The following is a 144179-nucleotide window of genomic DNA, read 5'->3' as shown; positions in this document are numbered from 1 at the left end:
ACCGTGGAGCTCGAGAGGGGCGACCCGCCCTCTGTGATGTTGACGCCCTGGTCGAGCTGGTCGACAGGGAGAGCTGGAGACGGGCCGGGCGGTCCTGAAGCGGCCATCTCTCCCAATGGCCCACATGGCGTCCTTCGGGATGTCGCTGTGGGACTCCTGATGTGCAGGGAGGACAAGAAGGAGCGCAGGTTGAGGTTCCTCTCCTTGCCATGCGCCACAGGGACGGGTTCAGGCACCTCCTGGAGTTCCTGGCGGCCTTAGACCCGACCTTGCAGGGGTACAGGTGCCAGGAGGGGCACAACCTGGCCAACACCATCTTGCCGCACATCAGCAGGTCCCTCTTCAACTGTTTCGGTGCTAATTTCTCCAAGGACGTGACCTCAGAAGCGAGGAAGAACAAGGCCTTGAAGCAGCCGACCGGCAGGAAGAGGAGCAGTATCGAGGAGGGCAGGAAGGAGACGGCGAGGAACAGGGACGTGTACAAGTCCAGGAAACTGACCGGGGCCCACAAGTCATAGGCCAAAAGGCTAAAGTGATTGTTCAGGACGAGGGCCAGATAGCCGGCAAGGCGTGCTGCGGCAATAGTGACATCGAATTCAACCAAAATAAGTTGTGATTGTATATAGAAAATGAATATTTTGCTTTTGTTGAGTAAAATTAAGATGTTTCTGCATGCTTTCCTCAAGTATTAAGTTTCTAATGTGAAAATTAAGTGATTTATTAGATGTTAAAACTTACGGACACAATGGCACTAAATAAAAAAAAAATAAGTAGCTATGTCGGGCAAAAACTTATAAGATATGCTAAATATTGCTATTGATTCTGAAAATATAAGTGATTATCTCTGCATTTGGTGATGTTTGTGCATCTAGCGTAAAATCTGAGGATTTTATAGCCTTTTTAAGTTTTGTTATACTTATATAAAAAACAATTAATCGGGATTTTATTAGGGAACGACTTTGAATTTTTTGATACCGCTGCTCATGGAGACTCATATATGCCTAAGGGAGGTGCCTGTTTTAGTTTCAGGTCGCTAGCTGCTTTGGTTTTGAAAATATTTAAATTTTAAATTTTTGAAAATCGGCCCCCTGCGAATCGGCCCCGCGCCCCGTTTCCCGTCAAGAGATTGTGAAGTCTATGGTGGAGCCTTCACAGAGTTTGAAACCCAATTCCGTCACTCCCCGTGGACTACCGATGAGAAAATGAACCTTGAGGATGTGTGCCGCCTTTTCTCATACTTTATCTTTCTCCTCAATTGCACGGAGACACTCTTCAAAGAGTTACAAAAGGAAGAACCCCTACCAAAAGGTAGAACCCTTTTCAAACACATCAGTCCCCTGTCGGGACGAGAGCCACCAACAGAACCCACATCCTCAGCGGTGAGGGGCGTCAACATTCAGAGGGGGCGTCCCCAAAGTCGCTCCCCGGCCGGAGCTAGGAACCGCTCTGCCACACCCTGCGGCCGCCGCCCTTACAATAGAGGCAGGGGTCGCGGGCGTGGCTATAACACTCAATATTGTTACAACTGCAGAATCACAGGCCACCATACACGTAATTGCTGGTACGGCAGCAACACCCAACAGTCAAATCAATATTGTTCCTACCATAAGACATCAGGCCATAACACCAAAAATTGATTGCCGCGCGAGGCCCCGGGGAGGTACCTCGTCGGGGGAAGCCTCGCGCGCCACGTCTCCCGCAATAACATAGGCTCAGGTACACAATCACACCAGGTGTGTGGTATTCATACAACACCCCCAACCCGCACACCTTTAAACAAACCAAGTACATTCACAGCTCATTTTGACATTGAAACCCAACCTACGGATGTTGAAACCACTACCATGAAACACCATCGCCTCGCTCTTTATCCCCAATCCTCCCTTGCCATGACTGTCCCTGCTCAGTGTAATGGTCACCAAATTAGTGCAGTCTCACATCCCACAACCTGACAACTAAACAATCTAACCATCTATTGCTCAACCAAACCTTTCATACCTACAACCTCAAACCCTTCAACTTGCCGGCACCAACAACTCCCCTACAACTCAAACCCTTACACCCACTAGGAGACACCTTACCCAAACTCATTGCACCAAACATCACCCTACAACCCATTTCATCTCTCACCATATGGCCAGACCTTCGCCCCGACACTGTATACCCCATCCTCGCGTCACTGACTACAGTACTCACGCTCACTGTGATCCTAGCTACCCTACTCATTTGTGTCTTCCACCGCCGCTACGCCTTCCTGCGTCGAGCCATCCTCCAGCGCACCTTACAGCCAGCAACGGCATAGACCATGTTCCCATTGTCCTATAATATCTTTTTCTCCTTGAGCATAAATATCTTCATATGCCATTTATCCCTAACCCGAGGACAGGATAATTTCTTTACAATAACTAAATAACATGCAAGTCCTCTGTGATATGTATCTATTTGCCATTTCTATATACACCTATATATCCATATACCACCATTTTTTTTTTTGTTTCCATATTTTAACTTAACTAAACCATGTATGTATAACCATACCATTTAATACATGATCATGATAGTATTTTCTATTATATATTATTTCTCATATTATATTTCGTTAATAGCTCATTCTCCCGGGAGTTTAGATATTAGGAATTTTTTTTGTGCACTTGTCTTTTTGTTTATACACCATTACTCTAGGTAATGTACCCATGTGACAATTGTTTAACTTACATTTAACTGCTATTGATCCCTTATGGGCTTATAATCCTGTAACCCATTCATTATTTTTTTTTTCCATTCCCTTATACTGTGTACTTCCTTTCTCGTCTTCATACTTTCTATACCTCATTTGGCCCGGCCATCCTTGTACATAGAGTTTTACTTTCATCGTGGCGTGGGCGCCACGCTAGCCTGACCGAGCATTGTAAACATGTAAATATTACTCCTAAATATCTATCCGTTTCCACTTCTTCTCCCTCTATCTGTATAAATCCTCTTAGACTAGGCAACCTCATGAACGAACGATGACGCACATAGCTTGTGCGGCTGCCGAGGGCTGCAGTCATCATTTCGTCTCGATAGAGTTCGCATCACACGCTCCGTGTAAACCACAAAACCAGTAAAAGGACAATTTAAGCCTCTTCCAATTTTCGATCCTGGGACATGGGGAGTTAGACGGGGGAGTCACTTAGCTGCGTCCGATGCATTTGTAAGGAGACCAGAGCAGGATGGTATGGCTGATGTATGGTGAGGGGGGAGACTGGGTCGCAGGAGATGTGGTTTAACTCACTTCTCTCTGCTCTCCGGCACAAGCTGGAATGTAGGGGAGATATTAGGACGTATATAAGGAAAATTATAGGAAGGGAAAATTTAAGTAAGATTAAAGGGAAGTTTATAGGAAGATTCGTAGGTAATCCGTAAGGAAATGGTAAGATACCTTGGGTGTGAAGCAGTCGTGAGTGCGCTTGAGGAAAGATTGGTTCGGTACAAGGGCATAAATGACTGGGATCAGCAGATGTGCAGATGGCGACACATATCACTAGGATCAGCAAGACGTGGCTGCCGCAGGCGAAAGAGGGGTTGGGCTGGTGAACGGGGAGGGGAGGAGCGCTGAAGGCGAACGGTATGGATTACAAGAGAGTAGGGATAGGAATTTAAATGTAATCCGTGTATGGGATTAAGAACAAATGAAGTGGCGATTATATTAGGGTAATTTAGTGGAGAATGGGAGACGAGGGTGAGAATGTTATTTGAAGTGGGGGGTTTCGACGGTACATGTACTAAATATGGAACAACGTTTCGTCTTACTTTAGTGATAGTGCAGGTGACAAACCAAAATTGTGCGGCGTGTTCCTCTAGCCGGGGGCGGGTGTTGCCGATGTTTTGATTGACGGCACGCTGACGCAGACTGCTGACGCACTTGAATTGAGCTGCCTGGCCGCGGCTACTACCTTGTCAGTTGTCACTACGAATATGGCTTCCTCTTCCTCCTCTTGTGACTGTGAAGATACAGGGTTGGGGGAGTTCGGCAGGGGTTAATCCCGTTAATTGAGGTGGGATTTTTGGGTAGACTGGTTACGGACGTTTGCTGAGTGGTGGCACAGATTGTTGTTTTGGTGATACAATGTAGGTGGTGACATGACGTAGGTGCAAGTACTAGCTATGGGGCTTGTAGTCGTCTCATAGGGAGTGTAGTAATCCCGTAATTGTAGAGAGGTTGTGCTTGAGTTCACACTGGTTCACTGAGTCGTTGCCACTAAGGAGTCACCACGTAATTTGAGGCGCTTTGTGTAGGCCAGGATTATTTTATGAGAAATCCTTTGTAATCGCTTTATAATCGCTGCCACCAATATAAGTTTAGCAGGTTTGGAGTTAAAGTCTTTGCTTAAATTGTCCTTTTACTGGTTTTGTGGTTTACACGGAGCGTGTGATGCGAACTCTATCGAGGCGAAATGATGACTGCCCTCGGCAGCCGCACAAGCTATGTGCGTCATCGTTCGTTCATGAGGTTGCCTAGTCTAAGAGGATTTATACAGATAGAGGGAGAAGAAGTGGAAACGGATAGATATTTAGGAGTAATATTTACATGTTTACAATGGGTGTGTCCTGTCACCAGACTTGTTTTCTCTATATGGTCAACGAGTGATAGAAGATTTGGAAGATGTGGATGGAATTTTAATTGGAGGTAGAAATGTTAATAATATAAGGTAGGCTAGAATGTGTGCAACCATGGGTTAGCAACTTTAGTTCATTTGCTTGTTGTGACTGTTTTCTCATCTTGTTGACATTGGCTGCAATAGATGCTTAAGTCTGTCCTCATATAGCAAATTTCTCACCCCTTGTATTTTTTTTTTTATGCCTCCATGGTCTAGTGGTTAGCGTGCCTTGCTACGAACCCATGGCCCGGGTTTAAATCCCGACCTGGGCAGTCAGCGTGCCACTCACCCAGCTGCTCATCCTCCCTTTCGGGCTGGTCGATAAATGGGTACCTGGGGAAACCTGGGGAAGGTAAACTGTGGTAACCCGGATGTCACGCTGACCCTGTCCTGGGGTGATGGGTTCTTCCCACCATGGCTCAAGGGCCAGTGCCACAGAGATGAGCACTGCGGCCACATTCAGCTGTAGCGTATGCCCCCATCTTTACTCTTTTGGTTGGTCCCAGCCAATTGGTAGTGCAGGCAACTGTTATATAGTGCTGCCATCTTGCCTGGCTAATCCCCCCCCCCCCCTCTCCCCGAGCTTCACTTGGTCCTCCTTAGAGAGTTTCGCTGGAGTCCAGTTGATGGGCAATCATGAGGACAGCATGTCTTGGGCCCTTCCAAACACTCAAATGAACTAAAGAAAAACTATTAAAAGGGACAAAAAACACCAACTTTAGGAAGTGGCAGTAGAGGAAATATTTGAAATATATACCCTTATTTCTCAAAGAATCACCTCACATACATACATGGATCATCCACAGCCTTTTCTGATACTTTCATTTGAAACTGCATTCATCTTTCTTTGTGCAATTTCAGTGAGGACATGTCCAAAACATGACATGATCTGGTTAGACTGTTAAGAGACTAGAGAGAGTTGTGGTGTGGTGCTGGCCAGTGGCTGGCTGGCTGCAGCTGGTCAGTCTTAGGACTGCCTCAAACAGCCAGCCAGCTAGGTTACTTATCATGATGGAATATGATACAAGAATACTCCAACAAGTGTTTTAAACTAATGTAGAGAATATAGAGGTTTACATTCATTTAATTATTTTCATTAATAATAATTAAAAAAATCGATTTAAATGAAAAAATCTGATTTAGCTAAATAAAAAAAAATTGTTATTTTGATTAAAAAATCAACAACCCTGCCTTTGGAGCATGATTAGTGAAGACAGAGGAAGTGAGAAGGAAATAGGCAGGAAAATATATATAGCAAAGACGGCATTCAGAAATATGAGGAAACTTGAATAATTTGAGTATGAATATGGAGATGTGACTGAGATTACTTAAATGTTTTGTATGGTCAACTTTACTATATGGTTGCAAAACATGGACAATTAAAATAAATACAAAGAAAAGGATAGAAGCAGCAGAAATGTGGTTTTTAAGGAGAATGTTGAGAATTCCCTGGACAGATAGAGTAACAAACCAGGAAGTTCTGTGAAGAGCAGCAGTAGATAGGCAATTGATGAAAAGTATAAGAAGGTGACAACTGAAGTTTCTGGGTCATGTGCTGAGAAGGAGAGGACTAGAAAGTGACTGCTTGCTTGGAAGAGTGGAAGGAAGAAGAGCAAGAGGACGTCAAGGAATTAAATTTATGAATGGTCTGCTACAAGGCATGGATGGAAGACACAGTGTGGCAGAAGTTGTGAGAATGGCTGATGATAGGGAGAGATGGAGGTCCATGATCACCATCACAAAACTAGCACCTCGGTAAAAAAAAACAGTAAACCCAGTGTAAGTCAAGCTAATTTGGGGAAGACCAATCCGAGATAACCAAAAATCCTAGTTATCATAAGTTAAAAATTCCATGCAGATGGTTACTTTGGTCACCCCATACACTTACAATACGTTCGAGATATATGAAATTTGGCCTATATCAATCTGACTTAGGGAGGGTTTACTGTAATGAAGTTGGGATTTATTTCTGTTTATTTCATTTTGGCAGTGGGACAAAGGTCAGCTAAGTTTAAGTTAGATTTAGTAGGTAGGTCAGGTCAAGTTAGGTTAATGAGTTGTTGATTGAAGTCATTGTCAGTTACCATTATCTAGTGTTAATAGGTCTGTTTCATTTTTGTTGTTTGGTTGTCAAAGTACTGTAGGTGGTTAGTTTGGTTGAACTGAGCTGGGTCATCACTTATCATACTATAATTTTTTTTCCTGTTTCAGGTATTTGGCAACAGGCAAAATGCAACTCTGCAGCAGTGAAGAGCTGGGACCATCACAGCAGACAGTTAGCAGAGTTATCTCCGAAACACTGGCAGCCTTCAACACGCCACACATCATGAGAAGATATCTTACATTCCCAACAGAGAATGAAGTGCTGCAACAGAACAAAGCAGAATTTATGGAAATTGCAAACTTACTGGGTTTGGTGGGTGTGATAGACTGCACTCACACAAGAATAACTGCACCAAAAGAGTTTCCAGACGAGTATATTAACCGGAAGGGATATCACAGCATCAATGTACAGATTGTCTTCAATGCAAGATGTGAAGTCGTCAGCTGTTTGGCTAAGTGGCCAGGATCCGTACGTGATTCAGGGATCCTCAGTGAAAGTGGGCTTAAGCAGTGTTTTGACGCTGGTATAATCCCACGTGGATGCTCACTGCTAGGAGACCATGGGTATCCCTGTAAACCTTACCTGCTGACACCTTATCTTAATCCCCAGCCAGGACCACAAGCAAATTGCAATATGTAAGTTTACACACACTTGCTTGCTATGCAGAATCAACATAATTGTGGGAATGTTGCAAGGTAAAGCAGGGATAGTGTAACTGTGCACTCCATGGCTTGGGTATGATTTCATTATCTCATTAATATTTTTTGGGGTTGGGGAACAGGTAACTGCAAGTGTTGATTGAAACTGTTCAGTGTAGGATATATGCTTTGACCAGACAAAAGTGTTTACACATACTTGCTTGCTATGCAGAATCAGCATAATTGTGGGAATGTTGCAAGGTGAAGCAGGGATAGTGTAACTGTGCACTCCATGGCTTGGGTATGATTTCATTATTTCATTAATATTTTTGGGGGTTGGGGAACAGGTAACTGCAAGTGTTGATTGAAACAGTTCAGTGTAGGATATATGCTTTGACCAGACAAAAGTGTCACTTAGAAATGTTTGAGTATCCTAATAACCTTACAATGTGGCTTCCATTTCTTTAATTACAGAGCACACTCAAAGACCAGGAATGTTGTGGAGAGGGGAATTAACCAGCTGAAACAAAGATTTCCAGTTCTCCACAGTGAAATAAGGGTCAGTCCACCACTGAAGGTGTGCCAGATTGTCTATGTATGTGCAGTGCTGCTCAACATTTGCAAGAGGCGCAATATTCCTCTTGATGATGAGCAACTGGATAATCAAAATGCTGTCCCAGATCATGATGTTGGGGCAATAGCACCAGCAGCTTGGGGACAAGACAATGGACGAACCTTCAGGGACCACTTTGCTGCAACTCACTTCAGGTACTTTGTTCGTTTAATATTCACTGATGTCACTAACTCTTTCACACACCAACTTTTTCAGTTAATCAATTACCATGACCAAAGTTTTTCACCCTTGAAATGTATTGTCATTATACGCCATTTGTCTTCATTGTATCTTTATACCTACACCATCATGTCAAGCAAAAATTCCCATTATTAATAATACTTAGGAAGTTTTCATAATTTTTATGTTTATTCAATAAATAAGTTTCTTACTATTATATATGTTTTATCTTACAACATAACATTATATTATAAAATATTAATTACACTAATAATGGACTAATTATTACTTTGGTTTTATTGTTCTTTACCCACATTATTTATTATAACTTCCCAAAATAAATTATTGTTTTCATCTTTACAATCGAATGTCATGTCCCTGTTTTCTTTAGCCAGACTGCAGTAATGTTCAAAAGACATTGAAGACAGAGCTTCCAGGTCGTCCCCAGAACACTGATGCTTGGGCTCTTCTAGCGTTGCTCTCCCGGCAGCAACAAGGCCAGCACCATGGGACTTCTTGGGTGATGGCCCCAACACAATGCAGGTTTCATCAGAGCTGTGACAGAGAGATAAAAATGTTGAGTGTCTTATTATGGCTATCTGTGATGTGTTAGTTAATAGATTCTGCACCTTTCTAGTCACAAATTTTGCTAGTCCCTTTTACCACTATTTGGTACTTGTCTGAATGTAAGGAAAAACTCTGACCCTACACTGAGTGCTGGAAATCTCGTATGCCTGCAATGCTCATCGATTGAAAGATGCCCACTTTTCCTTATTCTTACTCTAGCTTTCCTGTTTGCACCCCTCACTCCACCACCTCCTCCTTTTTTCCACCTTTGCCACTCTGCCACATCAATCCCAATGCATCTCTCTGTCTCATGTCATTCATTAACTTATGAATGCATTTCAGAATATCTGTATAGATTTGATTCTCTTAACCTGGTACATAGCAGTGACGGGCCAAATTTGTGGTTTTACCGTATAGCAGCGACGGGCCAAATTTGTGGTTTTACCGTGTAGCAGCGACGGGCCAAATTTGTGGTTTTACTGTGTAGCAGCGACGGGCCAAATTTGTGGTTTTACTGTGTAGCAGCGACGGGCCAAATTTGTGGTTTTACCGTGTAGCAGCGACGGGCCAAATTTGCGCCATGATTTAAACCCCCTAAAATAGATGATACATAATCTGATCACAAATGCTTTGATATATACTATGAAATGGTTTGTGTGAGGGGTGATTTTTTCTCATTTTTCTCGCTTGGAGGGACCATTAAGAAACATGATCCCCGCTGCTACCGGGTTAAGATGATAAAAGTGGTATGCATACTACAACACACAACAATGAAGATCTACAGTTGCACCCTTAAGAGGAGTTGCTTGAACAGCCATAACCACCAACGTTAGCAGAATGACATACAGCAGCAGAGAAAGGAATGATGAGGAAGAGAGAGAGAGAGAGGTCAGGGAGATTATAGTAACTATGATATGTGTCACTCCCCTTTTTTTTCAATGTGCACTAGTCTCCCTCAATCCTTTGATGGTTGTCCAGCAAATGTTCTATTATCCATCCCGAGCAGGCTTTGCTTTGACTGCTTTTGACTGTGCTTTGAGTGGGTGTCAGGGGTGTTGGTGGCCCGCCTCCTGGAATTAAATCATTTATGTATTAGGGTGTGTGATGTTACTTTACTAACAGTGGTCACACCTAAGCTGACACAATCTGACAAATTTCCTGCCGACAAAATGCAGGGTATTGTGTAACTTACTGTGATTCCAGTTATGTATTATTATTCCAGGGTATGATTGGTATTATCAACATGGGAATATCTCATCCTTTACTCAACCAATTGCTCTTCTGTTGTCATACATTTATTAAACTAACATCTCAGACCTCCCAGAAAATTATAGGAAAGAGTGTAAAGATCAAAACAAATTTATATATAGCCATGAAATGTGTGTGGGAGACTGCATGGCCACAGGCGGCCAATGCAACAATGTGTGGAAGCATTCTTATTGGGTTTTTATTGTGGTGAGTTGTAAGTTGTGTCTGCCACAGGATGCTGTGGATTATTAAGCCACCTGAGGACGTGTGGGTTTCACATATCACGGCTATTTTAGTATTTGTTTGATCTTTTCACTGTTTCCCAGGGATTCCCAGGAGGTTTGAAGGTAATAGAATTCATGTACGACTTTTGACAAGATTAAGTTGGGTAAGTAGGAGGAAATCTGCACGTTAATAATACCAAACTATTTATGCATCTTTGGGCCATCCTCGCGGCTGTCCTGACGTACTAAAAGCTACTAAAATGAAAAAACATAGGTGCTACAAGGACTCTAACTGCTAATATGAACTTCCAGCGTGGGATTTTATAGCATAGCAGGCTCACCTGGTTGGCCCATCCATTTAACAGCATGACAAGAATTTACAGTGGAAAAGGTCAGATGGGCAAAAAAACTGCTGGCAGCCTGCAAGTTGATATACCAGGAAATCTGCAACGTGTGGCTATTCGGACTGGAAGGGTGTGCCATGAGCAGTGTTCGGTACTTGTGTTCAGTCTTGAAAATTATACAGCACATCAGATAAGCGAGTGTGGAAACTATACGTATCAAAGTTTGTTCCTACTTATACTTTGTCCGGGTAATAAGAACATAAGAACATAAGAACGCAGGAGTCTGCAAGAGGCCGGTAGGCCTGTACGAGGCAGCTCCTTTGACCCTAAGCTCCCGTGTATCTAACCCCACCTAATATCGCTGTCCATGAATTTATCTAGTCTATTTTTGAATGTGACAATTGTATTGGCACTCACCACATGACTGCTAAGCCTATTCCACTCATCCACCACCCTATTAGTAAACCAATTTTTGCCTATGTCCCTGTTGAATCTGAATTTATCCAGTTTAAACCCGTTACTTCGTGTCCTACCCGGTTCTCTTACCAACAAAACCTTATGAATGTCTCCCTTATTAAAGCCCTTCATCCATTTATAAACCTCGATCATGTCTCCACGCACCCTTCGCCTTTCTAGAGAATGCAAGTTTAACTGTTTGAGTCTTTCCTCGTATGGCAAGTTTCTCAACCCCTGAATCATCTTAGTCATCCTCCTCTGCACCGATTCTAACATTTTGATATCCATTCTATAGTAGGGTGACCAGAACTGAACCGCATAGTCAAGATGAGGTCTAACTAATGCTAAATATAGTTTGAGGAAGACTTGGGGCTTCTGTTGCTTACGCTCCTGAAATAAATCCCAGTACCCTATTAGCTCGATTTCTAGCTTGAATGCATTGTGCCCTTGGACGGAGATCAGAGCTCACTAAGACCCTAAATCCCTCGCACCCAGACCTACTTATGAGAGTGTCATTTAAGCAATAGTTATGTGAGGGTTGTTCCTACCTACACTCAGAATACTGCACTTCCCTACATTGAACTCCATCTGCCATTTATCCGCCCAGTCATATAATCTGTTGAGTTCACCTTGGAGAATACTAGCGTCCTGATCCGACTCAATTACTCTACCGATCTTGGTATCATCTGCAAATTTACTAACATCACTACTAATTCCTGTGTCTAAGTCATTGATATGAATAATAAACAAAAGTGGACCTAATACCGAACCTTGTGGGACCCCACTCGTAACACATCCCCAGTCAGATCTTTTACCATTGATTTGCACTCTTTGCTTCCTATTGCTAAGCCACGCCTTGACCCAGTTCAAAACTTTACCCTCTACTCCGTGAGCCTGTAATTTAAGCAACAGTCGTTGGTGAGGAACTTTGTCAAACGCTTTACTAAAATCAAGATAGATTACATCATAATTTTCATCTCTGTCAACCGCCTCAAATACTTTATTGTAGAAGGACAAGAGATTGGTGAGGCATGACCTACCTTTGTGAACCCATGCTGCAGTCGTGAATTAAGCTATGTTTCTCTAAATGCTCCCGAATGTTCCTGGCTATTATGGACTCCAGCATCTTCCTATAACCGATGTTAAGCTAATTGGGCGATAGTTTGAAGCAACTGACCTGTCCCCTTTTTAAAATCGGCGTCACATTAGCTACTTTCCATAGGCTCGGCACATAGCCAGTATTTACCGACATCTTAAAGATGTCGGTTAGTGGGTCACTGATTATATCACCTAGCTCCTTTAATACCCTCGAAATATCCCGTCAGGACCTGGCGACTTGTTCTTCTTAAGCTTATCTATCTCATCCTGAACTACTTGCCTGGTAATGATTATATCCCTCAATTTATCGCCATCCCCGCCCTCGTACACCTGAACTCTTTCCGGTATAGTCGTTCGATCCTCCTGTGTGAATACTGAAAGGAAGTAGTCGTTCAACAATGTGCGCATATTTTCGTAAATTTCTACAAGCTCACCAGTGTTTTATTTCAGCGGTCCAATTTTCTCCCGTGTTTGTGTTCTATACATCGGATAGAAGCCCTTAGGATTACTTTTCGAGTCATTTGCTACTTTTATCTCATAGTTCTTTTTGCTATCCTGGTGTTTTCTTAACTAATCTAGATAGTTCGACGCATCGCCCCTGAGATGTGTTTCCCCATTCTTTATTTTCTGATAAATTCCCTTCTTTAACCCAATCTCGTGTTTTAGTCCACGAGTCATCCACTTAGGATCATTGTTTTCTTTTCTAAGTGTTCGCTGTGGTATATGCTGTTCTTGCCCCTCTACTATTACTCTAACTAAATTATTGTAAGACATTTCTACCTGGTTCTCCTGACTCTCCAATCCGCAGTTCTGGCCCTCATGAATCCCTAAATTATCCCAGTTTACCCCTTCAAGATGTCTTCGAAGCCCTTCGTAGTTTGCTCTTCTAAAATCTGGCACTAACACTGGGTTTGGATCGCGGGTTACCGCCCAGTCTAACCTAAAACGAACCGTTCTGTGATCACTATTTCCTAACTCTCCGCCCACTTCCAACTCATGTAGCAAGTTCCCATTATTGGTTAGGACTAAGTCTAATATGTTATCTCCTCTGGTAGGCTCAGTAACTACCTGCTTAAGGAAATTATCTTGTATAACTTCAAGAAAGTCCTCGGCTTCCAGGTCACCCACTAGATCTTCCCAGTCTATATTCCTATAATTAAAGTCCCCCATTACGCAGACATTTCTACTCATACTCACCCTGCCAATCTCCTGTAGTAATATACTCGTGTCCTGCCTGTTAAGGTTGGGTGGCCTGTATATAACTCCTAGAGTTAGTTTTTCTTTCCCTTTGTAAACGTCCACCCAAACTGATTCTGAATCCATGTTAGTTTTGACTGAGTTGTTAACTAAACATTTAAGTGAGTCTTTAACATATAGCGCAACTCCACCTCCCTTTCTGCCCCTTCTGTCTTTGTGAAACATCTGATAACCCGTTATTTCAAATTCTGACCTAAAATTTCTATTAGCAAAGTCTATCCATGTCTCAGTGATCGCTATTATGTCAAAATTTTCTGAACAAGCTTCACCCCTTAGTAAGTCTATCTTGTTTCTGAGGCTCCTGCTGTTAGTATAGAAGATTCTTAGCCCGTCCTCTGTTACTCCTCTAGAATTACTTCTAAGCTGCCTGGTTATATTATGAGCTAGATGTCCCCTCCCATTACTCCTCCCATTGCTCCCATTACTCCTCCCCCCCTCGCCTATACTAAAAAATCCCTCAGGGTACCAAGTGCTCGCTCAAGGGAGTCTGAGAGAGCCTCAACACCCTTGAACGTCAAGTGTATCCCGTCACGGGCGTAGAGGGCGTCGTTGCCAAAGAAGAGGTAATAGTGGTACAGTAGTGGCAGGTTGGGGAGCGCGTGGTGAGGTGAGGCACAGTCACTGGTCCTTTGATTATATTATTCCTGGGCTGCCTCCTCGACCTTGAAATATATAGAAATCAATGCATAGATGTAGTGTGTTTCACTCTACATTTTCCCGGCAGGTTCGATGGCACCCCGGCACCAAGTGTTCATTGCCGCGCTGTCTGTTCAGTGCCTGTCACAGGTTATGCATGATGGCCAGTGGTGCCCTTGTTCTGTGGCAACTGCGGCTGGTGAGTTACAACTTTATAAGTTCAAACAAACTCGGCTGACTTAATGAGTGTGACATAACTCTCACCCCAGACAAGCTATAGCTGTTCCATTGACTTACTTCCCTTAACACGACTCCCTCCCCCATCCAAGTTAGCTGTTCCATCAGTTTACTCAGCATGATACAGCCCCTTCCCATCCAAGCCAAGTTAGCTGTTCCATCAGTTTCCTCAGCATGATACAGCCCCTTCCCAGCCAAGCCAAGTTAGCTGTTCCATCAGCTTACCCCACTTTATTGGGACACTCACAAAATTCATGGCTCGAGGAAGTTGATAAATCCTGCCATAAGATAGGTAGGCTACTTAGGATGGTAAGGAAGCCTGCGCATGGAGACTTGCCTAGAGAAATCCTTGTGTGTCGTAGGGTGGGTGAGGTGACACACCCCTCAGCTTATGCCCCTGTTGTTTGATTTGTAGAACACATGAGGCCACTTGGCGATGTGAGTAAAACTAACCTTATGTAAAATATATGGGTCTATATTCCTAAAACACATATCCCAATCTGGTAGATGATCATAATAGGCTGAGTATATAGCCCCCAAAATTAGCAACCCTTGCCCTCAACACCTGGTCACAGTCCTTCAAACATCCTTGATTTTCACACCCGGCCACAGTCCTTCAAAACATCCTCAACCTTCACACCTGGCCACAGTCCTTCAAAACATCCTCAACCTTCACACCTGGCCACAGTCCTTCAAAACATCCTCGACCTTCACACCTGGCCAGTCCTTCAAAACATCCTCGACCTTCACACCTGGCCACAGTCCTTCAAAACATCCTCAACCTTCACACCTGGCCACAGTCCTTCAAAATATCCTTGATTTTCACACCTGGCCACAGTCCTTCAAAACATCCTCGACCTTCACACCTGGCCACAGTCCTTCAAAACATCCTTGATTTTCACACCTGGCCACAGTCCTTCAAAACATCCTCAACCTTCACACCTGGCCACAGTCCTTCAAAACATCCTCGACCTTCACACCTGGCCACAGTCCTTCAAAACATCCTTGATTTTCACACCTGGCCACAGTCCTTCAAAACATCCTCGACCTTCACACCTGGCCACAGTCCTTCAAAACATCCTTGATTTTCACACCTGGCCACAGTCCTTCAAAACATCCTTGATTTTCACACCTGGCCACAGTCCTTCAAAACATCCTCAACCTTCACACCTGGCCACAGTCCTTCAAAACATCCTCGACCTTCACACCTGGCCACAGTCCTTCAAAACATCCTCGACCTTCACACCTGGCCACAGTCCTTCAAAACATCCTCGACCTTCACACCTGGCCACAGTCCTTCAAAACATCCTCGACCTTCACACCTGGCCACAGTCCTTCAAAACATCCTCGACCTTCACACCTGGCCACAGTCCTTCAAAACATCCTTGACCTTCACACCTGGCCACAGTCCTTCAAAACATCCTTGATTTTCACACCTGGCCACAGTCCTTCAAAACATCCTTGACCTTCACACCTGGCCACAGTCCTTCAAAACATCCTCGACCTTAATAATTATTCACACCTGGCCACAGTCCTTCAAAACATCCTTGATTTTCACACCTGGCCACAGTCCTTCAAAACATCCTTGATTTTCACACCTGGCCACAGTCCTTCAAAACATCCTTGATTTTCACACCTGGCCACAGTCCTTCAAAACATCCTTGATTTTCACACCTGGCCACAGTCCTTCAAAACATCCTTGATTTTCACACCTGGCCACAGTCCTTCAAAACATCCTCGACCTTCACACCTGGCCACTGTCCTTCAAAACATCCTTGATTTTCACACCTGGCCACTGTCCTTCAAAACATCCTTGATTTTCACACCTGGCCACAGTCCTTCAAAACATCCTCGACCTTCACACCTGGCCACTGTCCTTCAAAACATCCTTGATTTTTACACCTGGCCACTGTCCTTCAAAACATCCTTGATTTTCACACCTGGACACTGTCCTTCAAAACATCCTTGATTTTCACACCTGGCCACAGTCCTTCAAAACATCCTCGACCTTCACACCTGGCCACTGTCCTTCAAAACATCCTTGATTTTTACACCTGGCCACTGTCCTTCAAAACATCCTTGATTTTTACACCTGGACACTGTCCTTCAAAACATCCTTGATTTTTACACCTGGCCACTGTCCTTCAAAACATCCTTGATTTTTACACCTGGACACTGTCCTTCAAAACATCCTTAACCCTCACACCTGGCCACAGTCCTTCAAAACATCCTTGATTTTCACACCTGGACACTGTCCTTCAAAACATCCTTGATTTTTACACCTGGCCACTGTCCTTCAAAACATCCTTGATTTTTACACCTGGACACTGTCCTTCAAAACATCCTTAACCCTCACACCTGGCCACAGTCCTTCAAAACATCCTTGATTTTCACACCTGGACACTGTCCTTCAAAACATCCTTGATTTTTACACCTGGCCACTGTCCTTCAAAACATCCTTGATTTTTACACCTGGCCACTGTCCTTCAAAACATCCTTGATTTTTACACCTGGCCACTGTCCTTCAAAACATCCTTGATTTTTACACCTGGCCACTGTCCTTCAAAACATCCTTGATTTTTACACCTGGCCACTGTCCTTCAAAACATCCTTGATTTTCACACCTGGACACTGTCCTTCAAAACATCCTTGATTTTTACACCTGGCCACTGTCCTTCAAAACATCCTTGATTTTTACACCTGGCCACTGTCCTTCAAAACATCCTTGATTTTTACACCTGGCCACTGTCCTTCAAAACATCCTTAACCCTCACACCTGGCCACAGTCCTTCAAAACATCCTTGATTTTCACACCTGGCCACAGTCCTTCAAAACATCCTTGATTTTCACACCTGGCCACAGTCCTTCAAAACATCCTTGATTTTCACACCTGGCCACAGTCCTTCAAAACATCCTTGATTTTCACACCTGGCCACAGTCCTTCAAAACATCCTTGATTTTCACACCTGGCCACAGTCCTTCAAAACATCCTTGATTTTCACACCTGGCCACTGTCCTTCAAAACATCCTCAACCCTCACACCTGGCCACAGTCCTTCAAAACATCCTTGATTTTCACACCTGGCCACAGTCCTTCAAAACAAATATAAGTAAGTTGTATTATGAGACATTCATGACATTGTACTGCTCAGAATTCCACTTTCCTGTACATCCACACAACCTCTGCGTGTCACAAGCTGTACGAGAAATTTATCCAGACCTGAAAAGGGAGAAACAAATTTTCCAGTACCAGGGATTGAACCCACGACCAGCTATAGATGGGGAAACACTCTTCCACTAAGTTGGTCAAAGAGGTATCTACCCTGCTGGCTAAGTGGGTTTGGGAGGCTTTCCACATCAGGTGGGTCACTACACGGCTCCCTTTCCATTAGACCAATTTGTGTGTTGCCTGCTAAAACTTCTGTTTGCCATGAACCCTTTGGAGAGAGTGGGCATCCATCATCCTGTTCCCAACACAAGGGAGGCATAACAGAACACAGGAGAGGCTTTCACTGCTTTAGCCACCACTTGTATTGGCCAGAATTCCACTTTCCCGTACATCCACACGACCTCGCATGTCACGGAACACACAAGAAATTAATACAAACCCAGAAAGGGGGAAACACAGAGCCATATTTTCTGGTGGGGCTAGGGGGGCTATAGCCCCCCAGTGTTTTCCTAGAAATGCTTAATTTTCCAAAAAATTCACCCAGCTGTGCATGCTTGCTTTGCTCACCACCCTACCCCCCTACACTCATGAACCTATGATGCCCTCTAGTTCCCCCCCAGAATTTACCATAATTATGACCCTGAAACGAATGGTTCTGGGGCCAGGCATCAAACCTGCAGTAGGCCAGATATAAAACAACCCTTCTACCAAGTCTGCCAAAGAGGTGCAGTACTACACTTGCTTGGTGGGTTTGGAGGGCTTTCCACACCAGGCAGCTGATCACTACACAATAGGTGCAAGAAACCTATAAATTTACAAAACAGTATTCAGATTAGAGACTGTTAAAGGCAATACTAAAATGCAGAAATTTTGGGTTACCTTTTCACTAGTGAGGGACCAGAAAAGGGAACATTTTGGATAATGGTACTCTTCACCCTCATGTGAATCCACTACAGCTTCAAGTCAGCTTAGTTTATGAAGTGGCTGCTTTGTGGTGGGTGATGGCTCATTGGGTGCGATCAGGATTTTGTAGAGGAAGGAGTGACCTTTTTCCTCTATATTTTTGTTATGTATTTCATGTAATGTTGATCATTACTGCTCACGTAAAGTTGCACTGCATTCAAACTTACCAAACCTGTCAACAGCATATGTTTTTGTGATTAGAAAAATTCCAGTTTGTACCAATAATTTTTTGTTTTCATTATTCAAAGAGGTATTTTGGCTATACTTCAAATAAGTTTTACAGAAAAATTGCATTGCTACATCATTCAGTTCAAACTAGAATAATAACCACACATTCACACTTGATGTGCATTTCATATGTATAAACCGTAGTCATCACAGCCTAAGTATGTAACAATATAATCACAAGTTATGCCATCAGTGATGCCCGGGTTCATGGCTCACCCCATAACAGCATTAAGTGTTGAGTTATGCTTTACTTATCTTACATTATTCCCCACAGGTGTGTGGAACTGTGTGAAGAGGCAAAAAATGAAAAATGAAGTCCATGATAGTGAGGGCAAAATTTACTGATGTACCAAGGTGTGGCTCAGCGACAGGCTGCAGAGTTCAGGTAAATGGTAAAAAATGTGTCAAATTTTGCACAAAAAGCAGTGCCCTTCATGGATCAGTTAAGAGCCCATTTTTAAGTTGATCTGTTACATAGAAATAGATTTAAATGTGGCATGAATATACATTATGTACTAGGTCTGCTGAAGATAAAAAAAATTGGGTTATCAATTAGATGAACCATGATCCCGGGGTATTGAATGGGGAACTTAGACTATATAATTGCTCCAATAAATGGCCAATTGATCTGTAATAGACAATAGTAGCATGATGAATGGTGGTAAGTCCCATGACAATTACACATTAGGTAAATCTAGAATTTAGATCATCCCATCGGTGAAGAGAATCAGGCTTGCTTGAGTGTTCCGGCTTTAACCCAGAAATGATTGCATTCTTACTATTAACTGGCCTAATAAATTGTTTCATTAAAATCCTAGAATTGATAAAGAAAGTAGCAAGTTTCAGGCCCGGATTAAACTTGCTTTGGGCCCTATGCCACCCACAGTTTTGCCCCCCCTTGAATAAATAAGGCAAGATCTGGACAATTTCATATTTTATTGAAACATCAGAATGAATTAATGATACAATATATTTAATACAGATTGTCATCATCTTTATTTTCTTTATATTCTGTATTAGCAGCATACATACCATACTTATGTATACATAGGTAACTATAGCAGCTACACCAATGCCCGTTTTCTTGATTTCTCTTGTGAAAACCGTTCAATTATGGTTTCAGATGTCATTGAGGAGGTGACGTCATTTTCAAATGACACAACAGATAAAGCATTCAGTCGTTTTTGAGTCATTGTTGAACGAAATCTGTTTTTGATCAAAGACAGTTTGGAAAATGAACGTTCACCTTCGCAGACCGTGACTGGTAATGTTAAGAACACTCGCAGAGCAGTTGAAACATTGACAAATCTTGACTCTGCAACTGGATTCTTCCTTAAGTATTTTAACAGGTCATGAGGATCACAATCCAACTTTAAATGGGTTACAAATTCATCCTCGCAGTGGGGTTCCAAGTCATTGATGTATTTTTTCACCAAGCTGGATACATCAACTCTCAGCTGTGCAGTATCATTCTCCCTCATTGACTTGATAAAGGCAAAGTCGTCAGATATCTTGTGATAAGCCTGGCGACGTTGAGCTTAACTTGCAAGTAACTTGTCAATGACAACAACAAAACTCTGTACACGGAATTTTTGTGCATCTTGAAGATCTGCATCATGGAAAATGTTCAGCAGAATCATCAGGTTGACGCCGCCGTCTTCTCTTCCGTACCATATACTTGCTGAACATTTTCCATGAGATTTTTTGCATCATTCTCCAGTTCATCAAATTGACCACGAAGCTCAGCAACAAAACTTTCAAGTGATAGAAACAATGATACAGCCATATTGATATCAATATTTGTGCTTTGGAGAAGAGTACTAGCTTTCTGAAAGTGCTGGAGGATCTTTTTTCTAAAGAACGCACATAAATGCATTTTCAAGAAGGCACATTTTCTCTGCAAAAAACTGATGTAGCAAGTCGAGCATCTCCTTTTACTTCCTCATTGTCTGCAATTTCATTTAATTAACATACCATAGATGCTAGTTAAGTGCAGTGGTTTCACTGATTCAGAATGGAAATGCCAACGTGTGGAAGATAATGTTTTTAGGGTTAGAATTCTACCATTTTCATTAGGTGACAATCCCTTTGTTAGTAAATTCTAGCTATTTGTTGATCCAACTGAATATGCATATAATTCCTGCACAAGTCCAAAGAAATTGCAAGCATCCAGGCAACAGTTGACATTGGCAATCCCAACTATATTTAAAGAATGTGCTGCACATGGAATGTAATCTGCTAATGGATTTATTTCCTTAATTATTGCTTGTAGACCAGCATATTTCCCTGACATATTTGCAGCGTTGTCATACCTTTGGCCTATACAGTCATCAAGGGATAGAGTAATTTTCTCGAGAATTTTCAGTACATCTTGTTGAAGACTTTCACCTGAATGGCTGAAAATAGGAAGAAACTTCAAGAATCTCTCTACAGTCAATGACATCTCAAATAATGGACGGCTTACTCTTTTGATTTTGTGGCGCCTTTGTCATTAATCCACGAATTTTGGAAAATCAACCACTTTGGTGCGAATCACCATAACTCCCTTATTTCTGGGGCTACAGAAAAGTTTATGGTATCAATCGACGGCAAAATGAAAGGGCTATATTATTTTAATTAGCAATCGGGCTCGAAAACCGCCTCGAAAGGGTCAAAAATTGAATAAATTCGCAGAAAACGACTCGGAAATAAACCTATTTTCGAGTTACCAACGTTGAAACCCGCTCCTTTTTTTGAGAATTTCAAAAAAAATTATTTAACAAATGATTTAGCCCTGCCAATGGGCTTTCCAATATGGTGCATAACATTTCCCTTCTCCCGGTAGTTTCGTCGCTAGAGCTTCAAATGTAAACCCTGTCGAGAGCGATTTAGACGAACTCCAGATACTTTGCCGTTTTCGTCTAGTGTGGCCTTGCTATTGCCTCTAGAAGGCTGTAATTTGGCATGTAGCCCCTCTTGGCAATGTAGTTTGACCAACTAGAAGGATTTTTTGATAGCTCGATTCCAAGTTCGTTGTCGAGCCATCACACAATAGCCTGTTTTTCGGACCTTTTGCCGCGATTTGGACACGTCCAAGTTTTTTGCTTTTAACTTTATTTATTTAATGCTATCCAATTTTTTTTTCTGATCATTAATCTGTATTAAAAGAACTTTCATTTGCCACCAAGAACGCCTTCCTAGCTTCAGTAATTTTTGCTTGAGCTCGACCAGATGTCGCGACGAACATTCGCCGAATCTGACTCATTTCACGCACCGCGACTAAAAACCTTCCTGACGCCACAAAAATTAATATATCTGCATAAAAAATCATATATGAACATTTCAATATGTTGACTATCTTGTATTAAAACCATTTTTAGATATCTATATAAAAAGTTACTAATTTTATATAATCATTTCATTATATAAATCAACCTATACTACGTGCCTTATTATAGATGTTATTTCTTATTTTTTTTTTAGTATTATTCATAAGTGGGAAGAAATAAGGTTGAATACTAAAAAAAATGAGAAATAACATGTATAATAAGGCGCTTAATATAGGTTGGTTTCTATAGTGAAATGATTATATAAAATTAGTAACTTTTTATATAGATATCTCAAAATGGTTTTAATACAAGATAGTCAACATATTGAAGTGTTCATATATGATTTTTTATGCAGATATATTAATTTTTGTGGCCATACTGGCGAGTTGCCGGTTTCCCGCCGCCCGCCGGCGCTGTTGACTTAATTGTATTGCCAACACTTGTAAACAAATTCTCGCTATTTTATTTTATCTATTTATTTATTTTTCTATTTTTTTTTCGATCAACAGTCCAACGAAGCATACTAATCTCCCTGAGGCTACAGGCATTTCCAGGATTTCCATTATGTGGGGGCCCAATTATGGGTCGGGTCTATCAGGTTTTGTGGGCCCCTCACTGCTTGGGGCCCTACGCCATGGTGTACTTGGCATATAGGATAATCCGGCCCTGGCTAGTTTCATATTTTATTTGGCATTTGCCAAGCCTCACCTTGATGTTTCATTTCAGTGAGGGATATTTTTAATTGAATATTGTCCGGGGTCACAGCTGTACCCAGTCCATTGGCAGGAAGGAGACGGAAATGCAACATCCCTCATTTTCTTCTTTGTAAGGGCTGTGAGGCAAATTACTTCAATATTTCAATAAAATTCAAATAATTTTGTATGAAAATATAAATATAGATCCAAAATTATAGCAGAAAAGAAATCCTTGCTGAAGCCTGATTTTACCATTATCAGCTTGATAAGAGGGTGTCAAGAAGTATCTGGAGTTGAAAAGTTTTCCCTACAATGGCTTGATTTTTTTTATTATGCAAATAAATAAAGCAATTAAGGTGACCAACACTTTCTTATTTGCTATATTTTCATTTGTATTTTACTGAAATATTGTAGCATGTGCCCACCCTCTCAGCCATTTTAAAAAGGGACATGAGAGGTGTTGTATTTCCACCACCACGCCGAGACACCAGATGGCACAGTGCTGGCCCCTACTTTGTAATGTGTATTTTATAATGTACATGTGAATGTATGACTGTACGTGTGGTGACACCCGGTCGGTGTCGCACAACAGGATGTTTAACAACACGTTGTGCTTTTGGCCGTGGGAAGCTGTGATGAACTGACACTAGGATCAGCAAATGATGACTTTATCAACAGTCATCAACTGGAACCCACACCCTTCCGGACAAACAACAAGCAAATAAAACGGGCAAACAACACGGAATTCAAAAAGTCCTCCATTCTGGTTTCCTTATTACAGGTCTTAGAGTGTAGAGATAATGATCCATGCTTACTCAAAAACTTATCATACAGGGAAATATTAAGGTAGCTACTATGTGTTTCAGGCGTCGGACAAGGATGGTATTTTAGAAGACAATGATTAAGACCCTGACCTAATTGGCAAAAATAGGCTTAGTTGCCAAATGTGGATGATTACGGCACTTGTAGGAGCAACTTTAAGGTAAACTTCACTAAATTATACATGCACGGGTAGCAAGGCTAGGTGCCTCTCGTTCGTGACGTCCATGTGACGTGTAACTATGACGTAGTAGTCATCATCTCAACCGGCAGTTCTCTCTCTCTCTCTCTCTCTCTCTCTCTCTCTCTCTCTCTCTCTCTCTCTCTCTCTCTCTCTCTCCCCTGCCCTCACTCAGAGAGGTAGAACCGCCCTGCTCTCCTGAGAAGCGGAAGTGAGATCCACGTTGCGATTGTACACACCCTTGCTGCTTGTTGCCTGTGATTTCCCTGCGTGTGTTTCGAGTGTGTTGTGTGTTTTTGCGTGTGATTTGGCTTTGTTCTCGAGTGTTTCTGCGTGGGTTTCCGAGTGTTTCAAGTGTGCTGTTGTGTTTCCGAGTGTTTTCGCATGTGATTTGGCTGTTTTCCCGAGTGTTTCTGTGTGGGTTTCCGAGTGTTTTCGCGTGTGATTTGGCTGTTTTCCCGAGTGTTTCTGCGTGGGTCTCAGAGTGTTTTGAGTGTGTTGTTGTGTTCCCGAGTGTTTTCGCTTGTGATTAGGCTGTGTTCCCAAGTGTTTCTATGTGGGTTTCGAGTGTGTTGTTGTGTTTCCGGTGTTTTTGCGAGTGATTTAGGGGTGCTGAACCTTGTGCTTATGCGCGAGTTACTAAGTGTTTCTCGTGTGTTTCGATTGTGTTGTGTTCCCAAGTGTTTTTGCGTGTGATTTGGGTGTTTGTGCGCGAGTCTCTGAGTGTTTCTCATGTGTTGTTTACGAGTGTCTTGTGTTGAGCATGCCGACACTTACCCCTTTGAATCCCTCTGAGAATTCAATCTGCTCCTCCTCACTACACTCTTTAAATCCCCTAGAGGATTAACCCTTCCTACCCCCCCCTTTTCCCTCACCTCACATATTGACCTGACCCCCCTCGCTCACCTCACCTCACCTCCTTTATAACCCACCCCTTCACCCACCTCACCTCGCCTCTTTCCTAACCCTCCTCTCAATCACCTCACCTCATTTCGAAATCCCCCTCTTCACTCACCTCACCTCACATATTGACCTGAGCCCCCCTCGCTTACCTCACCTCACATCCTTTTACCCATCCCTTTACCCACCTCACCTCGCCTCTTTCCTAACCCTCCCCTCGATCATCTCACCTCCTTTCGTAATCCCCCTCTTCACTCACCTCACCTCACTCACCTTTCTTAATCCCCCTCTTCACTCACCTCACCTCCCTTCCTACTCCTCCTTTCACCCACCTTACCTCCTTTCCTAAACCCCCTCACACTCACCTCACCTCCTTTCCTAATCCCCTTCACTGTGTTTTTATCTCTTTCATTTCAGGCAATCATTAATCACTTTCAGCTAAGATGGCGCCTAAGAAGTGCAGTACTTGTAACGGTAGCTTCCCAGCTCACTTTTTTACAGGGCGTTCTGTTGTCTGTCGACTGTGTCTCACCAGGCAGCATCTCAAGACAAGACTGCAGGAGCAAGAAGAGAAGATGGAAGCTGGTCAGAATAAAATAATAGAGCTTTCTCACACTGTTGCCTCCTTGCAGGAATTCATCCAGGCTAACGTTGCCATGGTGCCAAACCCTTCTCCAACCGCCCCCTTGCCCTCAGCGGTACCGTTGACACCAGCGGACAACACCACGCAGTGGGAGGGTGGTAGTGGCACCGCCCATGATGGCTTCACCATCGTGAATGGAGGAGCCAAACCAGCCAGACAAGCAATTTATCCTGTTCATTGCTTCAACAGGTTTGCCATTCTGGAGGAGGAGGATGAGCAGGAGATCACCTTCCTGGTGGGTGACTCCATGATTCGCCAGCAGGTCGTTGAGTTCTGTGGCAGAGTTCCTCGTCGAAGACGGAACTATTGCTATCCTGGTGCTGGGATCGACAATATAACTGCTGCTTTTGAGGAGATCTCCCCCCAGGCTACTAATGATTCACTGTTTGTTATTCACACAGGTACGAATGACGTCGCCACGATCCGGTCTGAGGAACTCCTGGACAAGTACCGTAGGCTCATCCAGCAGTATAAGTCTAAATCCCCTAACATTTTGATCTCAGGAGTTCTACCACGGATGTGGGCGGAGAGCGACTTCTTCAGTAAGGCCTTCAGCCTAAACAACCGCTTACAGACTCTTTGCAGAGAGCTTGACGTGGAGTTCTTCAATGCCTGGGACAATTTCTACGGACAAAGTGAGCTCTTCCACAGGGACGTAATACACCTGTCTCCCATTGGGGCAGCCAGATTCGGAAGGCTCCTCAACGACGCAGTACGGGACACCCGATCAAAAAATGACCCTCCACCCCGCCCGTGTAAATAGACGCCATGCATCACAACAAACCCGTAACCGTGATCCTGCAAGTACCACCACCTCTATTACCAAGCCTCTAGATAACTTGAAAAGCCTTAGTTTCAATGCGTGTAGCCTAAGAAACAAATTTGATGAACTGAGATGTCTTGCTCTAACAGAAAATTTTGACATAATTGCTATAACTGAAACATTTATCGACACCGCAAATATTGATTTAAGTTCCGAATATAACATAGATGGCTACAGACTCTTCAACAAAGATCGTGTAAACCGTAGAGGCGGTGGCGTCGCCCTTTTTGTCAAAAGCTATTTGCAACCCACTGACAAAACACCAAGAGACAGTAACATTGAACATTTGTGCGTGCGAGTAAACATTGCAAAAGTCAATTTAAATATATCTGTCACCTACAGGCCTCCCGGGCAATCACTTGATGACGACCTTGAAATGTACAGCGTTTTAAGGCAGTCACTTAATAACAATGACTCACTGATATTAGGAGACTTTAACCTCCCCCATATCGACTGGGCGACACTGTCGGGTACAGAAGGCAAGTCACATAGAATGATCGAATTTCTAGAAGAAAATTATCTAAGCCAAATGGTTTCTGAACCAACTCGACAAAATAACATACTCGACCTTGTTATAATGACCCAAGATAACCTAGTCAGTAATGTCACGGTTGGAGAACACCTCGGTTCTTGCGATCATAAATTAGTGCGTGTCGACATTAGAGCTCAAATATCAGTGACTGAAAATAAAGTAAAGGTGCCCAATTTCAAAAGAGCTAACTTCGTAGAAATCCGACAAAAACTAACAGAAATACAACTATCAGATGACGGCAGTGTAGAGGAAGCCTGGCTAAGCTTTAAAAATCATTTACTCACCCAGCAGAACACATTCGTCCCCTTGTGCGAGAAGCGAAATAACACTAATAAAAGCCCACCTTGGTTTAATAGCGAAATTAAACACTCAGTCAAGGAGAGAAAATTGTCTTACAGGTTAAAGAAAGAACAAAGCACGCCCGAAAACATTAGACTTTATAATGATGCCAAGCGACGAGTAAAAAGATTAGTATGTCAGGCAAAGCGTAGATATGAAGAAAATGTTGCAGTCAACTGTGAAAATAATTGGAAATCTTTCTTCAGTTACATAAACAACAGAAAGACGATCAGAAGTGGAATTGGACCTTTAACAAACAGCGACGGTGCACTAGTGACTGACAGCCAACACATTGCAAACCTCTTAAACAATTACTTTTCCTTAGTGCTTAATACTAACAGTCTTCCTCCCACTACCATCAACACCAGTACTAATGTAAATCTCGAGCATGCGTTGCCTAATTTTGAAATAACAACCGATGAAGTCCTTAAAGCTCTCCATTCACTTAAAACAAATAAAAGTCCCGGACCCAATAAAGTATATCATATACTGCTTAAAGAAACAAAGAGCGAAATACTCTCCTCCCTCACTACCATATTCAATATGTCCTTGCGACAAGGCATCGTCCCTTCGGATTGGAAAAAGGCTAACGTGACACCGATTTTTAGGAAAGGAGACAAAAAAATACCAGGTAACTACCGACCCATTAGTCTAACTTCAATTGTAGGTAAGCTACTCGAGAGCATAATTAGAGACAAAATGGTGAGTTACCTCGAAAGCCACTCATTAATTGGGGATTCACAACATGGCTTCCGTAACAAAAGATCCTGCCTATCAAACCTATTGACCTTTTATAACGACCTCTTCTCAGTTTATGACGTAACCAAATCACTGGACGTAGTCTATCTTGATTTCCAGAAAGCGTTTGATAAAGTCCCGCATCATAAATTACTTTATAAATTAAAGCAAATAGGTATTGACGGTAAAGTAGACCAATGGATCGTGAATTGGTTGAGCAACAGACAACAAAGAGTGGTGATTGACGGATTTAACTCAGAGTGGGCGCCGGTCACAAGTGGCGTCCCTCAGGGCTCGGTTCTTGGCCCAGTGCTCTTCATTATTTACATCAACAACGTGGATGTTAGACTCAAAAATCGCATTAATAAATTTGCAGACGACACAAAGATTGGTTACTCGATTCTCACTGACGAAGACAGGCAAAGCCTCCAAGAGGATTTGCACAAAATTTCAGCTTGGTCGGATAGATGGGAGATGCCCTTTAACGTAGACAAGTGCCAGGTCCTTCAAGTTGGAACAAGAAATAAGAAGTTCGAATACGAAATGCGCGGCATTAAGCTCACAAGTGTTCAATGCGTTAAGGACCTGGGGGTCAAAATCGCGTCAAACCTCAAATTCTCACATCAATGCGTCGATGCAGCAAATAAAGCGAACAGAATGTTGGGCTTCATTAAAAGAAACCTTTTATTCAAGAATAAAGATGTAATACTTCCACTCCACAATAGTTTAGTCAGACCCCACTTGGAATATGCAGTACAGCTTTGGTCTCTTCACCATGCAATGGACATTGCTAAATTAGAAGGTGTTCAGCGTCGGGCAACAAAAATGATCCCTTCCTTGCGCAACAAATCCTACGAAGAAAGGCTTTCCACCCTTAACATGTTCTCTCTTGAGAAACGTCACCTCTGAGGAAAATTGATCAAATGTTTTAAAATACTTAATGGTTTCACGAATGTAGACAGAAAAAATTGTTTATGATCGATGACACTTTGCGAACGAGGAACAATGGCATAAAACTCAAATGTAGACAAGTAAATTCAGACTGCACCAAATTTTTCTTCACCAACGTTGTAGTGCGAGAATGGAATAAGCTCCCACCGTCAGTGGTCCAGTGTAACATGATTGACTCCTTTAAAAACCAGCTCGACCGTCACTTCCTTGAACTTAATATTAACTAGAGTAGAAAAGCAACGTTTTGGAGCCATCTGATTAATGTAAAATCACTTAGGTTTAAGGACAGACCACCTAGTCTGGACCATGGGGTCTGTGTGGTCTGATTTTCTATGTAATTCTCTCTCTCTCTCTCTCTCTCTCTCACACACACACACACACACACACACACACAGTAACAATAGTTCAGCCACTGCTCTGTGTTATATACGTACTTACAGCATGTGTAGTACGGCGACTATGCCTGATGAACGAGCCTCCCATAACCCACTTAGCCAGTGGGGTACCTCTTTGGCCGACTTGGTAAAGAGTGGCTCTCCCGTCATGCTGGTTGCGGGTTCAATCTCAGGCAGCCGGCGAATACCCTCTCCTGGTCTTGATTAATTTCTCGTGTGTTTCGATACACGCAGAGGTTGTGTTGGATAACAGAAAAAGAGAAAATACAGCTCCCGGGGCATGACACATGTTGTACCAAAGACCGTATTTTCCATGCAAAGGATAAGTAATTTCCTGCGAGTAAAACTTTTTCGCAAATATATAATAATTTCAAATGAGCATCATCCCTATGTATAGGACTGAACTAGTGTGTGTGTGTGTGTGTGTGTGTGTGTGTGTGAGAGAGAGAGAGAGAACTACCAGTTGAGTCAGTGATTACTACTACTCCATAGTAAAACGTCACATTGACATCATGATTTCAATGAGAGGTGGTACGTACATGATGACGACACCTAGCCTCACTACCCAGGCCTGTATATTTTAGTGAAGTTTACCTTAAAGTTACTCCTACAAGTGCCGTAATCATCCACATATGGCACCTAAGCCTATTTTTGCCAATTAGGTCAGGGTCTTAATCATTGTCTTTCAAAATACCGTCCTTGTCCGACGCTTTGTTAAAATGTTATATTAAAAAAACTGTGTTTCATAGCACCTGCAACGCAGAGTAACTCTCAATCTCTTCCACATTCCCTCGTTTCCTCCCATCCCCCTCCCATCCCCCCCCCTCTCTCTCTCCACTTTTTTTTCTTCTTTTTAGAGCTTAATTTCCTATTTCTTTCCTTACTGGTAACTTTCTCCATCCTCCCCCTTGCTTAAGGGGGGACAGTAACCACTCCTAGTCAATGGAAAGAATCTGGCCTGAGCAGGCACGAACCGCTGCCCTGTCAGACTGTGAAGCCCGGCAGCCCAGCACTCTAACCAGTGTGTGTGTGTGTGTGTGTGTGTGTGTGTGTGTCTTGGTTCACTCCAGTTCTTGTTGGTTTGTTAACATGTTTTCATTGGAAAGGTTTGGCATAAAGATCCAGTAAGGAAATATTTTTGGAAGGTGAAAAGTAAGAACTATATTTCTTTCCTCAACACCTTTATTTACACAAGTACTTATTAAAAATACAGTTTGAAATTTTCCATCTTGCTTGCGTGTGTGTGTGTGTGTGTGTGTGTGTGTGTGTGTGTGTATATATATATATATATATATATATCTATATATATATATATATATATATATATATATATATATATATATATATATATATATATATATAGGCGGTGGCAGTGATAGCGTACTGGACCCATATTCGCCGCGTGATGGACGACGCGGGTTCGAATCCTCACGCTACCACTCGGATTTTTCGGTCACCGCCGAGTGGCTTAAAACTACCCACGTGCTGTCCTGAAGACCACCCATCAACCCGGACTCTAAAGGAAGCCGTCCAAGCGAATCAAGAACGAGTTCCGGGGGGCAGCATGAGCCAATGCAAGATGGCGCCACTGTAAACACTCGCCTGCGCCAGAACGGGCTGGGCCGACCATCAGGCCCCACCTGGAAGAAGCCTTGGGCCGACCATCAGGCCCCACTAGGATGCCTACCGCGCAATAGGCAATAACGTAAAAAAATATATATATATATATATATATATATATATATATATATATATATATATATATATATATATATATATATATATATATATATATATATATTTATATATATATATATATATATATATATATATATATATATATATATATATATATATATATATATATATATATATATATATATATATATATATATATATATATATATATATATATATATATATATATATATATATATATATATATATATACACACACATATATACATATATATATATATATATATATATATATATATATATATATATATATATATATATATATATATATATATCTATATACACACTGACACGTCATATATATATATATGTTTTTTCGTTCCCAAAAGTAGCCCAATTTGCGATAAGTAGCCCAATCTGGCAACACTGCAGTGTTGCGGCGTGAATTTTTTTTTTAAGGATAATGTTGCTATGAGAAAATCTCGACCAATAGCAGTCGTCCCTGAGTGAGCTGCTGGCCAATAGGAAAGCATGACGTCACAGTCTAACCGTGACGTCACTCAGGAGCAACCTAAAGGCGGTGTCACACTAGCACTTTTTCCGTCAACTTTTTCCGTCGTTTGTCTGAAAATCGTCGATATCTTGGCTGCGGCCTGTCACACACAAACGGTGTTTCGTCTGAAACTTTCCGTCGGCACAGACCATGGGAATGTAAACAAACATGGAGTCCACGCTGCGGCAAAGATACGCTGCTCTGAACCTAATACTGTGTATTGTGAGACTTAGACGAGCTAAACAAGCCAAAAAGCGTGCATGGATGCGCTCATGGTTGGCTCGTCGGGAAAGAGAAAGTGTACCACAGGCTGTTAAAGAGCTGAGTTTAGAGGATCATGAGACTCTGAAGAATTGGATCAGGTTGGACAAGAGCCAGTACCACAGACTTCTGGAGTTAGTGACACCTCTTATTGCCAGAAGTGACACCAGGATGAGGAAGGCTGTCACTGCAGGAGAGCGTTTGAGACAGGTTGAAGCCACGCGGAAAGTCTCGGTCTTGGTCTTGGAAATGTAAACAAAGGCGGAAATTTGCAGGCGGAAACGATCCTGATCGTCTGACAAATTCATGCGATAAGTTCATGCGGAACGATGAAAAATCGACGGAAATGGCATTAATCGACGGAAAAAGTGCTAGTGTGACACCGCCTTAACGTCCATTGCCCCGCCTGCCTCCTCTCTCCCTTCCCCCCTCCTCTCTGCCTCCCTCCCTCCTCTCTGCCTTCCTCCCTCCTCTCTCCCTACCCCCCTCATCTCTGCCTCCCTCCTCTCTGCCTTCCTATTTAGCGTCAATGCATCCGCGTATACGCGAAACTGGGGCCGCGTATAAGCGGGGGGGGGGTCACAATTAGTTGACCGCGAATACGCGAAACCGCGATGGGTGAGACCGCGAACGGCGGGGGGTGACTGTATATATATATATATATATATATATATATATATATATATATATATATATATATATATATATATATCCAGTGGTGGGCACGGTTCTGCTAATCCACTAACTGCTAATTAGCAAAGCTAATGTTTTCATTAGCTGATTAGCGTTTTCGTTAACTTTGGAAACAGTAAGCGGACCAATTAGCTTCCGCTAAATGTAGTTCCTCCTCCGCTAACTTAAAATCCACTAAAAATTCATACAGATTTGTTATTTGTGTGCAGACACAGGACCAGTTGAGCCACATGGCGCAATAATTCCTGGGCTTTCACTTTTGGGTAAATTATGCCTTAAAACAGGGTAATTGAATATTATTAGGGAAACCTTTTTGTATTTTATGGTAATGCATCTTCCATTTCCAATTCTTTGAACTCAGAATTTAATAACAAAAATTCAATATTTTCCACCTGACAAGAAATAAACCTAACTTTAAATAATAAAAATAAAAGTGTCAGTTATGGAAAAAGTTAAAAATTCTTAAATTTGCACAAAATCTTGTGTAAAATATATGGGTTTAGGATAAACTGGAGGCTTCTTTCTCTTCTTGTTGTTGCTTGTTGGGCTCTTTGTTCAGTTCAGTTGCGACGTTGTCACTCTAGTCGCGTCCATTATTGTCGCCTTGTTTATAGTTATCGACGTCATGGAAGATGACCCAAGTGAGGACGTTTTTTTTCCGCCTGAGGATGCTGACCCTGTTAAGGAGCCGGCAGCAGCTGATTTGATTTTGACTTGCTATGCCTTTCTGGAAAGCTCTATGTCTAAGCTACAACATATTGAAATTTCGGGTCACTAGGTCTGGTTTTAAATTTTCTTGAGCCAAAATACTAAACCGAAGCTAAATCCATATAAAAAGTTAGTGGTTAGCGGTAGCTTCCACTAATTTCTTTACCAGTTTAGTGGTTCAGCGTAATCGAAGCTAACTTTTTTAATTAGTGGATTACCAGTTGGCGAAGCTAACTTTTCGGTTAGCGGTGACCACTATATATATATATATATATATATATATATATATATATATATATATATATATATATATATATATATATATAGATATATATATATATATATACACACACACACACACACAGACTGATTTATATATTAAAAGAAAAATAGAGTACAAAAAGCTAAGCATTTTGTTCACTATGTTGTTATGACGCAGCATGTCCGGATGAACCAGTGAGTGGCCGCACGCTGTGCTGGTGGGTGGCACAGTAAGCCACGGTGGTGGGCAGCAGCCTCCCACAAGCATTTTGGGGTGATCCCTTCATGCCATGACTGTGATGCTCCAGGAAAGCGAGCATGTGGCTCAGTGGTTCATCTGAACATGAATTACCTTACATCAATATATAATGGTCTCTTGCATAGGCACTTGTTCTACTCCGTATCAATAATGACTAGTCCACAAGAAACAAAACCGTGTCAAGAGAAACGTCTCTTGTATCTTCAGAAGTCCCGTCTTTCTCGCATTCACACGTATGATTGTTTCTTGTATATCACTCACGTCCTTAAAGGCATGATATGACTTTATGACAAATGTTTTTTGGGAAAATGACACGTAACAATAAAGAAACGCACTAAAAAATACATAATTCTTGGTAAAAAGGTCTTCAGTTATTAGCCAAAGAGTTTGTTGGACACAATGCATCATATTGCTTGTCTGTAGCTACACACTACACAGTTCACTTTAAGAAGACTTTGCAATCTTCACTCACTCCAGCAGACTGTAGAATCACAGGAAGATTGTAACTTTTGTGCGTTCGCATGGGACACATCAATAAAGAAATCTCTAGCGTTCACTTTTTCACATTGGAATATGAAATATCAAAGTTTCCATGTGTACAAGCTGCCACTAGTCCCCAAGGCACCACAGTAATGACCTGCCTTCTGAGCAGCTCCTGCTGGGAGGCTCCTCATTGAGTCTTGAGTGTCACACTGTCATGAGAGGTTACTGTCTTGCATGGGGAATCAATGCAGGGTGTGACTGGCTGGTGGTTAAGCTGTGAACAGAGCTATTGGTCGTAGGAAAGGAGAAAAAAGTATAAAAAACTAGTTGTTGCATGAAATAAAAAGGGAGTACCAGTACGGTACCGAAACCTGCTCTTTGTATGTCCTGTTATCGTCCGTTTCATTTCATCTGTCCACCAACAAAGCAGGAATTTTGATGGATGTGGCACCTGTGCATTTCCAGTTCATGAATACATGAAAATCAACTGTTGTGATAGACATTCAAGCTTATTTTTCAATAATATATTTGAATGTTTATGTGTACAAAAAACTACTCGGTCATTTGCATCGATAATCTAACACACAAGCACACGAAAAGACAAGCTTGTATCAAACAACAGTCACATCATGCTCCAACGATCTATGTTTTTTTCAAATTCATTGATTGATAGCTCATTTCAGGTATATTAAAAGACATCTGGCCCTGCAATTGCATATAAAGGATATCTTAATAATTTACTGCTTGTATATAATGATTAATAATCAAAATAACATGAAACTGTATATAATAACTTGAATGCAATGCTAGGCTATTTAGAATATTAGGCTACCCATGCTGTTTCATGCAACACATCAAAATTCCTTAAATTACTTATGTATAGACACTTGCAGAGTGGGATGTCACTTTATGTTCCTGAATAAGATGAAATATGGGTATCTGAAAGGCTATGAATCGTTTGAGTATGATTAGACTATATTATTTGATATGCAAATTGTTTTTTCGTGTGCTTATCTATATATATCTATATCTATATCTATCTATATCTATCTATCTATCTATCTATATATATATATATATATATATATATATATATATAAGGTAATTCTAAGTGAAAATTACTCTATACACATATGCTCGTTTTTGCTTTATTATGCGAGAAATTGAGTGTTTAGGTGTGGCGGTTTGTGTGTGCTGGCAGGGCTGCAGGGGCCATGTTGTGTAGGGAGCAACAGCTGACTGACTGCCCAGGGCGTGATGCCGCCAATCTGTAGCCTAGTGATAAACATTTGCATTTATTACAACATGGGGCTGCATTATCAACAAATAACACTTACTGAGTGACCAAATAAATTACTGTGCGGGATAATCAAAGAAAAAAATACTCCGAACTTAACAATGGAACAGTTAGAAAAAACGCTTTATGCAGACATGGCAACTCACAGCAAGGAATGCCGACAGTCTGTTGAGGCGCGCGTAAACGTCGCACTGAGAAGTGTTTCCTGACTACACTTTATCGAAATAACCTCTGGAAAATGCCCTTTACCTTCACTAATATTGAATACTCAGACATGATGTTCATCTACGGATTCTGTAACGGTAGCTCCTGGGCTGCCGCACAAGAATACAGACAAAAATATCCTGACAGAAGACATCCTGACAGCAGAGTATTTTGCCGAGTTTTCCAGCACCTAAGAGATTTTGGAACTTTCCCGGGAGTGCTTGCAACAGCTGAGCGTGCAGAAGGGCACAGGAAGGTAGGGGTGTTGTTCAAGCAGCATTAGAAGCCCGAGCATAAGCACACGGAGGCTTTCATCGCGTCTGGGAGTTACACGCATGTCAGCTTGGCGCACGCTGAGGAGAGAAGGCTTTCACCCGTACCATTTACACAAAACACAACACCTAAAACCAGAAGACCATGAAAAGAGACTGAATTTTTGTCACTGGCTCCTTCAACACCAACACCACAGCAACCACATTCTGTACACAGACGAGGCAACATTTACACGCCACGGAGTAACAAACACTCACAATGATCACTGGTGGGCACAGGAAAATCCACACCAAACTGTTGAAAGCAACTTCCAGCATCGCTTCTCCGTAAACGTTTGGTGTGGCATTGTGGATGACCTACTTCTTGGACCTTTCATTTTCGAGGGGCGCCTAACAGGGGACGTCTACCATGACTTTTTGAGAGATGAGCTTCCTCTCCTTCTGACAGAAGTTCCACTACACATTTATGAACATCTCATACTACAACAGGATGGTGCACCACCACACTCCAGTAAACGAGTCAAGGAATACCTCAACCAGCTATTTCCTGAGAGGTGGATTGGTCGAGGAGGCCCTCAGCAATGGCCAGCGAGATCCCCTGACCTAACACCACTGGATTTCTACTTATGGGGTCACATGAAGTCTTTGGTGTACAAGAATAAACCGCATTCAAGAGAACAGCTAATTCAGCGGATCCAGGAAGTGACACAGGAAATAAAGAACAACAGACCAATGCTGAGGAGGGTGACGACATCGGTCCTGGATCGAGCAAGGAAGTGTATTGAGTGTGAAGGCTTTGAACACTTGTTGTAAGGTGAGTTATCACACTGGCGTTTAAACACTACACTGTGTCAACTGTCACAGCCCCACAGTGAGCGCAGTGAGTTGCCATGTCTGCATAAAGCGTTTTTTCTAACTGTTCCATTGTTAAGTTCGGAGTATTTTTTTCTTTGATTATCCCGCACAGTAATTTATTTGGTCACTCAGTAAGTGTTATTTGTTGATAATGCAGCCCCATGTTGTAATAAATGCAAATGTTTATCACTAGGCTACAGATTGGCGGCATCACGCCCGGGCAGTCAGTCAGCTGTTGCTCCCTACACAACATGGCCCCGCAGCCCCCGCCAGCACACAAACCGCCACACCTAAACACTCAATTTCTCGCATAATAAAGCAAAAACGAGCATATGTGTATAGAGTAATTTTCACTTAGAATTACCTGATATATCATCTCTCAAAGTATTTACCATAACTCGTGGGACACCCTGTATATATATATATATATATATATATATATATATATATATATATATATATATATATATATATATATATATATATATATATATATATATACAGGTAACTCGATTTACGCGAGTTTGGTTTACGCGTTTTTGAAATAACGCGGGGTCCAAAATCCAAAAAAAAAAAAAAATATTTACACGTTTTTTCCACTTATACGCGATATTTTATGGAGTGGCCACCAGATGTCTCACGCAACTGGACTCACATAGCGCCGCGGCCACACAGCAGAGCTCAGTTCTTCCCGCGCGCCACTTGAACAACAATACAGTACCCACGCTGCCACGCTACTTAACAATAGGGGTGGGCAGTTACCGGTACTAACGGTACTAGCTATATGGTACAGTACCGGTACCAGACTGCTCGGTACTGGTACCAATACTAGCTAGCCACTCATGGTGTCCCTCATTTCTTCCTCACACGAGTGAGGCTGAGACTGAGTGCATGAGTGGATATCTCGGTGATATGGATATTCTCTCTCTCTCTCTCTCTCTCTCTCTCTCTCTCTCTCTCTCTCTCTCTCTCTCAACAACAACAATCTCTCTCCACTGAATGAAGTGAATAAGCATATTATTCCCACCATCACTCGTAGGTTATGACAGAGAACTAGGCAAGACACAATTCACACGTTTCTGGTGACACGCGGCATGCAGCTGTTTGTTGTATGGGTGTGGTTGTGTGGTTTGTAAACAATGCAAATGGCGGCCTGGCTGGTATTGCGCGAAATATCTCCTCGTACAAGACTCATGATGTACAGTTTCTGATATCATATTTACCCCATTATTCTCACTAATATTAATAATTAATAATGAACACATGGATATTTTTTCCAATATGATTTTTATGTAGCTTGTACTGCTCCTTTTTTAATCATACAATCAAACCACCTGTGACATCAAGATCAAGATCATACAAATGGCGCCCGACGGAAACGGAATAACACAAAGGCATGGGCAATCCTCCATCGATTTCAATTTTGTATAGTAGTTATTAGATCGCCCTGTATTCTATGGTAACATATTATAAGACAGCTACGGACTATGAAGGATTATATACAATGATAAAGGAAAGTTTGCCATTGTTATTGGATAAGACAAAAACAGACCCTTAAAACACCCCAAAAGAAGAAAAAATCATTAAAAATTTGTACATTCGGCGTACAAGGCGCAGGGCTAAACTTTCAGGCATTTTTATGAGAAAAGGTGTGCGCTATACGCTGAAAAATACGGTGAAAATACGGTATTTATTTTCGACAGAAACCTACCTCTTGTTTGATTTACATTGTTTTGATTTACGCGACCTCTACAAGAACGCAGTGCTCGCGTAAATCGAGAGTTATATATATATATATATATATATATATATATATATATATATATATATATATATATATATATATATATATATATCAAATGATGCGGCTCAAAAAAAGGCCCACTACTACTTGCATCCACAAAAGTAGACAGTAAAGAGTAGCCACAAGAGAGGTCAATTTCAGGTGGAGAGGTGTCTTGATACACTTTTCTTGAAAGAGGTCAAGTCATAGGCAGGAGGAAATACAGACGAAGGAAGACTGTTCCAAAGTTTACCTGTGAAAGGGATGAAAGAATGGTGATGCTGGTTAACTCTTGGTAGATTATCGTTGCAAATCAGCATGTTTGCGGTTCATATAAAGACGAGGGTTTTTTGTATACACACACATTCAAATATATCGCTGAAAATATAAAATTGATCTTCACGCAATCACGAACTAACAATGCGCAGGTGCCACATCTAAGTTCGTGAGTGGACAGATGGAATGAAACAGTCTATAGTGACTGATGTGGACTTGCATTCATGGAAGGGTTCCATAATATGAATTTCTTTAACTTAAAATTCCCATGAGGAGTAATGATAATAGGTGCACTTGCATTATCAGACTATGAAAACATACTAAAGTATAAAAAATGGTATAACACATTTTACAATATGATGCTTATGCACATCCTCTCCAGCATCTTGAGGTCTATTTGTACAATCTTATCTGGTGCGAGGCATATTTTTGATGGCCTTAGTCGTGCCTCCCCCTTCAGTACAGAACCCTTCAGTCCACACGGGAACAGTTCTGTGGCTTGTGCCTCACGATACACTCACTCACTCATCTTGTTGTTTTAACATGAAACCCCACCTCTGGCAACAGCTTGTAACCCCCTTGGGCTGGCTACAAGTGGCTTCCCTTAACCGTCCTGAGATAATGTGTGTTCATAAACACAGTGTCTCCGTCCTTTGCTCATTTGTACAAAACTTTATGTGATTCTCGACTCACTCGGCTCAGCCTTGTTGGTAAAAATGTTCTCTTCTATGCATCGTGCTGACCTGACATGTGAAGGCTTGGCTTGAGAAAATGTTGCACACTGCTTGTGATACTTTAGGTAATTTATAGAAGTGCTGTTGGTTATTCCAGGTTTTCATGCAGTAATAGAAAGCAACTACACCTGTTCCATTTTTTCCTTATGGAATAATGAATTTAGTTTGTGCTAAATTAGATTTTAGTAATCTTTCCATGAATGCAAGTTTGTCTGAAACATGAACAGAATGTGTATGTTAGGTATATATTTGTATAAAAGTATATTTAATAATTTCTTCTTTCTCTCAGTACATCTACCTATCTATTCATCCATCTATCTATCTACCTACCTACCTATCATGTAATTCATATTTATCTTTCCCACAAATTTAATGTAATGTTAAACAAACTGCTGGGAGTTGGTGGGGTAAAAAGTTTTTGCTTCCTTGTCCAGCAGCAGCTGTCATCACATCACAAGACTATAGAAACACTTCTGAGAGGGAAGTCTGCACCAGTGTGGGTGTGAGGGGCTCACTGACTCTATCCAGCGGCTCATAGTCAGATTCCTGGAGTTCAGACATTGAGTCGTCAACCCCTTCCTCCTCCAGGGCGGAGAGGAAGGACAGGTCTGACATGCAGCTGTAGTCTCTGCGGTGGAAGGGGCCGCGGCTCCTGGGGCTGCCGAGCCTGTTGGCATCCTCGACGACAGAAGGCATGTTGGATATCTTCAGGGCTGACTCTGGGCAGTCATCTTCAAGGTCTGAGACAATGCTGTATTTAGACGAATGATCAAGAGTCAGGTCTTGGCATGAGTCAACAGATATATTATTTGCCAGGAGTATTTCCTTAAAGCTGCAGGGATCATCACCAGCATCATCATTGTCCTCGTTACCGTCTGGTGTGTCCCGGCCGTCTGGACCGCCCTGGGCGTCCACACTCAGCAGGGGTGTGGCAGCAGAGCCTGGAAGGACAACACACACTCAGTCAGCTCAACAGTCATGGTGTTTGTTATTATGGAACTGGAACTAGTAGTGATAGCCAGTAGTGCAGTAACTGCTTGAATATCACTGGTGGAAGTAGCAGCAGCACCAGTACCAGTAGCAGCAGTACCAGTAGTAGCAGTAGTAGGAGTATAATAAAACCAGATTGGCGAGCCTGTTTTGGCGTTGGCTCCCGCGGGTCCTTTCCTCCCCTCTGCTCTGCCACAGTCCCAACACTCAATAAAAGCCCACCGTGGTTTAATAGTTGAAATTAAACAATCAGTCAATGAGAGAAAATTGTTTTTACAGGTTAAAGAAAGAACAAAAGCACGCCCGAGAACATTAGACTCCCTATAATGATGCCAGGCGACGAGTAAAAAGAGACTAGTAGGTCAGCAAAAGCGTAGAGGTATGAAGAAAATATTGCAGCCAACTGTAAAAATAACCTGAAATCTTTTCTTCAGTTACATAAACAACAGAAAGGCGATCAAAAGTGGTATTGACCTTTTAACAAAACAGCGACGGTGCACTAGTGACTGACAGCCAACACATTGCAAACCTCTTTAAACAATTACTTTTCCCTCGCCGGTGTTTACCATTACTAACAGTCTTCCTCTCGCTACCACCAACACCACAGTACTATTGTAAATCTCGAAAGCATGCATTGCCTTAATTTTGAAATAACAACCGATGAAGTCCTCAAAGCTCTCCATTCACTTAAAACAAATAAAAGTCCTGACCTGACAAAGTATATCCAACTCTGTTGAAAAAGAAACGAAGAGCGAAATACTCTCCTCCCTCACAACCGTATTCAATATGTCCTTGCGACAAAGGCATCGTCCCTTCAGATTGGAAAAAGGCTAACGTGACAATTCTGATTTTCGTAAGAAAGGAGACAAAAAAGTACCAGGTAATTACAGGCCCATTAGTCTAACTTCGGTTGTGGTAAAGCTTACTTGAGGGCATAATTAGAGACAAAATTGTGGAGTTACCCTTGAAAGCCACCTCATTGATTGGGGACTCACAACATGGCTTCCGAAACAAAAGATCCTGCCTATCAAAACCTATTAACCTTTTATAACGACCTTTCACTGTTTATGACGTAAATTAAATCACTGGACGTAGTCTATCTTGATTTCCCAGAAAGCGTTTGATAAAGTCCCGCATCATAAATTACTTTACAAATTAAAGCAAATAGGTATTTGAATGGTCGAAAATGTTAATGGATCGCGAATTGGTTGAGCAACAGACAACAAACAAAGAGTAGTGATTGGGACGGATTTTAACTCCAGAGGCGGGCGCTCAGTCACCAGTAGTGGCGTCCCTTTAGGGCTCGGTCCTGGCCCAGTGCTCTTCATTATTTACATCAACGGACGTGGATGTTGGACCCACAACCGCATTAGTAAATTTGCAGACGACACAAAGATTGGTAACTGGTTCTCACTGACGAAGACAGGCAAAGCCTCCAAGATTTGCAATAAAATTTCAGCTTGGTCGGATAGATGGAGATGCCCTTTAACGTAGAGACAAGTGCCAGGTCCTTCGTTGGAACGAGGAATAAGAAGTTCGAATACGAAATGCGCGAAGCGTTAAACCCAAAAGCGTTCAATGCGTCTAAAGACTTGGGGGTCAAATCACATTAAACCTCAAATTCTCACAGCAATGCATCGATGCAGCAACAAAGCGAACAGAATGTTACTTTATTAAAAGAAACTTTGTATTCAAGAGAATAAAGATGTAATACCGCTCTGGCTACAACAGTTTAGTCAGACCCCACTTGGAATATGCGGTACAGTTTTGGTCCCCCACCATGCAAAGGATAGCTAAGCTAAATTAGAAGGTGTTCAGCGTCGGGCAACGAAAATGCATCCCTTCCTTGCGCAACAAATCCTACGAAGAAAGGCTTGTCTGTCCTTAACATGTTCTCTCTTGAGAAACGTCGCTCCTAGGAAAATTGATCGAATGTTTTAAAAATACTTAATGGTTTCACTTAATGTAGACAGATCTAACATTGTTTATGATCGATGACAGTCTGCGCACGAGGAACAATGGCGTAAAAACTCAGATGTAGACAAGTAAATTCAGAGATTGCAAATTCAAATTTTCTCTTCTACCAACGTTGTAGTGCGAGAATGGAATAAGCTTTCCACCATCAGTGGTCCAGTGTAACACCCATTGACTCCTTCCAAAAAATAATGAAGCTCGACCGTCACTTCCTCTTCAACTTAATATCAACTAGAGTAGAAATGCAACGTTTTGGGAGTCTTCTGATTAATGTAAAATCACTTAAGGACAGACCACCAAGTCTGGACCTATGTAAATTCTGTGTGGGTCTGGATTTTCTATGTACCTATGTAAAACACCTATATTTTCCTTTTCATATGCTAGCTATAGCTAACATAGGAGGAAGAGATAGAAAGTTGCAAACTGTGTGGCAGAGCAGACAGAGAGGAAAGGACCTGCAGGAGCCACAACACCACAACACCTCTCGCCAATTTGGGTTCACTATAGTAGCAGAGTAGTAGTAGGCTAATGAAAACAGTTCAACAACATGGTCTCAGTTAGTCCCATGCAATATTTGGCAACCAAATAGATTTACCAGCAGCAAAAGGGTTTTCCGGAAATTTCCAGTTGATTGCCAACAAATTCTTCTTGCTAATCGCTTGCTTGCATGATAACCAATGTTACGGGTGAAACTGCTCCATGGGTGTGGCGGGAGGTACACTCTACGGGAACAGTCTACCATGTTTACATTACTCTCACCGGCTCCCAATGCAGTGGACAGTGCCTGCCCACCAAGGGCCTTGCACATCACAACCCTTGCTCATACACTTTTGATCTGCTTCCAATAAGTTGCTCCCTCAATGACCAAAAGAAATTGTGTGTCCATCACGTGACAAAGTTGGAAGTAATATGTTTATATTTGGTTCTCTCCTCTTGCAAAAACCTCTCAAATTATCCTACATCACCACATAGTCATGTGTTGACAGGATGAGTGGTGAGCTGCTACTCACTCTTCCTGCCGTGGTGAGCTCCTTCCCTCACACACACTCACTCCTCCTTGCTCCTCTGCTGTACATCTCTGCCTGCATCACATTATTAATTTTCATATATATTTATTCATTTATTTTTTGTTTTACCGAATTTTGACAAGCATTATGCAAGTTCTACAATCAGTTCTAAGTCTGTTTACCTTGTGTAAGAGGTGAGCTGTGACAAATATCATAGTGATGTGTGGCACGAGAGCATGTGTGATTGACAGGCCATTGTCATGAGTCATAGAGAAACCCAGCCAATCAGGAGAGGCCTGACATATATATTGCCAGGCACCGGAGAATCACTTCATTTGAAGAGACTACTGAGGAGCCCCACAAGGGCAGATTTAGTGCCAACATTTTTTATATATATTCATGACACAAATTACAGTATAGGAGAAGAAAGCTGCTTAAACCTGATTGTAGATGCAATTACTCAAAGAAAATAACATCCACAAACACACAAAAAGTCTCACATGGCAGCAGTGGCGTTCCCTCCATGGGGTTGTCTCCGTGGAAGAGGGAGGTGCCCTGGCTCAGCATCAGCAAGTCTGGTGGGGCGGCTGTGGCCCCCTCGCCACCGCAGCCCACCAGCGTGTGGGGGCCGTGCATGTCATAGTCATCCCAGTGGTAGCCTAGGATTTAGGAAACAGACATATATTACCAGGCTTTCTGACACTGAGCCACATGTGGGTTTGCTGAGACAGATCCACATTCCTCAGTCTTCAGTGTATGTCAGTGTATTCACAGCGTGCTATAAAGATTTCTACATGACGGTCCCAGGCCCATGCTGCTGCAAGAGCTTTCTCCACATGCATCACAAGATGGTGAATATGATGTATGGGATACCATGCAAAAAAAATATTATTCTAATACAGACTATTACACTTAAAGTTGCAACACCTCATTTAGCCTAATTCTCCTGCAGACTTTTATGACTCTTGTAAAACACACAAAAGGAGGAAATTATATTACTACTAAAGTATGGGTAGGTACCTTTCTTCTTCTGCTGGCTCGGTGCTGCGTGCAAGGGAAACAGAAGATATGTGAGTGGCCATGTCCCAGAGGCTTATATTTACAATGTGCATTCTCCCTTCTCTCAACCTGGGAAACTTACTTAAAATTACAGAGCAAATTTATTATTATAGATGAGGTTCAAAAGTTATCATATATATATATATATATATATATATATATATATATATATATATATATATATATATATATATATATATATATATATATATATATATATATATATATATATATATATATATATTGATGAAACATTTTGTAAGTTGTAAACCCAAAAAATCAATAAAAATTGTGTAAATCAACAAAAGCACTAGCTTCATATTAACTATGTACTACTTTGGTGCTCTTGCACTAGCTTCATATTAACTATGTACTACTTTGTTGCTCTTGCACTAGCTTCATATTGACTATGTACTACTTTGTTGCTCTTTTGGCCGTGTGATGAAAGAGTGTCTGTGGCCGTCAAGCACAACACAAGACTGTCAGTAGCAGCAGCTGAAGGCACAGATCTGGAAGTTACACGGGGATGAAACACGACAGCACTCGTGTTCTTATAATATTAAAAAAGCACGTTACAATCACCATGTTAACTCGTATAGTTTGTCATGGTAAGTGCTACTCAAAGCTGAGCCTCAGAAGACTCGCAGCAGTGGCCGGTTATCTCAAGCAGCACAGGAACTCAGTCGGGTGAGTGTTGGCACAGCGCTGCATTGCCTCTCAGAAACCCTTTGGCTGTCACAAAGGTAAAGTGTCACTCAGCCAGCAGCCTGACTTATGATGTCCATCTTTCAGGGTCTTAGAGACTCCTGGGCCACGGGGAGCCCTTGTGTAGGGCCCATGCAAGGCAGAGGCCTGGCTCTGAGGGCCATGCAACAGTCTTCTGGTGTGGTCACTATCAGCTGTGATGGCCTCTTGAGGGTAGTCTAAATGTGCTGGGGCCCGGCGAGAGGGGAGAGGGGGCACGGCGGGGGACCTGACGCCTGCCCTCTCTCTGCACCCGCCAGGATATAAATAGAAGTTTGTTATTCCTGAGGGTAAAGTCTTGTCATGAGAGTACGCTGCAAAACCTTCACACTTCCCTCCTCGCTGTGAGGGGAAGAACCTAAACCCCTCACAGAAAGGCTTTTAGTGTTTCCTTGGACAAAATCAAATTTATGCAGATCATAAATTAGAAGCAGGCACCAAATAAATACATGGAGTGAAATTTAATAGAATTTTCATTAGAGTGCATTAAACCAAAAGTCAGTGTTAAGCAGGCAAGCTGTTAGTGCCGTCAGTGGGTGACCCATGCTGCAGCAGCACAGCGTGCCACCGGGAACCTCTGTGCAGTACAGGAGCTGGGCACTCCTGGCCGGCACCACATGATGCAACCCTGAGCCATCACACAAACAAAACTCCTGCCATGACGGATTAAAAAGGAAAGATTTTTTCTGAAATACATATATCTATATATGTATATATTATACTGTGTGTGTGTGTGCTCTCTCTCTCTCTCTCACACACACACACAGAAACAATGGTGAGGGACATGGCAGAGAAGAAAAAATGTGTCATAATGTTTGGTGTAAAAGAAGAAAAAACACAGTGAAGACTCAGAGGGAAAGTTGTGAGAAGAATAAGGTGAAAAGTGTATTGAGAAATTTGAATACTGAAGAAGAGGAAAAGTTTGGGGAAGAGGTAGATGAAATAACAAGATTGGGAAGGTATGAGGAAGGAAAGAACAGGCCATTAAAGATTAAGTTAAGATCCCAAATGACAACAGAAACCATCCTAAATAGGTCGTGGAGATTGAACAACTTTGAAGAATACAAACAGATATATGTGAGGAGAAATATGACAGAGGATGAAAGAATGAAGGTAAAAGAAATGATAAATGAAGTGAAAAAAAGGAATGAGGAAAGATCAGAGGAAGATAAGAAGAATTTTTTTCGGAGAATGAAGAACAAAAAACTGATGAAGTGGTGGATAGGAGAAGAGAGGAGTAGGTGTTGATATCCTTTCCCTTCCTCCCTCCTTATTTTCACATATTCATTTCTTGCTATCTTCAAGTCTTCTTATTCCTGGAATGTTTTCTGCCCTTTTCACGCTTTGTCCCTTTTTTTCTTTGCGCTTGCACATCTTGCGTTAAACCAATCTTGCTTTCCTCTTTCTATTGGTTTATATAATGGGACATTTTTTGACTCCTGTCTCATATGCCTCTATGAAAACATAATATTTTCCTGCACTTCGTTTGTTCTTTTTAACTTTTCCCAGTCCAGTTTTTTGTAATATTTCTTGAGATTTTCTATGTCCACTTTCCTGTAGTTTCTCCTTTTTCCTTTGTATGATTCGTCTTCCTCAGCGATGTCCTCATCGGTTTCCAACTCTATTATTACATGATCACTTTTTCCTGTGGGACACACATATCTTAACTCATTTAACAGGTGCACTCCCTTCGTCAGCCCCAGGTCCAGTCTTGCTGGCTCGTCATCACTCCTGTATCTTGTATTTTCAGTCACCCACTGCATCATTAAGTTTTCCGTAGTCAGTTTTAAAAATCTCTCTCCCCATGCCGTGTGTGTGTGTGTGTGTGTGTGTGTGTGTGTGTGTGTGCAAAAGATGTAAGGTACCAATTTCTTTTTCTCCTTTCTCATGCTGAAGATTGACTTTATGGCTTGAATAAAATAAATCCATTAATCTGCACAAGTTATCAATGCTGAGTTAATATTTTTCTTTACTTATTATTTAATTCTCAGAAATCAATGTCAAGTCAATTTTTAAAATGGCAAATGACGACTGAAACACGGCAGATATACTTTTTGAGGAGACGCTAAGTTAGGGAAGGGGGAGGAAGGAGGGGAGTGAGAGGAAGGAGTGGAGGAAGGGTGGGAAAGGGAGACAATGGAGAGGTAGGAGGAGATGGAGAGGAGGGAAAGGACAGTGATGAAGGAGGAGCAGGAAAGGGAGGAGGAGGGAGAGGAGAGAAAAGGTGGAGGGGAGGGAAAGGGGAAAGGAAGGGAGATGAGGATAAAGATAGGGATTAGGATGAAATAGGAGAGGAGCACAGATGGGAAAATGGCAATAATGATAATGATGATAATGGTAAAGAAAGTAATGATGAAAGAAAAGCCTATTGAGAAGAAAGCTAAAAAAATAAAGAAATAAAATACAGGGGTCTGGAAGGGCTACATTTACCCGGTAGCAGCGACGGACCAAATTTGTGGCTTTACCGTGTAGCAGCAACGAGCCAAATTTGTGCCATGATATAAACCCCCAAAATAGATGCTACATAATCTGATCACAAATGCTTTGATATATATTATGAAATGATTTGTGTGAGGGGTGATTTTTTCTCATTTTTCTCGCTTGGTGGGACCATTAAGAAACCTGATTCCCGCTGCTACCGGGTTAAGAATGTCATACCTGAAGAATCGTCTGAAAATGGAGACTGCCGGGCCGAGGAGGTGTGGGTCTCGCCGAGGTTGGTCACCAGGTCACAGCCCACATCTGAAGAACAACGAGGACACATGAAGTTCTGGTCCTCACAATCTGATGCACACCCAATGCCTCAGATACACATAAAATAGTGCAGTAAGGAGAGGAGACACTCAACAGGGAAAAGGGGATCAAGTTGCAAGTTGTGATATAGTTCTGGTCCTCATGATTTGGTGCACACCCAACGCCTCAAGTACAAATAAACACAGGCCAGTAATGAGAGGAGACACTCAACAGGGGAAAAAAAGGAAAAGGCCCCAATTCTCCCCAAGCCTTTGAATAAATTACTCCTAAATTGGTGACCTGGCCATCCCATTCTTAAGGCAGTGAGGTTCCCCAACATCACACTTGACATTTAATTTCTTAGGTGATTCGTCAAAAGTTGAGTGTAGAAATCTCTGGAGACAAACACTGACGATCTCAGGGCAAGAATCACAGCTGCCATTGAAAGCATGGAAGTGTTGCAGTGTACATGGCAGTACACAGAAAATATAAATTAGTATGATGATATTTCCATATGTTTTGGCAGCTACTGCTCAGCATTCCCTTAGAAGGGTTGCCACAGCAGATGTGTAAACACATGCAGTGAAGAAGGGAAAATACTTAAAGCATCAAGCTGCCTGTGCTCCTTGTACTGCTCTAGGGCTGTGAGGTAACAGTGAACGGTGAGCTGATGCCTTCTGTAACGCACACCTTGGCAGGACTGCTGGGCATCACTAAAGTGGCTGTGTGTCAAACTACTAGCTATCACTTTAGTAAACAGGAAAATTAATCAAGGCCTTTTTTTACCTTCATTCCCTGTGCATGCAAACTTTTGCTCTATGAGCCTATGACTCACTCCCCACAAGTCACCCCTGCTCACTGGGATGTATCTGTAAGAGACAACTCTTGGTGAGGCAGAGCACAGGGAGGCCACCAAGTCTTGTGCCCTGAGGGAAATGACAGACCCTGCCAAGACTTATTTCCAATGGTAAGGGAGCTGCTGTGGAGGCCTGGACATTTCCAAACCACTGGCCACTATGGTTATGAAGTCGTCCAGCACTGGGGTAGTACTGGCACTAGGGAAAAGGCCAATGTTGTACCAATATTTACAAAGGGGGATAAATAAGCTGTGTCTAATTACCACCAACTGGTTTAAAGTCAGTTGTAGGGAAATCATTTGTGTGTTACAGCTAGAAATATTCATGGCCACCCAGACAAATACGATCAGATTACTGACTTCCAGCATGGGTTCACGAAGGGTAAATCTCATCTCACTAACCTTATGTCACTTCTCAAAAAGGTGCATGAAGGGGCAGGAAAGGATGAAAATTATGATGTTGTTTATGTGTCTCACTTTAAGTTGAGCATTCAAGACTTAAATAAAGTCAAAGCACATGGGACAGAGGGCTAAGGTTTGGGGTGGATCAGGAGGTGACTAAGAGACAAGACGCAGAGAGTTCAAGTAAACACAGATAAATCAGACTGGGTGTGTGTTACTGATGGCAGCCCACAAGGTTTAGCTTTAGATCCATTGCTATTTACTATTTACATCAATGATCTTGACTGCAGTGCAACCAGTGACATCAGGAAGTTTGTGGATGACACATAAATAGGACGACTAATCAGTGACACTGGTATTGCAGGGCGATCTAAATGCACTGTACGAGTGTTCCCATGAATGGATGATGCAGTTCAACATGGAGATGCTGATAATTTCAACCCAGTAATAGCAACGGGCCAAATTTGTGGCTTTACTGTGCAGCAGCGACGGGGCAAATTTGTGGCTTTACTGTGCAGCAGCGATGGGCCAAATTTGTGCCATGATATAAACCTCCCAAAATAGATGATACATAATCTGATCACAAATGCTTTGATATATATTATGAAATGGTTTGTGTGAGGGGTAATTTTTTCTAATTTTTCTCGCTTGGAGGGACCATTAACCCGGGAACGCAAACCTTCAGTTTTTGTCACACATACACAAACCTGGGGTGTAGCTAACCCCATTTTCGGATCGAGAAAAAACACGTTTCCTTTCAAACAATTGTATTTTTGAAAAATTCCACAGAAATTAGCCTCCTTCCTCTTCATTTTGGTTGTTAAGTTACTTGACTCACTAAATTCTTCTGGTCTAAAAAAAAATAAAGGAAAAATACTGAAATTTCAAGTTTTCCCAAAAATTCGAGATAAAAATTCAAATTAAATAAAAAAAATTTCTTTAACCCGGGAACACAAACCTGGGGTGCTGTCCACCCCACAAAAAAAAAAAAACATTGGCAATTCTCCTGCATTAGCTCACAGCTCTTCAGCGATCCTTGCCGGGTTAGTCCGAAGGTTGCTCTTGGAGGTGGTGCACGTGTGTGTTTGGTGCTCCTTCTGTTGTTGATGTTATTCTTTTTTTCGGTGCAGCACGCCCCACGTTAGTGTTTTTGTACTATGTGCCATGTGTGTTATGGGGTGCACGACACCCCACTTTATGATATGCTGGGGTGCATACCACCCCAGGTATGTGTTTTTGGTACCTGTTTCTTTAAAGAAATTTTTTTTATTTAATTTGAATTTTTATCTCGAATTTTTGGGAAAACTTGAAATTTCAGTATTTTTCCTTATTTTTTAGACCAGAAGAATTTAGTGAGTCAATGAAGAGGAAGGAGGCTAATTTCTGTGGAATTTTTCAAAATACAATTGTTTGAAATTTTCTCGATCCGAAAAGAAACAGGTACCAAAACACACCTGGGGTGGTATGCACCCCAGCATATCATAAAGTGGGGTGTCATGCACCCCATAACACACATGGCACATAGTACAAAAACACTAACGTGGGGCGTGCTGCACCGAAAAAAAGAATAACATCAACAACAGAAGGAGCACCAAACACACACGTGCACCACCTCCAAGAGCAACCTTCGGACTAACCCGGCAAGGATCGCTGAAGAGCTGTGAGCTAATGCAGGAGAATTGCCAATGTTTTTTTTTTTTTTGTGGGGTGGACAGCACCCCAGGTTTGTGTTCCCGGGTTAAGAAACATGATCCCCGCTGCTCCCGGGTTAAGTGTAGGAAAAAATGATCTTCCAAATAGTTAAAACAAATAATGAAACCAAATAATGAAAACAAATAAATAAAACAAGTCTTGGTCACTCTAGGTATGTGTGAGCCCTGACATTCAACCCCCAAATCACTGTATTACTGCCCTGAACCAAACATTTTTTTTTTTTTAAACAGCAGGGGAGGCAGCTCAAGGTCAAAAAACAAAAACAGCTGCAAAAAGGCCTGCTATATGTACACATATATATGCTTCGACAAAAGAAAAAAAGAACGAGAGGCCAGAAGCGAGGTCAATTTTGGGTGGATAGGGGTCTTGATACTCTCCACTTGAAAGAGCTCAATGCAAAATAGTCTTGGGCTGTATTTCTATGGGCATCAGCAACTGGCAGTGCAGAAGTAATCCTAGTTGTATATTTGCCACTGGTTAGACCCTTCCTGGATAAGACTGCTCAATTTTGGTGCCCCTATTACAGAGAGGATACAGTTCTCTTAAATTAGTACAGAGGAGAGACTAAAGTGATCCAAGGACATAGAAACGAGCTGTATGGGGTGACTGAAAAACTTAACCTGGTAGCAGCGACAGGCCAAATTTGTGGCATTACTGTGTAGCAGCGACGGGCCAAATTTGTGGCTTTACCATGTAGCAGTGATGGGCCAAATTTGTGGCTTTACCATGTAGCAGTGATGGGCCAAATTTGTGGCTTTACCGTGTAGCAGCGATGGGCCAAATTTGTGGCTTTACCGTGTAGCAGTGACGGGCCAAATTTGTGGCTTTACCGTGTAGCAGTGATGGGCCAAATTTGTACCATGATTTAAACCCCCAAAAATAGATGATCCACACACTGATCACAAATGCTTTAATATATATTATGAAATGGTTTGTGTGAGTGATGATTTTTTCTCATTTTTCTCGCTTAGAGGGACTGCTACTGGGTTAACATATTCTCCGGAAAGCCCTAGACTGTGAGGTGATTTATTATAAGTTTTCAGACGGGTTACAGGGATGAATACTGGCAATTTAGTAACCTTCTCTGACTTAATGAAAGCCTAAAATCACTTAACTCGTATGGGGTGAGATTAAAAAGCTTATATTCTCTGGAAAGCCGTAGACTGTGAGGTGATTGATTGGAAGTTCTCAGATGGGTTACAGAGATTAATAAGGGACTTAATAAAAGCCTAAAATCACTTAACTTGTACAGGATGAGTAAAAAAAAAAAATTAACTTACATATTATGGAAAGCCATAGACTGTGACGTGCTTTATTAGAAGTTTTCAGATGGGTTGTAGGGATTAATAAGGGCAATTTAGTAACCTTGCCTGACTTAACAAAAGCCTACTTCACTTCACTTGTACGGGGGGGGACTAAAAAAAAAATCAACATATTCTCCGGAATACTGTAGACGGTGAGGTGCTTTATTATAAGTTTTGAGGTGGGTTACAGGGATTAACCTGGTAGCAGCGACGGGCCAAATTTGTGCCATGATATAAACCCCCCAAAATAGATGATACATAAACTGATCACAAATGGTTTGTGTGAGTGATGATTTTTTCTCATTTTTCTCGCTTTGAGGGACCATTAAGAAACATGATCCCCGCTGCTACTGAGTTAATAATTACTGAAATTCAAATTTACTTCACTCATATGAGGTGACTGAAAACCCTCAAATTATATTCTCCAGAGAGCTGTATAGACTGTGAGGTGATTTATTATAAATTCTCAGATGGGTTATAGGGATGAATAAAGGCAATTTAGTAACCTTGCCTGACTTAACGAAAGCCAAATTCACTTCACTTGTACGGAAAAACAAAAAAAAAAAAAAAAACATTCTCTGGAAAGCTGTAGACTGTGAGGTGATTTATTAGAAGTTTACAGATGGGTTATAGGGATTGATAAGGGCAATTTAGTAACCTTGCCCGACTTATTGAAAGCCTAAAATCACTTAACTCGTATGGGGTAAGATAAAAAAGCTTATATTCCCTGGAAAGCCGTAGACTGTGAGGTGATTTATTAGAAGTTTCCAAATGGGTTATAGGGATGAATATTGGCAATTTAGTAACCTTCCCTGACTTAACGAAAGCCTAAAATCACTCAACTCATATGGGGTGAGATTAAAAAGCTTATATTCCCTGGAAAGCCCTAGACTGTGAGGTACTTTATTAGAAGTTTACAGATGGGTTATAGGGATTGATAGGGCAATTTAGTAACCTTGCCCGACTTATTGAAAGCCCCAAAATCACTTAACTTGTATGGGGTGAGATTAAAAGGCTTATATTCTCTGGAAAGCCGTAGACTGTGAGGTGATTTATTAGAAGTTTCCAAATGGGTTATAGGGATGAATATTGGCAATTTAGTAACCTTGCCTGACTTAATGAAAGCTTAAAATCACTTCACTTGTACAGGGTGACTAAAAACCCCTTAACTTACATATTCCGGAAAGCCGTAGACTGTGAGGTGATTTATTATAAGTTCTCAGTTGGGTTATAGGGATTAATAAGGGCAATTTAGTAACCTTGCCTGACTTTCCTAAGGCCAAAAATCACTTCATTCAGGCAGCTGCTTCCCATCAATCATGTTCCTCCCTCTCCTGCCACCTCTCTTACACCCTCCTTCCCCTCCTCTTCCATCACAGCACTCATTCATTCCCACCCTGCCATAAAAACCATACAGCACCTCAGAACTCATAGCACGGTACAGCACCTCATCAGAAGAGAGGGAGCAGATAACAGAGGATTATTTTTTTACAAGGGAGGCAGCTCAAGGGCAAAAAAACAAAAAGAGCAACAAAAAAGCTTGCTATACGCTGCTTCAACAAATGAAAGCAGAACGAGAGGCCAAAGGAGAGGTCAATTTGAAGTGGAGAGGTGTCTTAACCTGTCCGCTGCGATTGGCACAGATTTTGCCCTCACTGGTTGCCTGGTATCATATATATCCCTTCACTGGTAGCCTGGTAACATATGGTCCCAGGTCTTTCTCTGCCTCTGTGGTGGATAGTGGAGTGTTTCCCATGTGGTATTGGTGTGCTGGATATCCCTTCATTGGTAGCCTGGTAACATATAGTCCCAGGTCTTTCTCTGGCTCTGTGGTGGATAGTGGAGTGTTTCCCATGTGGTATTGGTGTGCTGAATATCCCTTCATTGGTAGCCTGGTAACATATAGTCCCAGGTCTTTCTCTGACTCTGTGGTGGATAGTGGAGTATTTCCCATATGGTATCGGTGTGCTGGATATCCCTTCATTTGGTAACATATAGTCCCAGGTCTTTCTCTGCCTCTGTGGTGGATAGTGGAGTGTTTCCCATGTAGTATTGATATGCTTCCCCTCCCAAGGTGCATGACTTTACATTTTTCTTCACTGAATTGTAGCAGCCACTTTTTGTTCCATTCCTGTAGCTTGGCGATGTCTTCTTGTAGGAAATCTGCAGTCAAGCAGTTAATACTCTGTGGCAGCCTTTAACTGCTCATGCATGTAAGTACCACCCAACAGTCTGGCACATCGATCATCCACCACCGAGCTGCTCACCTCCAAACAGGCTGAGCGGACTTTTACTGTACATCTTAATAACCTCAGTACCAGGGGTGTGGAGTCGGAGTTAAAATTTTCCGACTCCGACTTCGGGAAATTTTAAAGTTGCGACTCTGACTCCGACTCCGGCCCCCATGCCCCTCCCCCTCTATGGCAATTTTTTTATTTATTTATTTATTATTATTATTTTTTTTAGATGCTGCCTGTAGTGCCGGTAGACTCTCTTGAGGTCCTTTCTCTTACATGTATTTACATCAAAATTATATGTACTCTATATAGACAACATCCAGATAATGTATAAGAAAAAAAGTTCACAACTACATTACACGATAAAGGATTACGTTAAGGAGTCAGAGTCGGGGGTATTTTTACCGACTCCGACTCCGGCCAAAAGTACCCGACTCCTCCGACTCCACACCCCTGCTCAGTACTATTAATCCAGTGCTGAAATCTTACCTCATGACTTGACATTAAAGTTCCAGTATTGGATTAATAGTACTGAGGTTGTTAGGTTATGCATGTTTGTATGTATAAACTCTATATCAGGGGTTCTCAACTTGGTGTAAATCGTCCCAAGTGTGCTAATTTGATCTTTTCTGTTGGGCAATATTTATTTATTTTCTATTTTCTTATTTATTTATTTATTCATTTATTGGCAACTGGGAGACAGAGGGTAACCAAGAAAAAAATCTCAGTAAAATCCTATCCATTGCATTAGGCTTCAATTCACTAGAGGCTCAACGTGTTCTTCTCTGTCCTTTTTTATTCCCGCTATTTACCTCGGCCTAATATACCACATACAAGTTTATTAACAAGTTTTCAAAGTGTGGACGCTAAAATGTAATTGTGGAAGCCTGAGCAGCGAGGGGAGATGTATGAAGGGAGGTATGGAAAATGGGGTCATGGGTAAACAATGGTTGGGACCCCCTGCTCCATATATTGCTCTATTTACAGAGCTATTTGACTCACCCTTGATGGGCATGAAGTAGGAGTCGTTGAGGTTGTTGTGGTGGTCCCAGGGCTTGTGGAGAGAGTCGGAGTCACTGTTGGAGGGTGGCGGAGGGGAGAGGTTGGGCGGCATGACCACGGGCTTTTTAAGGCTGTGGAGGAACTCGTGGGAGCATCGTGAAAGTGTCTCCAGCTCAAGACTCTCGTGTCCCGCAGCAGACAGGTCCGCCAGATGCTTAAGGGTGTTGAGAATGGCGGAGTCGTTGCTGCTGGGGGTGTAGGAGGCCGGGTGGGGGGGCAGCGGCGGCCCCTGCTGTGTGGCACCAAGGCAACAAAAAGAAAACAACTCAAAAGTCTGTAAGAAACAAAACATCTATGTTGCTGACACCCTAACACACAGAGGCTCAACAACATCCACAAAATGAAATATGGACAGAAAACATTCAAATTGCAGCCTGTAACTTGATGCCAAGGAAGTGAGTCTGATAAAACTAACATGTACCAGTGTCTGTCTTACCTGGTCTGCCTCCACGTTGCAGATTTTGGAGTTTCTTTTGGGTGCGTCATTCGCCTTGAGGTCGTTCTTCACGTGGTGGTCTGTGAGCTTGACGCGGTTGTTCTGCTGGTGACGCTTGTGGCTCCACCGCCACCGCTGCCAGGCCCCCAGCAGCAGCACGGCCATCACGCACCCCAGGAACACGGCCAGGATGCACAGCAGCTCCTCCAGGGTGATGTTCAGGGAGGAGGACGGCTCTTCAGGCTTCCTAACGGCCTCTGTGCAGAATTCACCGGTAACATTGGAGGAACACATGCACTTGAACCCACCAAAGAAGTTGAGGCAGGTTCCCCCGCTCTGGCAAGGGTTGCGGGTACACTCATCAATGTCCAGCTGGCACATTGCACCGGTAAAGTGTTGGCACTTGCATATAGGCCCATCGGCACCCTCCTCACAGCGACCGCCATTCTGACAAGGGTTTGGGTTGCAGAAAACGCCATATTCACAACGTTTTCCACTCAGTTTTAAAGGACATTGACACTTATAGGTGTGGCCAACAACGATACATTTGCCTCCATTAAGACAGGGTGAGGAGGAGCAGGGAGCCGTGTCCACCTGGCACTGTGCTCCGGTAAAGCGTGGAGGGCAATTGCACTTATAAGAACCTTCATTTTCTATGCATGTCCCAGCATTCTGGCAAGGGTAGGAGCCACACACTCCAGCCAGGGGCAGCACACCTGGACACTGGAGCTCCACGTTGGCCAGGCGCGTGAGCACCGTGCCCCCGGAGGCCGTCCCTGTTATTGACACGGGAAGCTCGGTGCCGTCAATAATGATCTGATCGAGGCAACCCACAAATCCCAGGCTGCTTTGGGAATAGGAAGACATGCCTGACTCTGGTTCACTGCTGAGGGTAGCACCGAGATACATGAAGTTTGAATCCATGTTCAGAATGTCATTAGCACCCGGCGCCGCTCCTGAACTCACCTCGCCGTCCACACTCAGTGTTGATATGGTGCCGTCTCTGGTCAGGTTGATGAGGTGCCACGCATCATTGTCGACCCTCACCGTGGACACCCTGACCAGCCCTTCCCCGCTGCCACAGTCCCAGCGGTACTGCACATGTCCGCCGGCCACCTCCAGCATGCTGTAGTCCACGTCCCCGGCAGTAAAAACCAGCGTTCCCACCGGGTGTCTGGTGCGCATGAAGGCACTCAGCATCAGTGAGCTGCTCTCACTTTGCTGAGCTATGCTGTACTGGGCATAGCTCTTTCCCCTGAAGGAGAGAGGCCTCAGTGGGTAGTGGCACGCAGGGCTGTGGCATTTTGTCAGGTCCACTCGGCACGAAGGTCCTGTTCTGCCGGCAGGGCACTGGCACGTGTAGCCTCGGCTGCTGGTGTTGGTGGGCGCACACTCCTCATACTCAGCACAGGGTCGGTGCCCACAGGCATTGACTAAAGTAGTGCAGTTCTGGCCTCCATACCCTTGGTCACACACACAGCCAACTTTCTGGGTAAATCTTGGAGCAACCAGACTAGACAGCTGTGTGTTGAAGGGCATGGCCACATCATCGTTGATTTCCACCACGTCTATACAGTCCCCATGGCCACCGCACTCTGAGCCAGACACACACAGGGACTCCATGATGTCCATGAAGGGCAAGCCAAGCTTTTCTTTTATGTCAACTTGTTTTTCTTTTAGCTTCAGCAGCAGATGTTCTCTTGTCATGTAGATTTCAAAGAGTCTCACAACTATCAGAACGTCAAGACTCCTCTGTATGTCTCTTTTGGATCGCTGTGGAATGTAATCTATCTTATCTAAAGAGTGTGAGTGTACAAGGGCTGGCTGCAGGCTGACCAGGACCACAGAATGCTCCTGAACTGACAGCTCTATGGCAATAGCTTTTAGGAAATATTTCTGATACCTGGAGAGGAATTCATCGGAGGACAGAGGACCCAGGCGAATGATGACGGCATTTTCAACCATTTCCTCAGTGACCACGGAGACCTTGATGGAAGCCTGCACGGTGCGGTGATACCTGCCGTCCGACACACTGACGTTGACGCTGTAGTTACCGGCATCAAGAGGCGTCAGTGCCACCAGAGTGCCGTCCTCACTGTCAATGTCAAAGTACTTGATAGAGCCGACTTCCTCTGGGTAGGGCGCCACAGAGTACTGCAGGGTGTCGTAGGGGTCCTGGTCCAGTGCAGTGACCCGCCCAATGATGCCTCCAGGAAAGGCACTGCGGAAACTGATGACCACGGTTTTAAGCGGGAAGATTGTTGGCGGGAAGCGGGACTCCTCCACCACGCTAACGGTAACTTGGGTGTTAGCGTGGAGTGGTGGTGAGCCGCTGTCCCACACTCGCACCTGCACCACGTACTGATCCTGGACCTGGTGAAGAAGAGGAAACAGGGACTAAAGAATGGCACTCATGTATTACTCTCACTATCTGTGGAGCTTAATTAAAAATGCATACTTCCTTGAGCACTCAAACCACCTGATGGTTTTACTGGATTAAATGCGTTACAAAATATTGAGCGTTACCTTGTGGTTCAATTTATTGGTGGCCAGCCTCAGTGAGCCATCCTGGTCCAGGGTGAAGGCACGACTCTCAACAGGCTGGTTGATCACCTCCCAGGTGAAGGGAGCGCCGCTGGGGTCAGCGTCGGCATCGGTGGCCATGAGGCGGATCACTGAGTAGCCCACAGCTCGGTTCTCCTAATAAAGAAGAACCACTTGAGACGCACCACTTCAATGTTCACTGGATATGGATATGAATGTGCATGTATATATGTAGTTGCATATAGCTGAAAATGAAAGATGATTGGAAGATAACTAGAAATACAATTCTCTCAATAGATGCGGTGAACAGTGGATCAGCCTGGACAAAGAGGTTGTTCAATCTAAACTTTTAATCAAATTTAAAGCTAAATCTGACCTACTGAGACTCAAGAGATGGGACTCCACTAGTGTAGCTCATTGCCTGTGTATTGCAACTAGGTAAACACACATACACACACACACACACACACACACACACACACACACACACACACACAGATGGCAGAAAGATGGGCTGGTGAGAGACGTTGTTGAAAAGAAGAGTGTAGTTGTCTTTGGGCTGAAGGAGAAGGTCCTGCCAATACGACATGAGAGAGAGAGAGGAATGAAAAGCAGGCAGCTGTTGAGCTGGTGAGGGAGGTGCAGCATGAACGTCACAGTTTGGAGGACAAGGTAGAGGAAGTACTCCTGAGGATTGGCAAATATGTAAAAGGAGGACATCGACCTTTTAAGGTAAGGTTCAGATTGCAGGTGGCTGCAGAGGAAATGCTTGCAGGAACCTGGAAACTCTAAAAGAGAGGATTACAAAGATGTATGGATCAGGAAGGACCAAAACAAAGAAGAAAGGGCAAAAGTCAACGAACTATGGGAAGAAGCCAAGCAAAAGAAACAGAGCAGGACAGAGGCGGAGAAAAAGAGGTTTTGGTGGAGGGTCACAGATTTAACCCGTCCGCTGCGATTGGCATGGATTTCGCCTTCACTGGTAGCTTGGTAACATATGCTCCCAGGTCTTTCTGTGCCTCAGTGGTGGGTAGTGGAGTGTTTCCCACGTGGTACTGGTATGCTGGATTTCTCCTCCCAAGATGCATGACCTCACATTTTCTTCACTAAATTGGAGTAGCCACTTTTTGTTCCACTCCTGCAGCTTGGTGATGTCTTCTGGTAGGAAATCCGCATCCAAGGGGTTAAGATTGAGGACGTGGTACAGACGGGCAGCAGAGAGGGAGGAAGTGAACCAAAGGTGGCATACACAAACATGAATGGGTTAACAATGGCACTGGCAAAAGTAAATGACTACTGGAGGGAGAACGAACTGGACATAATGGGAATAGTTGAAACAAAGTTGGGCGATGCTGTCGTGTCCCTAGACATTGGTGGAGGAAAGTACAATGTGTGGAGAAAAGACTGACGGGAAATGTAGGGAGGGGGAGTGATGATGTTGGTTAACCCGGTACAGGTAACTCGATTTACGCGAGTTTGGTTTACGCGTTTTTTAAATAACGCGGGGTCCAAAATCCAAATAAATGTTTCATTTACACGTTTTTTCCACTTCTATGCGATATTTTATGGAGTGGCTACCATATGTCTCATGCAACTAGACTCACACGGCGCCGCGGCCACACAGCTGAGCTCAGTTCTTCCCGCGTGCCACTTGAACAACAATACAGTACCTACGCTGCCACGCTACTCAACAATAGGGGTGGGCAGGTACCGGTACTAACGGTACCAGCTATATGGTATGGTACCGGTACCAGACTGCTCGGTACCGGTACCAATACTAGCCAGTCGCTCATTTTGTCCCTCATTTCTTCCTCACACGAGTGAGGCTGAGACTGAGTGCCTGAGTGGATATCTTGGTGATATGGATATTCTCTCTCTCTCTCTCTCTCTCTCTCTCTCTCTCTCTCTCTCTCTACTGAATGAAGCGAATATTTATTTTTTGACAGAAACCTACCTCTTGTTTGATTTACATTGTTTTTTGATTTATGCAACCTCTTCAAGGACGCAATACTCACGTAAATTGAGAGTTATCTGTAGCAGCGACGGGCCAAATTTGTGGCTTTACCGTGTAGCAGCGACGGGCCAAATTTGTGGCTTTATCATGTAGCAATGACAGGCCAAATTTGTGGCTTTACCATGTAGCAATGACAGGCCAAATTTGTGGCTTTACCGTGTAGCAGCGACGGGCCAAATTTGTGGCTTTACCGTGTAGCAGTGATGGGCCAAATTTGTGGCTTTACCATGTAGCAGCGACGGGCCAAATTTGTGGCTTTATCATGTGGCAATGACGGGCCAAATTTGTGGCTTTACCATGTAGCAGTGATGGGCCAAATTTGTGGTTTTACTGTGTAGCAGCGACGGGCCAAATTTGTGGCTTTACTGTGTAGCAGCGACTGGCCAAATTTGTGGCTTTACCATGTAGCAGCAACGGGCCAAATTTGTGCCATGATATAAACCCCCCAAAATAGATAATACATAATCTGATCACAAATGCTTTGATATATATTATGAAATGGTTTGTGTGAGGGGTGATTTTTTCTCATTTTTCTTGCTTGGAGGGACCATTAAGAAACATGATCCCCGCTGCTACTGGGTAAGAAGGACCTGGGAGTTGACAGTGTAAACTATGGCAAGGGATGTGCTGAAATGATGAAAGTTGGAGTACACCGGGAAGGAGGCAGAAACAGAGACTTTGGTGTGATGTGTGTTCCACCAAAAACGAGATCTTGGGGTAATGAAACATATGAGAGAATGATGAAAGACACAAGTGAGGGTATGGAGGAAATGATGAGTGGAAGTGACAACCTAACCATGATGGGGACTTCAACTGCAAAGAGGTGTGTTGGGAGGAGTGGACGTCAGAGGGCGGTGAGGGTCATGGGGAAATACGCTGCTGAGGATGGCAATAAACAACACTCTTACACAATGGATCAGAACACAAGGTTTCAGGGGAGTGATGAACCCTCAAGGATTTACAAAGGAGTCTGAAATAGTAGATAGAGTGTCGTACAAAACACCTCTAGGACGAAGTGATCACATGGTACTTGAGTTTATGATGAATGAAAGAAGAGAAGTGAGGAGAGGAGAAGACCACAAAACTGGGAGATACAATTACAGCAAGGTGAACTCTGCATAGTTGAGAAAGCACTTGAAGAAGCGGACTGGAGTAAGTTCTATGGAGCGGAAACAGTGGATATGAAGCGGCTGTCCTTACTTGAGACTTACAATGAGGGAGTAAGGCAATACTTGTCAAAAAGGGGAAGAGGGAAGTTAGAAATAAAATTTGGTTCAATAGAAGATGTGAAAGTGAAAGTGAAGCAAAGTGAGAAAGAGATGTAGCATGGAACAGGTGGAGAAAAGGGAAAGACAGAACCTTTGGCTGAAGTACAAACAAGTATGGAGTATGCATCTCACGTGTGGGGGGCTCCACTCACACAGCTCTCCTGGACAGAGTGGAGTCTAAGGCTCTTCGTCTCATCAGCTCTCCTCCTCTTACTGACAGTCTTCTACCTCTTAAATTCCGCTGCCACGTTGCTTCTCTTTCTTTCTTCTATCGATATTTTCATGCTGACTGCTCTTCTGAACTTGCAAACTGCATGCCTTCCCCCCTCCCGCGGCCCTGCTGCACACAACTTTCTACTCATGCTCATCCCTATACTATCCAAACCCCTTATGCAAGAGTTAACCAGCATCTCCATTCTTTCATCCCCTTCACTGGTAAACTCTGGAACAGCCTTCCTTCGTCTGTATTTCCTCCTGCCTATGACTTGACCTCTTTCAAGAAGAGTGTATCAAGACACCTCTCCACCCGAAATTGACCTCTCTTTTGGCTACTCTTTACTTTTTAGTTTTGTGGGAGCGGCAAGTAGCAGGCTTTTTTTTTGTACTCTTTTTGTTGCCCTTGAGCCATATCCTTTGATGTAAAAAAAAGTGAAATGAATGAAGAGAGGAACAGAGAAACTACTTGAGAAATGTAGGCTACTAGAAAATTTTAAAGCACAGCTGAAATTATTTTATAGATATGTCAATAGCAAGCTGAATAACAACGAAGAAATAAATAAACTTAAGGTGGACGCTGAAAAGTACGAGGATGCTGCAGCAATGGTGGAAGTTATGATTTTTTATTCTTTATCTTATTTATTTATCTTTTTTTTTACGTTTTCACCTATGGCGCTGGTAGGCTTTCTTGGTGGGGCCTGATGGTCGGCCCCAGCCCATTGTGGCGCAGGCAAGTGTTTATAGTGGTGCCATCTCGCATTGGCTCATGCTGCCCCCCTGAGCTCACCTTTGATCCTAGAATCTAGAGTCTGGGTGAATGTTTTTTTTCAGGCAGTGTTTACAAGGGAGAGTGACTTTAATGGACAAGAAGGAAGAGAAGAAAGTGTGGAGTACCTGGAAGGAAGACAAGTTTCAGTACAAGAGGTGGAAGGATTAATGGAAGGTCTGGACGTGAGGAAGGTACTAGGGCCGGATGGTGTGTCAGGCTGGGTCTAAGGGAGTGCAGTAAGGAATTAGCTGATAAGATCCAATGTGTCATAGTCAGCTCTCTAGCAGAAGGTAAGGTCCCAGCAGACTGGAAGTGAGCAGACATTATTCCAATTCACAAAGGAGGATGCCGGGAAGACTCTGGGAACTACAGGGTAGTCTCTTTGACAAGTGTGGTGGTGAAGATCTGTGAAAGGTTGATCAAAGTTAAATGGATGAACTATCTGGAGAGACAACAGATTGACGGACAAACAGTATGGCTTTGGAGGAGGAAAATCTTGTACAATGAACTTGATGTGCTACGTAGCCGCCACTACCCTCTCGCCTCACCTGCACGACCACGGTATAGTTGTCTTGCGTGAACTTGGGTGCATTGTCGTTGACGTCGCCCACCTGGATCACGACCTGAGCCATGGCAGTGTTGCTGGGTGTGCCCAAGTCCCTGGCACCCAGCGTCAACTGGTACTTTGCGACCTGAGGAGGTGACGAAAAAGAAGAGGAGGAGGAGGAGGAGGAGGAGGAATAAGATGAAGAAATGAAAAGAAGAAGAAAAGGAAAGAAGAAAACGAAAATAAAGAAGGGAAACCGAATAAGGGGAGAAGAATTAGAAAGGAAATAAAAGACAAAGAAGAAGAGGAAGAAAGAAGAAGAATGATGAAGCAAGAAGAAAAAAATAATAATAATGACAAGAAGCGAAAGAAGAAGAAAAAGAAAAAAAGTTCAAAATCAATTAAATCAGCTTTGTATGATAATTTAGGAACTGTCTTGACATGCCTGATTTAAATTTCCAACAACACAAAGGATTTGATATCACAATTACTTTCTTACTGGGAATATATGTAACCCAAGGCCAGTAAAAACGAAAGGCAAAAAGGAGCTGCCATTAAGCTGCTAAGGGTATAACATCAACAGTCTTGGAAGGTCACAAAAGAAGATGGAAGAGGTATTTGGCCTAGGAAGGTATGAGGAGGGAGGTTAAAGGCCACTATCAACTATATTTGGGTGGCAAGGCAATGAGAGAAGAAAAGAAAAAAAGGAGCTATATATAATAATCAAGCCTCGGAAAGTAACAAAAGAGAAGAGACAGAAGAGGTATTTAGCCTGAGAAAGTATGAGGAGGGAGGTTAACCCGGTAGCAGCGACGGGCCAAATCTGTGGCTTTACCGTGTAGCAGCGACGGGCCAAATTTGTGCCATGATATAAACCCCCCAAAATAGATGATACATAAACTGATTACAAATGCTCTGATATATATTATGAAATGGTTTGTGTGAGTGATGATTTTTTCTCATTTTTCTCGCTTAGAGGGACCATTAAGAAACATGATCCCCGCTGCTACCGGGTTAAAGGTCACTATCAACTGTAATTGGGTCACAGGGCAATGAGAACAGGAAGGACAAAAGGAGCTGTGAGTTGCTAAGGGCATAACATCAAGTCTTGGAGTAACAAAAAAGAAGAGATGGAAGAGACATTTAGCCAGGAGAGATAGGAGTAGAAAGATGCAAAGCTACTATCAACTGAATTTGGGTCACAGGGCAATGGCAACAGAAAGGAGCTTAAGAGTTTTGAAAGGGTATAAAATCAATAGTCTTGGAAGGTAACAAAAAAAGAAGATGGAAGAGGTATTTAGCCAGGAGAGACATGAGTACAGCGCTGCAAAGCCACTATCAACTACATTCAGGTCACAGGACAATGAGAACAAAGATAAAAGGAGCTCAGAATTGCAAAAGGGCATAACATCAAGTGTTGGAGGGTAACAGAAAAGAAGATGGAAGAGACGTTTATCCAGGAGAGATACGAGTAGAGTGCTGCAAAGCCACTATCATCTGTATTTGGGTCGCAGGGCATGTTGAATTATACGGCCAACAGGACAGAAACTAGCAGACAGCAATATTATTTGGATAAGGAAAGTTATTACATCATGAGAATGCTATACCTAAAAATATGATCCTAGTTACTTACCTTTTCCCTGTCCAGTTTCTTGATGACAGTGATGATGCCGGTGTCGTCATCAATAGTGAAGCAGTGGTCTTCGTTTCCCGCCCTGATGCTGTAGCGGACGAGGCTGTTCACGCCATGGTCCACGTCGCTGGCTGAGACCTGCGGTGAAGGGAAAAAAGTTGTCATTCGTAAAGTCACATTAGTGTAGTTGTGGGTCGCTTTTAGTTTGCTAACCTCTTGACTGTGGATTTCCTACCAGAAGACATCACCAAGCTACAGGGATGGAACAAAAAGTGGCTGCTACAATTCAATGAAGAAAAATGTTAAGTCCTGCATCTTGGGAGGGGATATCCAGCACACCAATACCACATGGGAAACACTCCACCATCCACCACGGAGGCAGAGAAAGACCTGGGAGTATATGTGTAATGCGGCGACTAGGTCTGATAAGGGAGCTTCCCATAACCCACTTGGCGAGTGGGGGCACCTCTTTGGCCGACTCGGTAGGGAGTGGCTCTCCCGTCACGCTGGTCGCGGGTTCAATCCCAGGCAGCCGGCGAATACCTTCTCCTCGTCTTGATTAATTTCTCGTGTGTTTTGATACATGCAGAGGTCGTGTTGGAGAATAGGAAAAAGGAAAAATATGCTCTTGGGGCATGGCATATGTTACCAGGCTACCAGTGAAGGGATATCCAGCACACCAATACCACATGGGAAATACTCCACTATCCACCACAGAGGCAGAGAAAGACCTGGGAGTATGTGTTACCAGGCTACCAGTGAAGGCCAAATTCGTACCAATCGCAGCAGATGGGATAATGAGAGTGCAGAGGAAAATAGAACCTGCAGTAGTTTTAACATTAGCAATAACGTTATGAAAAGTTGTGGATATGAATGTACTTGAGAAAATGAAGAGAAAAAGGAAAAGGAGGAAGAGGAAGAGGAAGGAGGAGGAGGGGGAGAAGAAAGAAGAATATGAAAGGAGAAGCAAAAGAAGTAAAAGAAGAAAAAGAGGAAAGAGAAAAAGAAGAAGAAAAAGAAGATGAAGAAAATGAAGAAGAAAAGAAAAAGGAAAAAGAAGAAAGAAGGAAAAAATAAACTATTCCAAAACTCCTAAGTGGCCATGTGTTGGTGACTAATGCCACCATCAAGTGAAGCGCTGCACCAGGTGTGTCATGTTCCTCAGTATCATCCGGCACACACACAGAAAGGATGCTTTTGATTCCCACCTTCACTGCTCTCCATAAGCTTAGTGACACCAGCAGCAAGTAAAGACGTCTGGGTTCAATTTTCTACTTAACCAGGATATTCATTCTTTTATCCTGTTTGCTGGTACACTCTGCAACAGCCTTTCTTTCATTGTACTATTACCTCCTTCCTGATACTTATTCAGCAGTTAAGGATTTAGTGGTTAGGGTAACTGAGGAAGTTATTGGGTACAGGGTGAGTGGAAGAGGGAACTGAAACACTGCACCAGGTATGTCAAGTTTCCCACTATCAAACGGTGCACACAGAGAGAACGATTTTGATTCCCACCTTTACTTCTCTCCATAAGCTAAGTGACACCAGCAGCAAGTAAAGACATCTGGGTTCACTTATCTCCTCAACCAGCATATGCATTCTTTTATCCTGCTCACTGGTACACTCTGCAACAGCCTTTCTTTCACTGTATTACCTCCTTCCTGAGACCTATTTAGCAGTTAAGGATTTAGTGACTAGGGTAAATGAGAAGGCTGTTGGGTACAGGGTGTGTGGTGGAGGGAAGAAAGGGAGTGCATGGAGGTCAGATGAGACGAAGGAGGCACTTGCTTACCTGCACCACGCTGGCGCCTTGCAGAGCGTCTTCCCTGACTGTGGCGGTGTAGGTGGGCAGCGTGAACACCGGGGAGTTGTCATTCACATCAGTGATTGTTAGGTTGACCAAGGCCGTGGCGGACAGAGGCGGCACACCCCCGTCTGTGGCCACTACTGTCACCACCACCTGTTGTATGCGCTCAAAGTCCACCTCGGCGCCAATGCTTATCACACCTGTGGCAGTGGTGGGTCATGAGGGACTTGCAGGGAATGAGAACATCACACACACACACACACACACACACACACACACACACACACACACACACACCAGCCAAAGAGACTAATTCAGTTTTCAGTGGTGAAATTAAACTATCGTCTGACACCAGCATGAAGTCAGTCTGGGTGGGGCCCGAACCTCCTCACAGCGCTGCCGCATCATCCCAAATACATCACTCCCTCCCTCATGTGTTATCTACATACTATTTGAAATTGTGTATCAAGTATTCAGTATACAGTAAATAAGATTTGATGCTATGGCCAGGGAACTCCCCGAACACCCTGCCCAAACTGACTTCATGGCTGAGTTGAACTATAACAACCTACTGATATATATATATATATATATATATATATATATATATATATATATATATATATATATATATATATATATATATATATATATATATATTGCAGAATGATTTGGACTCTGGGGAAAAAAAAAAAAAAAAAAAAAGGGTGTTGATCACAAGTGTACCAGTCTTTGGGTGGATGTGCAGGTACTCCTCCAGCGTGGTGTGCTGAAGGGAGTAAGAGATTTCTGCATTGATGCCGATGTCCCTTGAGGTGGCCATGACCCGCAGGACTTCTGTCCCCACGGCCGTGTTCTCTGCCACGGAAGTTTCGTGGAGTTTCCTCACAAACTCAGGAGCATTATCATTCACATCTGTGGGGGATGGAGCTCACAGCCTTGCTTTGAAGCATTCTCGTACAAGAAGAGATCATAATGCAGATATACGGGACAGAGGCTCAAAAATATATGGAGGATGGACTCATTATCTAAAATACAAATAAACTTGGCCTTCCAAATGATATCAGTGAGACTAAGTTTGAAGAATTGATTATTCCTTGAGGTTTTAAACATAAACATCAAAGCAACTATTTTTTTTCATGCAAGTAAACTCTGATTGCTGTTGATTACTGTTGGCAGGACACTTTATTTTGTGAAGACTCAATGGTCAATCTAACGAGGGCATGATGGAATGGTTCCTTTAAACATATCTTCTCAATCGTGACTTATGGATAGAGACTACCATTAGGAAAATCTGTCTGTCTGGTCAGGGCAGTTAAGGTAGTGCTCTGCTACTGGTAACATGTAACACAGTACAACCAGCCGCAGGGTCGGGTAGTCAGCGGCTAAACCGGCAACCCCACTGGTTTTGTTTTGGACCAGTGAGGAGGGTGTGCTGGACCCCCAGGTGGATTAAAATCAAGACCATTCTAAGGGCAGATGAACTCATGTTTATTAGAGTCAATGGCCATCCAGTTCCAGCTACGGGTGAAATAGCGGGTGGTAAACTTCATAGCCCCCTGCTCCTGCTGCCTTGTAGGGTTTGCCTGTTTCGTTCAGGCAAAGGCTAGGGCCACCATTTAAAATAAGTGGTTGGGTGTGCAAGGGCATGCACCCAGAAAATCTTGCGCCAAAAACTGAAAATGGCTCGATTTATGAGCCATAAACCGTCCAACCACTCATGAAGAGTGAAAACGGACTTTAAACGAAATGATGATGATGATGATGATTAGGAAAACCTGTTTGAGTAAATTGGGTAATATAAAACATGGATTTAAGCATAAATCTGATCCTCTGTTGGAATCCACTCTTGTCTTAAACTAGAAAGGCTTAGGACATGAGAACCAATGTAGACGCATGCTCCATTAGCTCAGTAGCAGCGACGGGCCAAGCTTATGGTTTACCGCGTACCAGCGACAGGCCAAATTTTTGCCTTGATATAAAATCCAAAAAATATAGGATGCATAAACTGATCACAAATGGGTTTATATATATAATATAATGATTTGCATGAGTGATGATTTTTTCTCTTTATTTTGCTTAGAGCGGCCTATAAGAAACATGATCCCCGCAGCAACAGGGTTAGAGACAAAAAAAATATCCTAAGCTTTTTGGTATTTTATGATAGATTTGTTCTGTTTTGGGTACTAGTTTGTGTATGACAGATTTTTGTAATAAGTGTGTCTCTAATGGCCCATGCACCTCCACTGGTACCTACTTATGCCCCACAAGACACTTTGGGAGGGCAGTGCAGGGCAGCGGCACGTCACAAACCTGAGACTGTGACGATGAGCTGCGTGGTGGATGACAGCGGTGGGTTTCCCTGGTCCACGGCGCGCACTGTCAGGCTGTAGGAGTCCCTTGTCTCACGGTCCAGGGGCCGGGCCAGGCTGACCACACCCTCCATCTCGTCAATGGCGAAGTGGCCCTCCGCTGAGTCCACAAAGTTGTACAGCAGCCGTCGATTGATACCTGGGGGTACAGAGGAGACGTTCTTCTTCTTATTATTATTATTACCTCCGCCAACGAAGTTGGGAGGAGGTTATACTTTCGGTCCGGTCGGTATGTTTATTTGTTTGTTTGTTTGTGAGCAGTCTCCTGTGCACAATTTTGTGGATATCTCAACCAATTTTTCAGGGAAGTTTCGTGTCCATCCAGAATAGAAACCATTAAATTTTTTGTCAAAGGTCACAGTCTCCTGTGCACAATTTTGTGGATATTTCAACCAATTTTTCAGGGAAGCTTCATGTCCATCCAGAATAGAACCCATTAATTTTTTTTATGTCAAAGGTCAAGGGCAAGGTCGCACAAAACGTCAGATTTACATATTTTTGGCCATAACTTCAGTTCTCATCATAGACTTCAGACTTGGTTCATATTTTAGCGCATGGAAAGACGCACCTTGAACAGCCTTGATCTTGACCTTTGACCTTGACCTCCAAAAGTTTGCTCAAGGTCAGTAAAAAAAAAAAAAAAAAAAAAAAGAAACATCAAATTTCGAAACAAATGCTTCCATATGATGCACCTTGCATGGCCTTGACCTTGACCTTTGACCTCAAAAAGTTTGCCTGGGTCAGAGAAAAAAAAAAAAAAAAAAAAAGAATTTCATTAAATTTCGAAACAAATGCTTCCATATGATGCATAAGGTCACAGTTGATGCCCATACCAATTTTCAAGATGATCTTTGGCGGAGGTGTGCACTCTCCGAGTGCTATGAGTCTAATTATTATGATCATTATTATTCTCATTATCATTATCACACGTACATTACTGATCATGAGCCTCACAGAACAGCATAAAAGCCCTAATACCCATGTTTTTTGTGAGGGGCATGAACAGCAAGGGAAAAGAGAGTGAGATTTGTGCCCCTGAGCTGCCTCTCTTGATGTAAAAAAAAAAACCCAGACCTGATCCCCTGCCACAACAAAGCCTTTACCAAGGTCAGGGTCCGTGGCAGACATCTTGAGGACGATGGTGTTGATGGGCGCGTCCTCCAGCAGGGTGGCGGCGTGGGTGGCCAGGGAGAAGGACGGGGGGTTGTCGTTGGTGTCCGTCACCAGGACCTCCACCACCACCTCACACTGCCAGGCCTTGTGCTCCCAGTCCTCCACCACAACCTGGACAGTCACACCCGGAGTTTTGGACTCATCATAGGCACCATTACCCTAACCTGGCTACAACTAGTATTAATATTGTTATTACTATTATTATTGAGCCATGAAAGGCCAGTGTGTGTTTGTGTGTGTATTTACCTATTTGTAGTGTACAGGGCCTGAACTCAAGCTCAGATAGTCCTGTCTCCCAATCTATATTTGTCCAACTTTTCCTTCATTTTTTGGACACTGCCCGCTTCAACAATGTCTTTGTTTAGTCCATTTCATATATATATTCACACTTCAGTATGGAAAACTGTACTTCTTTATGTCTTTCAAACAAGTCTCCTTTCTCAATTTCTTGCTATGTGTGTGTGTGTGTGTGTGTGTGTGTGTGTGTGTGTATTTACCTATTTGTAGTCTACCAGGCCCGAGCTAAGCTCTAACAGTCCCGTCTCCATATCTACATTTATCCAACCTTCCCTTCAATTGTTGGACACTGTTCACCTCCACCACTTCTCCCCGCAAACTGTTCCAGGTGTTAACACTTCTATGTGGAAAACTATACTTGTTTTAAGTCACTCAAACAGGTTCCTTTATTAAGTTTCTCCCTATGTCCTCTCAGCCCATGCATTCTCGCAGTTAAGAAGATATCATCTCTATCCACCTCATCAAACTTATTTACCAACCTATAGCCTACAGCATGATCAGATCTCTCTCCCTTCTTTGTTCCAGTGTCGTCAAGTCCATCTCCTTCAATCTGTCTTCATACATCATATTTGAGAGTTCTGAGACCATTTAAGTTGCAATTCTCTGTATCCTTTCCAGCTTTCTGATAGCCTTTTTTTATGTGTGTGTGTGTGTGTGTGTGTGTGTGTGTGTGTGTGTGTGAATACTTACAGTGAGGTGGTAGTGGTCCCGTGCCTCTCTGTCCAGCTGGGTGGCTGTGGCCACGTGGCCATTCAGCTGGTCAATACTGAAGTGGTGGGCGCTGTCCCCGGTGAGAATGTAGCGGCTCCGGGCAGCAGTGCCTTCATCGGCATCCCAGGACACAACAGAGGCCACATGGGTGCCTGGGGTGGTGTCCTCGGAGATCTCCCGGCGGTAGATTGGCTCCTTGCACACTGGACCGTTGTCTGTCGTGAAGCACACCGGTGTGAGTCACAGAAGTGCTAGACACTCTGCTTACTTAATTCATGATCTATTACCATACATTATCCATTATCATCTCAGGCAAGACTATACTGTCACCAACCGTTGATGTCGATGACTGTCACAGTAACAGTCGTGTTGGCCGTAAACTTCCCGTCGGTGACGGTGACGGTGAGGGTGTACTCGGCCTGCCTCTCCCGGTCCAGCTCACCGGCCACGTACACCTGGAATATGGACCACAGCACCGTGACTCTCTCGTTAAGGAACAGTTTCGTTGTTGGCAGGTCACCATTGTTGTTGTCTCTCACCATCCCTCCCACCCACCTCCCCTGAGGCGTGCACCAGGAATTGGCCGTCAGGGTCGCCGCCGGTAATGAAGAAGTCAAGTTCGGCCACGGACTCGTCGGCGTCCGTCACGCTGAGCTCCACCACCGCCGTGCCCGTGGCGGTGTCCTCAGGCACTGGCGTCAAACAAAATTAATTTGGCAATGTAGATATATAAAACCTTCACAGCCAATGACATATTACAGAGAAAATCAATTTCCTGTCAATCATTTATCTATAAAACCCTTGTAGTGCCTCACCAGCAGTGACGTAAGTGTCTTTGGTGAACACTGGAGGGTTGTCGTTGTAGTCCTTGACCAGTACAGTGACTCTTGTGCTGGTGGACAGAGGCTTGGGGCCCCCGTCAGTGGCAGTGACGGTGAAGGAGTACTGGGCCATGGTCTCGCGGTCCAGCGGGGCCGCCAGGGTCAGCGTCCCGGTGTGTGGATCAATGCGGAACGTTGACTTCACTACAGCGCTTTCATTGGGGCCGAGGCTGTACTGGATCTGAGGAGGGAAGAGCAGAGAGCAGAGCAGACATTTAATAATTTATTCTGAGGAATGTTTTCATGGACTGAAAATAACATGGTGACACAGGCAACATTTACCTGGCCATGGTTTCCTTCATCGTCATCAGTGGCCGTGAGGATGGTGACGGTGGCGCCCACCTCGCTGTTCTCGGCCACCAGGGCTGTGTAGCCGGACTCAGAGAAGCGTGGAGGGCAGTCATTCACGTCCATCACCTGTTGGTCATTCCAGAACAAGACCCAACCAATTCAAAATCCATAAATTAAAATGTCTTTCTTTGACTGTCATTTCAGCCCAAAATCCAAACCGTAATCAACCATAAGGATAAGAGATCAAAACTTCATGCACTCTGCCATCATTCACATCCATCACCTGTTGGTCATGCCAGAGCAAGACCCAATCAGTTCAAGACCAATATATTAAAACGTCTTTCATTGACCCTCATTTCAGCCCATAATCCAAACCCTAATCAACAATACAGACAAGAGACCAAAACTTGCTGCTTCCTGCCATAAACTCACCACCACAGAGATGGTCATGTAGTCCACCGTGGGCGGCGTGGTCAGTGTACGGTTGGTGACGCTGATGTGATGTGTGCGTCGCCGCTCATGGTCCAGGGCCCTGTGCACCACCACCAGGCCAGTGGAGGTCACGGTGAAGGGCCCTGAACTCTCCCCAGACTCCCTCTCCTCACTGGCTGCCTTCATGCCCTCGTCCACCATGATCAAGTACTGCACTGACTGTGGCCCCGCCATCCACAGGGACGTGATCACATTGCCTGCCAACACAAGGCAAGACCTTGAGCATACAGAAGGTGGCTAGCTGGGGCCAGAATGTTATGAGGTGCAGATTGTGATGTGTGTGCTAGTATGTGTTATCTGAGGAAATGAGTGTATGATTTCCCAGTACTGTAATGTGTCTGTGTGTGTATTTACCTATTTGTATTTACTTATTTGTAGTATACATGGCCAGAGCTCAATCTCAGTCAGTCCTGTCTCCCACTCTATATTTGTCCAGAATTTCCTTCATTTTATGGACACTGCTTGCTTCAACAACGTCTTTGCTAAGTCCATTCCATGTATCCACACTCCTGTATGGAAAACTGAACTTCTTTAGGTCTTTCAAACAAGTCCTCTTTCACAATTTCTTACAGTGTCCTCTTAGTTGCCTCCTCCCTTCAGTCTCGATTAAATCACTTCTATCCAACACTTCCATTCCACTTTGACCCGGAAATTTAATGCCTACGGAGAGCCAAAGTTGCAGTGAAACTCGAAAAATATTTTTTGCAAATTTTTGTAGTTTATTCATTCTGGAATGAATCGCATTGAATAAAAGTTGTAGAGAATCATCCGTATAATTCAACTGTGAAATCAGATTATTATTTGGACAGACCGTTTAGCTGGAATTCCGCCAAAAAAGGACGGCTGAGGGAACAGAATTGCTCTACAGACGCCATGATGTGTAGGCAGGAACTGTAGACTATTTTTTGCACGGAATGGTGGTGGGGGACATTGCAAGAACAAAGAGGTGCCAGTTAGTCACTCAGCATCAACAGAGACCTATAGTTACACGCGCCCTTCAAATTTTGGAAAGCTTCTCACTCTCCAGCGCTGGCGTCATGCTCGTTGCCCATGTCTGATAGAACTATATGATGCCAGCAGCATCATCGTCATTAAGGGGTTAATCAACATCTATTTCTACTTGAAAGTAGTTATACAGTCCCTGAAAGTCAAGATCAAGACCAAGATGGCCCATCGAACGTAGCATCCCCGTGTGATTAGTTCCTTCAGTAGCACAATGAAAGTTACCGCCTGCACACTGTGCAGTGAGTGAATTTACCAACCAACCCTTTTGTTTACCATTTCAAAGTCACAGCTGCTCGGGGTAAGAGCACTGTAATACTTCAACAAACAGTGGAACAACTTTGAACACAGAGATGGACACAAAGCAACATACGGTACTACAGTCATAATTGTAAGTAAGGTGGCCAAATGTAATACTGCACACACATTAAGTTCAGGGAAATTTTTTATTTATTTTTTTAATATATCTTGCCAAATTATAGGTGTGTCTTATACGTCGGTGCGTCTTATACAGCGGGAAATACGGTATATATGTTTCTCCAAATATCTCATTTATGTGCTTCTCAGATGTCAGTGTATCTTGTATTATAATCCCTAAGTCTTTTTCTTCCTTCACTGTATCGATGATTGTCCCTCCCATCCTACACACTCCACTTGCTCTATTTTACTCTTGCCCATTTTCATTGTGTGACAATTCTTTTCATTGAACTTCATTTCCCATTTTTTACTCCATTCTTGTATCTCATTGGAATCTTCCTGTAGTTTATTACAATCATCATCATCATCTCTTATTTTTCTAAGCAGTTTGGCGTCATCTGCAAACATACCCTTGTAACTCTTTACTTTTTCTAGCATATCATCTATAAATATTAAAAACATAATATTCGCTAACACTGACCCTTGTGGAACGTCACTTGTGACCGTTCTCCATTCTGATATCTCACCTTTCAACATGGTTCTCATTTCTTTGTTTGTCAGGTAATTTTTCATCCATAGTCATTTTTCTCCCAATCCTCCTCTATCTTCTAATTTCCACATTAGTCTCTTATCAAATGCCTGGGTGTGTGTGTGTGTGTGTGTGTGTGTGTGTGTGTGTGTGTGTGTGTGTGTGTGTGTGTGTGTGTGCCAAGTGATCTGCATATTGTTTCCTTCCTTGTATTTTCTTAAATAATATGCATTTTACCAGTGACTTTTTAATTTTATCTTATTTTTTTATGTGTGTGTGTGTGTGTGTGTGTGTGTGTGTGTGTCATATTACTGATAGCTGTGGGTGCTCACCGATGGGGGCGTCCTCCCTGATGAAGAACTGTGCATACTTCCTGGTGCAGTGCGGGGGGTTCTCATGAGGGGGCAGCAGGAAGATGGTGACGGGCACGTCGGAGTGGTGCTGGGGGGAGCCGCTGTCCTCGCCACGGATGAAAAACTGGTACACCTCATTTTCTGTAACATTTGGGAGTTCACTGCTACTTATGGAACTAATGGAACAGTCTCTCTATATACGATGATCACTTGTGCATCCAAACTCACACTTTTTAGAGTAAAGAAAACAGCTCAACAAAAAAAAAGGCAAAAAAAGATACAAAAATTTGGAAGTTCACTGCTACTCATGGAACTAATGGAACAGTCTCTCTATATACGATAATCACTTGTGCATCCAAACTCACACTTTTTAGAGTAAAGGAGACAGAAAAAAAAAAAGGCAAAAAAAGGCAAAAAAAGATACAAAAATTTGACAGTTTACTGCTACTTGTGGAACAAATTTTTTACAGTAGAGAAAGCAGTTCAAGTAAAAAAAAAAAAAAAAAAAAAAAAGCCCACTACTCACTTGTGCATCCAAGCTCAGTTTTTTTTACAGTAAAGCAGACGGCTCAAGACATAAAAATGCTCGCTGTAGTAACTATCCTAACCCAGACACGCTCCGGACCCGCATCAGTAAAGAATATAAAGAAAGCATGTGTGATTTTGGAGAGGTAGATGTAGTACTTGTGCACGAAGATGACACAGCCTGGCGGAGCATTAGCAGACAGCAGGAAGTGTAAGGCGCCTTAGATCAGTATTATACACTTCTGACTCTCACATCAGGTATTTCCAAAGGCTGAGAAAGATTAACCCGGGAAGCAGCGGGGATCATGTTTCTTATTGGTCCCTCTTAGCGAGAAAATTGAGAAAAAATCATCTCTCACACAAACCATTTCATAATATATATCAATGCATTTGTGATCAGTTTATGTATCATCTATTTTGGGGGGGTTTATATCATGGCACAAATTTGGCCCATCGCTGCTACACGGTAAAGCCAGAAATTTGGCCCGTTGCTGCTACCAGGTTAACCCCTTGACTGCAGATTTCCTACCAGAAGACATCACCAAGCTACAGGAATGGAACAAAAAGTGGCTGCTACAATTCAATGAAGAAAAATGTAAAGTCATGCACCTTGGGAGGGGATATCCAGCATACCAATACCACATGGGAAACAAACACTCTACTACCCACAGGGAGTATATGTTACCAGGCTACCAGTGAAAGCCAAATCCGTGCCAATTGCAGCGGACGGGTTAATTGGATTCTAATGAGTAGCTTTGCAGGTCCAAGTTATAAAAGCTTCATCAATCTACCACTAGTATCCATGGAAACGCCTAGGAATCCTACGAAAGCCTTGTCAAGTATGTGAGCTTGGGCACTGAAATGTATAAAAATATGGTCCTTAGGTTGTTGGAGGAAATGTTTTGAGGCAGCAGGAAATACTAAATGTTACAAAGGAAACTGATAACACAGAGGAAATGGAGATAGAAAATGAACAAGTTAGAGAAATAATAAGACTCAGAAGACTGACATACAAACTGTTACAAAGAAAAATTATGACTGAGAAAATAGAAATGGAAAATGAACATGTTAGGGAAATATTAAGACTTAGGTTCGACTCTGGCGACTCAACTCCGACTCTTCACCGTGAGTAAGTGGATGAATTACCTCGGCTGTGGATGGTCTGCGCCACGGTGACCTCGCCGGTGGTGGGGTTGACCGAGAAGAGCTCCAGCGCCTCAGAACTGTTGGCTTCATACATGCGGTACCTCACTTCACTGTTTGCCCCTTCATCTGCGTCACTGGCCTCGACCTGTGATGGTGAGCATGGGGAAAGTATAACAAACGAGATCCAAAGCTAGGTAAAGGTAATCTGGAACCACTGCATGTATTCTCAAACTATTCTTCACTGTTAACTCCTTCATCTGCGTCACTGGCCTCTCTAACTAAAGAAGTGAGCAGGGAGAAAGTATAACAAACGAGATCTATAGCTAGGTAAGGGTAATCTGGAACCACTGCATGTATTCTCAAACTATTCTTCACTGTTAACTCCTTCATCTGTGTCACTGGCCTCTCTAACTGTGATGGTGGGCAGGGAGAAAGTATAACTGAAATCTGTAGTCAGGTAAGGGTAACATATGGAGCCACTGCCCGTATTCTCAGACTATTTTTCATTGTTTACTTCTTCATCTGCGTCACTGGTCTCTCTAACTGTGATGGTGGGCAGGGAGAAAGTATAACAACTGAAATCTATAGCTGGGTAAGGGTAACATGGAACCACTGCCCGTATTCTCAGAGCATTTTCCACTGTTTACTTGTTCACCTGCGTCACTGGCCCCAAACTGTGATGGCAAGCATGGAGAAAGTATAATAAACAAGATCTATAGCTAGGTAAGGGTAATCTGGAACCACTGCATGTATTCTCAAACTATTCTTCACTGTTAACTCCTTCATCTGCGTCACTGGCCTCTCTAACTGTGATGGAGAGGTCTAGGAACGATCGCCAGATGCTGAGATGGCACAGTGTGAGCGGGGCTTAAAAGTCACTCAGTTGTCATGGTCCAGAGTCGGCACAGTGTGAACGGGGCCTAAAAGTCACTCAGTTGTCATGGTCCAGAGTCGGCACAGTGTGAACGGGGCTTAAAAGTCACTCAGTTGTCATGGTCCAGAGTCGGCACAGTGTGAACGGGGCATAAAAGTCACTCAGTTGTCATGGTCCAGAGTCGGCACAGTGTGAACGGGGCCTAACTCCTCCCTGCCCAGTGTTCCCCACCTTGAGAATGGTTGTCCTGGGAGCCACGTCAGTGTTGATGTTCGCCTGATACTCTGGCAACATGAAGACTGGTGGGTTGTCGTTCCTGTCACGGACCGTCACACGCACTGCCGTGAAGCTGGCCCGGCCCCCCTCGTCCATCACAGACACCTTGAGGCTGTGCATGGGCAGGGACTCCCGATCCAGAGGTGTCTCAGTGTATAGGTTGCCTGAGAAGGGGTGAAGTTTGTATGGTATAAATTGCAAAGATGAGGAAGCAGTTGAAGGGCATAGAAGAAAAGTGTAGCAAAAAAGCCTGCTAAATGCTGCTCCTAAAAAAAAAAAGATAAAAGTAAAGAGTGGCCAAAAGAGAGGCCAATTTCGGGTTACATAGAGTCTCATTAGTAAGGACGCATATGTGATTTTTCCGAGTCAAGACATATGGTAATTGTTTGGTAATCGTCGGCATTTTGTTAGGTTAGGGTAAGTTTAGGGTATCTTTCATTCAAAGCCTCACAACAGTATGCTCTAGTGATGTGGTTCCTTGAGGTTTAAAATGTAGGTAAATATACAAGCTATTGTAATGCTGTCTCACGGAAAACTTCAATAAAATATGACTGGAAGAGCAGCATATTTTCCTTTTTTTTTTTTTTTTTATCTCCTTAACCTTTTATTGCTACCATTACTGTTACTACTATGACTACTACTACTTCTCCTACGACTACTCCTACTAATACTATGAACAACAACATTCATACATCAAACCTTCAAATGAAATCTCTTACTGCAGGAACCTAAAATTCAAAAGTATAGTACGAGCAAATTCAAAGGGCCGTATTACTAAACATTTTGTCTCCCAAGTTCACATATTTGACAAGGCTTTCGTAGGAGTTTTGCGCATTTCCAGGGGTAGTTTTAAGACCCCGGTGTTAGTTTGACCCTTCTTCTGTACCATGAACCTAAAGAAACACTCATTAGAACCTGATTGATCCCCTCTTTGACCTTTAGGAAATAGTTGATGTGAGAAATGAAATTGTCTAAGAATACCAATGTCTCTCTCTACCTTCTTTGTCCACGGTGAAGGCTCCCTCTGAAGTCTGGTGCAGGATGGTGTACTGCAGCTTGCCCAGGTCCCAGGCATCAAGGTCCGTGGCCACCAGGTTGATGACTAGCTGGCCAGGAGATGAATTTTCCTCCACGTAAGCTTCATATAGAGTGCGATTAAACCTGAGGAATATAAACAGACACTGAGGTTGTATGATGTATGATAGCTAGTGCAATGTAGTGTGTTCCAATGGTTGATGAGAAGGTTGATGAGAAGAGTTTTCCTCCATGTAGGCATCTTAAAGAGTGTGATTAAACCCAAGGAGCATTAACAGACACTGAAGTTGTATGGGATCGCTAGATAGGATGTGTAAAAGGTAGTGCGATGAAGTGTGTTCATATGGTTGATGAGAAGGTTGAGGAGAAGAGTTTTTCTCCATGTAGTCTTCATAGTGTGATTAAACCCGAGGAGGATATACGGACACTGAGGTTGTACGGCACTGCTTGGTAGGATGTGTGGTAGGCAGTGCGATGTAGTGTGTTCCAATGGTTGATGAGGAGGTTGAGGAGAAGAGTTTTCCGCCATGTAAGACTTGTAAAGAGTGCGATTAAACCTGAGGAGTATAAACAGACACTGAGGTTGTACGGCACTGCTTGGTAGGATGTGTGGTAGGTAGTGCAATGTAGTGTGTTCCAATGGTCGATAAGAAGGTTGAGGAGAAGAGTTTTCCTCCAGGTAAGCTTCGTAGAATGCGATTAAATCTGAGGAATATAAACAGACAGTGAGGTTGTATGGCACTGCTTGGTAGGATGTGTGGTAGCTAGTGCAATGTAGTGTGTTCCAATGGTTGATGAGAAGGTTGAGAAGAGTTTTCTGCCATGTAAGCTTTGCAGAGAGTGCAATTAAACCTGAGGAGGATAAAAATACAGTGAGGTTGTATGGCACTGTTTGGTAGGATATATGATAGGCATTGCGATGTTGTAGTATGTTACAAAGATAGTGCTCATTTCCTGCTATAATGCCTAGGTAAGGTCTGGGTGTTTGTAGCTGACTGGGCTACTTGAGGGCTTTGCTGGCGTTGCTTATTATACTACATGCTGTCTACCTATCAGTGCCTTACAAGGGGAGATGGTGGGAGAGAACAATATGAAAACTTGAAGATAGCTGACTGTCTTGGGCCTCCTTAAAATCTGCCACACTGAGAAGAAGTATACCCATTGCTATCTTTTATTACTGTTTTCATGTTGACTGCTCTTGTGAAAATTTAAAGGTAACAGTTTTCAAATGTAACTGACTGCATTGACTCTTTAAAGGATGCCATATTGATATTTCTCTGTGTCTTTTATAATTGTTTTCATGCTGACTGACTGGTGTGATAACCTTAACCCGTCCGCTGAGATTGGCACGGATTTGGCCTTCACTGGCAGCCTGGTAACATACAGTCCCAGGTCTTTCTCTGCCTCTGTGGTGGATAGTGGAGTGTTCCCATGTGGTATTGGTATGCTGGATATCCCCTCCCAAGATGCATGACTTTACATTTTTCTTCATTGAATTGTATCAGCCACTTTTTGTTCCATTCCTGTAGCTTGGTGATGTCTTCTGGTAGGAAATCCGCAGTCAAGGGGTTAAGATAATTGAGTGTTTTCAACCTCTTTGGTCTCTGCCACAGTGATATTTCCCTTGCTGTCCTTTATCAATGCTTTCATGCCAACTGACTGGTGTGAAAACCTTAAGATAAAAGACTTTCGGTTGACCTTTTTGACTGTCTCATATATCGTAAAAAAGATGACGTTAATGTTAGCGGCTTCATAAATTGCCATCACAGCCTCAAAAACTGCCATCACAGCCTTAAACACGGCCATCACATAGCACTCTTCCCAACATCATATTTAAACACGGCCATCACAGCCTTAAACACGGCCATCACAGCCTTACACAGCCATCAGCCTTTTAAAACACGTATCCACAGCCTTAAAACACGGCCATCACAGCCTTAAACACGGCCATCACAGCATTTGTACCCAAAGACCATACTAAAGGTTACCTCGGCGCGTGGTGGTTGGAGGCCAGCCCGAGACGTGCAGGCCGGTGAAGGCCGTGCACCCCTCCGTCACCACAGACAGGTTCAGGGTGAGGGAGGCCACGTCCTTGAGCTTGTGTGGGGCCGTCACCGTCAACACACCTGGGGAAAAAGATCCACCTTTCAATAGTTAAAATTCACCATTCTCAAGCCAACACATTCCATCTCCTCTTCCTGCACCACTCTGGTCACTGCAGGAGCAAACAATCGTGCCTTCAACCCTTCATCAAAACAACAGGTTTTCTTTCCAACACGTATCCCTCAAAATGTCTAAAATTTTTCCTCCAAACTTCAAGCTTCCTTAACCCTTAAACGACGGGTATTGTTTTCACTAAATGGTCCCTGGATACGGGTAAAAACAGCTGCTATTTTGTTGTTGTTTATTCACATTGTATGAAGCGTCTTAACTCCCTGAAGGCAGCGGTGAAATCCAAATTGCGACACGTTGTGTAATAGTCACGCTGGAGCACTTGCTGGGCTAGAGTGCAGCACAGATAATGAAATAACACCATCACTCTCTAGGTCCCTCTCACTACTGCATGCTTTCACTATTTTTTATCTATTTACATCTTATAGTGCAATTAAGTACAAGTATGTCGACGAGCGGGCAACGGCCTGCCCAAAGAGACTGTATACGTTCTATATCTCCTTGGGCCTGCCTATCACTACTCACAATGTTTTCGTCACTGTTATCCTTGTACTCAGAATGATCTTCACTCTCTATCCTGTCCTGTGTTTCCCAGTGTTTTCTTATCTTACGGTTCCAGGGCTGCTCAGTGAGGACTAATGATCTTATTTCAAATCTACGAGGGTCAGATAATTATGCTGGCAGACACCTCGGCAAGTCACAGAACCCGCCAAATTTGATCTTCTTCTTCTTCTTCTTTTGACCTGTTCCGCTTTGTATCGCTTCTTAGGTCCTCCTTCTTTCGTTCCTCTTTTCTTCTTTTTCACTTCTACACACTTTTCTTTTCAGTATACATCACTTTCTTAAGCACTTCATCCTGAAACTTAGGTTTTCTCTCCTTTTTTTTTCCAGATTTATTTGCCTATGTGCTTTGCTATTTTCCACTAGTACACTTTTCACTCCACTTTTACTGCTCAGATCTTTTTTCCCAAACACATGCCAAGAAAATTTTTGTGTGAGGTATTAATTTCACTGCTTCCTCCTTACTGCCATATAGTCCTAACACGGTACTTACTCCTCCGTCTTCCTCCTCCAATCTGCTATGCCACTCCTCTTCCCCAATAATTTCCACTACTGAAGCCAATAGCCTTTGCCTCTCCTCTTCATACCTGTCACAGGCCACTATCAGGTGCTCTATTGTTTCCTTTTCCCCTATACACAAGCTACAGTTTTGGTCCTGCTCGTCTCTGCTTCTCCCCTTTACTTCTAGAGTTCCAGACCTTGCCTTGAACAGCAGCTTACTCCCCCAGTCTCCCCGGTACCAATTTTCTCTTTCAGGCTTTTGTTTTCTCTTGTACCATTTTAAAGTCGACTTTTCTGCTGCTCCTGCTTGCCATTTTTCCAGGCCATTGGTGGCAATGCATTTCTTGATGTCCTTAACCCTCATTCTGTTCCACTCATTTTCAAGATTTTCTCTCCTCTTCCATCTAGCTATTTCTTTTTTCCATGAGGATGTTGTTCTGTCCTCTGTTATCACCTTTTTTACCCATCTTTCTTCACTTAGTCCTTCGATTTTCTTCATAAATCCCATCTTGCCCTTTATAATTCTCTCCTTAAATGTACTCCATCCCATTTCTCCCCTTAAGGCCTCTACGGCTGTGCATCTAGGAGCACCCAGTCCCCATCTGGCCATGGTGTTCTGCACCTTTTCTAATCTTGCCAGGTCACCCTCCCTGTGCTCTGTTATTTCTGACCCGTACAGGCAGTATGGCACCGCTATCCCCTTCCACATACTCCTGCCTACCTCGTATTTATTAATAGTCCTGCTGCCTGCGTTCATGATCATGCCCGCCATCCTCCTGGCTTTTCCTTCGTTTATTTTCCTTTGTTTCTCTCCTCCTACTAAACATTCAAATTAGTGGCGCGAAAGAGTCTGATTAAATGAATGATGGCCGTCTGTGCGGACCGAGCCGGGTTTGATTAAATAAACGATGGCCATTGTTGAAGGTTTAAGTCTAGTCATCTATACGTGTACATGAACCTTACCAGTCAGCTGATCCATTTTGAAGATGGCGTCTCCGTCTCCCGAGTGAATGGCATAACTGAGCGGCGTGACCTGACCAGCGTCTGGGTCAGTGGCAGACACCGAGGTGACCACATGGCCGGGCTGGGCCTCGGCCGACACGCGGCAGGAGTAGCTGTCCTGGCGCCACGCTGGAGGGTTGTCGTTGAAGTCCACAACTGTAGGCAAAGAAAACATCTGGCCAGGCTTAACAAAACACGACTATAGGGTCGGTGTGGTCTGACGCTTCCATCCCTCACATCAACTATTTCCAAAGGCCAAAATGGAGCTTAGTCGGTTTCCTAGGAGTGTTTTTTCAGGTTCGAGGTACAGAAAAAGGGTCAAACTATTATCGGGGTCATAAAACTACCCATGGAAATAACCACAACTCCTATGCAAGCCTAGTCAAATATGAGCGCTTGGGTGCTAAAATGTTTAAGAATATGACCCTAGATATACTGTAGTTACTTTTGTCCACTTGTTCTGCCCCCTCCTACATGCGTGTCCTGCCCAGAGTTGGCAGGATTTTAATCAAATATTTATAATCGAAAAAGTGGTTTTCTATATTCATATTTTTTCTATTACTTAATTTACCGTCTGGATGCATTCCGAGGTTGAGAACCCACTCTAAAAACCAGCTGGTGCGGGAATATACCTTCTTTGTCAGCCATAACGTTCAGTACCTCAAGCATATGGAAACTTCATGCATACAACTTGCCTTTGGCCCAATTAATCTGGCTATATAAGTGTTTACTGTCTACATGTAATTTACCGTCAATAACCACTGTGGCGGTGGAGGAGAGCTGGGGTATGCCTGAGTCCGTGGCCAGCACAGTCAGCACGTGTTGAGCCTCAGTCTCTGCATCCAGCTCCTTGGTGAGCGTGACGGCACCGTCCAGGGCACGCACCTCAAAGCTGCCACACTCCATGACACACGAGTAGCGCACTGAACCGCCCGGCCCCGTGTCCACGTCACTTGCCGAGACCTGTACAAGGCAGAGGGTGAAGGTGTCTTGACAATGCAAAAAGAATTCAAACTTTTGATTTTTCGATCAGCTTATCAAACTTATGCATAAGATCCATTTTTGATTGATTAACAATGAAATGTTACTAGGTAGTGAATGGGAATCAATATTTATAAAAGAGTTTATGGTCAAATTTTCATATTAAAAAAAGTGGAAAAACCTGTAATATTTGCTGAAGTAATTTACCTGCAGCACCACGTGGCCCGGTGATGCAGCCTCCGACACGTCTCCCTTGAATACGGAACGGCTGAACTCCGGCGGGTTGTCATTGACGTCCGTGACTGCGACTGTGACGTGGGTGTCCGTGTGGCCCCCGGTGAAGGGGTCCCGCGCCCGCACCGTCAGGTTGTGGCTGGCGGAGGCCTCGTAGTCCAGCAGGGCAGTGGTCTGGACGACGCCTGGACACAGGGCGACACCATTACCTTTGTGTGCTAAGACCAGTGAGGGAAGCAGTGCTGGACCAGTAATGCCAACATACTCAGACTAAACACCTCACCAGTACCATATAAAAACTGTTTTATATAACAAGGTTCATGCAAGTGCATGGAGGGAAAAATGAAAAAATGTGTTTGCAGGGATAATGGATGATGCAAACACACACACACACACACACACACACACACACACACACACACACACACACACACACACATCTTATGAACATCATGAGAAATGTCTCTGTACATGTTTTCTAGTGATAAGTTGTCAAGGCAAGCGGGGAAACAGAAGGCAGCAACCACTTCATGTACTTATGATCAACAAAACTGGCAGACATTCTTTAAATGTCATGTCAAAGTGTTAATGGTTCAATAATGTGTCCAGAGTGCATAAGAACATAAGAACGTAAGGAGTCTGCAAGAGGCTGGTTGGCCTATACAAGGCAGCTCCTGTACACTCAACCCCACCTTACCTCACCATCCATTCCTTTATCTAACCTCTTCTTGAACGTATCTATGGTATTGGCACCCACAACATGGCTCCCAAGCCTGTTCCATTCGTCCACCACTCTATTAGTGAACCAATTCTTGCTTATGTCTTTGTTGAATCTGAATTTGTCTAACTTAAAACCATTGCCACGCGTCCTACCTTGGCTCTTTTACTATCAAAATCTTATTGACATCCCCTTTATTAAAGCCCTTCATCCATTTATAGACTTCGATCAAGTCTCCTCGCAACCTTCGCCTTTCTAGAGAGTGTAGATTTAAATGCTTCAGCCTGTCTTCATAAGGCAAGTTTCTCACCCCCTGAATCATCTTTGTCATCCTCCTCTGTACAGATTCTAACATCTTGATATCCATTCTATAGTAGGGGGACCAGAACTGAGCTGCATAATCGAGATGAGGTCTAACTAGTGCTAAGTAAAGTTTGAGGATGACTTCAGCGCTCCTATTGCTTACGCTCCTTGAGATGAAACCCAGTACTCTGTTGGTCCGATTTTTAGCCTGAATGCATTGAGCCCAAGGACGGAGGTCTGCGCTCTAGTCTAGGATAATTCCTGACCGCCAGATGACGGCTCTAGTCTCACTCCGCGTTGTAAACTCGTAGAAATAGCATCCGTGCGCTCGTGTCATGTTTTCAGCACTACAGTGTGTTTTCAGCACTACAGTGTGAGTTCTTTGTGCTTTAACAATGTCCCCCAGAAAGATGGCTAAAAGGCACGGTGCTGCGAAGAAAACAGGAACGGTGGCTACTATGCTCGCAACAGGAACGGAGGGCGAGCCTCGGCATATTGCATGCCCTCCTGGATGTGACAGACTCCCGTTCACACTCCATCTCGGACGATACGTCGGGTTAGCTTCACGTTGGTGGTCGCAAAGTCACTTACAACATGTCAAGTCAATCTACCTTCAAAACTGCGACCAGTACGCGCAGGGGCGGTTTGGGGCGGAGCAGCGGGATGACGTCACTTGATTCCAAATACCCGCCAGTTCACGAGTGACTAAAATTGCGGCCGGGTATGCACTTTGGATGTGCATGTTTGCCTTCTTTCACCGCGCGTTCAGGCAAGTCACTGATGAAAATATATGCCTTTTTATTATGCTATGCGTGACTGTAAATCCAATGCCTACAAACGGTGGTGTGGGGTGTGAGGGGGGCGGGGGGCATGTTGAAGTGTTTGATTTAAATTAGTCCGCCTTCCTTCGTTTTCTCTAAATCCTATATTCTACATTCTCTGGTTTGGCACCAAGCAGCGTCACGCATAAGCCACGCCTCTGCCGTGTCTCCTCCCACAAAGCTGCGTATGACTTGACTTAATATAAGTGACTTTGGGTGGTCGAACGTAGTTCCGGTGCCTCGATAATCGGGTAACTGCGGCTGCTAAACCTCGGTGCGAAGCCTACACCTCGAGCGTAGCTAGCGGTTGCGGGAGTCTGCGTAACAACCGTAATACGTTGATTTGTGTTTTATATTATTTATCATTGCTATTTTTTTTAGAAAAATTACTTAATTCTGTTAAAAATAACATGTAAAATGATTATATAAATAATTTTTTTGAGATATAGGACGCATTAGGATTTACATTAATTCAATGGGAAATTTGTTTTGGTTTACGAGCGTTTCGGTGTGTGAACAATATTCGGAACGAATTAAACTCGTAAACCGAGGTTATATATATATATATATATATATATATATATATATATATATATATATATAGATATATATATATATATATATATATATATATATATATATATATATATATATATATATATATATATATATATATATATATATATATATGGTCATGTAGTGCAAAGTCGTCAATAACACACTGTTCGGTGGCATCAAGGCACTTGGTGGCAGAAGGCATTACATGGAGGGATTGGAAACTATAATTTCTGCATCTTGTTTTATATATATATATATATATATATATATATATATATATATATATATATATATATATATATATATATATATATATATATATATATATATATATATATATATATATATATATATATATATGTGTGTGTGTATATAAAAGCAGGGTGGGTGGGAGCAAACGCTGTGTGCGGCAAACAAGCGTCTGGCTGCCCGAAACACAGGCGTGCAAGCAAAGGAGTTTCTGATTGCAAGGGTTTGCACTTCATGGCGGGAACACATCAACCAGGAACATGATCAGGCATGTTTAGGACACACACTGCATCTAAATTAATCATAATCACTGATATTACAAGGCAATGATGAAGCACAAATGTGTAGCATGAAAGGAATCTCTCTCTCCATCAGACTCGGAAGGCTCCTCAACGAAGCAGTGCGTGTCATCCGAACAAAAAACGAGTCACGGCCACGTCCCTCCACCCCGCCCGTGTAAATAGACGCCGAGCATCACAACAAACCCGTAACCGTGATCCCGCAAGTACCACCACCTCTATTACCAAGCCTCTAGATAACTTAAAAATCCTTAGTTTCAATGCGCGTAGCCTAAGAAACAAATTTGATGAACTGAGATGTCTTGCTTTAACAGAAAATTTTGACATAATTGCTATAACCGAAACATTTATCGACACCACAAATATTGATTTAAGTTCCGAATACAACATAGATGGCTACAGACTCTTCAACAAAGATCGTGTAAACCGTAGAGGCGGTGGCGTCGCCCTTTATGTCAAAAGCTATTTGCAACCCACTGACAAAACACCGGGAAACAGTAACGTTGAACATTTGTGCGTGCGTGTAAACATTGCAAAAGTCAACTTAAATATATCTGTCACCTACAGACCTCCCGGGCAATCACTCGATGACGACCTTGAAATGTACAGCGTCTTAAGGCAGTCACTTAATAACAGCGACTCACTGATATTAGGAGACTTTAACCTCCCCATATCGACTGGGCGACACTGTCAGGTACAGAAGGCGAGTCACATAGAATGATCGAATTTCTAGAAGAAAATTATCTAAGCCAAATGGTTTCTGAGCCAACTCGACAAAATAATATACTCGACCTTGTTATAACAACCCAAGATAACCTAGTCAGTAGTGTCACGGTAGGAGAACACCTCGGTTCTTGCGATCATAAATTAGTGCGCGTCGACATTAAAGCTCAATCATCAGTGACTGAAAATAAAGTAAAGGTGCCCAATTTCAAAAGAGCTAACTGAAATCGTAGACAAAACTAACAGAAATACAACTATCAGATGACGGCAACGTAGAGGAAGCCTGGCTAAGCCTTAAAAATCACTTACTCACTCAGCAGAACACATTCGTCCCCTTGTGCGAGAAGCGAATTAACACTAATAAAGCCCACCGTGGTTTAATAGCGAAATTAAACAATCAGTCAATGAGAGAAAATTGTTTTACAGGTTAAAGAAAGAACAAAGCACGCCCGAAAACATTAGACTTTATAATGATGCCAGGCGACGAGTAAAAAGACTAGTAGGTCAGGCAAAGCGTAGATACGAAGAAAATATTGCAGCCAACTGTAAAAATAATCCGAAATCTTTCTTCAGTTACATAAACAACAGAAAGGCTATCAATAGTGGTATTGGACCTTTAACAAACAGCGACGGTGCACTAGTGACTGACAGCCAACACATTGCAAACCTCTTAAACAATTACTTTTCCTCGGTGTTTAATACTAACAGTCTTCCTCTCGCTACCACCAACACCAGTACTATTGTAAATCTCGAGCATGCATTGCCTAATTTTGAAATAACAACCGATGAAGTCCTTAAAGCTCTCCATTCACTTAAAACAAATAAAAGTCCTGGACCTGACAAAGTATATCCAACTCTGCTGAAAGAAACAAAGAGCGAAATACTCTCCTCCCTCACAACCGTATTCAATATGTCCTTGCGACAAGGCATCGTACCTTCAGATTGGAAAAAGGCTAACGTGACACCGATTTTCAAGAAAGGAGACAAAAAAGTACCAGGTAATTACAGGCCCATTAGTCTAACTTCGGTTGTAGGTAAGCTACTTGAGGGCATAATTAGAGACCAAATTGTGAATTACCTTGAAAGCCACTCATTGATTGGGGACTCACAACATGGCTTCCGAAACAAAAGATCCTGCCTATCAAACCTATTAACCTTTTATAACGACCTCTTCACTGTTTATGACGTAACCAAATCACTGGACGTAGTCTATCTTGATTTCCAGAAAGCGTTTGATAAAGTCCCGCATCATAAATTACTTTACAAATTAAAGCAAATAGGTATTGACGGTCAAGTAAACCAATGGATCGCGAATTGGTTGAGCAACAGACAACAAAGAGTAGTGATCGACGGATTTAACTCAGAGTGGGCGCCTGTCACTAGTGGCGTCCCTCAGGGCTCGGTCCTTGGCCCAGTGCTCTTCATTATTTACATCAACGACGTGGATGTTGGACTCAATAACCGCATTAGTAAATTTGCAGACGACACAAAGATTGGCAACTCGGTTCTCACTGACGAAGACAGGCAAAGCCTCCAAGAGGATTTGCACAAAATTTCAGCTTGGTCGGATAGATGGGAGATGCCCTTTAACGTAGACAAGTGCCAGGTCCTTCAAGTTGGAACGAGGAATAAGAAGTTCGAATACGAAATGCGCGGCGTTAAACTCAAAAGCGTTCAATGCGTCAAAGACTTGGGGTCAAAATCGCGTCAAACCTCAAATTCTCACAGCAATGCATCGATGCAGCAAATAAAGCGAACAGAATGTTGGGCTTCATTAAAAGAAACTTTGTATTCAAGAATAAAGATGTAATACTCCCGCTCTACAACAGTTTAGTCAGACCTGGAATATGCGGGACAGTTTTGGTCTCCCCACCATGCAAAGGATATTGCTAAATTAGAAGGTGTTCAGCGTCGGGCAACGAAAATGAGCCCTTCCTTGCGCAACAAATCCTACGAAGAAAGGCTTTCTACCCTTAACATGTTCTCTCTTGAGAAACGTCGCCTCCGAGGAAAACTGATCGAATGTTTTAAAATACTTAATGGTTTCACGAATGTAGACAGATCAACATTGTTTATGATCGATGACACTTTGCGCACGAGGAACAATGGCGTAAAACTCAGATGTAGACAAGTAAATTCAGACTGCACCAAATTTTTCTTCACCAACGTTGTAGTGCGAGAATGGAATAAGCTTCCACCGTCAGTGGTCCAGTGTAACACGATTGACTCCTTCAAAAATAAGCTCGACCGTCACTTCCTTCAACTTAATATCAACTAGAGTAGAAATGCAACGTTTTTGATTATTCTGTTTAATGTAAATTCACTTTGGTTTAAGGACAGACCACAAGTCTGGACCATGGGGTCTAATATTGGTCTGATTTTCTATGTAAATCTCTCTCTCTCTCTCTCTCTCTCTCTCTCTCTCTCTCTCTCTCTCTCTCTCTCTCTCTCTCTCTCTCTCTCACCTTTTATTTGGTTATTATCAAATTTTCCTCCTACTGATGACAATTTTTTTCTGTTCCTTAAATTATCTACATATTGGTGTTTAACTATTGCTCCAGAAATACGCGGTCATGCTTTATAAGGCTTCTCGTGCAGTAATTTCTGAAAATTATGTACAAAGAAAAATTAAATCCATCCACCTCAACCATCCACCTCAGGCCCTTTAAGCATAGGCCTGTGCTCCGCCCCTGGCACACGACTCAGAGCTGTCACAGTGCCCGGGAGGAAAGCTTCATCATAAATATTTACACTGAACAAGTAGGACAAAACGGGAAGATAAAACAAATACTTACATTCAAGATCCACTGCATTGCCACCTGGGAAAGCAGATAAACCTTTCATGAAGCAAAGTACGGAGGTTCAGGGATGACAAAGAGATACATTTTTTTTTCATGATGTATGAGTAAGGACAAGCAGGTGGGTGAAGGGAAGATGCAAGGGTAACGGACATGTTACAGGAGGGAGGCAGTTGGGTTGGGTGGTTTGTGTGTACTTAGATCTGGACGAGGCATTAGACAAAATACTACCACAAGACTAATATGAAAGCTGGAGAATATATAAGGACTGACAGGGAGAATAGCAGAGTAGACAAAAGACTTTCTGAGAGACCGACAGATGAGGAAAGTAATCTACGACAATATGTCAGGGTGGAGGGAAGGAATAAGTGGAGTTTCCCAGGGCACAGTGCTGGCACCCATTGTGTTAAGGACATGGTGGAAGGGGTGGGCAGATATACAAGCCTGTTTGCGATGATACAAAGATCACAAAATCAATGGAAGCTGAGGATTGTAAGAGTCCGCAGGGTGATCATGACAGGATTTATCAGAGGAACCAGGAGTAGACGGTGAAATTTAATGAAGTTATTGGAAATGGGTGACTGTACTGAAAGGCTGCCATGGGATTACTCAATGAGAACTGACAATAAAAAAAGGAGGATGAAAGGCATGGAATAATTTGTCATCTGAAAGAAAGTTTGGAAAGTTTCGTTTAGTCGGCGCAACATCTGTAGTCATAAGCCGGAGAGAGACAGAAGGGGAAGGAATTAAATGAGAAGGGAACAGATCCCAGGAGACGGAACACAACCCCCGATTAATACCTGGTACCCATTCACTGCAAGGTGGACAGGGGCGTAGGTTATCGGAAAAGCCGCCCAAATTTTTCCACGCCGCCCGGGAATCGAACCCGGGCTCTCTCGGTTGTGAGCCGAGTGTGCTAACCACTGCACCACGAAGCCCCCTGTCACCTGAAAGGCACATTAACGAGAGACAGCTTTGGGAGCAGCTGAAAACACTGGACTGGCATTTCACTACACAGACTAAGAGATGATGAAGAAACTAAGCTGATCAGGTTGGAATATGTGGCAGTAGTACGGTCCCCACATGAAAATAAACATAAACAAAAAACAACAACAACAAAACAAGCAGCAATCAAGTTTGTCCTTCCCCATGGAGGAGGAAGAAAGCTTCTGTCAGTGGCAGATAATTTTGCAGGTCACAGTTATTAGCAGCTGAAACTCGTGTTACTGGTTGCACTACTCATTGACACTCATGTTAAGGCCAATCACAATGAAGTGCTCCAAGGTATGGTGGAACAACTATGATTTATAAGAGTTAGCAAGTGTCCAACAGTTCTCACTCTGGACGGCTGGCACGCCGGGCCTCCCTCTGCCTCTCACCTTACCTAAACACCTCTCAAGCTCATGTGTTAGTAAGATTTCAGTGGTGGTGTAACTCTAAGATCAACAAGGCATGTGTCATCACTAATACTGGCGTGCTCTGGGCAAGGTGAGCCACTGCCACTAAAGGCCTTGCTGCTGCCTGCCATGGTGCCCCCACCTGTGGAATAGTCGAGGCCGAACAGCTCCTCAGTGTTGCCGGCCACAATGGTGTACATGATGGGCTCCCCGGAAGGGCTGGCGGCCTCCACCCTTACAACGGGCGTACCCTTGGCGGCGTTCTCTGGCACGGCTACCTCGTACCGTGCGGCGGTGAACATTGGCCCTTCAGAAGACACCATCCTGGGGATCCGTGACGGGCAGGTTAACATCTTCAACACAAGAACAACCCTGAGGCTAACAGGCCTGACCCAAGGCAAGGTGGTCCTGGCTGTGTGACTCACCTTATGAGGACATGGGCCTGTGAGCTGAGGGGAGGCTTTCCCCCGTCGTAGGCAGCAACGGTGAGGCTGTAGGTCTTGTCGGCCGCCATCAGGGTCTGCTTCAGGGAAATTTCACCCGTTTTCTTATTCACGGCGAAGAGCTCACCGCTGCCTCGCACCAGCTCGTAGCGGACACTTCCGAACTCCCCAGAGTCAGCGTCTATTGCCTGCACCTGGAGACACAAGGGAAAGGGCTTGGTAATAGGACCATCTCATAATCAACAATTACATAACTTTGGGAGTCACTGCAAAGGTTCACAGCTTGATCATGGAGGAACCTACTACTTTATGGAGAGCACAAGTTATGCCCGGCATGTGTCTGACAAAAAATATCTGCTTGGGCTCTTATGCTCACCTTAGTGACCACGTGGCTGCGCGGAGACACGGTGGACACCAGGGCGTGGAAGGGCTGGTTGAGGAACACCGGCTCGTTGTCATTCACGTCCATCACCGCCACGTGGACCAGCACATGGGCCACGTTTACTGTACCCTCAATGTCCTCTTTCTCAAGATCTCATGAGTCATGATTTAGGAGTATGTAGAATAGACGATTAGGCATAGCAGTTTAAGTACTGATTATCCTTTCATCACATCCTCAACAATATAAAACTTCTTAATATGAACCCGACATATGATTTCCTCGATGATAACGATCGTTGTCTTTGGATCTTTCTGTTTTTGTTTATCGGAGGAGCATGTTGCATTTTTTTTTTTTGTCCTTGGGTTGTCTTTTGGCTTAGTACAATATAATTGGCTATTAAGTCTAACCTATATTTTCTTTTCCCCGTTCAAACTACCATCCTCTTTTAGCCTTGCAGCATCCTATACCTTCACCTGCCCTTCTCAACCCATCACCCGCTGCTTCCATCCTCCCTGACGACCACTCCCTTCCTTCTAGTCCCTCTAACGACCCTTCCTCTCCTTCCTTCCTTCCCTTCATTTCTGCTCATCCTCCTCTTCCTGCTAACGACCTCTTCCTCCCTTGTCTTACCCCTGCCGACGATTCTCTGCCAGGCACTTTGTTCTGTCTACGACTGGTCATAACAATTACAGTTATTTGCTCAACAATATTTCCTCTTAACATTACGCAAAGCAAGCAAAAGCAGCACCAACACCAACTGCAGCAGCGGCTACAGCAGAGGTAGCAGCAGGTACAGCAGATGCTGAGGCAAATGTAAATGATAACACAGAGCTTACACAAAAATGTCAGTCACCGCCCTACGGCACGCATCTGTTAGGCGGCTAAAAATATCGACAAGGTGTAGAATAACTAGCCTTTGGTCTGAGCACGACGAAAGGGAGGCATGTCAGTGCCGACACAATTCTAGGACTCTCGGCGGAAACACAAACAGCTTGTGACAACACACTCCGTCACCATCACAGGGACGCAACACTTCACGGCATTGCACACGGAAACACTAGCAACAATAGAAAGAAACACACTACCCCCACAGGACACTGGTAAATATTAAAATACTAGATGTAAAATTATTAAGCAATGCAAGCTATAATACAAAAATTACTATTGAAAAATTTGAATGGAACATAATTTCCCGACAAAAATGTTTATCAACTTTCGCTACATCCTTCACCAAAAGATTGAAAAATAAAAGTTGCTTTAAGAGGAAACTTAGCAAATAAATATTATAAAATGTGTTGAAAACTTAAATTCTACATACTCAGCAGCAGAACTCGATTAAAAGGACTCAGAATATAATAACTGTCGCGCTTCATACAGGGACAGGTTCAATATCATAAAAAAATAATTAGAAACACACAAACACACACACACACACACACACACACACACACACACACACACACACACACACACACACACACACATATGATCAAACAAACAAACATACTCGGTAATTAAAGGTTAACATCAAATATTTAGTCACTAGTGACAAGAGTGACGCAACGCCAAACAAACATGATGGGAAGCAAACAAATGCAAAATACAGGCTAATGGGTGATGAGAGAGAGAGAGAGAGAGAGAGAGAGAGAGAGAGAGAGAGAGAGAGAGAGAGAGAGAGAGAGAGAGAGAGAGAGAGAGAGAGAGAGAGAGAATGGGTGGGGGGTTGTGTGTGTGTGTGTGTGTGTGTGTGTACGTGCTGGCACATGCGCAAATCGACGCCTCTTTGAGAACATATTCGTGTTGGGCGGGGAGAGAAAACACGGGATAAAACATCAAGAAAATGAGATAATAATGAGGAAGGGGTGGAAGAGAATACAATAAAGAGGATTAGAGTGCGAGAAGGGCAAACACACCGAGGGAGGGCGATGAAAGGGAGTGAGGAGGCGCCGGAAAAAGCGTTACAGCGTGTGAGGACATCAGAAAAAAAGGGGAGCGCGGAGGGAGGAGAGAGAAAAGGGATGGTAATGAAGGGTAGCTATGAATGTATACACACGAAGCGCTTCAAAGAGAACTCGGCGAAGAAACTCGAGGAAAAGTGGAGCGATTCAGAAAGGAAAATATACGAGTAGAGTACGACAGGAACAGTGGGAGGACAGGATCGCCATTCACCGGTACTACTTTCTTTACCTGACAGTTCGTTTGTGTGTCTGGGCTCATTTGGGTGTCTCTTAAACGTGGTGTCAGCACATTTTTTGTTAGTTTGTAGGTCAGTGAGTTTTAATGTTATTTTAGTTATGTATTTAGTTATGTATACAAGTCGCCAGGTCCTGACGGGATATTTCCGAGGGTATTAAAGGAGTTAGGTGATGTAATCAGTGACCCACTAACCGACATCTTTAAGATGTCGGTAAATACTGGCTATGTGCCGAGCCTATGGAAAGTAGCTAATGTGACGCCGATTTTTAAAAAGGGGGACAGGTCAGTTGCTTCAAACTATCGCCCAATTAGCTTAACATCGGTTATAGGGAAGATGCTGGAGTCCATAATAGCCAGGAACATTCGGGAGCATTTAGAGAAACATAGCTTAATTCACGACTCGCAGCATGGGTTCACAAAAGGTAGGTCATGCCTCACCAATCTCTTGTCCTTCTACAATAAAGTATTTGAGGCGGTTGACAGAAATGAAAATTATGATGTAATCTATCTTGATTTTAGTAAAGCGTTTGACAAAGTTCCTCACCAACGACTGTTGCTTAAATTACAGGCTCACGGAGTAGAGGGTAAAGTTTTGAACTGGGTCAAGGCGTGGCTTAGCAATAGGAAGCAAGAGTGCAAATCAATGGTAAAAGATCTGACTGGGGAGGTGGTACGGGTGGGGTCCCACAAGGTTCGGTATTAGGTCCACTTTTGTTTATTATTTATATCAATGACTTAGATACAGGAATTAGTAGTGATGTTAGTAAATTTGCAGATGATACCAAGATCGGTAGAGTAATTGAGTCGGATCAGGACGCTAGTATTCTCCAAGGTGAACTCAACAGATTATATGACTGGGCGGATAAATGGCAGATGGAGTTCAATGTAGGGAAGTGCAGTATTCTGAGTGTAGTTAGGAACAACCAATCACATAACTATAGCTTAAATGACACTCAAATAAGTAGGTCTGGCTGCGAGAGGGATTAAGGGGTCTAAGAGAGCTCTGATCTCCGTCCAAGGGCACAATGCATTCAAGCTAGAAATCGAGCTAATAGGGTACTGGTATTTATTTCAAGGAGCGTAAGCAACAGAAGCCCCGAAGTCTTCCTCAAACTATATTTAGCATTAGTTAGACCTCATCTTGACTATGCGGTTCATTTCTGGTCACCCTACTATAGAATGGATATCAAAATGTTAGAATCGGTGCAGAGGAGGATGACTAAGATGATTCAGGGGTTGAGAAACTTGCCATACGAGGAAAGGCTCAAACAGTTAAACTTGCATTCTCTAGAAAGGCGAAGGGTGCGTGGAGACATGATCGAGGTTTATAAATGGATGAAGGGCTTTAATAAGGGAGACATTCATAAGATTTTGTTGGTAAGAGAACCGGGTAGGACACGAAGTAACGGGTTTAAACTGGATAAATTCAGATTCAACAGGGACATAGGCAAAAATTGGTTTACTAACAGGGTGGTGGATGAGTGGAATAGGCTTAGCAGTCATGTGGTGAGTGCCAATACAATTGTCACATTCAAAAATAGACTAGATAAATTCATGGACAGCGATATTAGGTGGGGTTAGATACACGGGAGCTTAGGGTCAAAGGAGCTGCCTCGTACAGGCCTACCGGCCTCTTGCAGACTCTTGCGTTCTTATGTTCTTATGTTTTATATGATGATGATAATGTTTTCTTTATTAGTAGAACCATTATTATTGATTATATTGTTACAGTCCTTATGATTATCAATAGTAATGCTTGTAGTAAATATAACGAAAGAATATATTCATGTAATGATAAAAACTGATGAAAAAATAAAAGCAACATAAGATGAGCGGCAAAGGGAATGTTTCAGTTGGAAGAGGAGGAGGAGGAGGAGGAGGAAGAAGAAGAGAAGGACGAAGAGGGAAGGAAAACAAGGAGATGGAGGAGGGGAAGGGTGTATATTCTCAATTTCTCTACGGGTGTGTGGTCCCTGAGTGAACACGTTCCTCTGAAGCAGCGAAACTAGCCACGGGACGTTCTGGAAAATACTCCCATCGAGATTCCCACTCAAAATTTCTTATAGTGACTCCACCTAAACCCGAACCTAACCTAACCTGACCCCTTGATGAGTGGGCGCCACATACCCGTACAGAGAAGGGAAGAGTTGGCGCCACATATCCGTACAGAGAAGTGAAACACAGAGAAGGGAAGAGTTGGCGCCACACATCCGTACCACATATCAGAGAAGGGAAGAAATACAGAGAGTTGGCGCCACATATCCGTACAGAGAAGGGAAATGCAGAGAAGGGAAGAAATACAGAGAAGGGAAGAGTTGGCGCCACACATCTGTACCACATATCAGAGAAGGGGAGAAATACAAAGAAGGGAAGAGTTGGCGCCACATATCCGTGCAGAGAAGGAACATACACATGCGGGGGTTGCACGATTCAGGAAGTGGTAATGCAGGTCACCGTGTTCCTGTTAAGCTTTCGCCCTCGCAGTATTGGTGGAACAGATAACTGAAAGGTCACTCCCTGAGGCGCCTGGCACGAAGAGATGCAAACAGTCTGGCAACAGAAGTGCTTTGGCTCCTCGGAAGTAACAATGTAAATACGCATACCCAAGTACGAAGAGTCTATGAAATTATACTTATCATCTAAAAACGAAATTCTAAATACCAAAATGATGAAAATGAAACGATGATAGTGATGAAAAAAAATGGACGGAAATAGAGAACAAAGACAATAGGAAACTAAAAGATAAGCAAATAAAATGATGAAATGCTTTGAAAATGATGGAGAAAAGTAAAAATACACAAAAATTACACCATGAAAGGTAAAAAAAAAAAATCGAGAAACTAGACGAACTGCAAACAGTCTGGCAACAGGAGAAGTGCTTTGGCTCCTCGGAAGTAACAATGTACATTCTTTTTATATCTTTTATTTTTATTTTACAGCACATAAAGTAGCTCAAGGGCAAAAACAAATGAAAGAACGCCAGCTAAACACTGCTCCTGTAAAAGTAAAAAATGGCCGAAACGGAGGTCAGTTTCGGGTGGAGAGGTGGGATTGCCTAAGTCTACCATGCAAGCTTTGAAAATGTGGGAAACGACATGCAAAAGTGAGCTTTATGGTGATTAACTCGTGATCTGATACATAACAAAATGGTTATCTTTACATTAACAATTTCATCTACGTCTTTTCATCTAAAATCCGCCGAGTAATTTAGTTTATAATTTCATACGACTACATTTTCTAAGCTCATAATTAAATTTATCTTTCATAATTTGACTTGTAATTGAATTTGTGATATAGTGTGTTCCATTGTTCGTCCCTTCCGACCCCTCCCTTTGTGCCCGCTGCTGCTGCTAATGATTATGATCACGGTGATGCAATTGACGACGTGTGTGTGTGTGTGTGTGTGTGTGTGTGTGTGTGTGTGTGTGTGTGTGTGTGTGTAGCAACCTCCACCAGCACATTTTTACTGACGTTATGAAACTATATCATACGTTAATGCACACACCCACACACACACACACACACACACACACATGCGCGCGCGTGCGGAAATGAATCACGGGTCAGAATCGCTACTAATTACTCTTTGTTGTAAAATGTGGCGACCTGTTTGAAATGTTAGCCTTTCAAAACGTAACAACCGTATAAATGTATTTGCATCGGACGTATGACACCATCTGTCTAATTTCTCTATCCATTTTCCCAGTCAACTTTTCGGCTGTTACCTGTCCCGACTGTCAGTTTCCTAATTTATATCAGCAAAGGTGTTGACAGGTGCCCTGAGGTAAGCTTGACATGAAGCAAAAATTAGTCTCATTAAATGTGGAAATGTGAGAGAAAATAATTTTACCTAAAAATCACCAACATAATAAAGCACAAAGGAGGGAAGGAGAGGAGGCGAGGCAGAGAACGCAGCCGTGAAAAGTGACGAAGTGAAACGCAAGAGAAAAAGTTCGGGTAATTTATTAATTCACGAGAGCATACAAGATAAAAGAGGAGCCAAGAAAAATAAGAGCAAGAGGTGGAGCTCGGCGCGGCGGTGGACCGGAGAGGTGTTTTTTGCTTCCTGAGCTCATGTGCCGCTCATAATAATCGGCTTTTTAAGTGTGCGTTTAATCGTAATGTTCACCCTAATCTCCATCGTTATCTCTTTTTCAGTCTGTCACTCTATCTACCTATATGTCTATCTATTTATCTATCTACCTCTCCATCTGTTTATCTACCAACACAATAACCCTTTCCTCAACAAAGACTATATGGATGGCAATAACATGAACCTTAAAATATTATCTACTTGTTTCTGAGACTTCTGTGAGGTTCATAAGCTACAAATATTCTATGGATGGCAGTAATATGGATCTTACAATTCTCTCTAATTGTTTTTGAGACTGCTGCGCTGCGTGGCTGAGGCTCACAGTCATAACCAGCAAAGGCAGCACCGAACGACGCTTAGCTCTGGTGATCTACTCTGTTTCATAATAGAAGAGCAGACGCACGTACGAAGAGTCGATGAAACTATACTTATCATCTAAAAACAAAATTTTAAATGCCAAAATGATGAAAATGAAACGATGAGTGATGAAAACAATAAAAATCGGACCGAAATAGAGAACAAAGACAATAGGAAACTAGAAGATAAGAAAATAAAATGACAAAAAGCTTTGAAAATGACGGAGTAAAATAAAAATGCAAAAATTACACCATGAAAGGTAGAAAAAAAATCGAGAAACCAGACGAACAGACACGTATACAACATGGAACGGAATAGTAATGAAGCGAGCGAGGCGAACCAAATAAAAATGCGGACCGCGAGGCAACTGTTAGAAAGGGAAAGCAAAAAACGGCCCGTCTTACCGTGACAGGACAGACAGGCAGTAAACTCTCTCTCTCTCTCTCTCTCTCTCTCTCTCTCTCTCTCTCTCTCTCTCTCTCTCTCTCTCTCTCTCTCTCTCTCTCTCTCTCTCTCTCTCTCTCTCTCTCTCTCTCTCTCTCTCTCTCTCTCTCTCTCTCTCTCTCTCTCTCTCTCTCTCTCTCTCTCTCTCTCTCTCTCTCTCTCTCTCTCTCTCTCTCTCTCTCTCTCTCTCTCTCTCACTCTCTCTCTCTCTCTCTCTCTCTCTCTCTCTCTCTCTCACCCTCTCTCTCTCTCTCTCTCTCTCTCTCTCTCTCTCTCTCTCTCTCTCTCTCTCTCTCTCTCTTGGGCTGCAAAACTCCATCAGATATTCAGACGGGAAAACATAATCGAAAAACAGCATTACTATGAAAAAGAGCAGCTGGTTATCACTCAGACGGACATGCAGCGTCAGGCGGCCGTGATGGAACAGCGGTGAGGTGGGCGGCGGTGGCTGGCAGGTGAGGGAGAGGAGGAGGAGGAGGAGGAAGAGGATGTGGAGGAGGAGGAGTAGGCGGGGAGAGGAACCAGGGCGTGAGCAAGAGCAGGAACAGGTGGAGGAGAGGAGGAATATAAATGGAATAGGATGCATAGGACGAAGAGAAAGGTGACACGGAAAACAGGTGAAAAATAAATGAGGATGGAAGGAGGAAATGGAGAGAGAGAGGAGGAGGAGGAGAAGGAGGAGAAAGAGGAGGAGGTGAGTACAGAATAGGGAGTGTAGGAAGCGGAGGAAAGGGTAGCCAAGAGAAACGGTAAAAAAAAAAATTATATATCTTGATTTGTAGCTTTTAATTAAATGTTCTTTCGTATTGCAAGACAACTGTATTTATTATTGCTACTACTACTACTACAACACAGAGGCAAAATGTTCACTACAAAAGTACGAAATCTACGACTCACTTTTTTTCACGTCCAATCCAATCACACCTACTGTTCTCTCCCTTCCCTTTAACTTCCCTCGCTCTTCTTCCTCACCTGAGATATAAACAAGTCCATCGCTCTCTCCTCCCTCCCCCGCCCACCTTGCTTAATCCCCTTCCTCCCCCTTCAGCCGTGACCCTGACCCACTTCTATTTGAGTTACTGGGTGTCGACCTTTCAAACGAGGATGTAGTGTGTTAGTGTCATCGCTCGGTAGGAGGGCGAGGCGAGCGAGGAGGAGAAGGCGTTTGAAAGCTTATTCCGATGGCGCTTTGAAGGGAAGAGTTGAAGGCAGTATTAGGACGAATCTGTCAAATATGCGATTCGGTGCGGCTTTAAACCAGGTGTCGGGAGTGTGTAGGAGAGAGGGAGGGTGTGTATTAGAGTGAGAGAGAGGAAGAGCGAGAGAAAAAGAGAAAGAATGAGTGGAAGAACTAATTTCAGACAGGAGCGTAAGTGTACCAAAGGTGAGTTTTGTCCTCGCGAGATTAAAAAAGAGCGTCGCCGCGTATTCCTGGAGCCAGACACACGGCACTCAAGTCCACTCATAAAACATACGCTAATGCACGCTGCTGCACTCCAGGCTCCACTCCACACTACAAAGGCCACTCCATCAACTTTATGCTATTAGCTGCACACTAGATTATACTGGAGGAGGTAAAGCTAACACTAGTAAGCGAATAAATAGACTACGTAGTTTTATTGGTTTTGCTACTTCTACTGCTATTGCTACTACTGATATCACTACTGCTACCACTACCACTACTGCAACTTTAAGACAACTGCTTTTATATTTGCTACTACTACTACTACTTCTACTACTACGACTACTACTACTTTGATAATAGCCATTGACACTATTAAATGGACTCCCTTTCTCCTCCCTCCCTCCCCCTCATTCACTAATAAATCTGTCAAACAAATTAATGAACACAATTCACTTTGCCTTTATAACACACTATAACCTACTTTCCCCAACAAAGCAAACACACGCACAAATGCACACAAACAAACGCAAAAGCCGGAAAAGCACTTTATCCCTTCTTCGCATTGCACACCCAATCAATTCCTCACGAGCAAACAATGGAAGGTGCGATACGTGTGAAGTTACGACACACTTCACGCCACTCCACCACCACCACCACTTAACACCATCAGTCAACACAATACCGATACCCAAACCCACACACACGCACTCACACTCACACATGAACGCAACTCACAAAACAAGGTCATCAAATCCCAACCACTCAGCCACCCACCCATACCATGTCACACCACGCCACACCACGTCAACTCCATGCAATACAACATAATACCAATACACAACCCCCTCCCCCCCCCACACACGCCATCACACAGTCACAGTCACCAAAAGCCAGCCACTCATCCACACCTACACTACACTACGCCACACCAATGCAGGTCAAGCCACACCACGCCAGCAAGCCAGCCAGTTATTCCACACCACGAAACACAAGCAACTCGCCGGCATGGTCGTGCGTTCTCCTTAGGCTTGAAGGATCTGGACACGGATACTCCTTTGTCGCAGGGGCTTAACAAATGTGTGTGAGTGTGTGTGCTTGTGTGTGCGATGGGGGGGGGGGGGGGTTGAAGAGAGTTAGAAAGACAGACAAACATAGACAGTGGAAGGGCAGAAAAAGAGAGTTAGAAAGACAGGCAGACAAACACAGACACGTTGGGAGGGGAAAGAAAGAGACTAGAGAGACAGACAGGCAAACACAGAGAGTAGGAAAGGGGGGAGAGAAAGAGAGCTAGAAAGAAAGACAGACAGACACAGACAGGTAGGCAGACAAAAAGCGAGTGGGAGGGTTGTTGACTTGCATGACCACACACACACACACACACACACACACACACACACACACAGGTACACACACAGCAGCAGCGTTACCTGAGAACCCACAGGTAAGCTGCCCTGATCCATCCTTACGAGGGGTCGCGTCCTTTGTGGGCCGTCCAGAACATCCCTTTAGGAGGCTTGTGTGGGGCGAGGCGGGCGCTCAGGAGGAGGAGGAGGAGGAGGAGGAAGAGGAGGCAAAGGCAGATGAGGAGGAGGAGAGGAAGAGGAGGAGAAGGAGGAGGAGGAGGGAATTACGGAAAAGAGTGCGTGGGACAAGAAATGGGGTAAAGGAGGAAAGGTTAAAAATGAGGAGGTGGATAAGGATGCGAAGGAGGAAAAGGAGGGAGAGTAAAAAGACCAGGAAGAGGATGAGACGAAGAAGGTACAGGATAAGGAGGAGGAAGTAGGTATGGAATTGAGTGTGTGGGACGTGGAAAAAAAAAGATGGCAAGGAGAGAAGGTAAAAAACAACAAAAAAAAGGGAAGAGGGGGAGGAAGAAGAGGAAGAGGAGTAAAAAGGTCAGGAGGAGGGGGAGGAGGAGTTGAGGGTGGAAGAAGAGGAAAAGGAGTGTGAGGAGGGGGAAGAAGAGGGAGGGGAGGAAGAATAGGAAGAGGAGGAAAAAGGTCAGGAGGAGGGGGAGGAGGAGTTGAGGGTGGAAGAAGAGGAAAAAGAGTGTGAGGAGGGGGAAGAAGAGGGAAGGGAGGAAGAATAGGAAGAGGAGGAAAAAGAGCACGAGGAGGGGGAAGAGGAGGAGGAGCATGACCTAGTTTACTTTTTCTTTTGTACGTGTTTTCTTTGCATTGTATTCTCTTTACTTGTGTGTGTGTGTGTGTGTGTGTGTGTGTGTGTGTGTGTGTGTGTGTGTGTGTGTGTGTTTCTGCCTGTGGGTATTACGCACTATATTCCTCAACTCTTCGTCTTTGCGTACGTATGTTTGTCTGTGCTTTGTTATTTTGTGCTCCAGGGCTCAGTAAATAATGTCTGTTTGTTTGCCCCGCTGTGCTTGTCTGTCCGTCTGTCTGTCCGTCTGTCTGTATCTTGTTCAACATTACTGGCCCTCTTGTACCTCTCTAGCATTTATTTTTATTCTGGTCTCGCCGAAGTCTTACTAATTTTGTTCCGTCTCTGTGTCTTTTGCTAAGTGCCAGGTTTTATTTATTTTTATTTTTTTTATCAGTAGGTTTTGGATTGGTTCCTGAGCGGTGTTACTTGTTCACTCGTCTCTTTATTGATGGTTTGTTTTAGGAAAGTTGAGCTAAAATAAAATTAAGACAAATTGCAATCATTCCATTATCAAAATTGTACGAGAAATGAAATATAAATGAATAGCCACATCACAAAAAAATAAAAGCAGTAACCACCCATTCATTATTCAGAGCGACCACACTTTCACTGATAAGTTTATGAATTGACAGTCAACGTGGTCTAGTGGTCAACGTTCTTGGCTATCGCTCCGCGGGCCCAGGTTCGAATTCCGGCCCGAGTAGTCGACGTGCAGCTCATCCAGCTGTTCATCCATCCTTTCGGGCTGGACAATAAATGAGTACCTGGGGTAAACCTGGAGAAGGTAAACTGTGGCAATACCAAATTTCACATTGTCCCGTGTCTCGGGGTGACTGGTTGACATCTACCACAGTCTCTAAGCGTCTACGGATCAGAGATGAGCACCGCAGCTACGCGTGGCTATAACGTACCCACCCACCTTTACCTTACCTTTCGACCAGGAAGTTTAATGGCAACACTATGCTCCTCTAAGTACCTTTTGTTCTAATCACCTGAAGAAAGAGTAAAACGGAACGATGAAGAAGATAGGGGAACTGGGAAGGAAAGAAGACAGATTTGGATGACTGAGGAAACGGTAGCTATAAACAGACTCCTTTTCCCATTTTCCAGAACAAAAAAAAAAAAAATCCATACACCACAAACGAGAGGGAAGGGAATGAGGGAATAAGGGAACGAATGAGGGAATAAGTAATCGAATAAGGCAATAAAGGAACGAATAAGGAAATAAGTGACCTAATGAAGGAATAAAAGAACGAATGAGAGAAAAGGGAACAAGCCGACACGAACACCACAATCTCAGGAGCCAACGCCAGCGAATGAGGGGGGAAGGAATAGGGAATGAGGGAAGCGAATGAAGGAAGAGGGAAGAAGAACCACCACAAACATCCCAATCTCAGGAGGCGCCTCTACCACAACCGCCATCGAGTCAAACCCAAACATCCATTCCTGGCCCGACTCCTTGGACCCCTCAGGACCACGACGCTGCGTAATATATTGGAAACATTTCGCGCCAGAATGCGTTTTCGTGAACAACAGATGGCCATCTTTTGGGGGCACTAAATCCCGGTCTTAATATAGCGTAAATCAAACAAATGGACGGAGCTCAGGACAGACGGACCGTGAAGATGTGTGTGTGTGTGTGTGTGTGTGTGTGTGTGTGTGTGTGTGTGTGTGTGTGTGTGATGACAATAAAGGTAGGGTGGTGAAGTGTGTTCCAATAATGTTTCACACCTGTCCATTCGTCTGTCTGCCTGTCTGTCTGTCTCTCTTTTATAACACACACTCACACACACACACACACACACACACACACACACACACACACACACAATGCCGCCCATGATGAGAAGTGGTTCCGTGATTTATGGCAGGAAAGCGCCTCGGTACAGGTATACTTTCAGCTTGCCCAGGTAACTAAGCCACGAGTACCCCAAATACACCTGCCTCCTCCTCCTCCTCCCCCTCCTTCCTCCAGCCCAGCCAAACGCTCCCTCGTGACTCTCTACTGTAATCAGGAGCACACACACACATACACACAAACACACTCACACACGGAACAGAAGAAAGGGTTAGGGTTAGGCCTCTCCACGTTATGTTATAGTAGCACACTCCACTTCCTCCTTTGTGCAGAGAGCGTGACCTAAACAGCGTCAGAAGCAACAACAACCACAGCCCTTACAGCACAAGCCCTCAGCATCCCCTCCCCTCCCGAGCCCCCCATACCACCCCTAGCAGATGGAGCCCTTCTACCCCTTCTCTTCCCCCTTCTCTTCCTCCTCCAGACAATCAAAACGAGGCTTCATGCGTGTCTATCAACAGCAAACAACGTCTTCCACGAACACAAACATCTTGAGCCGCCACGCCCTAACACCGATGGGAAAACAAGGCGAGTGGGGGAGTGGGTAAGGATCTCTCTCTCTCTCTCTCTCTCTCTCTCTCTCTCTCTCTCTCTCTCTCTCTCTCTCTCTCTCTCTCTCTCTCTCTCTCTCTCTCTCTCTCTCTCTCTCTCTCTCTCTCTCTCTCTCTCTCTCTCTCTCTCTCTCTCTCTCTCTCTCTCTCTCTCTCTCTCTCTCTCTCTCTCTGTGTAATGCTCACTTTAATCCATCTGTAAGTGTATGTACATATGCATAAACACGCACACATTCAGAGGCTTACACACACACACACACACACACACACACACACACTTTTTTGTTGGTCAGCATCGTTACGCCTGGGAAAACGGATGGTATGTGGTTCATCCTGTGTGTGTGTGTGTGTGTGTGTGTGTGTGTGTCAATCAGTAGGTCACGAGCGAAACTCTCATCAAAGTCCATAAGCGAAACGATTAAACAAACAAACAAACAAACAAACAAACAAACAGACAGATACCAAGGAACAATAGGCAATACACAAGGGATGCACAAGTCTTAAGTAGAGCAACACACACACACACACACACACACACACACACACACACACACACACACACACACACACACACACACACAAGCAAACACTATCTGCCTCGTGTTTACCAGCTCAGGGAGTATTTTCGCAGCGCTAAATTAGAATCGAGGTAAGTTGAGTCTAAACTTTGTGTGGCTCGTCGCTTGTTGAGTCTCCCGAGGCCACGGAGGACAAGCCTTCATCTCCCCCTGAGGCTGGAGGGTCACGCGCTGCAGGAGGAGAAGGAGGAGGGGAAGGGTGATTGTGGAGGTGGAGGAAGAGGAGGAGGAGGAGAGGAAGAGAGAGTGGTTGTGGAGCTGGGGGAGTAGGGGAAGGGGTTAGTGATGGTCTTGGTTGTGGAGGATATGAAAAAAGGAAAAGAGGAAGAAGAGGAGGAAGAAGAGAAGTAGAAGGAACTGGAGGAGAAGGAGGTACAGGAGGAGTAATAGGATTAGGAGGTGGAGGATGAGATGGAGGAAGTAGGACAGCGAGGTGGTGGTGATGGTGGAGGAAGAAGAGGAGGAGGAGGAGGAGGAGGAAGAGGAGAAGAACACTCTCAGACAAGGCCTCGAGGTGTCGTCTCTCTGCTGACCTCTTTTCATATTTTCCCACTTGCATGATTCTCTTCCTTCTTTCTTCATTATTATTTTTCTTTCATATTGCGACGAAGCTAACTTTTTTTTCTATCACTGTTTCGGGAAAATAAATCTCTCCAGTTTTTTTTCCCTCCTTTTTTTTTCAAGAAGTCAAAATTCTACCCCTTTCCCACCTTTCATTTTGACTTCGATGGAAATGAAACTTAAGACTCCAAAAGAAAAGGGAAAAAAAAGAACAAAAATCTACCCTTTGAAGACTGAGTTTTACATCGGAGGTAATAATGTTGGTTCCTTCAGTCATCTTGCAGGTGCTGGAAGAAGAGGAGAAGGAGGAAGAGGATGATGAAGAAGAGGAGGAGGAAGAAGATGGAGAGGATGAAGAAAAAGAAAAATAAGAAGAGAAGGTGAAGGAGTAAGAAGAAGCGAAGAATGAATAATAGGAGGAGGATTAGAGCAAGGACGAAGAGGAGGACTTGAAGGAGGACGGAGACGAGGAAGAGGCCGAGAAGGAGGAGAACGAAAACGAGGACGAAGAGAAGGATAAAGAGACGAGGACGAAGACGAAAAGTAGGACGAGAAGCAGAACGAGGACGAGGACAAAAAGGACAACAACACGAGAACGAAAACAAGAGGGCGAAGACACGGGAAGAGAACCAGAACGAGGACGAGGACGAGGACGAAGACAAGGGGGAGGGCAGGCCGGCGTCAAGGGTTCCGGAGAAGTTAAGGGTGAGGCGGCTCTAACTTAGGGTGCATTAGTGGCACAGGCAGTCCATTTGTCGGGCCGCTGCCAGGGAGTGATATAGGCCCGTGTCCCGAAGCCTCCCAGTTGGCTGCGTTGGGGGTGGAGGTGATGGTGGTGGTGGTTGTAGTTGGGTGCATAAGGAATGGTTGGTGAGTGTAAAAATGTGTGCAGAAGTGTCGGTAATGAGGGTGGAGAGTGTGAAGAAGCGGTGATGATGGTGGTGGGCGAGGGTTTTGAAGCGGTGGTGATGGTAGAGTCTATGCAGAAAAGGTAGGTGGTGATGGTAATGATAGTGGTGATGGTAGAGTGTGTACAGAAGAGGTAGGTGGTGATGGTAATGATAGTGATGGCGATAAGAGACGGTTAACAGTGAGAAGTGTGATAGTTGGTTGAACAGTGGGAGAGAAACGGCAGGTGATGGTGCTTTTGAAAACGGAAGAAGGCTAAGGTTGACGGTGGGTAGAGCCAAAGCAGTGTTGAAGCAAAACCTAATAAAAATGTGATGCTAGGCCTAAAAATATATGTCTATCTAACGTGCCTCATGATTGCTCTTCACACGCCAGAGTAAAAACAGACTGGAAAAACATCGACTTTAAATTCTGGATAAAAAAAAAAGTTCGTGACAAATATTTTCGTCTCGTATTTACGTTGAACAAGTTTCCCACACGGGGGGCGTTTCTTTCCTCCTGCGAGCCGTCAATACTTGTTTCGTTCAGGATAGAGGGAGAGAGAGAGAGAGAGAGAGAATTCCTTGGAAGAAACAATAGCAGGCAAATTCTTTCAATCCCGTAATTCTCTCTCTCTCTCTCTCTCTCTCTCTCTCTCTCTCTCTCTCTCTGCTCAACACACACACACACACACACACACACACAAACACGAACATTCACTAGCAACAAAATGAATAATAAAACATTTGTCTGGGTCCCATCGTTCCTCTTCACTCTGTCGGATACTGTACGTGAATACATGATGAAATTTCAGTTACATATATACTTATTTTACCAGTACCTTCACCCTGTCCCCTCCCCAACCTATAACCCCTTCACATATTCCCTCCACTTCCCTTCCCTTCCCTTACCCCTTCCTCCTCTCCCCTTTACACCTCTGCGCTCACGAACATCGGTGCAAACAGTAACTTTTCTGGGATAACGGCGACGTGTTTATTTTTCCATTTATTTCTCGCTTAACTTGGCACTCCATATCTACTACATAACACGGAGGCGGCGCGGGGCAGGGCAGGAACTCATCTCAGCCTGTGTGTCAGCGGAGTATAGGAGACAAGCAGCCAGGGAGGGAAAAAATCGGGGCGAGATGAAGGGGTAGGGGAGGTAGAAACAAGGGGAGATGGAGAGAAAGAGGGGGGGAGGGGAGAGAGAGGGAGGGGTGGTGAGAGAGGATGAGTGGCAACGAAAAGGAGAAAGGGAAGGGAAGGAGGGAGACAATGGTGGAAGACAGAGAAAAACAGAGAAAGAGAGAAACAGAGAAAATGAGGAAGGGAGGGAAAGGAAGACACAGGGAGGGAGGTAGAAAGATACGGTACGAGTGAAAACAAGGACGAGAGAGGGACGGGATGCAAAGGAGGAGAGGCAACGACGGAGGAAGCGAAAGGGAGGAGATGAGGGGGTGGGGTCGGGGGTGAGTGAGGGGTGCCAGAATCGTCCTAATTATGCACGACAATACTGGAGTCCAATTAAAACTTCTCTGTTATAATGGCGGTGAGAGGCGGGCGGGGGAAAGCCTGTTGTTGAGGGCGAGGACGGGAGGAGCACGCAGACTGTCTTGAGGAGGAGGAGGAGGAGGAGGACGAGGAGGAGGAGTGAGAGCTGGAGGAAGGACGGTAAGGTCATGGAAGCTGGCAGAAGGAGGAGGAGGAATAGGAGGAGGAGGAGGAGGAGGAGGAGAAGGAGAAGGAGCAGGAGGAGGAGGAGGAGCAGGAGGAGGAGAGATGATTACAGGCAAATTAATTGATGCTTTGAGGATTCCCAGAACAAGGTGAAAGAGGCCCCGAGCTCGACAAATGTTTGGCAGAGATACAAGTTTTGAAGGACGAGTTGCCGACATGACCTACTCACTATTCTGCATGTTAATTTTTACCTTTCTTTGCTATCTATTTTTTCATTCTGTATCGTTCACCCTTATTCCTTTTCGCATTTATTTTCCTCCTCCTCCTCCTCTTTTTTGTCACGCCCTTCTCTCCGTTTTATCTTTTCTACCTACTTCTTCATCCTCTTTCCTTCACCTACCTTCCTTCCTGCACTTCTTTTCTCCTCCTCCTCCTCCTCCTCCTCCTCCTCTTTTTATCACACAACGACAGCTTTCACTCCATTTTATCTTCTCTTCTACCTACCTCTTCGTCCTCTTTCTTTCACATACTTTCCTTCCTACATTTCTTTCTTTCTCGTCGTCTTCCTCATCCCCCTCTTCTTCTTTTTATCACGCCACAACAGCCTTATCTTCTCCGTTATATCTTCTCTCCTACCTACTTACTCATCCTCTTTCCTCCACTCCCATTTCTTCCTGCATTCCTTTCTCCTTATCGGCCTCCTTCTCCTCTTTCCTTTATCTACTTTCCTTTCAGCATTTATTTTTCTCCCCCTCCTCCTCCTTCTCTTTTTATCACACCACGACAACTTTCTCTCCGTTTTATCCTCTTTTCTACCTGCCCCTTCATCCAGTTTCTTTCATCTATATACTTTCTCATCGTCGGTCTTCTCCTCGGCCTCCTTCTCCTCACTCCCTTTATCACGGAACGACAGCCTTCTCTTCGTTTTATCTTCCTTTCTACCGATATCTTCATACTCCTTCCTTCGCCTACTTTCCCTCCTGTATTTCTTTCTCCTCCGTCGGCCTCCTTCCGTTCACCTACTTTCCTTCCTGCATTTCTCCCTCCTCATCGGCCTCCTCCTCTTCCTCCTCCTCCACCCTCTATCACGCCGCGACAGCCTTCTCCTCTCCGCCCCACGTTACGACGCCAGCGGGAACATGATGGATTCCGCCTTTTAATCTTATATAAACAAGTCTTTCCCGAAATTCAAGGGAGGCGTGAGGCATAAATCCGGCCGGGCGATAATTCACAGCACGTAGCGAGATTTACGATCGCTTTAATATGGCGTCGCGTTTCATGCTGCGAGAAAATGCTCTGAATGTGAATCGCAGAATTTACTTGTTTTTCTTTCCCGCTCTTCCCGTCCTTCCCTTCTAGGCCCCGCATTGTGCTACGGCGCACTCGAATTTCAAATAAGGAGAAAAAAAATGTCGGGATTCTAATTAAGACTTCAGCTAAACCAACAAAGGCAGAACCATGCAAACTCTTTACTGCTGCAGCGAACAGTAGCCGCCTAAGCAGGTCGGCAAATAACCACGCGAGCGAGCGGGCGGCGGGCAAGCAGGCGAGCATGCAGGCAGGCAGACACAAAAGCGCGTAGGCAGGCAGGAAGACAAGCATGAAGGCAGGCAGTGAAGCAGTAAGGAGGCTTGCTGGGAGGAGAGCAGCCCCTTCACATCCTCCTCTCCCCTTCCCTTCCCTCCCCTTCCCCCTCCCTCCTTACATCAGTGGGCAAATAAGCATGAAAGCAGGCAGTGAAGCAGTATGGAGAGCAGTATAGGTTTGCTGGGAGGGGAATAGGCAGAATAAGCAAACATTCAGATATTAAAGTAGCCAGTGAAGGAGTATGGGGGGGTTGGCAGGGAGGGGAATAAGCAGGGAGTAAGGAAACAGGTATTTAAACAGGTAGTGAAGGAGTATGGGGGGGTTGGCAGGGAGGGGAATAAGCAGGGAGTAGGCCGACAGGTATTTAAGCAGGAAGTGAAGTAGTATGGGGGTTTGTTAGAAGGGGAATAAGCAGGGAGTAAGCAGACAGGTATTTAAGCAGGTAGTGAAGCAGTTTGGGGGTTTGTTAGAAGGGGAATAAGCAGGGAGCAAGCAGACAGGTATTTAAGCAAGTAGTGAAGTAGTATGGGGGGCTGGCAGGGAGGAGAATAAGCAGGGAGTAAGCAGAGAGGTAAGTATTCAAGTAGACATAAAAGCAGTAACGTAGATGTGGGGTGAGGGCGAGTAAGTGATGAACAAGCAGGGAGAGAGGCAAGTAGGCGAGTAGCAGGCTTTTTTTCTGCACTCTTTTTGTTGCCCTTGAGCCGTCTCCTTTGTTATAAAAAAAAAGCAGGTTGGATATATACGATAGGACGCAAGCACTTAGTAGGACGTGTTAGGAAGCAGAGGCAAGTAGGTGAGTAGCGGGCTTTTTTTTTCTCTCTGCACTCTTTTTGTTGCCCTTGAGCCGTCTCCTTTGATGTAAAAAAAAAAAAGCAGGTTGGATATATATGATAGAACGTGCACTCAGTAGGACGTGTTAGGAAGCAGGGAGACAGGCAAACAGATATGGATAACGATGACCGGATGGATAGGTGAACAGGTGGGTCAAAAGGCAGCTGGAAAACTAGGTCAGAAGGCCGGAAGGGAGACAGGCACGCGAGTAGCAACTAGATGGGAAGGTCGGCAGGAAGGTCAGTACGCAGAAACAAAAAAAACATAACAGGTAGATAGAGAGAATGTGATACAGATAATTTGACGGACAGGCTCGCTAACTTCATGGCAGGCTAAGGTTTACTGGGGATGCTTAGGTCGACATTATAAGACATTTTCGCTTTTCATATCAGCTATTTCTAAAGGTCAAAGAGGGGGTCAATCAGGTTTTAATGAGTGTTTCTTTAGGTTCACGGTACAGAAGAAGGATACAACTACCACCAGGGCCATAAAATTAATCCTGGAAATGCCCCAAACTCCTACGAAAGCCTTGTCAAATATGTGAACTTGGGCGACGAAATGTTTAGTAATACGGCTCTTATGCTACAAATCTCCCCAAGCTGTTCTTCCCGCCATTAGCTAATAGAGTAAGCTGGCGATGATCGGTGAGGCAGGTGTAATGAGGTAAGTCGTACACCCACCACCACCAATACCTCCACATCGACCTCCACCTCCGCACTCTAAACACCTCGCCCACGCACCCTTCAACCCCTGGCGACTTATGTGACCTTGTTGTATCATTCACGTGGAAATATTAAAGCACGGAGTTGCATCTCTTTTATTATAATCTAGGATGCTATGTGCTAAGCCAAAGCCGGATGCATGAAGCAGTAACAGATACGCAGTACTTTTGTCGGGTACTGTTTTGTTTGGTATAATACACACGGCAGCAGCGGCGGACTGAATATTTATTAACGCTAAATAATGTAAAGCGACTGTGATGTACTTTGTCGCTCTATTAAAAATTTAGTCCATTAGTTCACGACAAAACGGCCGCATCGAGAAGGACATTGTATTTTTTTTTTTTTTCATTTAAACGTGTGCTGGTGCTGCTGGTGCTGGTGCTGGTGCTGCTCCGCGTTATGATTTAAGATGTTGACTTCATCCAATAATTAACACTATTTTCGGAGCTGCCTGCTACCACGGCTCGGGGCCTTTGATCGCCTAGTCATGTTTTTCAATTAAACGCGGCTGTCATATGTTACCGAATGTCACAGGTACAAGCTTCCTCTTTTTACTCAGTACTGCCGCACAACCATTTATCAAAGAATTTCATCACGTATCGATTGACAGCCTCTGATGGGGATGGTGGCGATAGCGGTGGTGGTCGTGGTGGTGGCGATGGTGGTGGAGGTGGTGGTGGAGGCTAGGTGGTAGTGGTGGTGGTGGTGGTGGTGGAGGTGGTGGTGGAGGTTAGGTGGTGGTGGTGGTGGTGGTGGTGGAGGTGGAGGTGGTGGTGGTGGTGGTGGCGGCGTTAGATTTCCATTATTACCAAATAACAGACTATCATTTGTCGGGCAATAGGCTGTTCCACCCATCCACACCCACTTAATCCACTTATCCACCTCGACCCAGCCTTTCACACCCTTGTACACCCAGTTAACCCACCTCTCCACCTACCCCCACTCTTCAACACCCACATAACCCACCTCTCCACCTCACCCCACCCATCCACACCCACTTATCCCATCCCTCCACCAACCCCACCTTTCTCCACTCAACCACACCCACTTAATCCATCTCTCCACCTACACCCACCCTTCCCCACCCTTCCACACCCACTTTACCCATCTCTCCACCCCACCCTACTTCCCCTCCTTCAGGCTTGCCAGGGGGGTGAGGGGGAGGGGTCAGGGAGGTGGAGGCGCTGAATGAACTTGTGACACAGTTAGGCGAGAAGTGCGTGGCGTATTGTTCCTCGCCGCGGCCTCTCTGTTCCTCTCGACACACCCCAGCGGGAGGGAGGTCGCGGCGGAGGTCGTCAGGTCCCCATCAACACACACATTTCAGGAGTCACGTCGTCGCCACAAGCCCTTTCACTTCCGCGTATTCCGCCGACAATGAAAACGCCTCTCCTCGTGGGCTGGCAATCCAGTGTGACAACAATGGATTAGGACCGTCATATATTGTGTTCCCGCCCTTCCTATACCCCCAACTTGGCGTCTCGATTTCCTTTCCTCCCTCGTTCCCTCTCTCTTTCTCTCTCTCCCATTGCCGTCAGCCTTACTTATCTCCCTCTCCCTCATTCTCTCGGCTGCCCATATCGCCCTTCTTCCCTCCACTTGGTCTATCTATCTCCCTTCTATCGCTCCCTATTTCTCTTCACCTACTGCCCCTCCTGGCCTCTATATATTCTCTCCCTCCCTTCTACCCTATCTTTTTCTCTTTTTCTCCCTCATTCTCGCCTTTCCTTTCCCACTTGTACTCGACCTCCATCCCTCCTGCCCTTCAATCTCTCCCTATATTCTCCGTTTTACCTACTTCTTCCGCCCCTCCTCCCTCGCGGTCTCCCTCACCCTCGTCTTTTACCCCTTCCGTTCTCCCTCCTAAGCAAAACCAGGTGTAAGAGGAGGCCGTAAAAAGCGAGGCAGAAGCAGATAGGAGAAGAGAAAGAAAACAGGATGCTTAGGAATAGGAAGAGAAGGAGAAGGAGGACGGAGACTTGGAGTATAGGCGAAAGCAGAACAGAGCAGGAGACGCCGCCACCTTGGTCACCTCTCCATCTCCGGAACGAGCGCGCCGCCCCGCTACGCTCCTCCCCAATTAGGTGCATATTACCGGCGTGGCGGGATAATTGCACCTGCAGCCAGATGCCTCTCCTGCCGACGACGGTGCTTCACGACCTCGGCTGGGGAGGCAACGCGACCTAATTCGTGTCGAGGCAGCTGCGTCGGGAGCCACAACACACCTGCCTCACCACCTCATTACTCGCTCCGCTGCGCCCTGCTTCCTGCCCCGACCACCCTCACCTCCCGTCCTCACCCTTGTCCTTGTCTCTGCTAACCCTCGCCACCCTCATCACCGTAACCACAGGATCCACCTTAGCAGGGCGTGTGGCTGTGATTTTCTTGCTCTCTTTCCTTCCCTTCTTTGTCCTTATCCTTCGTCGCCTTCACCACCCTCATCAACGTAACCACAACCTCTGCAATAGCTGTGTCTGTGTCTGTGGTTTTGTTCCTCTTCTCCCACGACGCTACATGGTTTCTGGGCCTCTCTCCCTCCCTTCCTTGTCCTTGTCCTTGCTACCCTCACCATCCTTATCGCCGCAACCACAGCCTCCACCATGGCTGTGTCTGTGTCTGTGGTTTTACTTCTCTTCCTACGACGCCCCATGCTTTCTGGGTCCTTTTTCCTTCGTTTGTCCTTACACTCGCCACCCTCCTTGCCCTGATCGCAGCAACCACAGCCTCCACCAAAGCTATGTCTAGGTGGTTGTGCCTTTTTTCTTCTATTATGATATGTCTTCCTTTCTGACGTACTCTCTCAACCTTACGCCTTCATTTTTATAGCTTCTCCGCTCTCTCAACACACAACGCCGCAGCCATAGCCTTCCCAAAAGCTATGTCTATGGGGTTGGGCTTCTTTTCCTACAACGCGTCTTGCCTCCTGGCCTACCCCTCAACCTTACGCATTCATCTTTATAGCTTCTCTACTCTCACAGTACTCAACGACGCACCCACAGCCTCCACCAAAGCTCTGTCCGTCTGGGTGGTTGTGATCCTACTCTCCACCCACAGCGCCGCCTCTCCACCACCCCCGCCGCTTCTCTATCCCTTCGCCGCCGCCTCTCCACCACCGCCGCCGCCTCTCCGCCTCCTCCCACTCGAGTGTTTGCCGCGGATTAAGGGGCGGCGGGGCGGCAGGTCTGCGGGGTGGCGGGGGAGGTGAAGCTTCCCGTCGGATTGGGTCCAGGGCGTCGGGGATGCGGCTCGCTGGTACGTGAACATGGGGTGATGATTATGATGGTGATGGTGGTGGTGAGGGTGGTGGTGGGGGGGGGGCGGCGGCGGTGGTGGTGGTAGTGGTGGTGGTGGTGGTGGTAGTGGTGGTAGTGGTGGTGGTGGTGGTGGGGGTGGTGGTGGTGGTGGTGGTGGAGTGTGTGTGTGTGTGTGTGTGTGTGTGTGTGTGTGTGTGTGTGTGTGTGTGTGTGTGTGTTGTGAAATTACAATATGCGTCAGAGGTAATACTTTAATACTCTTCAGCTCTTTGATGCATTATCTTTCTTATTTGTGATGGAAAAAAAAAAAAACAGCAAAAAAAAAAGAAGGAAAACGACACTGCAGCTAAGGGGTCAATACTCTTCTCTTTATCTTATTTTCTATTTTTGCTTATACTTCTCCTCTTCCTCCTCCTCCTTGCTTTTCCTTTCCCTTTCTTTAACCCTTCAATCCTCACGCTCCCTCTCCTCTTCTCCTTCACTGCCTTACCCAAAATCCATCAAGCCATCCTTCTCCTTTTACACGCCTTCCCCTTCTCTCCCCTACACTGCTACCCTCATACATCCTTCTAAAGTCTAAACCCTTCACCTTTCTCTCCTTTCCTCCCTTCTATACATCCCTCTAAACCCTTCTCCTTTCTCTTTTTCACTTCCTTTCCATACATATTTTTAAACACTTCTCTTTTTCTTTCTTCCCTTCCCTTCCATGCATCTCTCTAAATCATCCTCCTTTCCCTTTTTCCCTTCCATTACATATATGCTATTAAACCCATCTTCTCTTCCTTCCTGTTTCCCCTTCTTTGTCACGGCCTCTCTTCCTTTTCCCGTCCTTCTAACCCTTTTTTCCATCCTATCTTTTCCCCTCCCTCTTACTCGTTGTCACGCTTACCCATATTTCCCCTATAAACCCTTGCCCCCCATCCTCTCTTCCCTCATATTCGTTGTATCACGTTTTCCCAGTTTCCCCAAAAGCTCTTCTCCCATCCCACCTCAGTTCTAAAGCCCCAATCACCTCTCCTCCCCCTTTCTCTCTTCCTTTCTTTTACGCACCATCCTATTTCTTCTTCCTAATACTTCCTCTTCCTCCTCCTATACAAATCTCCCATCACCTCATTTCTCATACACCTCCTTCCCTTTCTTCCATCTCTTCGTTGACGCAACTTCTTTTCTCTCCTACGTAATACTTCCTCCTACTCCTCCCCCTCCTCCTCGTCCTCCTTCTGCTGCTTCTAACCAGCTTCTTCCCTCCTCCTTCTGCTGCTTCTCCTTCTCCTCTTCCTTCTCCCCCTACCTTCACCACCCTCACCGCCGCGTTCACAGGCTGGTGTCCGCATTCAAGGCCTCGCCCACGCCTCCCTCCCTCCCTCCCTCACCATCGTGGCCACAGACGTTTTGGAATTGCCGCTAAATTGAATCACTCATTTCCCCAAATATGCAAAAGTAATCACGGTCGTAATGGCCGCGGGAAATTGCTCTGAGCGCGGCCAAATAAAAGAGAGAAAAGCGCTGGAAGAGGAGAAGAAATAGCCCAACAGCGAGACCTTCTGATGCGCATTTCCCGTGGACAAAGAGAGATTATGAAATTATGATGGGGTAAATATGCCGCCGAGGAATTTTTATCTTCCCTTCTTCTCTCTATATTTTTTTTTATTCCTCTCTCGCTCTTTTGTCCACTCGCATCGTCGTCGTTTGTTTTGATTTGTTCCATTGGTGGGTATTTTTTTTTTCTTCTTTTCTCCTTTTATTATTTCCTCTTTCCTTCTTCTACATTTTTTCGTCTCTCTCTCCCTCTCTCTTTCTTTTTTTTCTTTCTTTCTCGCCCAGTCCCATCGGCGCTTGCTTTGTTTTATTCTCTTATCGGCAGGTATTTATTTATTTTTCATCTTTCTCTCAGTTTTTCACTCACTTTTCTATATATATTTTTTCTCTTCTTCCTCTCTTTTTTCTATTTTAAGCGGCTCACAGACATTCCCGGTCCCGGTCCCGATTGTTCTCGATCACTCCCGATCAGCCAAACGGGACCTGACCGCCGGCAAAATTAGGAATATTCCCGGGACCGTAAATCGCAGGTGTACGGAGGCGTTCATCACCACAATGAAGAATGGACGCCTCCTCTTATTTGACCTTCACGAAGTTTGCTGTTAATAATCTATGCTTTCGTAGTCAAAGTTCAACGCACTGTTGACTATCTTAACCTCTCTCTCTCTCTCTCTCTCTCTCTCTCTCTCTCTCTCTCTCTCTCTCTCTCTCTCTCTCTCTCTCTCTCTCTCTCTCTCTCTCTCTCTCTCTCTCTCTCTCTCTCTCTCTCTCTCTCTCTGTATATAATTATTTCAGTCAGGATGTTTTGTTTTTGACTCAGTCCACGCCCAGTGCCTTGCAGGGTGGTAGTGGTTTTGGTAGTGGTCAAGAAGGTTTAAGGATAGGCAGGTAGTTAAATAGTTAGTTTAATAGCTAGTCGAACAGCTAGTTAGATTAGCTGGTTAGATATTTAGTTAGTTAATAGTTAGTTGATCAGTCTTCTTTTCAATATTTTGTGTTTTTATCATATTTTGTTGTGTTGATCCTGTTTTTTTATATTATCCATTTTTGGTGTCTTATTTACATTTTATCCTTTCTTTTTTGCTCTTTTTATATCATTCATTTTGTTATGTCCCCATAAAAGACTCACCCATAATTAGGTTGATGATGTTAGGGGCGAAAAGTGAATGATGGGTGTTTGCATTTTATTGTATTAATATTTATTTTTACTAAATTTCATTTACTTATTTAATTTTTTTATTTATTTATTTTATTTTATTTATTAATTAATTTATTCTATTTTGTTTTGTAAGTTTTATTTTCTTTTTATTTTATTTCTTATTGGTGCTTTTTTCTTTCCTTTTTTTTCTTTTTTACATAATTTTATTGCTGTTCTTTTTCTCGATGTTGGTTTTCTTTTTCGATGTTTTTTCTCATTTATATCATCCTTTCTTGGTGTTCTTTGTTGGTCTGGGTGAGCCTCTTACCTCCGAGAAGAGACCCACCTATAATTTTGGCGATGTTGATGTTAGGGCCGAAAGGTGGATGATGTTTGTTTTCTTTTCTCGATATTGTTTCTATATTTTCCTTAATTTCTTTTTTTCTATTTCTACATTATTTTTGGGGTGTTCTTATTACATTATCTTTTTTTTATGTTCTTTTTATAATTTTTTTTATACATTTTTTGGTCGTCTGGTTTAGTCTGGATGATCCGTGTGTGTCTTATGCTTTCCTCGATGTTGTTTTCTAAGCTATCCTTTTTCCGGTGTTCTGTCTTACATTATCCTTTTTTGTCCGGTTCTAATTTCATATTATTCTTTTCTTGTGTTCATTTTCATTACACTTTCTTTTCTTGATTCCCCTTGGTGGATTGTCTACGACGCCTATAACGAGCCCCACCGGTCCCGTTGGTTGTGTGTGTGTATGTGTGTTTTACAACAAAGGAGACAGCTCAAGGGCACAAAAAAAAGGAAACAATAATAAAAAAAGCTCGCTACTCGCTGCTCCTATAAAAAGAATCCAAAGAGGTGGCCGAAAGAGAGGTCAATTTCGGGAGGAGAGGTGTCCTGAGACCCTCTTGAAAGAGTTCAAGTCGTAGGCAGGAGGAAATACAAATGAAGGAAGATTGTTCCAGAGTTTACCAGCGTGAGGGATGAAAGAGTGAAGATGCTGGTTAACTCTTGCATAAGGGGTTTGGACAGTATAGGGATGAGTATGCGTAGACAGTCGTGTGCAGCGGGGCCGCGGGAGGGGGGAAGGCATGCAGTTAGCAAGTTCAGAAGAGCAGTCAGCGTGAAAATAGCGATAGAAGATAGAAAGAGAGGCAACATCGCGACGGAATTTAAGAGGTAGAAAACTATCAATAGGAGGAGGAGAGCTGATGAGACGAAGAGCCTTAGATTCTACTCTGTCCAGAAGAGCTGTGTGAGTGGAGACCCCCCACACGTGAGATGCATACTCCATACGAGGGCGGACAAGGCCCCTGTATATGGATAGCAACTGTGCGGGGGAGAAGAACTGGTGGAGACGACACAGAACGCCCAACCTCGAGGAAGCTGATTTAGCGAGAGAGGAGATATGAAGTTCCCAGTTGAGATTTTGAGTTAAGGATGGACCGAGGATATTTAGTGTTGAAGAAGGTGACACCTGAGTGCTGTCGAAGAATAGGGGATAGGTGTTTGGAAGATTGTGTCGAGTTGATAGGTGGAGAAATTGTGTTTTTGAGGCACTGAAGGACACAAGGTTCCTTCTGTCCCAATCGGAAATGACAGCAAGGTCTGAGGTTAAGCGTTCTGCAGCTTCCAGTCTGGAGTCGTGTACTTCCTGTTGTGATGGTCTTCTATTGAAAGAAGTTGAATAATGCAGAGTGGAGTCGTCGGCGTATGAGTGAACAGGTTTAGGGGAAGAACAGTGACCGTCTACCACCGCAGAGATAGAACGGCCGGAAAGGAAACTGGAGATAAAGGAACAGAGAGAGGGATAGAATCCGAAATAGGGCAGTTTAGAAAGCAAAGACTTGTGCCAGACTCTATCGAAGGCTTTCGATATGTCTAGCGCAACTGAGAAAGTTTCACCGAAACGGCTAAGAGAGGATGACCAAGAGTCGGTTAAGAGAGCAAGAAGATCGCCAGTAGAACGCCCCTTGCGGAACCCATACTGGCGATCAGATAGAAGGTTAGAAGTGTAAAGGTGCTTTTGAATCTTCCGGTTAAGGATTGATTCAAAAGCTTTAGATATACATGAAAGTAAAGCTATTGGGCGGTAGTTTGAGGTATTGGAACGGTCACCCTTCTTTGGCACAGGCTGTACAAAGGCATACTTCCAGCAGGAAGGAAAGGTAGATGTGATAGGCAGAGACGAATGAGTTTGAACAGGCAGGGTGTCAGCACGGAAGCACAGTTTTTAAGGACAATAGGAGGCACTCCATCAGGTCCATAAGCCTTCTGAGAATTGAGGCTAGAGAGGGCATAGAAGACATCATTCTTAAGAATCTTAATAACAGACATGAAGGAGTCAAAGGGGGGATGAGTGTGTGTGTGTGTGTGTGTGTGTGTGTGTGTGTGTGTGTGTGTGTGTGTGTGTGTGTGTGTGTGTGTGTGTGCGCACGCACGCTTTGTTTTGATCTGTCCCTCTGCCTCCAGGCGTTCTATTTACCCGTTCAGGTACGGTCACGCCCCGTAAACGTGCTGGTGTAGTGTGAATCGGCCTTGAATGCAGTGCTACGCTCCCCGAGGCTGTGCTGGTGCCAGTCGGTGACGGAAGCGTGTTCACATTATCTAACACTGACAGGCTCCGGACCGGGCCGTAGCGCCGCGGACCTGCAAAATATTCTCGCCGATAATCCCGACCGGCAACTGCTGGTGAAGGTCCGCGCCGGAGACGCGCAGGTCCGTAGCAATATGAACACAACAATGTGTTTCTCATTGAAGAATATTTTGTCGGTCCGGAACGGTACGTTCCATGCCGGTCACTTTACATATAGTGTGAGTCAGCCTTAACGTGGTGGTGGTGGTGGTGGAGGAGGAGGTGGAGGAGATAGTGATGGCAGTGGTGGTGATGTTAGTGGTGGTCGTGATGGTGGTAGTGGTTATGATAGTGGTAAGTAGTTTTGATGGTGGTGGTGATGATGGTGGTGGTGGTGATGGTAGTGGTGGTGGTGGTTATGGTAGTGGTCAATAGTGGTGGTGGTGGTGGTGGTGATGGTAGTGGTGGTACTATCAATTAAATTAAATATATTTCTCCGGCACTTGTTCTTGATATTGATCATCGGCGTCAAGTTGGTGCCCTTAGCATTTTATTTAAAGTTTTTAAGAATAATAATCGGCATCCCTTACACAATGCTTTGCCTGATCCTTTTACTCCTGCCCGGGTCACGAGGTTTTCCTCTTAGTCAAAACGATCTTGCTTTTAATCCTATGAATTTTTGTACGACACAATTCTCACGATGTTTTCTTCCGTCGTTGACACGTTTATGGAATCAGTTACCCAATGAGATTGTCCTTTCTGCAGACATTTCTACATTTAATTCTCGTGTGAATGTCTTTTTGAAATCGTAATGTTATTTTTCCTCCTTTGGCTTTGACTGGCCAGTTTCTTAACTATTCGTTGCCTTTACTTTTCTGCAATACCTTTTGGTATTTTGTGTGGTTGAACTTGTATCCGCACCCTGAAGGGAGGCTTTGGTAGCTTATCATTATAATAATAATAATAATGGTGGTAGTGGTGATGATGGTGCCCATGGTGGTGGTGGTGACGGTGGTTGCGGTGGTGGTAGGTCGGGATAAGCAGAAGCTCAGCCTGTTTACTGTGGTGGCGTTTCGAAGTAACTTTGAGTGAAACTGTTTTAGTAAGACCAGGGATTACGGGACAGAGGAGGAGGAATAGGTTGAAGAGGGGGAGAAAGTGGAGGCGGAGGAGGAGCAGGAGGAGATTGAGGACGTGGTGATGAAATATAAAGAAGAATCTTGCTGAATTATGGATGGGCATGATTTACATGCACGATTAGCGAGGCGAGGGTACGCAGAAGGGTCAAGGGCAGCACCACCTGGCGGCGCTCTTCTTCTCTTTTGTCAGTTGTAGGTGAGAAGGGGGTGCCTGGGGCCGGAGGTAGAAGTGGCGGAGCAAAGGATGGAAGGATGCAGCAGACAAGGAAAGGACAGCATTATCCTTCGGGCCATATTTTTAAACATTTCGTCGCCCAAGCACGCACTCATTTGACATGGCTTTCGTAGGAGTTGTGGCTATTTCCAGGGGCAGTTCTTTGACCCTGGTGGAAGTTTGACAAAGCGTCTGTACCATGAACTCAAAAAACACTCAAGATAATGTAATTTTCCTCATTTTTGGCTTTTAGAAATAACTGATGTGAGAGACAAGAGCATCTAAAAATACAGACCTTACTCTCCTGCCACCTCCACCACCACCATTCCTTATTAAACAACAGGATAACAATGAAACGAAACATAATAACAAAGGGCAACACAATTATCAAAACAAGAGCAGCATTAACAACATCAGTAGTATCAGCGACAGCAGCAGCAACAATAATAACAGCAATAACAGCAACAAAAAAAGTAATATCCACAGCTGAGAGAGAGAGAGAGAGAGAGAGAGGATGTGTGTGTGTGTGTGTGTGTGTGTGTGTGTGTGTCCCTATTGCCGGCTAAAAGTAGGGCATGTGGAAAACAAAAACAAAAATAGACCAAACCGGACAAAGAGAAAAAAAAAAGAGATAAAATATGATGCGAGTAGGATTTTTTTTTTTTGTAATAAAAGCTAAAAAAAAAAAAAAAATACGGTCGAAGGTCAGAAATAGACTTTGTGAAGGGTGAAAATCAGTGGACGTCACTCTGCGGTGGAAGGAATGAAAGAATAAAATGAGGCAAAAGGAAATAAAAGAAGAAAGAAAGAAAGACGAAAGAAGAAAAAAAAACAGAATCTGATGTGTACAAAGTGACAGACAACACCGGGAATTAAATAAAACCTTGGGGGGGCCGAGAAATGCCAGTGCTGAATACTATAAAGGTCGACAACCCAGAAATGAGACAAGAAAAAAATCGTGACGTAATGAAAAGACACGCCCTGATTCGAGGAACTGTTGTTTTATAAATATTAGAAGAAAAAAACCCAATGAAAAAAAGCGCGAATAAAGAAAGAGAACTAGAGGAATAAAAGGAGGGGGAAAAGGAGGAGAAATAGCATGAGTGATAAAAAAAAATAATAAGCAAAAGAAGAAGAAAAAGGAGAAGAATAAATAAATAGAAAGAAGAAAATGAGGAAGAGTAGGAAAAGTAAAAGGAGAATAAAGAAATATAAACCAGGTAGAGAAAAGGGCAGCGTATGGGAAGGAAAAGGAAGGAGGCAGGGTATGACAAAATGAATATCAAAACCAAGCAAAAAATATGAAGAAGAGGAAGGCAGACGAAGGGAGAAAGCGGAAAGTAAAGAATGCGGCAAAGATGATGAAAGAAAGAGAGAAGGGATAAGAAAGGAGAAAATGAAGAGAAGAGCAAACAAAAAGAACAACCCGAAGCAGATGTAGACAAACCAAAGAGATGAGGAGGACAACGAAGAGGGGAGCAGAGGAAGAGAGGAAGAAGGCGCTAAAGAATGCGGCAAAGAAAATGAAAAAAGAGCAAAAAAAGGACAGAAAAAGAAGAGCAGCATAAAAAAGCCGAACCCGAAGCAGGTGTAGGCCCCGGGGTGGCGACACAGAGCGCCTCATAATTTTCCCAAAACTCGACTCGTGTAAACAGTTGCAAAATCACATGTTTTGGCGAGGCTGTTTGGGGAAGGAGGGAGAAGGGAGAGGGGGGTGAACGGGAAGGGAGGAGGAGGTGCCGAATGGTGAATAAGGGGAAGAAGGGAAGGAGGGAAAGGGAGGGGAAGGGAGCGGTGTTGAAGGGACAGTAAAAGGGAGAGGGATAGGGGGATATTGAGGAAGAATGGGGTGGGGGAATGGGATGTTGGATGGGATGAAAGAGGGGTAGGTCTTGAAGGGTGAGTAAGGGGGAGGGAAGGCAGGGGGATGAAGGGGGAAAGGGGGATGGGGGAAGGGGGTGGTGAGGGAAAAGAGGGGCAGGTGTTGCAGGAAGGTAGAGAAGGAGGAGGGAAGGGGGATAAAGGGGAAGGAGGGAGAGGGGAAATAGTGTAATTAAAGGAAAGGAGGGGAAGGGAGAGGCGTTGAAGAGGGACTAAAGTGGAAGGGAAAGGAGATGAAGGTATAGGAAGAGGAGGGGGAAGGTCGTATTGAAGGGGAAGGATGGGGAAGGAAGGGAGGTGAGGTTTTGAAGGGTGAGTAAGAGCGGGGTAAGGGAAAGAGGAAAAGGTGGGAGTGGAAGGGGAAAGCGGTTGGTAAGGGTTAAAAAAATAAAAAAATAAACGGGCCGGCTGTCAGGTGCACCATTATCGAGTTTGGAAAAAAGTAAATCTAACTTTGCCGGCTTATGTTTCAGTATTAAAAGCCGCCGCTAGGAGTGAGTGTGGGCGGCGCGCGACTTTTTTTTCTTCTCTATTTGCATATTTTTGGATATTGAATATGAGCTTTTTGACGCTTTTTTTCGTTTTTTCGCGTATCCAGTTCACATGAGGTGAAAATCTGTGACGGTGGGCGAAAAGAGAGAGAGAGAGAGAGAGAGAGAGAGAGAGAGAGAGAGAGAGAGAGAGAGAGAGAGAGAGAGAGAGAGAGAGAGAGAGGGGATGGAAGGTGTGGGACGGCATATGAAATTTCAAGAGCTTAATTACCTAACCTAACGTGTGTGTGTGTGTGTGTGTGTGTGTGTGTGTGTGTGTGTGTGTGTGTGTGTGTGTGTGTGTTTAAAGAGCCTCCATCCGGAAGGGAGTTACGATGGGAACAATCGGATAGATTGTTCGCATTGTAATTAATCGGCCCCTGCCGGAACGCCGATGACTGTGGCACTCAACCATATCTTTTACTATGCTACAGATAAATAATACATAAAACATAAGAATTATACATAATGAATAACAAAATAAAGGTCGAGTTGGGTCTTGTGGGGCGCTGCTGGCATAGCGCTGCTGCGTTCCCGCGGATCACTGCGAGGCTGACCCGCTGCCGCAGCCACTCTGTTTCTCGCTTTTCCCCCGTCCTCTATCGGATGCGCCTGCCCAGGACACACACACACACACACACACACACACACACACACACACACACACACACACACGACCACACACACACACGACCACACACTGTTACACGTGCCTCTTGCTAACGTTCTTCTTTGTGACATAAATATCAATGTTGACGCTTTCATGTAAAATGAAAAAAAACCACGAAAAAAAAACGAAAACGAACACAAACTTTGATCTCCACTACGCCACAGTTTTCTTCGGGCCCAGGAGCACTCAGTTTCTTCATGTTTTTTTTTTCGTTTTCTTTCTTTTTATTCACTCCGTAATTCCTTCATGAACGAGCATCTGAAAACTCTCTACTGTCAGTACCCTTACTGACATCCAACTCTAATAGCGTATAAATAAAACAATCACAGGAGGAGGACTGTACTCTTTGCGCCTCTAAAAAGTTGCATTCCACGACAATACTTTTAGATGCGTCCGTGGCTCCTCGTTTATCATTTAAGAGGGGGAGTTGGAAGGGGGGACGAGGCGGAAGGAATGTCAGAGTGTCTGGTGGAAGTGGTGGTAGTGGTAGTGGAGATAGTCTTGGTGGTGGTGATGGTGATGGTGGTAGTATGCCAGGTTTTGAAATGATGATGGGGAGTGTGTGTGTGTGTGTGTGTGTGTGTGTGTGTGTGTCTGAGGGTAATGGTAATGATGGTGTTTGTCGTGGTGGTGGTGGTGGTGGTGATGTATTGATGATGGGGTGAATTTCATGCTTGGTCGTTGTCACAGGAAAAAAAAATGTCTGAGGGTGATGGTGGTGGTGATTGTGATGGCTATTGTGGTGGTTGTAGTTGAGTGGTGGTGGTTGTGGTGGAGTGGTGATGGGTAGTGAAAAGATGATGGGGTGACTGATGGTTGGTTGTTCTGGGAGGCAAAATATAAAACACTGTGTCTGAGGGTAATGGTGGTGGTGGTGGTGGTGGTGGTTGTGGTGCGTCAGTTCGTGAAGAGGTGATGGGGTGACGTTGATGGATGGCCGTTGGCGAGGAGGAAAAAATAAACTTTTTAAAGGGACATCTGCCTTCACGCGGACCTGTCTGTCTACACCAAATCCTGTAGGCCTAAAATGGCTGTCCTCTCTCTCTCTCTCTCTCTTCCCTTCGTCAGTCCTCTGCCCGAAACTGTCGCGCTTTCCTTACTTCTTAATTGCTGTCACCTGGTTCGAACTCATTACCGAGAGCCGTGACGATACTTCGCTTTATGTGTGTGCTTGTGGTTCAGTGGGTAGAACATTAACGGAATATGTGACCACGTACGTCTCATTAACTCGTATTGATTTGAGCCACCGAGGCGCAGAGAGCTAACGTGGGTAGACGTGTTTAACGAGCTACACCTTGCGGGAATATTACTCTCGGGAACTTCATTTAGCACATCGTCACATGGGAAACAATGACGAGGCTGCTGTCTGAAACTGCCTCTCAGATGATATAATTAGCGGGACAATGGATGACGTGGGTTGATTTAGACACGACGTTGGCAGGCTGGCAATTGCAAACCCACACCCACACCTACCCACTCACATCCACACACCCACAACCACACTGTCTGTCAGATGATTAGCTAAATGATGGTTGACGTTGGTTGATTTAGACACGATGCAGGTATATGATTGTACACCCACACCCACACAGCCACACACACACTCTCGCTCTCTCTTCCAAGCCCACCATGTAACTCAAGGAGGAGCGCGGTGGTCACAGAATCCCACCTTACTAAAACGACGATGTATATATGAGAATAATCTTTGTCGCCTCGTGCGCTAAGAGCCTTATCTCCAGTTACGGTGCTCTCCTCTTCCTCTTCCTCCACCACCCCTTGCCCTTCTCCTCCTCCTCCACTCTTTCTTCTACCTCCTCCTACTCCTTCCTCTCTCCTTTCCTCTCTTTCCCCATTACCCTCTTATCTTATTAAGGGCTTAAGGGTATCTAGTTCCCTTTCTACCGATCTAGCCAAATGCCGAAAGCTCTTGTCCCTTCCTCTGTCCCTCTAAGGCGAGCTAAGTTTCCCGCCACAGCGTTAAAATTCTGTCCAACCAGTCCCAAGTTTTGCTGAGAGTAGCCCAAGTTCCCCAAAAGCTACGTCTCCCCCTTGCTCCCCTACCCCTCTTTCATTCCCCAACCTTCCGTCTTTACTTCGAAGTCTCTGTCTGCGTGTGTGTCTGAGTGTGTGTCTGTCTGGCTGTTTGTCTATCTGTTTGTCTGCCTATTTACTATTTGCCTGAGCACTTTAAACTGTTTTTGTCTGTGTTTGTTTCTGTTTCTCCGACGATTTGTTTATTGTTTTTGTGCCTCTGTCTGTGTGTCTGTGTACATGTCTTTCTGTCTGTCTGCCTGTGTCCTGTTTGTCTCTGTTAGCTTTCTATGAAGGAAAAAAAATATGCAGACTAAAGAAAATCCAACAGAAACAGAGAACAGAAAAATAAAAGATCACATAACATGACACAGCGCCTTTGCTTTGACCATTATTAACTCTCTCTCTCTCTCTCTCTCTCTCTCTCTCTCTCTCTCTCTCTCTCTCTCTCTCTCTCTCTCTCTCTCAATCAGTGCCGCCGCCGCCACCTTCCCCCACGGTGACAAATCGCTCCAGGCTCCACTACAACTCGACTAGATTCAGAGCACTTCGTCTGCGTCACTCCCCCCCACCCCCAAGCCCCTCCTGCCACCCAACCTTGCTACCCCCAGATCGACCCCCGCCGCGGCCCTCTCACGGTGGTTCCTCAAAGTGCACTGAACACCAATTGGACAAACCATCTCCTCTGTTTCTGTATGTGTTCGTTCCCCTTTGCCTGACTCTGTGTGGGGGAGATAGGGGGAAGGGGTCGTGTGTGTGTGTGTGTGTGTGTGTGTGTGTGTGTGTGTGTGTGTGTGTGTGTGTGTGTGTGTGTGTGTGTGTGTGTGTGTGTGTGTGTGCGTGCGTAATTCACCACGGCCTGATCACGTGTTGGACTCGTAATTGCCAGCAGGTATCCTCCCGACATGAGCAAGTGCTTTTTAAGAACATAACGTAGGAGTCTGCAAGAGGCCGGTAGGCCTGTACTAGGCAGCTCCTTTGAACCTAAGCTCCCGTGTATCTAACCCCACCTAATATTGCTGTCCATGAATGTATCTAATCTATTTCTGAATGTGACAATTGTATTGGCACTCACCACATGACTGCTAAGCCTATTCCACTCATCCACCACTCTGTTAGTAAACCAATTTTTGCCTATGTCCCTGTTGAATCTGAATTTATCCAGTTTAAATCCATTACTATGTGTCCTACCTGTTCTCTTACCAACAAAACCTTATGAATATCCCACTTATTAAAGCCCTTCATCCATTTATAAACCTCGATCATGTCTCCACGCACCCTTCTCCTTTCTAGAGAGTGCAAGTTTAACTGTTTGAGTCTTTCATCTTATGGCAAGTTTCTCAACCCTTGAATCATCTGAGTCATCCCTCTCTGCACCGATTCTAACATTTTGATATCCATTCTATAGTAAGGTGACGAGAACTGAACCGCATAGTCAAGATGAGGTCTAGCTAATGCTAAATATTATTTGAGGAAGACTTCGGCGCTTCTGTTGCTTACGCTCCTTGAAATAAATCCCAGTACCCTGTTTGCTCTCTCTCTCTCTCTCTCTCTCTCTCTCTCTCTCTCTCTCTCTCTCTCTCTCTCATTTGTGTGGAGGAGAATTAATATGTGTTTGAGCTCAGGGAGGAGGAAGAGGACAAAATGGTGGGGAATATGAAGAAGGGAGAGAAGAGTGAGAGGAGAAAGGGGGGAGAGTAGAGGAGGAGGAGGAGAGGAGGGGGGAAGAGTGAGGAGGAGGAGGGGGAGGACAAAATGGTGGGGAATATGAAGAGGGGAGAGAAGAGTGAGAGGAGAAAGGGGGAAGAGCAGAGGAGGAGGAGGAGGAGGAGGGGGAAGAGTGAGGAGGAGGACTAGGATTAGGAGGAGGAGGAGGATGTGGGGGGATGCGAACCAAAGATTACCAGTTTTTCTTACGTATTGAACCCTGTCAGCTACCACTCCCCCCTCATCCTCATCCTCCTCCCCCTCCTCCACGGAAAGGTGTGTGTGTGTGTGTGTGAGTGTGTGTGTGTGTGTGTGTGTGTGTGTGTGTGTGTGTGTGTGTGTGTACGCGCGCGCGAAAGATAGATTTCGACGAATCATTTGCATCACAGAAAATAAACGTAAAGTGAAAAATAGAAAGACATATCAGGAAAAACTTAAACAAAAGTCAGAATACGCGCACTTACAAATTCCAAGCAAACACTACACTGGAATTCACTGATAGATATGTGGTATTACGGGCAAGGTAAGGAATGGAAAAGAATTGAAAAATATGTATAGAAATGTGATAAAAAAAGCATCGTGAGGAATGAAAAAAGAATGAAAAATATGGAAAAAGATGTGGTAATAGGGGAGAGGTAAGAAACGAAATATAAATGAAAAATCAGTATAGAGAGATGTGATAATAGGGACAAGATGATGAATGGAAAAGAAGTGAAAAATATATATAGAAATGTGGCAATGGACGAAAGATAAGGAACGAAAGAGGGATGAAAAATATGAATAACGTGAGTACGGCTTCCGCTTCCTATCAATTAATCTCTCTGTCGCACAAGAATATGAAAGGCGAGGCGGCGTTGCGGGGGCCGAGCGAGGGCGACGCCGGCCATTTCGAGAAGACAAATGAATCTGGTATTCGCTGAGGGAGTAAACTGCACCCCGGCGCCCTACGTAAGCCCGGGTTACACGCACGAGAATATCCAGTTCGTGTTTCGGGGACCTTTTCAAAATCTTTCTCCTTCTGTTCCACCTCTTATTCCTCTTTCTTTATGTTTCTCCGGTTTCATTTTTATATCTTTTTTTTCCGATTTTCTCGATTTTGTTCATCATTGTTTCCTACCTTCCTCTCCCTCTTCACCTCTTCCTCATCCTCCTGAACATTATTTATCTTTCTATGTGTAGTTCCTCCTTTCTGTCTTCATCTGCCTTCTTTTTTTCGTTTTTTATTATCTTTTTCATCATTTTTTTCCCCTCCATTCACACTTCATCCTCCTCTTTCTGTTAGGCTTCATTTTTGCTTTCTTTCATATATCTCGTCCTAGTTAGCTCTTCTTTTCGTTTTTCTACATTTTTCATCACAGTTTTTCCCTTCCATTTCCACCTTCTCCTCCCCCTCCTCCTTCTGAGCTTCTTTTTTCCTTGCTTCTATGTCTCCTTTTTTCCTCTTTTTTTCATTATTCTATCTTTTCGTTATAGTTTCCCAGCTCCCTCTTTTATTCCTCCTTTCCTCTACCTGGGCTTCATTTTTTCTTTCTTCTAAATATCTTCTGTTTCCTCCTCTTACTTCTTTTTCCGTTTTTTCTATCTTTTTCCTCACAGTTTCTCCCTTCTTCTGCACCTACTTCTCCTCCTCTTTCTCCTCTTTCCGCCTTTTTGTCTCTGCTATCATAGTCATCCCTCGCCTCCTTCTCCTCCGACTCCTAATCATCATGATTCGCATCGTCATTATCGTCATCACGCTCCTCACTGGCCTTTCAGATACTCCACTTCACGAGCTCAGGTGAAGAGTGAGAAACGAAGGTCGTATTACGTTCCTTAATTATGCAACTCATCAACCTTTTCTTTTCACACACACACACACACACACACACACACACACACACACACACACACACACACACACACACACACACACACACACACACACACACACACACACACACACACACACACACGCACACACACACCAAAGGGTCATTAATTAAAGTATTAATGTATTAATTAAGTGTATTAATTTTTGATATATCTGGAATCGTGTTTTGTTCATAAGACGCAATACATAACTTATTAGTGAAGATCCATCGATACTGGATACTGTGACAGACTTTGGCAATTAATGATAGCAATAACAGAAATGATAGGAGAACAGTATACTAATAATAACAGTGGGAATGGAAGAGAGGAGCAGCCACGGCAAAGTTAATGTGACGTGTGTGATCTATTATTTTTCTACTTTTTTCGTTTTTTTCAGTCTTTTTCGTCACAGTTTTCCCCTTTCCTCTTCACTTCCTCATTCTCCTCCTATAGGGTTTTCTTTTTTTCTTCTATATATCTTCACTCGTTTTGTCTTCCTTCTTTTCTTTTTCTTTTTTATCACTGTTTTCTCCATTCTTCTCTTTCTCCTCCTCCTCCTCCTCCTCCTCTTCCTCATACAGGTAAGGTTGGTCTAATAAATACTAAAGGAGGTTGGGCAGGTGATCATCGACAGGTAGAGGGACACAAGGAGTACCACGCAGAAGAAGAAGAAGAAGGAGAAGGAGGCGGAGGCGAGAAAGGAATTGATAATGATGGGTAGCAGCTTATTACGAACCCCTGTTAATTAATGGTAAAATAATTGAATCCGCTATTACCGCCTTTGAGATTATTACTATTCAAGGAACACTCGGGAGAACGAAGGGAAAGGAGTAGGGGAAAGTAGGGGAGAGTAAGGGAGAGTTCGTTCAAGTGTGGGAATGTTCTTGATATTCTAATAATGTGTGCATATTGGATCTTCTTTTTCTTGTACCACTGTTTCCTTTGTCTTGGCGGTTGCAGTGGTGGTCTTGGTAGTGGTGGTGGTGGTAGTAGTAGTAGTAGTAGTAGTAGTAGTAGTAGTAGAAGCAGTAGTAGCTATGGTAGTGGTAGTATCGGTGGTACCCAAGATATCATCAACCCTTCGTTAACATTCCTATAGGCCTACTTAGCTTTTAGGCCCATTCTCATTCTTGAACTCTTGATAGCTCCATTATGAGAGAATTTCAATGATGAGGATGATATAAAATGCCATCACAGAATTCTTGGCAAAGGGTAGATATTAAAATACTAATCATGGTGGTGGTGGTGGTGGTGGAGGGGAGGGCACGGTGATGGCTGGCGGAGGTTAGGTCGGCCAGTGTTAACGAGGCGGCAATATAAGGAGACACTCGCGCATAAATTAATCCAAAGTGTTGAAGGCAGGCCAAGACCTCGTCCTCCCCCTGCCAGACGAGGCCATAACGGGCTTCTTTATCTGCTGCCATATTACGGGGCGAGAGAGGACGAGGCACGCCGAGGGGAGAACAGGGATGCCGCTACGGTCTGAGAGAAGGGAGAAGGGGCAATAGCAGCCGGCAGGTAAAAAAGCAGATGGGAAACATTATGAGAAGGAGAAACGACAGGAAAGGGGAGACGGGACATAGCACAAATGAACTGAGAGGGAAGAGAAGGATAAGATGAAGGAAGAAATGAAGGCAACTTGAAGGAGGTAGAGGGAGAAAGAGAGAGAAGCAGCATGAGGTGTTTTGAGTGGAGGAAAGAAGTGAGGGAAGGAGAATAGCATCTGCAGTGAGGAAATAAGATGGTTAGGGAAAAAAGAGAGGAGGTAGAGGGAGACGGAGGAGAAAGGGGCATGAGGTGTTGTGAGTGGAGGAAAGAAGTGAGGGAAGGAGAAAGAGTCTAGGGCGAGGAAAAGAAATGGGTAGGGAAGGAAGGTTAAAAGAGTGGTCGGGAGGGAAGAAGGAAAAAGGGAAGGGAAGGGATAAGAGGGAAAAAACACTGAGGAGGCATTTTAAGTTGGAGAAAGGAGGGGAAACAGAGAAGGGAAGGGAGTACACAGGGACGAAAATAGATGGGCGAGAGAAGGAGGAGGAGGAGGAGGAGGAGGATAACGCAAGAGAAGGGAAGGATGGAGGGAGGGAGGGAGGGAAATGGGAGGAGAGAAACACACACACAAAAAAAGAGTGCATCGGATAATGAGTTGAAGGTAATAAGAGTAAGACGAAGATAATTGGAGCAGGAGGCGGGGAGGGAGGGAAGGAGAGTGAAAAAGAAAGGGAGGGAACGAGAAACAAGGACAGAGGAGGGGAATAAAGGAAAAAGGAAAGGAAGAATAGGAGGAGGAGAAGGGACGAAGTGGCGTCGTATCTACGTAGCATTACAGAAGCAGTTTACGACGAAAAAAAAAAGGTTTAACGAAGACGAAGGAGAGTTACTTTAGATCAGCCCCGAGACTTATAGAGGGGCATTAGGAGCAAGGGGGCGTGATGGGGAGGAAGAGGGGGAGGGGGAGGGGGAAAAATTGGGAAAAGGGGGGTATCAAGACAGGCTCTCCCTATTTCAGCGGCTTCCTTAATCGCCGCCGCTAATTCTCTCTTCTACGTACTAATAATCTTCTCGGCGCGGGACGGAGAGAAGGGGAAAAAAAACTTGCTGGATAATTAAGAGGAAGGAAAAAACTTGCTGGAGGAATTGAGGGGAAGGAAAATGGCCGTCGAGAAGTATTATAGAGAAGGAAAAGGAATTAAGAAGAAAGGGAAGATAATTATTGAGAAATTAAAAGGAAGGAAAAGAAGTGCTTAGAAGGAAGTAAAGGGAAGGAAAAGAATTTACTCGAGTAAGTATGAAAGGGGAGGAAAAGGAATTAGATGAGAGGCAACATGTGATCGTGAAATTAAAGGAAGGAAAAAAACGAGCTCGAGGAATCAAAGGAAAGGAAAAAAATGTGATTGAGGAAGTAAAGGGAAGAAAAAGAGAACGTAGTAGAGGAAATAAAGGAAAGAAAGAGCGATTGAGGAAAAAAGGGAAAGAATAAAAGCTTGAGGAATTAAAGGGAAGGAAAACCGTGCTTGAGAAAATATATAAAAGAAAAAAAACGTGTCTCAGGAATTTAAAGGAAGGAAAAAAACGTCCCCGAGTGATAAGAAGGAATAAAGGAAGTTGCTCTTAGATATAAAGGGAAAGAAATGAAAGTGCTCGAGGCATTAAAAGTGAAGGATAAACGCGCTTGAGGAAATAAAGGAATGGATAAAAAAAAACTCCCTCAAGGAAAAAAAAACAAGCCTTTGGAGATTAATTTGAGAACGTGATCCAACGCGATACATCAACCCCAAGCCAACTACCAAAAAAAAAAAAATGGAAAGAGGGAGATTAATGACTCGAGAGGCCAGATTCTGAACCACCCTCACCACCACCACCACCACCACCACGAGCATAATCACGCCGATCGGTAAGGAGTAAAAAATAACCTGAGCCGACGGAGCGAGACAGGGATTGAGGAGGAGGAGGAGGAGGAGGAGGAGAGAGCGGATAAAGGGAGGGTAAAAAAAAGAGGAGGCCCTTGTGGAATGAACCATAGGGAGGGATTAGAAAACGATCCGGAAGAAGGGACGAAGACTAAGACGATTCGGAATGAGGAAAAAACGCGAAAAGGCAACACGAAGCGAGGAGACGAAGCATGAAAAGGAGGAGGAGGAGGAGGAGGAGGAGGAGGAGGAGGAGGAGGAGATAACAAGATTGAGATGAGGGTGGAAGAAGAACGAGTGAGGAGAAAAGATGAACGAGGAGAAGGAGGAGGAGGTAGATGAGGAGAGAAAGAAAACAGAAGAGAAGAAATAGAGGGATGACAAAGAAGAAAAAGCAGCAGAAAAAAAGAAGATACAATAGGGTGAAGGTTGAAGTAGAAAAAAAACAGAGGAACAAGTAGAAAGGAGGAAAATAGAAAAGAGAAAGAGAAAAGGGGAACCTGGAGAAAGAGAAATAGGAGGAAAGGAGGCGTAGAAATAGAAAAGAAACCAGGAACGGAGGGAAAGTGGCAGAGCAGAAGAACAAATAGATAACACGACCCAGGAAGAGGAAGAGGAAGAGGAGGAAGAGAAATATGCGAGTAGAAGTAAAAATAATAAAAAGAGTAACCACAAATAAGAGGAAAAAAAAGAAAGGAAAGTAGTAGAAATATAAAAGAGGAACCAGGAAGAGGAGGAAGAGGAAGAGAAATAAAATAAGACTAGGAGTAGAAGAGAAAAAAGTGGAACCAGCAGGAGTAAGAGAAACAGGAGAAGAGTAGAAGCAGGGAGAGGAAAAGAGAAATCAGGAATAGGAGAAGAAGGAGCAGAAGGAGAAGGGGCAGCAGGAGGAGGAGGAGGAGGAGGAGGCCGCGTCGTCCCACTGAGAGCACCGAGGAGTTAGCGCTATCGTCCAGGGGCAGGCGGGGGCTTTTCGGGCTGAGCCTCTGCTTTTGCCCCTCAGCCGCCTCTTCGCTGCCTCGCCGACGACGGCCCCGACCAGGCTCCGCGGGGCGCCTAGAGGAGGTGCAGGGTGTGTGGGGGGCGTGACCATGGGACTAACTGAGGGGAGTGGTGTGCGCAAGAGAGAGGGGGTGCTACTGCTGCCCCTCATCTAGCCTCTACTCTTCCTCTTCCTGCTTCCCCTTTATATTTCTACTCTATTTACTCTATTTCTCTTCCTCTTGGTTGTTCATTTCTTGGAAGAGTGGTGGGGCGAGGGGAGAGGGGTGGCGTAAACATGTGACCTACTAAGGGGGGAGGGGGGCGGGGAGGGGGAGGGAGAGGGGGAGGGGGAGGGGAAAGAGGAAGGGGAGGGGGAGGGGAAAGGGAAATGGGAGGTGCTACTGGGGCTCCGTAGGGCAGTGAGGCGTGACTGAGTGTGTTTATTTTACTCTATTGGGTGCCCGAGGAGAGATGTGTGCCGTGTGTGTGTGTGTGTGTGTGTGTGTGTGTGTGTGTGTGTGTGTGTGTGTGTGTGTGTGTGAGTGTACGTGTGTGTGTGTGTGTGTGTGTGTGTGTGCAATTTTGTGGCTGTAAGTGCCGTACAAATCCTCGAGGAAGTTCTACAGAAATTTATTATACAGCGGAGATGGAGGAGAGAGCGAGAGAGCGAAAGCAAGCGAGCAAGTGAGCGAGCAAGAGAGAGAGAGAGAGAGAGAGAGAGAGAGAGAGAGAGAGAGAGAGAGAGAGAGAGAGAGAGAGAGAGAGAGAGAGAGAGAGAGAGAGAGAGAGAATGTTAGGGTGGGAGCTGTGGGCTTAGAGAAGTGATCTATGGAGAGCTTACAGAATTGGCCTTACTCTCTCTCTCTCTTACTCTCTATCTCAGTACGGAGAGAGAGGGGATGGAGAGAGGGAAGGGGGGGTAGGGAGGGAGAGAGGGAGAGAGAATGAGGAGAGAAGAGGATGCTTATGGGAAGGAGGATGGAAGGAAGAGGTTGCTGGTAAGGGAGGTGAGAGGAGAGAGAAGGTGAAGTAAATGGGGGTCAGGGATCAGAAGTTGCTTGATGAACATAGTCGAAAGCCAGGCGGGGAAGTTGTAGGCCAGGGAGGGTGAAAGATGGATGTACAGGAAATGAAAGCGAGGCAAGATTTGTGTGTGTGTGTGAGTGAGAGAGAGAGAGAGAGAGAGAGAGAGAGAGAGAGAGAGAGAGAGAGAGAGAGAGAGAGAGAGAGAGAGAGAGAGAGAGAGAGAGAGAGAGAGAGAGAGAGAGAGAGAGAGAGAGAGAGAGAGAGAGAGAGAGAGAGAGAGAGAGAGAGAGAGAGAGAGAGAGAGAGAGAGAGAGAGAGAGAGAGAGAGAGAGAGAGAGAGAGAGAGAGAGAGAGAGAGAGAGAGAGAGAGAGTCGTGCAATAAATGAACCACAAATCAACAGACGCGGGGAGGAAGATAAAATAAGACAGCGAAAACATAAAAGGTAAAAATAATGTGGCGGAAGGAGGGAGCGACGGAATAGCCCATAAAACAGCAACATCAAAACAAGCTCCTTAGACTCTTACAAGGACGAAGGGGAGAGAGAGAGGGAGAGGGAAAGAAAGACAGTTAGAAAATAAAGAGGGACGAGGGAGCGAGGCGATAGAGTAAAGCAGAAATAACAAAAAGAAAAAAAACAACAACAAAAAGACAGTTAGAAAAATAAATACGAAGAAGGGTTAATGGCGATAGAGTAATACAAATTAACAGAGATTTACACTTGGGGAGAAAGACAATGAAGAAAGTAGGGAACGAAGGAGGGAGGGGGAAAGATGATAAAGTAAAAGAAGGTAATAAAACAAAACGAAACATACATAGAAGAGAAGGAAGAAGAGGAGAAAGAGGGAGAGACTATAGCATAAAATAAACGAAACAAGGACAACGGAGTGAAAAAAAAGCGATAATAAAAAAAGCCATAAAACAAACACGAAATAAAACCACAAACACAAACTCCACATCAGGCAAAACAAGACTATATATATTCCTCGTCCTCCTTCTCCTCCTCCCAAGCCAAAAGCCCATTAAGGCAAGTGTAAAAAAATATATGACGTGATAAAAACTAAATAACCACTTCGCGACGTCACATCCGAGAAACAATAACTTCCTTAGTCTTTCCTGCGCTGCCTCCTCCTTTCCCTCCTTTCCATGCGGCACTTTTCTCGGCCTTCCCTCTTCGCGTCGCCGCCCGAGATAGGGGACGGAAGGGCGGCAGGACGGTAAAGAAATGAACGAGAGGGACAAGTGAGTGAGGGGAAGGAGGGGAAAACGCTCACGATACAGCCTCTTCCGGCACACACGAAGGGCAGCTTGTCACTCATCCACTGTTTCTCCATCTATCATGTTGGCGCTTTTTTTCCCCATTCCCTCGGCACCCCTTCTTCCATGCTCTCTCTCTCTCTCTCTCTCTCCACTTTTTTCTTTGATATTCTCTTCATGAATATCTTTTTCAGTGGCGGGATTTAGTTTTAAAACCACTACGGAAAGTTATATTTGTTTCTTCATCAACTTCTTTGGTTTCTCTCTCTCTCTCTCTCTCTCTCTCTCTCTCTCAGCTAAACTTCCCTTACATCAACCATCTCCATTAAGAAGTTGAATAAAACACTTCGGCACAAAAAATACCATCATATTTAACGGGCCTTCTTTCGTCTATTCCCTATTTTTGGGGATGAAAGTCTTGATAAAGTGCTGGATTTTAACACTGAATTGATATCAAATACTCTCTCCTACCTCTGTCACGTTGTATGGGACTCTGAAAATATTGACAACTCTACGCTAGGGAAACAAGACTCAGAGAACTCAATATCTCGACAGCATTGTCATTGGCCTAAAATTCTTCTCAATCCTTCCCTCATGACCTTCCACAACGAATACTTTGTTCCTTCGCTGCAACTTCCTTGTGACTTTTCATCAATCTCTCTCTCTCTCTCTCTCTCTCTCTCTCTCTCTCTCTCTCTCTCTCTCTCTCATTTCCGTACCTCCCTCCCTCCCTCCCTCCCTTCTTCCCTCCCTGCCGGCGTCCCATAACCTCATCATCAGTCGAGAAACTTTTAAAATCAGACACAAATTACTTTCAGAAGTTGCCAGACTACCTTTTGTGTGTGTGTGTGTGTGTGTGTGTGTGTGTGTGTGTGTGTGTGTGTGTGTGTGTGTGTGTGTGTGTGTGTGTGTGTGTGTGTGTGTGTGTGTGTGTGTGTGTGTGTGTGTGTGTGTGTGTGCGCGCTGTTTCAGGTGAGGGTAATACATGTCTTTAGTACGGATAATAAGTTGAAAGTTACACATAATTTCATCTGAATAAACAAAAACAGGAAGAAGTAGATGGTGAATTCTTATCTTCTCCCACTCTGTATCTCTCTCGCTCACAGCACTGGAGGTAATTATGACGAAGGAGGAGGAGAAGGAAAAGGAGGAAGAGGAGGAGGAGGAGAGGGACGATGAAGGAGAGAAGTACGAGGACTAGGACAAGGAAGAGGATGAGAAGTAGAGTTCGACAAGGGAGAGGAGAACAAGGGCGAGGAGGAAGAGGAGGGGGAGAAAGGAGGAAGACGAGAGGAAGGACAAGCAGGGAAAGAACAAGGAGTGGGAGGAGGAGGAGGACGAGAAGGGAGAAGAGGAGCAGGATGAGGGAGATGCGTAATTGTGTCTGTTTTGTGTGGGTTGGTAGATAAGTCTATGAAAGTTGGGTCTCATCAAGGCTTCCAGACCCGCGAGATAATCAAGGTGTGACAAAGGCGAAGATGGAGAGAGAGAGAGAGAGAGAGAGAGAGAGAGAGAGAGAGAGAGAGAGAGAGAGAGAGAGAGAGAGAGAGAGAGAGAGAGAGAGAGAGAGAGAGAGAGAGAGAGAGAGAGAGAGAGAGAGAGAGAGAGAGAGAGAGAGAGAGAGAGAGAGAGAGAGAGAGAGAGAGAGAGAGAGAGAGAGAGAGAGAGAGAGAGAGAGAGTGAGTTTCCAAGTGCGTGTGCGTGTGTGTGTGTGTGTGTGTGTGTGTGTGTGTGTGTGTGTGTGTGTGTGTGTGTGTGTGTAGGCGCGTGTCCTGACCGTGACCTTCGAGCTATGAGGGATCATCGTCCACGTCCTCGTCCTCGTCAGGTGTGTCGTTGGCACCACCTGTAGCCTCACACCAGACGTTACGAGCTTGTAAAACCTCGCCCGGTGACCAAGACGGGAACAAAGTGAGAAAGAAGAGGAGGTTTTACGGAAAAATGGAGGTAAAGAAAAGAGGCATGGAGGTGTCAAGGGAAAGTCAAGGGTAGAGGAGGCTTTACGGAAAGAGGGAGGTAGAAACGAGGGGTATGGAGGAGTGGAAGGAAAGTCAAAGGTAGAGGATGTTTTAGGGAAAGAGGGAGGTAAGGTAGAGGGGCATGGAGGAGTGGAGGGAAAGTAAAGGGTAGAGAATGAAGAGGAGGAGAAAGAAAAGGGGGAATTGGAGAAAAGAGGGAAAAGAAGGGGAGAGAAAGGGTGAAGAAAATAGGAATAAAAAGGGAGAAGAAGTAAAGAAGAAAGGCTTGGAGGAATAGAGGGAGAGTCAGCGGTGGAGGAGAAGGAGGAAAGACAAAAGGTGGATTTAGTGAGAGGAGGGGAAAGAAGAGGAGGAAAACGGTAAAAAAGAGGAAGAAATGGGGTAAAGAAGGAACAGAAGTAAGGTCAGGGGTGGCGAAGGAGGGGAGAGGAGGAAGAGGAGGAGAGGGGCACGGAAGAAATGGTGAAAGGGGGGGAATAGCGGAGGACGAAATGAGTGAAAAAAGGAGGAAGAAACAGGGTGTCGAAGTAAAGAAGTGAGCTAGAGAGGAATAGAGGGAAGGTCAGGGTAGCGAAGCAGGACGAGAGGGTAAAAAGGAGGAATTGGTACAAAGAGAGAATAGGGAGGAGGAAAACGATGAATAAAAAGAGGAAGAAACGATATGAAGAAACAAGAGGAAACAAGAGGATGGCAAATGGAGTGGGTGGCATAGTTTCAACCGTGTGTGTGTGTGTGTGTGTGTGTGTGTGTGTTTGGGGTAGGGTATGAGTCAGGTCTCGCCGTCCAATGCAACATGAGGCAAAAAAAAAAAGCTGCCTAAATCTTCTGTCACACCTGGCGGCCTCCCTACCTGAGCCGCGCCGCCCACCTGTAACCCGACTCCCCTCCCGCCCGTCGTGAGGGGAGGGGGATTACTGGGAGGGGAAGGAGGAGGGAGGGGGCTTGACGGGGTGGATGTAGGGGTGATGGGAGGAGGAGTAGAGAGGAAAAAAAAAGTTAGATGTAAGAGGAGGCGGAGAGTGTTGTAAAATAGCTGTAAAAGTTGACATGACGTAAAGAAAGGACAGAAAACTATCAGTATGAGAGGGGCGGGAGAGAAGGAATGGGGGCGCTGGACGGAACAGATGCAGTGAGTGGTGCGGGAGGATACATGGGAATGGCTGAAAAACGAGACAGAAAGGTTGGTAAAAGTAACGTTGGGGGAAACGCTTAAGCTGCGCACGGCCTAGGGACTCATCTCCGTCACAGTGCCTCTGCAGCGTACAGAGGAAAGTAACCCATTACCCCGGGACACAGGGCCACTGCGACGTCCATGTTACCATAGTTTAACTTCACTATGTTTCCCAGGTACCCCTTTATCGACCATCAAGGCAGGGAGGATGAACAGCTGGCAATGTGGAAGGGGCTGGTTGAAGGGAATGATTAGCTAAAGGTCATACATGTAGAAGTTAAGAACAGATGGAGAGTGACAAAAAAAAAGTTACAACAATTGCCTATAGACATGGACGGGAAGGATTAGTTGTTAGTGATGTGAGGAAAGATGGAAATAAGTAAGAAGCGTTTAGATATAAGGAGACGATAAGGGATGAAACATGATGCATAAGTTACTATAGACGGAAATAAATGATTGGATATACGGGGGAAGACCTGGAAAGGGAGCGGAAGAGGGAAGATGTAGAGGCATGAAAAAAAAGAGTACAGGTAACTATGTATGCAGAGGAAAGGATTAAGGTGCGATCAGGGTAAAAGACTAACGATGGATGGATGAAGAAGGGACAAGTAAGGAGGAAAAGGAGGAAGTGGACGAGGAGGAGGAGGAGGAGGAGGAGGAGGAGGAGGAGAAAGAAGAGGAAGAGCAGGCAGGAAAAATTCTTGGACGAGGTGAAGTTAGTCGTACGTGAAGGTAAATGTTGTGAGGCTAACGCGATAAAATTACCCACCCAAACTTCCCTCGCACGAAACAGGCGGCGAAAAGGAAAAAAAAATCTAAAAATCGATCGAGAATGAGAGAGAGAGAGAGAGAGAGAGAGAGAGAGAGAGAGAGAGAGAGAGAGAGAGAGAGAGAGAGAGAGAGAAGACCACACACACACACACACACACACACACACACACACAACGAAGACAAATAAACAGGCAAGAGATATAGGGCCAGATACGTGTACGGGTGTTTCCCTTCAATTTGTGTTTCAATAGCCCTCCGCGAGACAATTCTGGTGCACAAATACCCCACGGGCGACGGTAAATAAAAGAAGGGCGGTTGAATTTCGATGTGCAGGATAACGCACATTTGGTTCTTTACATATATGCCCCAGTGTCTGTCGGGCGTGGTGGCTGGGGAGGAAGTGGAGCTGGCGGGGAGCTGACGGGTGAGCTTGTGGCTGGGGCGGGGGCGGCGGGGCGGGACCGAGGCGAGGAGGAGAGGGAAAACAATGTATACTCGACCCCTTTGCATCATTTACAGATTTTAGACATTCATGAAAACCGACGCAAAAAAAAAAAATAATAAATAAACGACAAATGGAAAATGATAAAAATGCCTCCAAGAAGAGAAAAATAAACGAGAGAGAGAGAGAGAGAGAGAGAGAGAGAGAGAGAGAGAGAGAGAGAGAGAGAGAGAGAGAGAGAGAGAGAGAGAGAGAGAGAGCCAGAGAGAGAGAGAGAGAGAGAGAGAGAGAGAGAGAGAGAGAGAGAGAGAGAGAGAGAGAGAGAGAGAGAGAGAGAGAGAGAGAGAGAGAGAGAGAGAGAGAGAGAGAGAGAGAGAGAGAGAGAGAGAGAGAGAGAGAGAGAGGGGGGGGGACATAGTGCGTCAACTTGAACATGTAATAAAACATCACGAGCAAACTTTCCACTGCACCTTCTGATCCAACTTACGATAATTAAAAAGTTGTAAGATGTTGACGTTAATGGCGCTAGTTGCCTCTCTCACCGCTGATAATTGCCGCTTTTCATGACGATATTAGTTGTCGAGGGGAAGGAGGTGGAGGAGGAGGAGGTGGAGGAATGAAGAAAGAGGAAAATTAGTTGAAATGCATGAGGATGAGGACGACGACGAGGTAGAGGAGAAGGAAAAGGAGTAGAAGTAGCAGGATGATGATGCTGATGATAATGACGAAGATAATAAATAAAAAAAATAAAAACATGACATATTAAAGTTTCAGCTCACTCCTGCCTCGTTATTATAGAAAGCAATATCAACCTCTCAAAATCCCGTAACTATAGCAAAACGGTCACACCAGAGTCCCGAAGTCCCGCAAGAGGCCTCCTGTCCCTCTGAGCGGTGGTTCTTCAGCTTTAACTTTGCAAAGCTCTGAGATCCTGGAGCTCCGAAATTCCAAGGGTTCCATTATTTCGAACTCTCTTGCTACGGAATCTAATATCGGAGTGTCTGAACGAATATAAGAGTACGACATTTAAATACGATGGAAATGTCACTGAGGATAACTTACTGGAACCTATAAACTACGATACCGCGATAATCTTTACTATCGTATTCTACCTATCTAAGGTTCTTCGTCTCATCAGCTCTCCTCCTCCTATTGATAGTTTTCTACCTCTTAAATTCCGTCGCGATGTTGCCTCTCTATCTTCTATCGCTATTTTCACGCTGACTGCTCTTCTGAACTTGCTAGCTGCATGCCTACCCCCCTTCCGCGGCCCCGCTGCACACGACTTTCTACTCATGTTCATCTCTATACTGTCCAAACCCCTTATGTAAGAGTTAGCCAGCATCTTCACTCATTCATCCCTCACGCTGATAAACTCTGGAACAATCTTCCTTCATCTGTATTTCCTCCTGTCAACGACTTGAGCTCTTTCAAGAGGAGGGTATCAGGACACCTCTCCTCCCGATATTGACCTCTCTTTCGGCCACCTCTTTTGATTCTTTTTTGTAGGAGAAGCGAGTAGTGGGCTTTTTTTTTATTATTGTTTCCTTTTTGTGCCCTTGAGCTGTCTCCTTTATTGAAAAAAAAAACCTATGTCTAAGTCG

The 144179-nt window shown here is 44.2% G+C and overlaps 2 protein-coding genes across 2 annotated transcripts; both read right to left on the bottom strand.

Annotated features, from left to right (window-relative positions):
• Window positions 1-38625: 38625 nt before the first annotated feature.
• Window positions 38626-80961, bottom strand: LOC126999183 (fat-like cadherin-related tumor suppressor homolog). Its single transcript, XM_050861513.1, has 24 exons — window positions 80940-80961; window positions 78914-79077; window positions 77872-78080; window positions 76767-76911; window positions 75075-75236; window positions 72735-72991; window positions 72294-72428; window positions 71946-72192; window positions 71686-71822; window positions 71465-71585; window positions 71110-71345; window positions 70053-70233; window positions 68891-69088; window positions 67304-67492; window positions 66563-66777; window positions 64771-64908; window positions 63139-63282; window positions 58306-58479; window positions 55780-58152; window positions 55284-55575; window positions 47695-47778; window positions 44254-44277; window positions 43734-43892; window positions 38626-40203 (listed from the first exon to the last, which is right to left on the bottom strand). The coding sequence occupies exons 3-24, from the start codon at window positions 78034-78036 to the stop codon at window positions 39722-39724; spliced, it is 6258 nt and encodes a 2085-aa protein (XP_050717470.1). The 5' UTR covers window positions 78037-78080; window positions 78914-79077; window positions 80940-80961; the 3' UTR covers window positions 38626-39721.
• Window positions 78610-141505, bottom strand: LOC126999139 (protocadherin Fat 1-like). Its single transcript, XM_050861468.1, has 11 exons — window positions 141476-141505; window positions 93088-93231; window positions 92694-92905; window positions 92411-92592; window positions 90869-90892; window positions 84376-84587; window positions 83937-84150; window positions 83149-83343; window positions 80940-81077; window positions 78914-79054; window positions 78610-78644 (listed from the first exon to the last, which is right to left on the bottom strand). The coding sequence occupies exons 1-11, from the start codon at window positions 141503-141505 to the stop codon at window positions 78610-78612; spliced, it is 1527 nt and encodes a 508-aa protein (XP_050717425.1).
• Between the last annotated feature and the right edge of the window lie 2674 nt (window positions 141506-144179).

Source organism: Eriocheir sinensis, chromosome 16 (genome assembly GCF_024679095.1).
Source record: "Eriocheir sinensis breed Jianghai 21 chromosome 16, ASM2467909v1, whole genome shotgun sequence".
Classification (NCBI taxonomy): domain Eukaryota; kingdom Metazoa; phylum Arthropoda; class Malacostraca; order Decapoda; family Varunidae; genus Eriocheir; species Eriocheir sinensis.
Note: the sequence above shows the minus strand (reverse complement) of the source record. Positions and strands in the feature narration are given on the sequence as shown.

Bases quoted from the DNA above. Each gene is read 5' to 3' on its own strand.
- LOC126999183 (XM_050861513.1), bottom strand. From the start codon at position 78,036: ATGCACAGCCTCAAGGTGTCTGTGATGGACGAGGGGGGCCGGGCCAGC. The intron at 72,992-75,074 runs GTGAGCACCCAC...TTGTGTTGGCAG, and splicing joins CAGGGAGGACGCCCCCATCG to GCAATGTGATCACGTCCCTG. The intron at 44,278-47,694 runs GTATGACATTCT...CCTTGCACGCAG, and splicing joins ATTTTCAGACGATTCTTCAG to CACCGAGCCAGCAGAAGAAG.
- LOC126999139 (XM_050861468.1), bottom strand. From the start codon at position 141,505: ATGGACGTCGCAGTGGCCCTGTGTCCCGGG. The intron at 90,893-92,410 runs GTGGGGGCACCA...CTGCTTTCCCAG, and splicing joins CGGCCTCGACTATTCCACAG to GTGGCAATGCAGTGGATCTT. The intron at 78,645-78,913 runs GTAGAGAGAGAC...TTTGAATTTTAG, and splicing joins CTTCACCGTGGACAAAGAAG to GTTCCTGCAGTAAGAGATTT.